We start from the raw sequence: 144179 nt of genomic DNA on the forward strand, positions 1-144179 counted from the left end.
TCCCGTAGCAAGGAATTGATCCAACAGGTGGACTCCTCAAGGATCTTGCCCACATGTAGTCCTCCTGACTACAACTCAATATCACCCCATTTCCCTCTTGAAGATGTGTGGGCACTCATAGAAAACTCATCTTGGTCAATATTTGCTAAAGCAGCCTTAGGATAATGCTTCTCATCCTTGTCTTTTTTCTTCAAAGGGCACTGGGATGCATAGTGGCCCATCTTGCCACAACTGAAACATTTCATCTTCAAAATGTCCTTCTTTCGTTTCTTCTTCCATTGTCCCTTCGATGCTAAAGTTGTGTTCTCCTCCTCCTCCTTCATCTTCATGCCACTCCCACTGCTTCCTTTAAGGTTGACCTTAACTAGGTCCCTCCTTAACTCCTCCCGTTGAAGAGCCACCCACATCTCCTCCCATGAAGGTAGTTTTTCACTGCCAAATATGATTTGGATGAAAACTTGTCATTCATCTTAGACTCCATTCAGGGCTATCCTCACCATCGCGGTTGGCTAAGGAGTGGACCCCACTGCAACAAGCTAGTCTCTAGTGTTCTAAAGGCGCTGAAGATAGAGGTTCACCCCTTCTCCTTTCTGCATCAAAGTCCGCTGCAAGTTTTGCTCCAAATGCGGGGCATACACCTGAAGATTCAGAGTTGGTTAGACTGGCCCTCAATTTTGTCTCAGATGAGGGGCAAGTATTTGTCTAGAGTATCTTGGGCAGAGCAACCTTGCTGGATTGGGATGAGATGTGGATAACTCTAAAATGGGGAGACATAGTAAAGGTTAAACTTAACGGAAGAAATAACAGCGGGTCAAAGCCCAAGGAGGATAAGGATAATATTACCCTTGCATCAAAGGGACAACAGGAGCAAGGAAGACGTAAGAAGGATGTCTTGAAGATCAAGTGTTTCAGGTATGGGGGATGGGTCACTACACTATAGCGACCACTCAAGAAGAAGGACAAGGATGAGAAGCACGATCTGAAGGTTGCGCCTACGAAGATCGAAGAGGAGGTGTTCAACAAAACAACAGAGATAACTCCAGGAGGGAGGTGGGATGATTTGGAGTTATAGTTTGAAAGAGATATAGATGGGAAAGATGCTTGAGGAGTCCACCTCTAGAATCATTTCCTTGTTTGGGGAGCCCAGATCAGAAGTAGTAGGATAGACTAGTGTCAGATGGCGTCGAGGAGTGTCAAGGAGACAGTTACAGTGGCTAGGAGGGCCAGAGACTAAACAACACAGAGCAAAGTTTGCAGCAGGGAAGATGGCACAGAGCACAGGTCAGCAGCAGCGCATCGGATTCAGAGGGTCAATGCAGAGACTAGCAACAGTCAGGCTCTAGCATTCATGTGGTATCATACTAAACACAATTAGTTCAATAATTTTGGATGTTTTTGTTGCTGATAAAGTAGTAGCAATAATTTGCAGTGCAGGGGAATTTGGTAGTGGTAGTGCTAGCAACAACACAAATGCATTAGTTAAGAGGGAGTTGTAGTACATATGCAATGTTGAAAGTGGCAGTGTCAGTAGCAGTACAGTTGCAACAATAACACATATGAAACACTTAAGACTGAGTTGTAGTACAAATGCAGTGTTGACAGTGGCAGTGTCAGTAGTAGTACAGTTGCAGCAGGAACACAGTAGTTGGTGGACAACATGTTAGACATTAGCAACAAAGAGAATGATGCTTCAGAGTCAGAGTAGTATGCAGTAACATATATTGTTAGAGCACATTCCTCGCTAAGAGGGAGTGGTAATTTGGAGTACCATAGGATGTGCTATTGGCCTCAAATTGTGAAGGGAGGCTTGCGAACATGTATTCCAAAGAACCGAGAAAGCGTTTTGGGTAATTCCACCCATAAACAATTTTATTAAAAATAATTAATATTTTTTAATGGGCCCATAAGTCTAAACTTAGGAAATTAAAAATATTAATGGGTATTAATCTAATTGTGGGTGTAGCTTCTAGAATAAGACAAGGATAAGGCTAAAATGATCTTAGCCATTGATTAGACTTTAATCTGGGCCGATGAATGTGAACGAGAAGATTATTTAAGGAAGCTTGAGGGTCATTTGGAACACACACCGAGAGATCAAGAGATTGAATTTCTAAAGTGAGAAGTTATCAGGAGGAAATTTTGATCGAGTAGATTTCTTGTAGTTGAGGGGAAAAGATAGCATCTAGAGAGAGAGAGACTTTCTCAACCTGAGAATCATCAACAGAGAGAGTAGAGAGTGATCCAACAACTCTCTGTTGGGTGTGGAGCCTGATTATCTTCTGTATTCAAAGGTTTCAGCCGGATGTATACCCCAGGAAGATTGTACACCCCTCCACGCGGGGGGGTGCAAGGGGGGCTTGTCCCACCCATGGGGGTCCGGGGGCCAATGGTCCCCTGGCAGGGGTTCGGGGGTAGCGCCCGTGAAGCTAAAAATAGATGTAAAATTGCCTTGTAAAAGTATAGTAATTTCTAGTCAATCTGGGCCGTTCATTAGGCAAATGATCTGACGGTAGAAGTTATGTTTAATTTAGGGTTTTTTGCCCTAGAAGGCAACCCCTCACTATATATGAGGGAATTGTATTGCATCTATGTAGATCTGTATTTTGAGTGAGGAAGAGGGAGGAGATTGGGAGCGAGGAGGGAGTTACAGCGGATCTATTGTAGGTTGTATCTCTTCAGTTTGCTGGATAATATAAAAAGAAGGACTGACTGTTTCTTCGTGGACGTAGCCCAAATTGGGTGAACCACGTATATCTGTGTCTCACTTGTTTTATGCGTTTCTGTGTTTATATTTCTGCAATATTTTATGTGTTCCATTGCTCTGTAATATATAATTTTCTAACACTCTCACATAGAGGCTGACACAGGGCCACGCAGAGGCAGTGCAGAGGGTGAGAGAAAGTATGAAATTTTGCAGCAGAGTCAGTTTCAGAAGCCGGAAGTCGGGGTGTGAGACCGGGAGGCTGAGAGAAATGACTTTGGGAAGAAATTTGAATAGCCCGTTAAGTTATGTAGTGCCTAGAGGGGTTGATGCAGGGACTATGTGAGGACTACACAGAGACAACGCAGGGCCTGTGAGAGGCAACTCATCTAGTGTCCCAATCAGTCGAGATTTTTCTCGATGATTGTGCGAGGTAATCTCACAAATATTTCTACCAGTATTTCTCTCTCTGTAACTGAATAACCCATGAGGTATTCAGAGATGTATTCATAATTTTCTACTGCTTAATAATAATAAACCCTAAGAACTATTGCACCGATTTTCCCGCACAGGGTTTTTACGGGGACATTTGTCCAAAAATAACGGTGTCATTTGTGTTATATTTTCTTTCTTTCTCAGTCTCTAGTTTCCACATATAAATTAATTAAGTGAAGGCTACAGTGTATGTATTTCGATATTTTTCGTAGGAAACTATAAGTAATTTTTTTGAAGGAATTTAACAAATAGGAGAAATATCATCAGTTGGTGTAGTAGGAATTTTGGTTTATTAATTTTCACATGGTATCATAGCTGCAGGTGAAACAAGAAGAGTAGTGCTAGAGAACACAACACTGAGCAGAAGAGGGAGATTGAAATGCTACAGGAGGCATCAGATCAAAACCCTAGAGGGTTTGCGCAATTCTTAGTTGGAGGGTTGAAATTTTGAGGTGGTCCCTCTCCGAGTGAGTCGACGGAGAGAAGGACTCCTACTTTGATTTTTTTCTGGGCAGAGGGAGCAATGCTGAAGCCTCAGTGTGAGGAGAAGCTGGTGGTATGGAAATTTTTCTGTAGGTAGTTTGCTCGGCAGCAAATTGCTAGACCAAAGAGGAGAAGCACGACTAAGGGAATTTCTTCCTCAAAGAGTTCCTATCCAAGGAATTCGAATTCTCTAGAGCTGACGAGCAGCAAGGGGCAACAATTTTACTAGCTCTAACAGGGAGTGCATAGGCTAGCCCAACAATATCACATAAGAGAGACGAGGCCATTTGACTTTCTGGCAGAAATTGAAACCAGTGGCTTAAGGGATCGGGACAGGTTGGACAGAGCATCCAAATATGTCATTTGGAAGGTTAGAATGTCATTCCTTCTAGATGAGGATTACCTCAAGACATATGTCGACAGCGTGGTGGTTGTTCCTGCAGATGCAGATCAGTTGAAGATGTACCGAGCTGAAATGGAAAAGGTAAAAATAATAATCCTCAACGGAGTGAAGGATCATGTGGTCTATCACATTGCTAGCAAAGGGATAGTTAAGGAGATGCGGGACACATTGTTTACATTATATAAGGGATCTTCCAAACAACAGAAGATGTACTCGGAGTAGAAGCTGAGATCTGCTCAGATGCAGAAGGTGGAGCATGTGGATCCATTCCTCATGAAGCTTAAGGAGACCCATGATGAATTGCTTGTTGTGGGACATACACCAAAAGATTTAGAGTTGGTTAGACTAGCCCTCAATTCTATCTCAGATGAGTGTCAAGGGCTTGTCTAGAGTATCCTGGGTAAAGTAGCCTTGCCGAATTGGGATGAGATGTGGGCAGCTCTAAAACAAGAGGGGTTGAGGAGAGACTTAGTCAAGGTTAAACTTTTCAGAAGCAACAGCAGTGGGTCGAAGCCCAAGGAGGAGGAAGATAATGATTCCCTTGCATCGATGAGACAAGAAGAGAAGTGGAGATGTAAGAAGGGCGTCTTGAAGATAAAGTGTTTCAGGTGTGGTGAGATGGGTCACTGTTATAGACATTTTTAGGCACTGCAACCCCAATCAAACATGTCCATAAACCAAGGGCTCCTAAGTCCCTAAAAGTGTTGTTCCATCCCCTAAAAGAACAAGGTCAGCTGATTACATCATCTCCCAGAAGTTCTCCATGAAAAACTACTCAGAACTGGTCAAAACTGGACCATCTCACCTGCTCCATGGTCAAAGTGCACTGCATCCCACCTAAATGCACACGGGAGGTGCGATGCATACTGAAAAGCCCTTCTATGGGGTGCGATGGGAGAGAGTGGACAAATGGTAGAGTCAATTTATGAGGTGGATGATCATGAAATCTTCCAGAAACTTCTCCTGTGACACTTGCCTCTCTGCATTCGCCCAGGGATGAGTAAGAGATCATCAATCTCCAAGTGGAATCAAGAACTATCAGAGAGAGGACACTAATCAAATCTCAGAAGCTGACTCACCCCCCTTGCAAACATCTATATATGGATCCCTCATCCCAGAGGTCTAGAGGCTAGAATTTTGTATCTTGTAAGGAAGTGCTGCCGGTTTCTTGGTGTAACATCATAGTGTTGGGTGATCTAAGCTTTTCATGAGGTGAAGAAGGGCTTTCTTGCTGAGAGGATGACGCTGGGTCAGAACAATTGGTTGTAATCCTCTTTGCTATTCTTGATATTAATAAAGCTATTCAAGTTTTCCTCCACATTCTTGTATGATTGATGATATATGCATTTGTGTGGTCAATATATATCTGGTCCTATATTGTTTATGATAGTAGATCTCTGTTCTTGGATAGTGTTATGCTGCTTTGATTCCACAGGTGCTCTTTGAAGCTGGGTAGACGAGGAAGCGAGTGGCGAAGATCTATCGGAAGGGAGAGGAATCAAGCAAGGAACCAAACGCAAGACAGAGGTTGGTCTCCTTTTTTCCCCTCTTATCTACTTCTCATAAAGGAAAACGAAAGTAGTTTTAGTTTGTTTGTTTCTAAGATAGCTACCAGTCTTAGTGGGACTAGCAGCTCTGCATAGACACTAGATTTCCCGATAACAAAATGGCGACTCCACTGGGGAGCGAATAGATTGTTTGTTTGTCTATATTTTTTTGCTTTATAAACTTACAGACGGAGCCTGAAGTCAAGCCAGCTAGCCTTCGAACTGCATTTTCTATGCAAGTGCAAAGTAGATCAATGTTGCTTCAGTCTATCTCCGGGTTTTGTTTATGAACTGAACAATCGATTTACAAACTCTCTAATTGCCCTTGTGGTGGCTCTAGTAACCTCCTTAGATCTACCCCTGTGATTTATTTACTGATTATCACTTGCTTGGCCTAAATCCCTGAACTGTGCTGCAAACTGTGATCAAGAACTGGATCAAAAGTCTCGCACTGTACCATCGCACACTCTCTTCAAGGATATCAGTATGCATCGCACTTCCCGTGTGCTGTAGGTGGGATGCATATTGGAATCCCTGTGTAACAGGTGCGCTGATCAGAGAAGGCTAATTTTGCCTCCAAACTTTGGTTTTTCTTCACTCTTTTTAGCTCTATTCAGGAGTTTTGTTGTCTGTAGTCAGTATACCTCTGTTGGAAACCCCCTTCCTTGCCATTATTCCGCCTCCATTGTGCGAAGAACTGTAAATGTTTTTTTATGTATTGTGAGCCATTTTCAGTTCTCTTTTACAAAGAAGTAGCGTAATTGAACTGTTGTTTCTTGATTTGGAAGTTTAGCAAGTGTCGTTTTCAATCATAAAAGAGAATCTGATTGTTCTTGATAGTCGATTACACTGCTACTCTTGTATTTGATTTGAATTATTAGTTTTTCAAGTGTCGAAAGCAAGTTTTCCATTCCAAATCGCAAAGTGTCGTCATTGTCTTCATTTTGTCTTGAAAAGAAGCTTGTTAGTAATGTCGCTTTGAAAAATAATTCAGATTTGCGCTTAGCTTTCTTTTTATCATTCACACATTAAGAAGGCTGAAAACAAATACATGCATGTGCATTTCAATTTAGACTGTTTGTTGGTTTGATTTAGGACAGTGCATATAGTGTGTGCTCTCTGCTCTATGAAAGAATATCATCTCTCTTTCTTTAGTAGCTAGGATTTTCATTGCAAAAAGAAGATTAAACGATTGCTTATCATCTTAGATTGCATTTTAGGAATTGTATATCTACATCACGTGGTGAACCTGAAAGGAAAATTTCTTAAGCAAGATCAACTGTAAAATAAATTTTTGAATCTAAAAACGCTTTGGATCCTAACGCACAACATTTATAAGTCTAGGCTAGAGACGTATTCTAGCATCATAAAGCCTGGTAACTGTTGTTTTCATTGTTGGTTGGGTGATTTCTCCACTTTGAGACGACAGGTGCCAGTACGAACTTGTGCTCCCACGTACCGTCGAGTATATATTGGGAGACCACAATAGGCTATATCCTTTATCCATAGGAAGCTATTTCTGCCGCCCTATCGATCGCAATGCACTGAACACAACATTCAGGAAGATTGACTGTCGTACCGTAAAAAGTATTCTGTAGTTTTGCGATTGGTTTGGTAATCCCTCTGTCTAGATTTCCAGAGTAGTCTCTTTCGTTCCTTTTCAGACTCCTTAAAGGAAAAGGTCCATCTGAGCACTTGTCACTTCAAGCTCATTAAAAATCAAAGGCGACTAGAGTCATCTTTTGTTTTTTCTCGACTCTTAAAAATTGAAAAAACAAGTTGTGTCAAAGCGTCTAAAATTCATTTAATTCGGAAACATATTTCCCCTTGATTTTTAGTTGATCGAGTAATCCGCAATCGTGGAAGAAAGTCAATTGAAACCCCATCGTTCGCGGAGGCTTACGAGTCAACCGTCTTTGTCTCCAGAATCAAAACTGTTACGGACGAAGCGAACTTGTTTAACCGGTTCGAAATCCCCTGGTAAAGTTAGAACAAGTGTTCCAACACCATCGGAGACTCCGGTTACTCCAAACATTTCTGGTATCCCTACCTTTATAGAAGAAGTTCCGCAGCCACCAAAGGACAGTAGAGCTGATCCTTGTATTACTGAACCAGCTCCATCTACAACTGATTCGGAAGGTGTTATTCCCCAAACATCTGTCGCTGCAGAATCTATACCTTCTTCGACACCGGAAATATTTTACGGACCTGACGGTCTACCTCTTCCACCTGGTCTGATTGCTATAGAAGAGATTGTGGAGGATCCTCCATCTATTACTCCATCGCAATTTGGAGTCGGGATCACCCTATATCCTTCTTCATCAGAAATTAGTCTACCGTTATCGAAAGCTCCTGTAGAATCGCTAGGAAATCTTTTGGATAGACTAGAAATGTCTGAACAACCGTCAACATCTAGGACTGTGTCATCTGACACAGCGACGACAGAACTTCCTGCTGTCACTCCAACAATGTTCGCCGGCGTACCATCTGTCCCAACTAGCTCTCAATCGCTAGATGGGGCCCACTCAGGGGCTATTTCGACAGTATGGTTCGTTCCCGTTTGTTCATCCGGAATAATATCCGGGAACTCTTATGTTGAGTCTCAGCAAATTGATCCTTCATGGTGTCAATTTGGGCAGTCCGGTCCTCAAGGGCAAACCATTCCTTTAAGTACCGGATTACCGCCGTATGGGGGGCAATATACCCTTTCATTGTCTCCTCCGGGAGGACAACCATACGAGAGTTCACAAAAAAATTTAGGTTATGCTGGAATTACGTCTAGTGGTTGGGTGCCAATACTGCCTCAACAACCAAGAGTTGTATACTCGATGCAACAATGTTTAGGTATGTCAAATATACCAACTACGCCGGCTATTGTGACGGTGTCGCAAGTACAAGCGTTGCTTGTTGTATGCTAACCTCAGGTTTCTCAGGTTGTAATGCAACAACCTCTTATCCCTACGGCTCAACCACAATCGCCAACTAGTGGAATGACACAGGCCCAAACGGGTACAATTACCCCTCATCTTGGTCAAATAGCCAGTATTGGACAACAGCACATGGCTTCACAACCATGGCTGGTGCAATATCAACAACCGCAATTCCAACAAGTTTACCAAGGATCTGAGCAACAAATCTTTGCAAATAATGGGCAGCTGTATATTCAAAACGGTCAAAATCAACCATTCTACAATGGTTATGCCCATCAACCTTACCAAAGTTACCAGCATCAAATGCATTATGATGGTATGCAAAGACCAACTGCCTAGGCGATTCCATCTTATCTTGGGTATGCTTCGCCAAACCTGAATCAACAGTTACCCTTTGTGGCGACTTTAGAGTTACCGGATCTAAATCGGTTAACGAACGATCCAATTACTTACGCCCCTTCGTGGCCAGCGATTCCGCATAAAATTCCGTCAGATATTCCTAAAATTAATGGAAATCCGGGTGAAGACCCGTCGAATCATGCGATGACCTTTCATCTGTGGTGTTCATCAAACACCCTAAACTATGATTCGATTAGGCTTCGCCTTTTTCAGAGAACGTTAACTGGTCCGGCAGCAAAATGGTATATCGAATTACCTAGAGCTTCGTCTGATAACTTCAGTACCCTAGCCACAACCTTTTTAACCCGTTTTCAGTTACCCATAAGGTACGAAACGGGAACAGAACTTCTTACCAATTTCAAGCAAACGACGGCCACTCACATATTCGATTATATTCATGAGTGGTGACGTCGTCGTAGAATGGTAAAAACGTATGTTCCTGATCAACTTTTAGCTGAATGGTTTATTAAGTCATTATTACCTTCCATTACAGAAGATGTGGCAAAGGGAGGAGTCGTCACTGAAGAGCAAGTTATGCTCATGCGCAATATTTAGACTTGATTTATACTCAGTCTGACACGCTCTATGATAAAATCCTAGACTGGAATTTTCCGTTCCTCCTCCTCCTAAATCGAACAATGACTCTCATGCCAGCGATGGCGTGATTGGTACGACAGACATGAAATAAACAAAGGCTACATCTAAAAAGACCTGTAAGATTTCTAGTCAAAATGAAAAAGAAGAACTTCTCGCCTCGGAAGTAAATGCCGTCTCAACAGACAAAGGCAAAGAAACCAAGCAACCAGGAGGCAAGAAGAAAAACAAAGGGAAGAAGAAGAAAAACGAGGAATCATCACCTGAAAAATCTTCTACAAACCCTTTTGGAGATAAGAAACCAAGTCATCCATGTCTTATATGTGATGAGGATCATTGGGTAAAAGATTGTCCATATAAAGCTGAGCTTAAAAAATTCTTCAAGAATTCAAAAACCTCGGCGGTATTAACTGATCCGTTTCCAAATCCAGGAACAAATCTGGTTGCCAGTGACAATGCTTCCCCATCCCAAGTGCTGATGTTGTCGGTTTCGAAGCAACAAAATGATGCTTTGATAACGACAAGAAATAAAGATTACGGGAATCCACAACTGTCGAACAACAAGGATAAAGATCAACCTAGTAGTTCGACAACAACTTCGACAGAAGTTGCACTGCCCATCATTCCAGAGCTAACAATAAAACCGCCAAAGGGAGTAGTACACAAGTCGACATTTAATCCTCGTGCCAGAGCAGCACAAAATTATAATATAGTGGAAGATCTGGCCCAATTTCCATCCGCTATGTCGACACTCGAGGTACTCCAAAATTGCCCCTCCCAAAAGCAGGCTTTATTGTCAGCAATAGGTGGGATTGACCCAAAGGATTCTAATCTTGTGTCCTTTAATCACAAAGGATATGATCCTCAGTTACCAGCTCAACTAGCTTTCCTCATTCAAGTGAAATCCCTCAACAAAATTGTTCATCGAACAATTATTGATGAGGGGGCATCTACATGTATTATGTCGATGAGTTGCTGGAAAAATTTAGGATCTCCAACCTTATCACGATCTTCGACGACATTAAAAGCATTTGATGGATGAACATATAACCCATATGGGATTTTAAGTAACTTGCAAGTTGAACTGGGGGGAAAAACAATAGAAATAGATGTTGAAGTAATCGACGGAAACCTCGATTACAACATCCTACTAGGAAGGCCCTGGATATATGCTATGGCTGCCGTTGTGTCGACCTACTTTAGGGAGATTGCATTTCTCTTTCAAGGAGGAATTACAATCGTCGACCAACAAACATTTCTCCCCAATAGTTCCCGAGTTACGGGAAGCATTCCGATGATCCATGGAAGCCCCCATTCGCTTCAAAATATTGGAGTAGGCCTACTAAAAGACCCTATATTAATGGGAACTTTTGCCCTCCCACCTACAATCAATCTGGCAGAAGTGGCAACAGTAGGAACCTGCAATATGATATCTTCTATTCAAAAGATCTCAGAAATCGATATTAGCATGGATCATCTGAAGGTATTGCCTCCAAGCCCAATAGAAATATTGTAGCAATCAATGTTTCTGGCATGGGAGGCAACCCTAATCAACACTCATCAAGCGTTTGGATAGATAGGTCTAAGGAATATGGCACCCCTTCAGATCCTTGGTCGCAAGTGCATTACACCAACGAAGGAATTGTTCAGTCAATGATAATTGATGGGGCGCCATGGGAAGATTACCACCATCGTTCCCATCTTCCGGATTGTCAAGAAGATACTCCTGATGACCTTCATCATCCTTCAGTTTATGATTTCCTATCAAATATTGTAAACACGGTGGATTCCGAGCGAAACTTGTCCAATATCGAAGAGACTATCGCCGTAAATATCTCAACCAAAACAGATGTTGTAGAGAATATTTATGTTGGAAAATGTCGTTCTCCTTCAGAACTGGAAATATACAAAGTTCTTTTTCACGAATTCAAAGATGTCTTTGCTTGGTCATACGATGAAATGCTAGGCATTGACTCGAGTATAGTTGAACACGAAATAAAGATGTATCCAAATGTCAAACCAGTACGACAACGGCTACGGCAGGTGCACCCCAAGAAAGCCGCTGCCATCAAGGCAGAAGTTGAAAAACTTCTCCATGCTGGTTTTATTTACCCGGTTCCTCTAACCGATTGGGTATCGAACATTGTTCCTGTAATGAAAAAACAAGGAACGATTAGAGTGTGCGTCGATTATAGGGATGTAAATCAAGCTTGTCCAAAAGACAACTACCCTACACCCTTTATTGACCAGATAATTGATGAATGCGCCGGATGTGAAATCTTTTCATTTATGGATGGATTCTCCGGGTATAATCAAATAAATATCCACCCACAGGACCAGTCAAAGACTGCATTTATTTGTCCGTGGGGCACATTTGCATATCGCAAGTTACCCTTTGGTTTAAAGAACGCAGGGGAAACATTTCAGAGGGCAATGAATTATGCCTTCCATGACATCAAAAACATCGTTCAACCATATCTCAACGATCTTTCGGCTCATTCGTGAAAGCGGACCGATCATCCGCAGCATTTGAGAGCGATATTTCTATGTCGCCGACACTACAAGATACGACTCAATCCACACAAATGTGTGTTCTGTGTCAGTTCTGGTCGTTTGCTCGGCTTTATGGTCTCAAAGGATGGGATTCGTCTCGACCCATGTAAGGTTCAGGCAATCATAAATTTGCCTCCACCTTCAAATTTGCTTCAGATTCAGAAACTCCAAGGGAAAGCAAACTTTCTGAGGAGGTTCATTCCAAATTACGCCGAACTTGTTAAAGGTTATACACGTCTATTGAAAAAAGAAGTACCCTTCGTCTGGGATCAGGTCGCGCAAGCTTCCTTTGATGCTTCAAAGGAATCCCTAATGAAAGCATCATTAATGTACGCTCCTGATTATCAAAAATACTTTAACCTGTATCTGGCAGCAGCGGATACAACCATCGCAATGGTTTTAGTTCAAGAAGACAATGGAATTGAACATCCCATATATTATTTGAGTAGAAACTTAAATGATACAGAAACCAAGTATTCCTATGTTGAAAAGCTGGCTCTCGTAGATGTTCAAGCGATACAGAGATTTCGACACTATGTCCTCTTTCGAAAAACTACCATTTTGTCAGATTGCAACCCTATGACTTATATATTGTCGTGAAAGTTGCTGGGGGGCAAATATTCAAAATGGATAGCAATTCTTCAAGAGTTTGATCTGGAATTTGTAAAATCCAAATCGAATAAATCCCTGGTTTTCGCGGAATTACTATGTGATCTCCCATTGTCGTCCAACGATGAAACATCCGAAGAAACCATCGTGGATGAATCTTTATTTCTGATATCTTCAAGCAACCCGTGGTATGGAGATATAATCATCTATCTCCAAACCCAAAAATATAGGTCTAATACCTCTCGCTCGGAACAAAAACGTATTCGATACCAATCAAAAGACTACATGATCGTCGGTGATACGCTTTACCGTCGTGGTGTCGATACAATTTTGAGGAGGTGCCTCACCCATGAGGAGGCCGAAAAAGTCCTGAATGATTGCCATTCAGGCGCGTGTGGGGGGCATCAATCTGGTTACGCTACGGCGCAAAATTTTTTACGAGCAGGATACTTCCGGCCAACAATGTTCAAAGATTGCATAACCACAGTCAGAAGTTGGCATGCATGTCAAATTTTCGATAGGAAAACCAGAAGACCACCCGCACCCTTGCAACCAATAGTTGCTGTTGGGCCATTCGCCAAATGGGGCATAGATTTCATGACATGTAATCCCACCTTGACCGGGGGGCATGGGTATATCATAGTCGCGGTAGACTATTTTACAAAATGGGCTGAGGCGATGCCTACATTAAACAACACCGGTGAAACAACTGTCCTTTTCTTTTTCAATCATGTAGTCGCCAGATTCGGCATTCCATAGGCCATAGTCACAGATCATGGATCGCATTTTCGCAATCACATGATGGTTGAATTGGCTGCCAAATTGGGGTTGTCCCACGACAACTCTACTCCATATTACCCGCAGGCCAATGGACAAGTTGAAGCAATCAACAAAGTCCTGAAGCGGATGCTGCAAAGGATGATTGGAGTCCACAAAAGGAGTTGGCACCTGATCCTGTACTCAGCCTTGTGGGCATACCGGACGTCGGTAAGAAATGCAACTGGGTTTACACCCTTTCAACTGGTGTATGGCCTAGAAGCAATCTTACCAGTTCAGTGTGAAATCTCGTTCCTCAAACTCGCAGTCAACCTTCTCCCCGGAACTTCAAAAGAGGATGCTCGTTTCTTGGAACTAATCCAATTGGATGAAAACCGTCATGATTCCGCTTTGGCTAACGAAGCCCATAAGAAACGAGTCAAGGCGCAGTTCGACAAGAATGTCAAACCCCGTGTCTTCTCAGAAGGTGACTTGGTCTTACTTTACGACCAGGAATCCGATAAATTGGGAGAGGGTAAATTCAAGTCTTTGTGGATGGGCCCCTATATTGTTAAACATGTATTAGCAAAAGGGGCCTACGAGTTAGTGGATTATGACGGGATTCAACTGGCGCAACCCCGTAACGGGTTGTACCTTGAGCGTTACTACGCATGATTCAGTGTAGTAACCCCTATGCTTTTGTTATATTTTTGTTTTCGCTAAGGGTAATTGTTTTGGTCAAGTAATCCACTTTTTACATTTGTTGCAGATGTCGAACCTATTGGAATCATTTGTTGGATATGCCGACGAAGCGAGTTGTAGTTCGCGGAACCTATCTTCTGCGGCCTGGGCCATTTTTGATCCAAGCGACGAGTTAGTAAGTTTCAGAGGGGTATGTATTGGTCGGTCAACAAATAACATCGCTGAATATAGCGCGTTGATAGAACTCCTCTCTGATGCCATCACACATGGCATACGCCGACTTGTCGTCAGGCTAGACTCACAACTCGTCATCCTACAACTCACTGGTATCTACTCCGTCCGAAATCCAGCTATATATCGCATGTTCCTAAGGGTCAAGATTTTGGAAAGGCAGTTTGATTCTATTCAATATCAGCATATTTCCAGAAATTTAAACACATTAACAGACTCATTGGCAAATTATGTGTTAGATAGACATTTGCAACATTTATAAAAAGAAGCATTTCATCAATATTTGCATCAGGATCATGTAACTTAACCAAAATAAAACTCCGAAAATCAAAAATATATATATAACTGTTTATGGTTTACACATAATGTTCTGTAACCAAGACAAAATTGGTTAGATGACCCAAAACTCAAAACGCTAGGGGGCACCCTAGTCTAATGATGCTGGTGATAACAAGTCACCGCCTATGCAATCATGCGTAAAAGCCTAGTCCATCGACTCGGCACGCCGGTAGTATGTCGCTACAACCTCAGAGGCAGCTCGTTAGTCCTCACGTCCAGAATACCAAGAGTGAGGCCCTCGACCTGATCCTGCAATGCTAAAAGAGCCTCGACCACATCAAGGTCACGAAGGATAGCCCTTCCCATAGCCTCTCCTGCTAGAGCGGCAGCTGGCACTCTCAGGCGTACTACTGGCCGAACTGGTCCAACATCTGCATGAGCACATGAGTTTTGATTAGTCCTGATAGAAGAAAGCACAAGAACATTATAAAAAGAAACGATAAATAGAGATATGGTCAGAGAATTTACCAATGGCACCCCACTGTTCGCCAGCCGGCAGCACTAAATCCGGGTCACCCCGGAAATCCATACCAGCATATGGATACTCGGAAAAAACCATCTCCTGACGATTGAACCACTCGAAAAAGGTATCAGAAAAGGAAACCTAGGACTGACCAGCATGTCTAGCCATAATATTGACCCATCTCTGCATCCGTGGCTCAGTCGGTGGAGGTAAAACAAGTGAAACATACTGCGGCTGCATCAGCGGGATCTTTTCCAAGGCAAAAGCGGTCAAAATAGAAACATAACCAAAGTTCTTCAATCTTTCGTTTTTTACCTTGGTTAGTTTTTCTTTCATCACAGAGAGTACTGCATCACACCAGTTGAACACCTTTGGTTCAAGGCATTCCAAGGCATACTGCATATAAGACCTGTTGGCCACATGAAGAGCCGCACTACCAGCCAGTCTAGTAAAAGTGAACAGAATGGTCCTCAAAGACCTGTCAGTGACGTCCTGGATATTGATCTTGCCGTCCTTACTTGGCTGAGATCCCTCTCTGCAATACCGACGAATATAATCTCTCACAGATTCACCCCCACGGGCCGAACCTGATAATGAGATAGGGGCACCACGCCTCGATAAGCCGGTCAAAAAATAGATGTCCATGACAGTCAAAGGGATGGATTTGCCCCTAATCTGGAACACTTGGTTGGTAGGATCCCATGCATCGAGAAAATATTGCAACAAGTTGATTTGTTGCCTCATGCTAGAGATGCGGAAAAACTTGAACAGGCCACAGTTCCGCAGTGCATTTACCGTAACCGGATCATGTAAAGAAAGCATGTCCTCTTCTTCATGCTCACGTTCTCGCCATGTAACAAGCATTTTGTTCCAATAAATCTCTGAAAACAAACAAGAGAAGAGTCAGGATCTTGATTTGGCGAAAAACAGGCAAAATTTTCCATGAAAAACTGTGCACAAGTTTCCCTCCTTGCGCCCATCGCACCCCCAGTAGTGTACTGGGTGGGATGCATGCTGACTGGCCAATGGCCAAGGCAGCATGCATCACACCTTTTCGATATAGGAAAGGTGCGATGGAGCCAGGGCGAATTCTTCAAACCCCAAGGGCTAAGAAAAACCAGGAAACATGCTCATAATTCAAAAAGGAAAGAATGAAACTGAAGAGCTCAGGTTTAGCTCTTACCTGGTCCAGACGACGCCAAGAATCATCCACAGAATCTCCCGAAATCAGCTAGTGAAAATCAAGGGGGAAAGCACCTCCAAAGCTCCAACAAACCAAAGTTCAAATGAAATGGTAAAATGAGAGGTAAAAACCACTTTTAAATTACTTTTCACATAATTCAAGTAAAATATTAGTGTTTTGACTCATTTTTCAAGCATATATTATTCGTTTCTAACTAGTTTGATGAAGCAATTAAATAGGCAGTACAACCTTTGAAGGGACAAAGTTGTCAATGGTAAAATCAAGGTAATCAATGACCATTATATCGAGTAGTTTTTATGTGGAGTTCAAGCTCGTTAAAAATTAAACATAAGCAGTGAGCAAATGTTTCCCCAGAGTTTAAGCTCATTCATTAAAAAATGAACCAATTTTCGTTAAATAACCATCGTGAATGCATTATCATCAGCCTTTGAAGCCTTGGTCGTGTTCTCATCATCACCTCCACTCTGTATTGGCCGATCATTCACCTCCATTTGGTTGTTTACCCGTTTTAAGGAATAGCTGCGAAGAGTGATCCTGTTGGCCATCCTTGTGACACTGCTGTGATTGAAAAATTCCAAACCTTACCTGGAATTAGCTGCTACCCGAATTTATCACTTGTTCCTCGAAAAACGAGTCTCCTTTAAGCTCTTTTCATCTGACTCGTAAAATATGAAAAGATTGCCGAGTAATTGGCCTCTCCAGCTCGTTAAAGTGACCGGAAGTGCTATCCCTCCTTTAGATTTTAATCTTTTTGGACCTGAGGGATTATTACACAAAAAGATCGAGTGCTTGTTTGTTCGGCTTGTTAAAATTACCGAAAATTCATCCCTCTTGTATTATTTTATACTTTTTTCGGACTTAAGGGATTATATGACGAAAAAGGATTGTTGGAGTTTTCTTTACGTCCCTTTCAGACTCTCTAAAATTGAAAAGGACTGAGTTATCTTTGTCGTTAAACTCGTTAAAACCGAATAGCGACAAACTTGTCCATACAGACAAGAACGAGTTTCACTATCGCTAGGCTCGTTAAAACATAGCGATGGGTTTGCCCAAAGGGCAAATTATAGAACAAGCATATGTTATCCTCCTCAAGCTTGACAAAAATAAAGAGGTACTGGTCAGCAATGACTGGGGAAAAATTGGGAAGAAAACTTGAAGAAACTTTATTGGTAGCAAGTCGCTCTTGAACATGACACTTTCGCTCCGCATCCGAGTCGGGTTGGGTTGTTCCGTTCACTGGTCATATCACCATTGGTCCATCACACCATCCATATTTTGGGTTAACGCTACCAATCAATCATGTCAGTGTCGCCGGTATGTTCAAGAGAAGTCGCTCAGAGAATTCACCTGTGTCTCATCCAATGCAATACATTCGCGCTCCATTCTTTCGTGATCGCCACCCTGAACATTATATCATCAAATCGTTTTCACCTCCATTAAAATCATTTGCTCCGTTCTGTGTCATAGATGTGGGATTCACTAAGGTGCTCCTATGACGGATCACTTCTTGTCGACATCAGCTCATTATCCAGGAAGTCGATCTAGGGACAACCCTTTCAGTACTTTGAAGCTTGCATGCCTCAATGGCACGTTTCTCACTTCTGGCGACAGGTTTACATCAATGGCCTTTGACAAAAAGATTTTGCGTGGTGTTCGACGCCAAGTCCCTTATTCACACCACGTGAATTGTACTGTAGTACCTTGAGGGTCATCAACATTATCGGTGATTCCTCTCGCGCCTGTTAACAGCTTACATCATTGGTTGGTAATCAGGCGATGTCTTTCCATGTTCGACTCCAGAACATCTCTCACATGGATCGACTTGTACTTTGAGTGAAGATCGAACGAGATTGAAGACCCTGGATCTAGTTTCATCCATCCGGGCTGCGATATATATTCAGGAAAATAAAGACATCAAATGTACATCATTGCTGCACAGATAATCATCCAACCTAAGGGATGATGGCTCTACCAGAATCATCGGTCTGCACACATACGATTATCTGTCTTATGTACATTAAAATGAATTTATAAAGCTGAGCATGGGAATGCCAGCCTCAGCTAGATCATGAAAATATTATGAAGATAATGTATTGTATTGTATCTTATTATAGGTTGCCTTCTAGCTCGAAAAAACTTCGGATCCTCATGATAAAGCATTTCACCCGACATCAAAAGATTAACGACCTCATGCTTTAGGGGGCAACTGTTATAGACATTTTTGGGCACTGCAACCCCAATCAAACATGTCCATAAACCAAGGGCTCCTAAGTCCCTAAAAGTGTTGTTCCATCCCCTAAAAGAACAAGGTCAGCTGATTACATCATCTCCCAGAAGTTCTCCATGAAAAACTACTCAGAACTGGTCAAAACTAGACCATCTCACCTGCTCCATGGTCAAAGTGCGTTGCATCCCACCTAAATGCACACAGGAGGTGTGATGCATACTGAAAAGCCCTTCTATGGGGTGTGATGGGCGAGAGTGGACAAATGGTAGAGTCAATGTGTGAGGTGGATGATCATGGAATCTTCCAGAAACTTCTCCTGTGACACTTGCCTCTCTGCATTCGCCCAGGGATGAGTAAGAGATCATCAATCTCCAAGTGGAATCAAGAACTATCAGAGAGAGGACACTAATCAAATCTCAGAAGTTGACTCACCCCCCTTGCAAATATCTATATATGGATCCCTCATCCCAAAGATCCAGAGGCTGGAATTTTGTATCTTGTAAGGAAGTGCTGCTGGTTTCTTGGTGTAACATCATAGTGTTGGGTGATCTAAGCTTTTCATGAGGTGAATAAGGGCTTTCTTACTGAGAGGATGATGCTAGGTTAGAACAATTGGTTGTAATCCTCTTTGATATTCTTGATATTAATAAAGCTATTCAATTTTTCCTCCACATTCTTGTATGATTGATGATATATGCATTTGTGTGGTCAATATATATCTGGTCCTATATTGTTTATGATAGTAGATCTCTGTTCTTGGATAGTGTTATGCTGCTTTGATTCCACAGGTGCTCTTTGAAGCTGGGTAGACGAGGAAGCGAGTGGCGAAGATCTATCAGAAGGGAGAGGAATCAAGCAAGGAACCAAGCGCAAGACAGAGGTTGGTCTCCTTTGTTCCCCTCTTATCTGCTTCTCATAAAGGAAAATGAAAGTAGTTTTAGTTTGTTTGTTTCTAAGATAGCTACCAGTCTTAGTGGGACTAGCAGCTCTGCATAGACACTAGATTTCCTGATAACAGTCACTATGCTACTCAATGTACTCTCAAGCAGAAGGACAAGGATGGAAACACAAGTTGAAGGCTGCGCCCGTGAATAACGAAGACGAGGAGTTCACCATGGAAGCCGAGATACCTCCAGGAGGGAGGTGGGCTTATTTGGAGCTGTAGTTTGAAAGAGCTACATATGGGCAAGATCATTGAGGATTCCACCTCTAGGATAAATTACTTTCTACGAGAGCCCAAATCAGAAGTAGTGTGATGGAATAATGTCAGATGGTGCCAAGGAGTGTCGGGGAGATAGTTGCAGTGGCTAGGAGTGCTAGAGACCGAACAACGCATAACAGAGTTGGCAACAGTGCAGATGGCACAGAGCATAGTTCAGCAGCAACGCAGTACATTTAGAGCGTCAGTGTAGAAACTAACAGCAGTCAGGATCCAACATTCACATGGTATCATACTGAACACAGTTATTTCAGTAATTTTGGATTATTTTCCGTTGTTGATAGAGTAGCAACAACAATTTGCAGTGGGGGGGCAGTTGGTAGTGGCAGTTCCAACAACAACACAAATGTAGCACTTGAGAGGGAGCTGTAGTGTTGACAGTGGCAGTGTCAGTAGCAGTACAGTTGCAAGAGCACGTAGTAGTTGGTTGACAACATGTCAAACATTAGTAGCGGAGAGGATGATGCTTCAGTGTCAGAGCAATATGTAGCAACGTATATTGCTAGAGCACATTCCTCACAAAGAATGAGTGTTGATTTGGGGTAGCATCATATGTGCTCTAGGCCTCAAATTTTGCAGGGAGGCTTGGGCGCATGTATAACAAAGAGCCCAGAAATTGCTTTTGGAAATTCCACCCAAAAACAATTTTATTAAAAATAATTAATATTTTTTTATGGGCCCCTAAGTCTAAACTTAGGAAATTAAAAATATTAATGGGTATTAATATAATTGTGGGTGTAAATTCTAGAAGAAGACAAGAATCAATCTAAAATGATCTTAGCCATTGATTAGATTTTAATCTGGGCCGTTGAATGTCAATGAGAATATTATTTAAGGAACCTTAAGGGTCATTTAGAAAACACACCGAGAGATCAAGAGATCAAATTTCTGAAGTGAGAAGTTCTCAGGGGGAAATTCTGATCGAGTAGATTTTTTGCAGTTGAGGGGCAGAGATAGAATCTAGAGAGAGAGATATTTTATTAACCAGAGAATCATCACCAGAGAGAGGTAGAGAGTGATCTAGGAGCTCTCATGCAGAGGCTAACATAGGGCCACACAAAGGATGAGAGAGAGTCTAAAATTTTGCAGAAAAGTCAGTTTCAGGAGCGGGAGTTGGGGTGTGAGACTGTGAGACTGAGAGTAGTGACTCCAGGCAGAAAATCGATTAGTCGACTAGGTGACACAGTGCCTAGAGGGGTTGACATAGGGACTATGTGAGGACTATGCAGAGGAAGAGTAAGGCCTGCCAGTGGCACCTCATCCAGTGTCCCGATCAGCTGGGATTTTTCTCAGTGATTGTGTGACGTAATGTCACAAATATTTATGCTAGTATTTCTCTCTCTATAATTGAATAACTTGTGAGGTATTCAGAATTTTCTACTGATTAATAATAATAAACCCTCAGAACTATTGTACCGGTTTTCACGCATTGGGTTTTTCCGGGGACATTTGCCCAAAAATAACGGTGTCATTTGTGTTGTATTTTCTTTCTTTCTTAGTCTCTTATTTCCGCATATAAATTAATTAAGAGAAGCATGTAGTGTATGTATTGCGATATTTTCCATAGGAAACTACAAGTAATTTGTCTGAAGGAATTTAACAAAGAGGAGAAATATCATCAGTTGCTGTAGTAGGAATTCTGGTTTAGGAATTTTCACATGGTATCAGAGATGCAGGTGGAACAAGAAGAGAAGTGCCAGAGAAACCAACGCTTGTTAGGTCCCTATAATACTAGTGATTCCCCCATTACTATTGTCATTGTAGCCCTTATTGTTATTAATGTTCCCCTATTGTCCCCATATTGTTATTAACGTGCCCCATAGAAGCCCACTATTGTTATTGTTGTGCCCTTATATTATTATTGTTATGTCTACTTTGATTATATTGTGACCCCTTGGACTCCTATATATAAAAAGGAGGTTTTATCATTTGTGTCATCGAAGAATTGTTCATATGTGTAATGTAAAGGAGGTTTCCCCCTCGAAGCAGCTGATTTTTAAGTCGTTTATCTATATTTTCTATATTGTTGTGAGCTGGTTTCATAACATTTGGTATCAAAGCTTTGGATTCTAGGGTTTCGCTACTCCAAATAGGTCATCGAGGAATTTTCGCTATAACTTTTTTTCTACGATGTTTCAGAAAATAAAATAAAAAATCCCATTTGAGCCTAAATCTCTATGGTTCTCAGGTCCGATTTTCAGATCTTGTCTCGCTATATTTTCAGGGATATGATATAAGGAAGTTAGGGTTGTTGGAGGCTCTCGAATTACATCCCAAACATGTGACCTTAGGAAACTCTTCATAAATTTCTCTTTGAGTATCATATCAAAATTTAGTAAGAAGTCATAGAAAGAGGACGAGCTGTAGTTTTTGTTGCATCGTTTTCAGGTCTGAAGATTGAAACAATGACACGTGGCACTTCGTACAAGTTCGCTCTACTGAAGAAGTGTATAATCAGATCATCTTGGAATATTGAGCATAACTCTTTCTTGGAGAACCCAATTTTGATCAGACTGGTGGCATTGGAAAGAGGAATCAGAGGACTACCATAGTGCACAATTTCATACCTTGGAGATCCGCAATTTCAGAGATACATCAGATTCAATATCTAGGTCCTAGAAAATGAAAAATGGTGTGTATATTTTTTTTTGTTAATTTTGCATAAATTTGGTTTGAAAAATTAGTTTGAAAGAATTCAAAGGGCATAGTGAAGCATAATTATCATTAATTGATGCCTCGAAGAAATAAATGGAAACACCTAGTAAGAAACCTAAAATCTCTAACATGACTCATGAAGAAGAGGAAGAAATGCAACATGATATATCAAAATTACGAGACCCAGTGCAACAAAATTCACTCTCAGAAAAAGTAACAGAAGCTAAGATGGATTGTTTAAAGAAAGGTGTGGAAGATAAGATGGATGGTTTAAAGAAAGGCATGGAAGCTAAGATGAATGGCGTGGAAGCTAAGATGGATGGTATAAATAAAGGTGTGAAAGCTAAGATGAACGACGTGGAAGCTAAGATGGAAGGCAGAATGGAAGTTTTGAAGACAGATTTGACAAAGTTGCTACAAGAAATGTTTACTAATGGGGAAAGGGTAGTAAAGGAAACTCATGATGAGAAAAAAATAAATGTTAATCATGATTTCATAGGCTCTAACGTTGAATTGAAGACCCACCATGTTCCAAAGATCGATATGAGGAAGTTTGATGGCAAGGATCATGTAACATGGATACTATAGATGGAGCAATATTTTGATCTCCATAATGATCTAGGAGGATATTGGTGGCCACCTGCCAAGTCCACTTGGACCCTCACATTGTCTCTTTCAGCTTTTCAGTTTCCTTAATTGTAGCACAGTTTACTATTTTTAGCAGTTTTTTGGGTCCTATACTTCCGGAGCAGCTTTGAGGCCCTAAACGACGTTTTTTGGGAAAACTTGGAGCAACATGGGTTCATGGACCGATGTTTCTCTTCCCAAAATTGTAGTTCTCGCATGGATATTTCTAACGAGGTATTGTGCATGTCAAATGGAGATTGTATGCCAAAGTTATGACCCCGGGAAGTTGATGTACCAATTTACCCAAACGGGGCCCATAGTTGGCGTTTCATCTTCTAGGGTTAGGTTTTTGGATGCTTAGGGTTTTTCATTGTTTCTTAACAATAAATAGGCCTTCGAGCCTCATTGTAACACAGTTCAGAGGCATGTAGCTGCCACATCTGTTCTCAGAGATAAGCTACCATCGCCCTAGTTGGTTTATTTCCATTATTTTTTGTAAGCATATTTCAGTATTTTACATTAATGAAATGAAGTATTATTTCCACTGCATCTCTGTGTTTATGGTTATCTCTGTAATTTGTTGCGTTCCTGTTTAAATCCGGATCAGTGGTATCAGAGCAGTCTGATTTTTTTCTTTGTTTTTCTTTGCATGTCCCCAATGAGGTCGGGATATAAGGAGTTAGGGCTTGAACTGGATGAACCTTTGCAAAACCAGCCTGACAAATCCCGACGACCTCCCATGGCAGATGAAAAGAAAGACGAGGGGGCAGGAGATCCTATCAAAATCTTGCTCGAAGAAGCCCTCGAGCGACAAGGAACGCGATGATTGATAGCTTTGCCCAGATCCTTCAGCTGCTACTTAGGGGCGACGCATTAGCTTCCAACAACTACTCTGGAAACACCACACTATTTAAGGTACAAGTTAATTTTGAAATCCCCATATTCGAGGGTTAGATAGACGTAGATGCCGTTGATAAATGGTTAAATCTGCTAGAGGGTTATTTTTCTGTTGATGCTTTTTCCAGTCGGGAAAAGATTATTTTTCTCTTCTCAAAGTAGCCCCCCACGTTAAGGACTGGTGGGAAACCTACTGTGAGAAGAAGAATGAAAGTACAGGCTCACTATTTTCAGCTGGACCACGTTGCGGTAGGGAAGGGACCAAGACGTGTTGGAGTTTACCAATATTTTCCATACCCTTCACACAAAGTTGGGTATCAAGGATACAAAGCAGCATTTGGTACTCAAATACCGCGACTGCCTGCACAAGTACATCCAGGAAGAAATAGAATTCCTGAACATCCCCTCGCTTCTGCACGGCATACCGATATGTCATCAAGGTCGAGTAAAAGTTTAAACAAAAGAAGCGAGACTTTGGATCTGCAAATCCGAAGCAAGGGAAAGGTGCCACCAAACCGCAGAATAAAGGAGAAAGCCAAGGTGGGGCAGCCCAAGATAACCTGCCAAAGCTGCAAGCAAAGAATAGCGTCGTGAAGCTAAAAAAAGACACGAGAAATTGGTGTGAGTTCCATAAGAGCTCCACTCACAACACAAGTGAGTGTCGGGCCAAGCAGTCACCAGTGGCCAAGCTAAAGGTTTCAGAATCAAATGCATGTTCCGACTCTGAGTCAGAACCCGACAAGGGGAATGACAAAGGGAAGAAGATTATCGATGCGGAGCCCAACACCACCGTTGCCACCACGAAGGTCCAAAAGGAGGAACCTGAAGATCCAGAGGACGAGAAGCGTCTCTTCCACTCCTAGATGTGGGTAAAGGGCTCACTGCTACAGTTCATTGTCGACAACGGGAGCCAAAAAAACCTCATTTCGGGTAGATGTCGTGAAGTGGCTGGGCTTACTGACCACAGCACATCCATAACCATGCACCATCGGGTGGCTTCACCAAGGATGGGATCTTCGGGTGAGCCAACAATGTCGCCTTCCATACAACATCAAACCCTTCACAGATGAGATATTGTGTGACATTGATCCCCTTGAAGTTTGTGATGTATTTTTAGGACAACCATACTTGTTGAAGCAACATGTTGTGTATGAATCGAGGCCTCGTGTTGTTATTGTTACTTTGGGAAATAAGTTATACAGGATACTAGAGGTAGCACCACCTACCGCCATCTCTTTGGTTACTGCAAAACATTGCAGTAAGCTCATTTCCAAAACCGGGAAATTTGTTTTCTTGATGATATGCCCTCAAGGAAAGAAGAAGACGGTGGCCACGACCTCTAGACCGGGCCCCTCCACACGACAACTACAAGTGGAAAAGGTCGTGGAGGAGTATACGGACATCTTCACCTCCTTGCAAGGGTTCCTCTGCACTGTCAGGTCAAGCACTCCATCGATCTAACCCCAGGTGCGCCGCTGCCCAATGGACCAATCTATCGGTGCTCCGTTCTGGAGAATGATGAAATCAAGAGGCAGATTCAGGAGCTGTTGCAAAAAGGTCACATTCGTCTGAGTTCATCACCCTGTGGGAGCCCGATCGTGTTGGTACAAAAGAAGGATGGGACTTGGAGACTCTGTATTGACTATCGGGCATTGAACAAGATCACTGTCCATAATAGGTACTTGATCCCATGGATTGATGACCTCCTGGACCAACTAAAGGGGGCAAAATATTTCAGCAAGATCAATTTGAAGTTAGGATATCACCAGGTACCAATCAAACCCTCCGATGTGTGGAAGACTGCCTTTAAAGCCAAGGAGGGCCTTTTTGAATGGTTGGCTATGCCTTTCGAATTAATGAATGCTCCTGCAACCTTCATGAGTCTAATGGATGACATCTTGCGTCCATTCACCAACTCATTTGTAGTGGTATACTTGGATGACATCCTGATCTTCATCTAATGTTGGGAAGAGCACCTCTGTTGGCTTATTGGGGCCTGACCCAGGTTCAGAAATGGTTAGCCAAACAAATCTCGACACTACCGGCCCTTTCGGCAATAGTCTGCAGAGCGCAGATTGAAGTCTCACCCGAGGTAGTATGGGAGGGTCTTGGAACCAGGTTTTCGCACCCTAGGGATGTCTTGGTGGGGTTTGGGTTTGCGCAGGGCAATCCTATGCACGGGGCTGCTTCGCGCAGCTATCTTTTCAGAGAAACTACCTTAATTGAGCACGAATGCAATTTAGCCTTTCCTGTGCTTCTTATTATTATTGATCTTTGTTTACTTAAAAAGTTACAACACTTCCAGTTATTATTCAACTTAATCAGAGATGCGCGCAATCATAAATCTTAAAGATACGAATAAAACTATAACATAAGCATAAACATATAGATCTACGATCCGATGCATAAACCAGAATCGAGAATAGATACACAATATTTCAGAACCACTTATCTTTATTAATTCCCTTTATCCTGTTACAACCAACTTCCTGCCCTACGGACACAGAAGCAGGGTTCCACACACATAGCTGCAGACTCTAACTAGGCCTCCGCGCACACAGCTGCGAAGCCTTTATCTCTTATTACAACCCAAACTTACACTTCATAGACTCAGATCTATTATCTCGTTCAGACACCCATATTACTCTTATTACCAAAAAACTACCTTACACTTAGAGCCTTGCTCTTGCAAGCTGACACATTCTAGATTAACTTATAATATTTTAGGGCGGTCTACCCTTGGACTTGACCAATTACAATTTGCGCTCTGTGCACTTCGTGGAGCTTTTACTGTAATATACCCAAAAATGTGGGCTTCAAGCCCCAAAACCGTTACGCGGGGGATCCGCTGCCCAACAGGCCCCTGACACAATCATCGTGACTCGTCCCGAGTCACTCGTCGGTGTGGTGAGACGCGCTACCAAGGCTTCATGGTTCACCATCCCTGCGAGTGACATACTACGCCTCGTTGTTCCAACCTTGCTTCTTGCAACACTTCTTCAAGCTCCTACTCCATTGCCCCTACTAGTTCGCCTAACCAATGATGCTCATTCTGCTCTGCTCAATTAACACAAAGCGGCTCCTCATAGGATTCTAGCTCTAGCTGAGATGCCAGAGCCATGAACTCTTTGTGCACGTACAACAAGTTTGCAATTTCTGGTCCCGTATACTCAATATCTGTTGCAACTTTTGTTGCATTTTCGCAAGAGATGTGTTGCTGTTCGTGAGATCCCAATCTTCAAGGCTCGTCAGAGATGAACTTTTAAGTAGAATTCAGTCGTTCTCAAAATTCACCGTCTTTCCTGTAGCTTTCATAGATCGCTTGCCAGATCGTGGTTTTTGGAGCAGCATCCGAACTGGTCCTGCTACTTGTCTGAGAATTTCCGGTACATTTCTCACCTTCGGCGTTGAGCTCAGCATGGCGCCCCCGACTTTCGACATTGCATTGTCCAGAAGGTCTTGCGTCTCCTTTGAAAACACTCGGCTTACTCCCCCACCATCGAGGTTCAACGGTTCCATATCTAGTGGAGGGCACAATAGCTTCATTCTCCAAATACTACAGTTTGTTTGGTGGATGCCCCATTGTGATTTATAGGCCTGTGGAAATTCAAATTCAGCCATTCCCTCCTTTTTTGGCCCATTAATGCTAGATTGACCATAGATCGTTTCAAATCGAGCTCATACTTCGTTTCTTAATTGCCCACCCCCTGCTCCTTTTCTCTGTAACTCGGACATCTTGTCATGAATAATGACGGCAACGGTCACCTCTGAGCTTGTCCATGGAGCAGTGCAGCCCCTTCTACGCAACTGCGATCCTTGTGACATAACGATTCTACGCGCACCCCTGTTGTCGCGCAACTTCCTCACAGACTACTTTATCGTCCCGCGCTCTCTTTCAACTGTCCGGAGTGGTGAGACTGTACTTTGGTCGGTTAGTCAGGCAGTCGGCCCACCCGTGTAGAGCTTCAGGCGACTGCCATTTACTCTTCTTGGGAAGGGCTCTCCATTAAGCTTGCTGAGCTGGACCGCGCCTCCATCTGTGACTTCTTTGACTACATATGGTCCTAACCAATGCATCTGGAGTTTTCCAGGGAATTTCTCGAACTTGCTATCATACAACAATACTAAATCGTTTTCTTTGAACGTGTGCAACTTGATATGGCGATCATGCCAATCTTTCTTGCGCTGCTTCTGTACTTGTTGATGGAATCCCGCCAGAAACCGTTCCTCCTCTAGTTCTTCCAGTTGCACAAGCCTTTCTTCCAATGCTCCACGGTCTACCATGCCTGTCATTGCTGCTATTCGCAAACTAGGTACAATGTATTCCATTGGCATGATGGCTTCTGTGTCGTAGACTAACCAGAAAGGTGTCTGACCCGTCAATTTCTTGCAAGTGGTTCAGTATGCCCATAGCACAACAGGTATGTGCAAATCCCAATCATTTCGTTGCGCATTACAGATCTTGGTCAACGCAGTCTCTAAAATCTTGTTGAAAGTTTCGACTATCCCATTCGCTTGTGGATGATACAGCGTACTTTGTTGATGATATACCTGGAATTCCTCAGTGAGTGTGCTGATAGTTTCATTTAGGAAGTGTGTTCCACAGTCGCTCATTAGAATTTTTGGGCATCCAAACCGTGTCAACACATTCTCGAACAAAAATTTCGCAGTTGTAGTGGTTGTGCAATCCTTAACTGGTTGTGCTTCCGCCCATCGAGTCAAGTATTCTGTCGCGGTGATGATGTAGCGCACACCCATCTTTCCTTGAGGCGTGATGGGCCCCACAAAGTCGATCGCCCTTTTCTGGAAAATTTGCAGCATCATCTGTGGATTGAGCGGCATTTCATCCCTACGCGATGGTTTCCCACTCCGTTGACATACGTCACAGGCCTAACTATACGCTTTTGAGTCTTGATGTAGAGTTGGCCACCAAAGTCCAGCGCGAAGAATCTTCTATGTTTTCACCCTCCCCGCATAATGTCCTCCTGCAACCCCTCCATGTGCTTCTGCGAGGATCTGTCCTCATTCAAATTCAGGTACATATCTTCATAATATTTCATCATTTCCCATTTTGTAGAGGTGCCCCACGATAACAGTAAAATCTGCCACGCGTACCACCAATTATTTCTTCTGCTGGACTGAATACCCCTGTGGTGCAGTCCCTGTGGTTAAGAAGTGGATTATATCCTCAAAGTGGCCATTCGCGACATGCACTACATAGAGTTGTGCATCAGGTAGTCCTTCCTCCAAATTTGTTGGCTCCTCTCTGTTCTCAATTCGGGACAGGTGATCTGGGCCTACATTTAGAAGTCCTAGCTTTACGATGACCTAAAAATCATATTCTTGAAACAGTAACAACCATCTACAAATGCGCCCCCCCAACACAGGGTTGTTCACTAGGTATTTCAATGCGGAGTGATTGGTATACATTTTAAAGTGCCCACCGAGTAGATAGTGGCAATATTTATGGAGCGCATATACCATCACCAATCCCTCATGCTCAGTAGTGGAGTAGTTCTTTTCTACTTTAGACAATCGTCAACTTGCGAACGCGATCGAGTGATCAATGCCTTCTGCTCCTTCCTGCGTGAGTACAACGCCCAGCGTGATGCACGACGCATCAACGTGTACATGAAATTCAATGTCCCATTTTTGGAAAGCCAGAATGGGGGTGGATGCCATATTTTCTTTTAGAATATCTAGAATCTTCTTACATTCTTCATTCCAACAGTATGTAGCATCCTTTTTCAACAACTATTCCATTGGTGCTGTGATTTGTTCATAGCCCTTAATAAACTTTCGATAGTATTCAGTGTGTCCCAATGTGGTATGGAGTTGTTTGACTACATGGCCGAGCAAGTTTCCAAAAGGGATGAGGAATGTACACTTTTTACTATTTAGTGCAATCTGGTGTCGTCGACACGTATCCAACATCAACCGTAAGCTTGCTACATGTTTCTTGACTAGTCCAAATACAGTCCAATCATCAAAATAAACCTCCAAAAACTTATGAATAAATTCTTTGAACGCAACCACTACTATGCGTGAAAATATCGTTGGCGCATTCTTCAACCCGAAGGGCATAATAGTGTACTAAAAACATCCCCATTCGGTCGCGAAGGTGGTCTTGCTCCTATCTTCTGGCGCAATCTTGATCTGATGGTATCCCGAGAACCCATCCATGAACGAGTATGCTTCCTGTCCACCAACATTCTCCAGGACTTCATCTGTAAACGGGGTCGGGAATGGGTCATGAATGCAGGCATCATTCAGTTTTCGAAGGTCCATGCATATTCGAATTTCTCTTCTGTTTTTTCTCTTGTACTATCATAGGACTCACCTAGTCAGACTCTTCCACAGGTTCAATGATTCCTGCTGTGAGCATTTTTTCCAATTCTTCACAGAATTTTTCCTTATACTTTGGATTCAAATGGTAAGGACGCTACTTTACTGGCTTTGTGTTTGGCTTCAGAGTTATCTTCATCATCCCTAGGTCACCAAGAATCCCCTTTAACTCTGTCATTTTGGTCGGGAATAAGTCTTGATATTCACGCAGTAACTCACCAACTTTATCCACTATGGCATCATCCCAATAGTCCCCCAGGGTCACGTACTTCGGCTCTTCATCCGTACCAATGTTTACCTGTTTCGTTTTTAGTGGCGCTGTGATGTCGAGGTCCTCAATCGATGGTCCTCGAACTTTGCGGCTCCCTTCTGTTTCCGAGATGTTAATGTTTCGGGGGTCATCATCATCATCCTCCGCTTGCACGTTGTAACATTCTAGGGCATGGCTTAACTGATGTGACCATTCTGGTTGAATGATTTCTTCTGGTTCTTATGGTAATTTGAAGATAGTGGCTTTCACAATTTGCAGCGCATCGTCAACAGTATCCATCCATTGGTCTTCAAATAAGAACGTTAATAAAAACCCTTCATGCAAGATATCCCATTCGCCCATACCATGTCGGAGCTCTGTCTCAGTATACCAGTTTCTGGGGATGACATCCAGGGTATGATAGAATAAATGTACCCATTCAGGCTGGGGCTCTTCACCATAGGCTTTGGTCCATTTTACAAGGTGCATGCGCGGGTCATCGCGTCCATCATATTTCTCGGTTATTCGTATTTCTGGCTTCCCAAACCTTAGCTACATCATCCTTCTGCAATCATACCAGCTTTCAAAATTCCCTTCATGTGTTCCCCACCAATGTGCAAGTGTTGCGCGCAACACCCACTTTAATGCATCAAACCTCTGGTGCTCTGGTACTGCACTCTCAAACTTGCTTAAGAATTCGTCCACCGCTGTTAGTCCATCATATGTTGGTAGATCCCGAGCCTGGGCGATTACACAATGTAGTGATTTGGTCATCATATTACAATTTAGCGTCGTTACTTCACTCAACCGGTTGTGCCATCGCTCATCTTCTTTGTTGGACTTCGATAGGCAGGATTCTACATGCTTCCACGGGGTCCTTTCATCTACAGTAGGATGTAGCCAATCCTGGTTCCGTGCGGTTAGTTTGTAGATACAATCTAGCTCTTCGTCGCTTCCATCGTCGCGCACAGGTTCTGTGTAACGTTGTCCTTCGGCGGGATCCAATGGAACTATCACACGTAGGGACTTTGTCTCAAAAATCATTTTCCACTTTTTTAGATTGATGACTCCATTCATATCCATTGCCCAGTCTATTCCGAGCAATGCGAGGTAAGGGTTACTGTCATCCACAATCTCTATTACCTCGAAGTCTGTCTACGTGCTCGCACCATCGATATCCACTGTTACTCCTGTCAATCTTCCCATGGGCAAGATCTTTTGTTGGTTCGCCATCCGTAGTTGAATGGGAGACCACTGTAGTGTGGGCCTACCCATGTGTTCCCAAGTCTGCTTTGGTAATACGTTTGCGTTCGACCCCAGGTCTAAGATTACTTGATCCATCTCATATTTGCCAATTTGCGCTGTCAACCGCATTTCCCATCCGGTGCGTAGGGCATGCTTCCCCATTTTTCGAACTACTTGCAGCTCCCCTGACCCTGCGCACCTAGCGATCAATTCTTGTAGTCCTTTAACTGCCTTATTATCATGCAACAATTTCATACATGTCTCTAAAAAGGTAGTTAGCATCGAGGGATCCAGGTCCATCTCTGGTTGATCCCTACTACCTGAAGTAGAGACCTCCGCGAAGCTCTTCTTAGCTTCCATAAACGTTTCTTTTGCGCGGTCCAAGTCAAATTCAGGTTCCTTTGCAGGAGCCTTACGTACCCAGGTGTCTTCTTCAGGCTTCTTCCCCTTATCCTCCCCCATGGTCGCGCCACTCTTGAGAATCATGTTCACGTTGGGGTCCTCTTCGCGCGGTTCAGACCTCATTATTTGGATGTTTTGCATCGGAGTGGGCTGCAGCACCCCTTTTTCGCGCATTTGTGTAATTAACGTCGGACAATCTATCATTTCATGATCAAACTGTTCATAGTACGGGCAAGATAATCTTGTCGGGTTGGTACAATCACGAGCGTAGTGCCCAAGGCCTCCGCAATTGTAACAAATTAGCTATCCATGGCCTCTCCCGGGCCCCATTCCCCTGCAACCTCGTCCTCGCCCTTGGAAGCCACCCCGCGCTATTGCTGCAGCTGGATCGAGGCCTCGAGTTTCTGTCTGCATTCGATAAGCTGGAGTCCTATCCATCATTAGTTCATAGCTTCGACATGTTCGCTCATCATGACCCACTGATCTATAGAAATTATAGTACAGTTGCTGTAGAGTCTGGATATATTTATGCAATAGGTGACAGTTGTCTATTGCATGCTTTCCTCCCACCTGACAAATCGCACACCAAAGAGCGGCGGACAGACTCGGACCTGCTTGCACCTCTGGTCTCAACGACATTAGTCCCCCTCCTGCCAAATAGTTTGCAAATACAGGACAATGGTCCTTATCATGGCCCTGGCCCTTACATTTTATACACCACACTTCTTCGCGCACCTCTAGCGGGGCGCCGTATCCTACTTCAAACTCTGCATCTCTAAGCATAGGTTTTGTAGTTGTGTGTGAATTTGTTGAACTCCCAACCTAGGATCTTGTATTGGAGTTTCATGCAACCTCATCGCTATCTCTAATGCTTCAGTCTAGGTTGAGATCTTCTGCTGTAACAACGTCGTCCTTAGGTGCAGTGTTAGGGGTGCCACAAATCAGGCGCGGTGCTGCGCATCTGAAAGCATCATATTAGCCTCTCGGATCATACTCTTCAGGTGTTGATCCAGATCCCCTGGAATATCGCCTGGAAGCATTGCAATTTCCTTAAATTCGATGATTGACTGAGTTTCTGATTTTGGTATGCTAAATTCTTTGTTCAATGCATCCTGGATCTCCACTATTCTAGCATTTGGATGATCGCTAGAGTGCTTAATATACGATGTCAACGCGCGATCTTGCAACACGCTCACCAAAATAGCCTTTTTAATGTTATCATCCGTAACGCCTTGGGCTTCCCATACTGCCTTTACCACAAACCAAAACTGGTATGGTTCCTCATTTCCCACGCCTCTAAATATGGGTAGATTGATCGCACTCGCCATTCCAACCCTTGGAGGTGGGGTAGGTGAAGACGTGGCAGATGTAGGTGAAGAGGGTGATGGCATGGATGGAGGTGGTAATAGTGGAATTGGCTGCTTTATCAACCGGACAACACTTCTCGGAGAGAACGTAGCGAACTCCTCCTCGCTTTCCCACGAAAGTGAAATTAGGGGACTGTTCTCTAATCCTTCGATCCCTTGGTAGCCTCTTCCACTCCGCGTTACCCCAAACATCGATGGATTCGCATAACCCGTTTTTCACATAACAATATTTTAATCCAAGTATTCAATGATTTGATGTACATACCCCGTGGTACCTTGAGAAAACGTATTTTCGCTTTTCTGTAGCTAACAATTGTGTCTATCATGAATTCAACGATACATCCTCCTATTATCCGATCCAACCAATGATCTACGACCTGTGCGATCTTATCTTTAGACGCCTCTAGCCTATGCACAAACTCTGGAGTCCACACTATCGACTGATCAAGCTTGCACCTTCCCGTGATGTTTTCTAGCGTCGCGATCCACTCATACAGTTCTAACGAGAAGGACGCGAAGAAGATCTCGTGGATTTCTATGTATATGTAGCGATCCAACCACCTCTTCTTAGATATTTGCGGGGTTTTTTTTTCCTGCACCACGAACTCGTGAAGCTTCTGATCCAACCAATCTTCAATCTCTTTCTTCGTAGGGTTCCAACGTTCCGACATCAGACATCCCTTAGGCAGATCCCGGTCCCGGCAACGGAACCATTTGTTGGCTTATTGGGGCCTGACCCAGGTTCAGAAATGTTTAACCAAACAAATCCTGACACTACCGGCCCTTTCGGCAATAGTCCGCGGAGCGCAGACTGAAGTCTCACCCGAGGTAGTATGGGAGGGTGCTGGAACCAGGTTTCCGTACCCTAGGGATGTCTTGATGGGGTCTGGGTTTGCGCGGGGCAATCCTACGTGCGGGGCTACTTCACGCAGCTATCTTTTCAGAGCAACTACCTTAATCAAGCATGAATGCAATTTACCCTTTCCTATGCTTCTTATTATTATTGATCTTTGTTTACTTACGAAGTTACAACACTTCTAGTTATTATTCAACTTAATCAGAGATGCGCGCAATCATAAATCTTAAGGATACACATAAAACCATAACATAAGAATAAACATATAGATCTGCTATCCGATGCATAAACCAAAATCGAGAATAGATACACAATATTTCAAAACCACTTATGTTTATTAATGCCCTTTATCTGGTTACAACCAACTTCCTGCCCTGCGCACACAGCTGTGGAGCCTCTATCTCCTATTACAACCCAAACTTACACTTCACAGACTCAGATCTAGTATCTCGTTCAGAAACCCATATTACTCTTATTACCAAAAATCTACCGTACACTTAGAGCCTTGCTCTTATTTATACATTCCCATGGTTCGCGTACCATGGGAAAGCCAACACATTCTAGATTAACTTATAATATGTTAGGGCGGATTACCCTTGGACTTGACCCATTACAATTCGCACTCTGCACACTTTGCAGAGCTTTTATAGTAAAATACCCAAAAATGTGGGCTTCAAGTCCCAAAACCGTTACGTGGGGATCTGATGCCCAACATCCTCCACCACATCCGATAGGTTCTCCAAACACTGCGATAACACAAGTTATGTGCCAATTTGGAGAAATGCACTTTTGGCATGACCCAAGTTCAGTATCTGGGATACATTATTGATGAACAGAGGGTGCATGTGGATCCAGCCAAGATCCAAGTCATTCAGGATTGGCCACCTCCAACCACTCTAACAGAGCTCCATAGCTTTCTAGGTATTTCCAACTTCTACGGTAGGTTCGTGTTGGGATTTTCTCATATCACTTGGCCCTTGAGTCAAGTCACCAAGGGAGGAGCGAAAGAAAAATTCTTTTGGTCTGAATCTCAACCGAAGGCATTCACAGAGTTGAAAGATCGCCTCTGCAAGGAACCATTTCTCGCATTACCAGACTTGCAACAACCATTTGAGGTCGAGGTAGATGCCTCTGACTATGCTATTAGGGCAGTCCTTACTCAACATGGGCATCCAGTGGCATATCACAGTGAGACACTTTCAGACACAGTTCGGAAGTATCCCACTTATGACAAAGAGATGTATTCCATTGTGCAGGCCTACCGACAATGAAAGCATTACATTTTGGGGAAGGAAACGATCATCCACACATACCACTAACCCCTGCAGTTCATACAGACCCAAGGGAAATTGCAGAATGATCGCCATCAGAAACGGTCCACATACCTGCAACAATTCCATTTGAATATCAAGTATAAGAAGGGCAGCACCAATAATGTTGCGGATTGCCCCAGTCGACCACCGATCATGGTGTTAAGCACCGTGATCAACTCTTGTGGGCACGAGACTTTTGATTAGCCACTTCTCTACAAATGCGACCCAAAATTCAGCCACACATACCAGACACTCTTGGAGGGTCAGCATATTCCTGATTTTCACCTCCAAGATGCCCTGTTATGCCACCTGGGTTACCTTTTTGTTCCTTTAAGCGAGCGTTCCAAGATGATTTGGGAAGCACACTATAGTCGGGCTGCTGGGCATTTCGGGGTCGAGAAAATGGTGGCAATACTGCAGAAGTATTTTTGTTGGCCAAATCTTCAACATGATATTGGGAAGTACATCAGATCATGCACTACCTGTGCCATTTCCAAACCAACCGTTAAGAAGCAAGGCCTCTATACCCCGTTGCCTGCCCCTAGTCGACCTTGGGAATCCATCTCCATGGCTTACATGTCAGGCCTTCCTTCCACTAAGCAAGGAAATGGCTGTTTTTTTGTGGTCGTCGACAGGTTCTCGAAGATGGCCATTATGGTGGCCTATAAGAAGAATATCACAGCAGAAGCCACTGCTAAACTCTTCTTTGACCAAGTGTGGGTACACTTTGGGATCCCACAGTCTATCATCTCAAATCGTACATCAGGTTCCTTAGTACATTTTGTTCCCGTCTCTGGTCGATGTTGGACACCAAACTCACTAATTCCACAACCTTCCATCCTCAAACTGATGGCCAGACAGAGGTTGTCAATGGGATGATCGTACACATTCTGAACATGTACAACTCAAAGCATCCACGCACATGGGGCCCATAGTTGGCGTTTCATCTTCTAGGGTTAGGTTTTTGGATGTTTAAGGTTTTCCATTATTTCTCAATAATAAATAGGCCTTCGAGCCTCATTGTAACACAGTTCAGAGGCATGTAGCTGCCACATCTCTTCTCAGAGATAAGCTACCATAGCCCTAGATGGTTTATTTCCATTGTTGTTTGTAAGCATATTTTAGTGTTTTACATTAATGAAATGAAGTATTATTTTGGCTAGATCTCTGTGTTTATGGTTATCTCTGTAATTTTTTGCGTTCTTGTTTAAATCTGGATCACATAATGTGCAAAAAACACAAAAGGTACGCATTGAAACTTTACATTTGGAACCAAATCAGTTTGTATGGTATCGATGGCTTTGCTCTTGCAAACAAATTGTCACTTGGGCAATTTTTACAGAAGAAATGATAGCACATTATGAGGATGCAAAAAGCAACACCTTCTTTAGCCAATTGATAAATTTCAAACAAAAGGGTTCAATGATGGAGCACATTGAGGACTTCCAAAAATTGTATATAAGGGTAAAAGATATTCCAGAGGAGAATAGGATTGATGTGTTCATAAGGACTTTAAAGGATAACATCCAACATGAGGTTTGCCTTTGGGAACCCGATTTTGGAGAAGGCATTCAGGTTGGCAAGAAAAATGGAAAGAAAAATTATGGCAACAAGGAAGCCTACCACTCACAACTATAAATATGGAAGTGTTGTTTCCCCTAGCCTTCCACAACCTACAAGGTTGACACCACAAAAATTGGGAAAAAAAAGAGCAAAAGGGCTTTGTTACAGATGTGATAGAAAATACACTAAAGGTCATAAGTGTTACGAGAAGAAATTATTTTACATATATTGTGAAGAAGAGGAAGAAAAGCTGCTTTTACCGCGGAGGAAAGGGATACAATAATCAGAGAGGGGCCTTGGTTCTGGGGGTCCACGGGGTTGTTTATCACCCCATGGTTTGCAGATTTTGACCCCAACACCATGTTAGTCTCCAAACTACCAGTATGGGTGAGGCTTCACAACTTGCCTCTTCATTTTTGGAACGAACAGGTTTTGGAAAGCATTGGAAACAACCTTGGGCGGTATATTAAAACAGACACGGAAAGGCAAGAAAATAGAATCTTCACCTTTGCTTGGATCTGTGTAGAAGTAGATATAAGTAAAGGTTTACCAGAGAATATCATGCTGATCTATAAGCAACAAAACTGGCTGCAATATATTGATTACGAGAATACAGCGTTCAGATGCAGGAATTGCAGGATGACAGGACATCTTCAAAATACTTGCCCAGAGGTTAAGAAAACAAACAACAAAAAGAAACCGATCAAGAAGCAGAGGAAAGGTTGGAAGTTTCCTCCTCCTGAGCCAGAAGAGGATGATTCAGAAGAAGAAGAGGAACCAGTACCATCAGAAAGTAATAAACCTACACAGGAACCTGAGGTGCAAACAGTGGACACGTCTGTTCTCGTGGATCCACACCGTCCATCGTCTGATAGGATTGTTGTGGACCCAGGCAGCGGAGGAATTAAAAGACAACATACTTCAGAAACATCAGATTCGGATAAGGACACAGGAACTCCTCATGCCGAAAGCCAGATTGTCCTTGCCTCTTGTGAGCCATCTCTGGGAGAATGGCGCAAGGTCGAAAAAAAGAAAGGGAGAAAAACGTGATCTTGCAGTTTCCGCTTTTCTCCTCTTTCTCTTCCCCTCTTCTTTTTCTTCTTCTTGCATTCTTTTGAATGCAAGGTTGTCTCGCTTCGCCGCTTTGTGTGCCAATGTACACGAGCTGCTCTGACAGCGAGCCGTTCTGGTAGCTGAGACTCGCCCCGATTGCTGGCGGTTGCAGTCTTGGCGTTACGCTTACATAGTTTATTTAACCCTTTTTATTAATAAAAGGTTGGTCTTTTTATGTGGAAAAAAAAAAGAAGAGGAAGAAAAGGAACAAGAAATGTTAAAATAAGAGGATATACACCAAGAAAAAACCCTAGATAAAGAAGAAATGAATCCAACCATGTCTTGTAATGCATTGGCTAGAATTACCACTCCTCAAACTATCAAGATAGAAGGACATATCAAGAAGAAAAGGGTAATAGTGTTGATTGATTCATGTAGTACCCATAATTTTATTCCTTGTAAGATAGTTAAGGAATTGAATTGCTTCCTATATCCAGCACCAGAGTGTCAAGTGATGGTTGCAAGTGGAGGAACCATAATTGCTTTGGAAAGTGCCATAATATCAATCTATTCACGGGAGAATATGTATTGAATAGTCCAATGCTTTCCATTCCAATGGGTGGTGTTGATGTTGTACTAGGAGTCCAATGGCTACAATCCTTGGGTACAATAGCTTTTAATTTTCAAGAACTTTTCATGAAATTTTGTTCAGAAGGAAAGGAAGTTGAATTAAGGTTCACAGGGAAATCGGGAAAGATAATCAACTCTAACGAAATGGCAAAGCTTCTAAAGAAAGAAAAAGTGGCGTAATTGCACAATTATGTTCGCTAGAGGTTCCCACATCGAAATCATCTATTTCTCCAGATGTCCAAAAAGCCTTGGACACTCATTCCAAGGTATTTGAGACTTCCAAAGGCCTCCCACCTATCCGTGATCATGATCATGCTATTCATTTGATTCCAGGAAGTGTTCCTCCAAACATCAGGCCTTATAGATATCCCTATGCACAAAAGAGTGAAATTGAACGCATGGTTGTAGAAATGCTAGAGGTTGGTATATTTCAACCTAGTCAAATTTCTTTCTCTGCTCCAATAGTATTGGTGCACAAGAAGGATGGATCACGACACATGTGTCTGGATTATGGGAAGCTCAAAAATCTCACTATTAAATATAAATTTCCCATTCCTGTCATTGATGAATTACATGGATCAATTTACTTCACCAAGTTGGATCTTCATTCAGGATATCATCAAATCAGAATTAAGACTGAAGACATTCCAAAAACAACATTTAGAACTCATGAGGGTCGTTATGAATTTTTGGTCATGCCTTTTGGCCTTACCAATGCACCTTTTACATTTCAAGGTTTGATGAATTCCATTATCAAACCCTTTCTTAGAAAATATGTGTTAGTATTTTTTGATGATATACTAGTCTACAACAAGTCTTGGAAGGATCATGTTCAACATGTTGATAGGGTGCTCAAACTATTAGAGGAGAAACAATTATATGCAAAAAGCTCCAAATGCTTCTTTGGAGTACAAGAGGTGGAATATATGGGTCATATTGTATCTCATGAAGGTGTTAAGGTAGACCCTAGCAAAATTAAAGCCATTAAGGAATGGAAAATCCCCACATCCATAAAGCATCCGCGAGGATTTCTTGGGTTGATAGGGTATTATCATAAGTTGTTAAGAATTATGGGAGAATAGCAGCTCCTATAACAACATTATTGAAGAAAGATGCATTTTTATGGACTCCAGAAGCAACGAAGGCCTTTGAACATCTTAAAGAGGAAATGTGCCAAGCACCGGTCTTAGCTATGTTGGACTTCACAAAAACATTTATTATGGAATGTGATGCTTAGGAAATGGAATTAGTGTTGTTTTAATGCAAGAATAAAGACCCATTGCTTTCTAAAGTCATCCAATCAAAAGAAAGTATTTACAAAAAGCTATTTATGAGAAGGAAATGTTGGCAATACTACATGCACTTAAGAAATGGCGACCCTACCTGATGGGAAGACACTTCAAGGTAAAAACGGATCATGATGGTGTTAAATACTTTTTAGAACAAAGATTATCTTCAGAAGAGCAACAAAAATGGGTCACAAAGATGTTGGGTTATGACTTTGAAATCATATACAAAAAAGGGAAGCAAAATGTTGTGGTAGATGCACTCTCAAGAAAGGATGAGGATGTGGAAGCATTACTTTGTGCCATTTCTATTATGCAACGAGATTGGATAAACAAAGCAAGGGATGAATAGAAGAATGACAAAGAAGTGTGGGAACTCATTCAAAAGTTACGACAAGATCCCAATAGATCTGATACATTTAGATGGAAAAATGACTCGTTATGGTACAAAGATCGCTTATGCCTATGTAAGAATTCCCAACTCAAACAAAATATTCTTATGGAATTTCACAGTTATCCCTTATGAGGGCACTCAGGATTTTTAAAAACTTACCACAAGGTTAAGAAAGAAATTTTTTGGGATGGCCTTAAATCAGATATTCAAAAGTTTATGGTGGAATGTTTGGTTTACTAACAAAATAAAGTTGAAACAATTAAGACCCCAGGTATATTACAACCTTTATCCATTCCAAGCCAATGTTGGGAGGAGGTTTCAATGGATTTTATCACAGGTTTACCCAAGTCTGAAGGAAGGAGTGTCATCATGGTGGTAGTTGACAGACTTACCAAGTATGCACACTTTTGTGCATTATCTCATCCATTTAAAGCCCGTACAGTGTCTATTGCGTTTATGGAAACAATTAAAAAGCTACATGGAAACTCAAAGATTATTATAAGCGATAGAGATCCCATTTTCACTGGAAACGTTTGGAAAAATTATTTTCTTGTCTTGGTACTCAGTTAGCTCATAGCTCATCCTATCATCCTCAATTTGATGGGCAAACTGAGATAGTAAAAAAGTGTTTTGAAGGATACCTTCGTTGCTTTGTCTTTGATAAATGGACTCAATGGATCAAACGGTTACCTGTGGCTGAATGGTGGTATAACACTTCCTTCCATACTATAGCAAAAATGACCCCATTTATGGCACTTTATGGATATCATCCACCATCCATCACATCATATTTAAGAGAAAATTCTAAGTTTCAAGCAGTGGAAGCTCACATCGAGCTTCAACAACAAGTTCTCCAACTCTTAAAGGATAATCTCACTTTGGCACAAAATAGAATGAAACAACGGGTAGATGAACATCACAACAAAAGAAGTTTTGATATAGTTGACTGGGTATTCCTATGGCTACAACCAAATAAAAAAATGTCCCTCAAGTAAGCTAAGAAGGATAATAAATTATCACCAAAGTATTATGGTCCATATAAGGTATTGCAAAAGATTAATACTATGACATACAAATTGGAGCTTCCTGCAGCTTCCCAAGTGCACCCAGTTTTCCATGTTTCATGTTTAAAGAAGGTTATAGGTGACAAGCTCCTAGTTCAAACAATATTTCCAGAACTTGACGAGGAAGGAAAAATCATATCAGAACCTGAAGTAGTCACAGAAACAAAAACTCGACAACTACGAAATTGATCAATTTCGGAGTATCTCATCAAGTGGAAGAACTTACCCACTGAAGATTCCACATGGGAGGATGAGAATTTTATACAAAAGCATCCAGAACTACTCAAGAATTAAGGAAAACACTCTTTTGAAGGGGAGGGGCATGTTAGGTCCCTATAATACTAGTGATTCCCCCATTACTATTGTCATTGCAGCCCTTATTGTTATTATTGTGCCCCTATTGTCCCCATATTGTTATTAGTGTACCCCATAGAAGCCCACTATTGTTATTGTTGTGCCCTTCTATTATTATTGTTACGTTGAATTTGATTATATTGTGACCCTTTAGACTCCTTTGTATAGAAAGGAGGTTTAGTCATTTGTATCATCGAAGAATTGTTCATTTGTGTAATATAAAGGAGCTTTCCCCCTCGAAGAGGCTAATTTTTAAGTCGTTGATCTATCTTTTTATGGGTTGGTTTCATAACAACGCTGAGAAAAAGAGGGAGATCGAAACGTTGCAAGAGGAAAGAGTTCAAAACCCTAGAGGGTTTGCGTAGTTCCTAGTCGGAGGGCTAAAATTTCGAGGTAGTCACTCTTTGAGTGAGTCGACGGAGAGGACTCCTAGTTCGAATTTGTTGTCAAGGAAGAGGGAGTAGTGCTAAAGCCTCAACATGAGGAGAAGCTGATGGGATGCAGATTTTTCTGCAGGCAATTTGTTGGACAGAAAATCGTCAGAAGAAAGAGGAGAAGCATAGCTGAGGGAATGTATTCCTCGGAGAGTTCCTAGCCAAAGAATTTGAATTCTCTAGAGTTGAGTAGTAGCAAGGGGCAAATGTTTTACTGGTTCCAGTAGGGAGTGTGTAGGCTAGCCCGATAATAGCACAAGGAGAGAGGAGGTCATTCGACTTTCTATTTGTGGCATAGATGACAACCAACAACTTACGGGATAAGGACAGGTTGGACGGAGCATCCAACTATGTCATTTGGAAGGCTAGAATTTCATTCCTTCTAGATGAGCATGCCCTCAAGACATATGTCGACAACGTGGTGGTTGTGCCTGTAGATGCAGATCCATTGAAGACGTACCGAGATGAAATGGCAGAGGAAAAAAGAATGATCCTCGAAAGGGAGAAGGATCACGTGGTTTGTCACATCATTAGTAGAGGGACTGCTAACGAGATATGGGACACATTGTCTACCTTATATCAGGGACCTTCCGAGCAGTGGAAGATGTACTTGGAGTAGAAGTTGAGATCTGTTGAGATGCAAAAGGTGGAGGGTGTGGATCCATTCCTCATGAAGCTTAAGGAGACCCTTGATGAATTGTCTATTGGAGGCCATACACCTCAAGATTTAGAGTTGGTTAGACTGGCCATCAATTCCGTCTCGCATGAGTGGCAAGTCTTTGTATAGAGTATCCTAGGTAGAGCATCCTTACCGCATTGGGATGAGATGTGGGTGGCTCTAAAACAAGAGGAGCTGAGGAGAGACTTAGTCAAGGTTAAACTTGATGGAAGCATTAGCAGTGGGTCAAAGCCCAAGGAGGAGGAGGATAATGTTTCCCTTGCATTTAAGGGGCAACAGGAGCAGCGGAGATGTAAGAAGGTTGTCTCAAAGATCAAGTCTTTCAGGTGTGGTGAGATGGGTCAATACACTACTTAGTGTCCTCTCAAGAAGAAGGACAAGGATGAGTAGCACGATCCGAAGGTTGCAGCCGCGAAGATCGAAGAGGAGTAGTTCACCATGACAGCCAAGATACCTCTAGGAGGGAGGTGGGATGATTTGGAGTTGTAGTTGGAAAGAGCTATAGATGGGCAGGATCCTTGAGGAGCCCACCTCTAGGACCATTTCCTTGCTACGGGAGCCTAGATAAGAAGTAGCAGGATGTACAAGTGTCGGATGGTGTCGAGGAGTGTCGGGGAGACAATTGTAGTGGCTAGAAGCGCTAGAGAATGAACAACACAGAGCAGAGTTGGCAGTAGTGCAAATGGCACAGAGTAGAGGTCAATAGCAGTGTAGTATATTCAGAGGGACAGTGCAGAGAATAGAAACAATGAATCTCCAAAATTCACATGGTATCATACTGAACACTATTAGTTGAGTAGTTTTTGATGTTTTTCCGTTGCTGATAGTGTAGCGACAACAATTTTCAGTGTAGGGGCAATTGGCAGTGACAATGCTAGCAGTCACACAGATGCAACACTTGAGAGGGAGTTTTAGTATGGATGGAGTGCTGATAGTGGCAGTGTCAGCAACGGTAGTGCAATATTTGGTGGACAACATGTCAGACATGAACAATGTAGAGGATGATGCTTCAGAGGCAGAGCAGTATGCAACAACATATATTGCTAGAGCACATTCCTCACTAAGAGGGAGTGTTGATTTGGCGTAGCATCAAATGTGCTCTAGGCGTCAAATTTTGTAGGGAGGCTTGGGCACATGTATTCCAAAGAACCAAAAAAATGATTTGGGAAATTCCACCTAGAAACAATTTTATTGAAAAAAATATGTTTTAATGGTCCCCTAAGTCTAAACTTAGGAAATTAAAAATATTAATGGGTATTAATCTAATTGTGGGTGTAACTTCTCGAAGAAGAAAAGGATTAAGATAAAATGATCTTAGCCATTGATTAGATTTTAATCTAGGCAATTGAATGTCAATGAGAAGATTATTTAAGGAAGCTTGAGGGTCATTTGGAAAACACACTGAGAGATCAAGAGATCGAATTTATGAAGTGATAGGTTCTTAGGAGAAAACTCTGATTGAGTAGATTTCTTGCAGTTGAGGGGCAGAGATAGCATCCGAAGAGATAGAGATTTTCTCAGCCGGAGAACCATCAGTAGAGAGAGCAATAGAGTGATCCAACAACTCTCATGCAGAGGTTGGCGTAGGGCCACACAGGGCCATTCAGAGGGAACACAGAGGGTGAGAGAGAGTCTGAAATTTTGCAGCAGAGTCAGTTTCAGAAGTCGGGAGCCAGGGTGTGAGACCGGGAGGCTAAGAGAAATGACTCCAGGCAACAAATCGATCAGCCATTTAGGTGATGCAGTGTTTAGAGTGGTTGACGTAGGGACTGCATGAGGACTACGTAGAGGCAACATAGGGCTTGCAAGAGGCACCTCATCCAGTGTCTGAATCAATCAATATTTTTCTCAGTGATTGTGTGAGGTAATATCACAAACCTTTCTGCTAGTATTTCTCTCTCTGTAACTAAATAACCCGTGAGTTATTTAGAGATGTATTCAAAATTTTCTACTACTTAATAATAATAAACCCTCATAACTGCTACATCAGTTTTCCAACATTGAGTGTTTTCAGGGACATTTGTCCAAAAATAACGATGTCATTTGTGTTGTATTTCTTTCTTGCTCAGTCGCTTGTTTTTGCATATAAATTAATTAAGTGAAGGCTGTAGTGTATGTATTTTCATATTTTCCATAGGAAACTACAAGAAATTTGTTTGAAGGAATTTAACAAATAAGAGAAACATCATCAGTTGCTGCAGTATGAATTCGGTTTAGGAATTTTCACACAATGAGCAATTCAATGTTGGAAATAATACTGAGAGGGGGGGTGAATCAATATTTACAAATCAATAATTTTTCATTTCCATAATCATATTTATATACGCTACTTCAGTGAAGGGAACTCGCGTGCGCACGCAACTGTTCTTAAGGTAACCAACATATATCCAGTGAACTTATGATTCAGTTAATTCATCATATGTTGATATTTAATCAGTGCATCAGTACTTTATTAAGCATTAAAAAGTAACAATGTGCAGTAATAACAGAATAAACCATCACACATAAGCAACACACATGAACACCAATATTTAAGGTGGAAACCCAATGTGGGTGAAAACCACCTACTGCTGTCGCCTCTGCCTTCTTTTAATAATAAGAAAATATGTTTACAATCTTGTAATGGTGCAGACTCATACCAGTACGCAGGAACCCACCTGTAGAAGGATACAACCTTCTCTCATTCTCCAACTTCTACTGGAAGGCTACAACCTTCTCTCATTCTCCAACATTTCCTATGCAAGTTGTAAATATAAATATGTTTGAATATCAATGAGAATGGCTTTTCTAATTTTGATTGTATCATTAATAGTAGAGTGTATCGGTGTATTTAGTAACTTTAATACCTTATTAATTCCGGCCATTTTCTCAACAATTCTTTCCCTGAGAATTACAAACAAGCCAAGAATGTTGATTAAATTAGACTTGTCAAAGGCTTATGATAAACTAAGTTTGCACTTCCTCTATTGCATTCTCCAAGATTTTAGGTTTTGAGAGAAATGGATCAAATGAATTTATAACCTTATATTATTTAGCCTCATTTAAAATTTTTGTCAACAGATCACCCTCTTCCGTTTTCTATTCCTCCTAGGCAATTTGACAAGGATATCCTCTGTCCTATTTCCTATTTATTTTGGAAATGAAAGGGTTGGGTGGATCCTTCAAAGCCAAAATAGAAAAAAAAGGATCAAGGTTTTGCAAATATTTGGAGAGAATCTCCATCTTTCCCACCAACAATTTTTTGATGATACAATGGGAATTTCCACTCCAATAACTCAGGAAGATCGAGTGATCAATGGAATTCTGGACTCATTCTCCTTAGCCTTGGGTATGGACATTAATATGAATCAATCACAAGTTTTCTGAAACATTTTGTTGCCTACATTTGGGGATTCCAAGTAGTAGGCTCCCTTCTAAATACCTAGGGACTCCATTGGTGGAAATGTCTCTTAAAGGGATATTATGCGAGGAATTATTTTCTAAATTCCATAACAAATTGGCCAACTAGACATTCAAATCCCTCAACATAGTTGGATGATTAATTCTCTTATAAGTAGACCTAAAAGCTTTACCTATATACCTATGCTCTATAATAATGACACCAACCTCTGTCTTATAGTAACTTCAAATAATCTAGCACCATTTCCTTTAGGGAGGAGCTTGCCTAGAAAAGAAATGGTGACTAGTAGTGTGGGGTGCTTAATGTACACTGAAGCTAAAGGGGGGTGAGACTTCATGATCCAGCCATCTTGTCCTCTATTCTTAGATCAAAGCTTTGGTGTTGTTGGCTCAAAGGATGTGGAGATTTATGGAAAAACATATGGAGACACAAGTATTTGCCTCACACAACCCAAAAAACTTAATTCGTGAAGCAATTTCTACACCATGTTCATCAATCTAGACACTAGAAAAAAATGGATGAATTTTATTCAACAACATTGTTTTTGGGAAGTTAAAATTGGTTCCATGACTATGTTTAGGCGTAATTCCTAGCAATAAATACTGAAATTGGATGGTAGGAATGGAGTGGAATGATTAAGAGACCAGATGATAGGACGAGGAAGAACAAGAGTAGTTGACTACTAGATAGTGGGGGATCAACACCAATAGTGGCACTCATGGTTACACCCTAAAAATTGACTACCTCATCCTGAGGAGGAGATATGGAAATAATTTTGGAGGGAGCTTCAAAATAGATGTATCCTACAGTTAGATTGGGAAGATAAGATTCAATGACACTATCAAGTGAAAGGATTTTTTTCTATAAGGGAATCCTATCACTTGGAGGTTGGTCACTAATATATACAGGTAGAAGATATATATATATATAAATATACAGAGACAATATTTGGCCTAAAATACTCTTGTTTCATAAGAAGCCACTAACTTGGGAAAAATATTCAAAAACGAAATTATCAAGACCCTTCTAGATGTGCTCTTTGTTTCCTTAATTCAAAAAATTTGGAACATTTATTTAACAATTGTACTTTATTTGCAGGTTTATGGTCTCATTTAGAGGAAATTTTCAGGAAATTGGATTGTGGCATGATTGTGATTTGACCAATATTATTAATACGCTATCCAGCTAGAGATCTCAGGCCTTCTCAAATCCTGTGTTGAATTGCTTTTGGACTGTGGCGCTAGGTTTTCTTCTCTGGGGATTATGGAAAGAGTAGAACCAAAGAGTATTCAAATCAACATATATATCTACATATAATATTTGGAATTCTCTCTCCTCATAGATCAAATAATACATCCATTCTCTTCCATGGTCTACCCGAAATTGGAAAGTATTAGGGAGTGAGGTGAGGATCTTATTCTACTTGTTTCCCTACCAACCCTCGTTTTAATCTATGCTCATCCAACCCCTCCCCTATCACCCGCCCCCCAACACCCCCCAACACACCACCCCCCACCACACCCCCCCCCACCCCCCACAAAAAAAAAAACCTTCTCAATCCCTGCGAATTGGTTTCACCCCCTAACTCTTTCCTTAAACTAAAATTTGATGGGGCATCAAAGGGAAACCCAGGTCTATCTAGATTTGGTGGTATTTTTAGGGACTACATAGGTATGTCATTCTACATATATTCAATATTACTGGGGTAAGCACCGATAATGAAGATGAACTAATGGGACTTGGCAAAGGTCTAGAGTGTGCTCGTGCTTAAGTATATACTAAGTTGGTGGTTGAAGGTGACTCATAGGTTATTATCAATATACCGAGGAAGATTCACAATGGTACTCAAATCCATAAGGTCTCTTTAAGCTGACGCTTGTAATCCATTTTAACATAGGCTTCTTCTCATATCTTAGAGATCCCAGCTTTCATCCCCCTTCATGTTCGCAGAATGGGAAACAAAATTGCTAACCTATTTGAAAATCATGGATGCCAAAAGACTCCTTCCTCCATATCAACCACTTGGAGCGAGACGCCTCAATCTCAGTTGAAAGAAGCATATTTTTCATTTGCGGTGAAGGATGATTTTCCATAGATGGGGTGACATTTGAGATAAATGGGGCAGGGGGGGTGGGGACTATCGTTGCCATGCTTGGTTGAAGAGCATGGGGACGTGGTAATTTTTTCCCATGGTTCTTCACATGCAGTGCAACAATGTTAGTAGTTTGATTCAAGTTTGTGAGTAGCCTCAAATTTTATTTTTATGTCGCTAGAGTGAATTTGGCTCTATTAGAAATGGTTAGGGAGGGAATCTATTATGTATGTAGGTTTTAACCTTTTACAAAAATTACCTACAAATGAATTCTTAAAACAAAAAATTATACAATGGTGAGAACATAAAACAAATATACACAGAGATTTTTCCCTCGATCCCAAAACCGGGAATATCATATTGATATTTCATTATATTCCTTTCAATGTTACAATACATATATATACATGTCGAAGCATTCATAAACCCAAATCTACTAACTTTGGATTAGAACATAACCATATTTCCCATGATCAGATCTACAAACAACATGGGAAAAAACCACCATGCCCAAAAACCATGTGAAAAACCATCGGTAGTCCAACACCCATCCTTGGGTCTACCCAACTATTATTGGGTCCACATAAAATGATTTTTTTTCCAGGGCACTACCCTGGACCCCATGATGCATGGAAAAAATATAACACACACCCAAAAATGTATTGGTTAATTCTTAGTACAATCTACCCTTTTAGCCAGTAAGGAAGGCTTATCCACTCCACAGTGAGAAAAGTCATTTACCTTCTTGTAATTATCCTTTGTCCCAGATTTATGTTGGTGATTTATTTTGGTCGAATATTGATAGGCTTGTTAGCGCATCCTCTGTGTGGATAAAATGTATTGGGTTATTGCTTTATCAAGATGTGAAAAGGTCTAGGTATATGGTTTATTTTTTTTATTCTATCACTAAGGTATTTGTATCCTTGCAAGTTTCAATTTTATCTCACATTGTTTTATTCTGATATTGGTGGGAGCTAGAACTAAAGGTATATAATTAACCTCCCTTTACACTAGAGTACTTGGTTTTTAGTTAGAAATTTCCCTTACTTGGAGTGTCTTATCCTTTATATGTTATATTGGTTATCCTCATGACCTGCTTACTAGCATTGTGGGGCACTGTTAGCTCTTAAGATGCTCAATGTTGGAAGGGCATATCTTCAAGATTGTTATTTTGGAAAAGCAAGAAGTTTGAAATCTCATGCACCTCATCCTCAATTATCGAGGCTTGGTTGGAAGTTATTTTGTGCAACATTTTGTTTGGAACACAACACATTTCGAGTACATATGAGGGGTGGTTGCATCACTGGAAGCCTTAGCTATACAATTATCTCTCTACGCGTCTTCATCATTTTTAATACCTTACATCAACCAAAATGATGCATCACTTGGCCAGGGTTCATATGACAATATAATACTATCAGGAGAGGGCCCAAAGGGAGCACTCTTGTAGGCACCAACATTTGAAGGACTTTGCAACGTACTATAAAGAGTTTAATCCTCTCTCTATTTAGGAGGAAATTGATATAGTTAAGAGTGAGGCTCCCTCACATATATCCTCCCTCTATGAAACTAAAGTTATATCTAAATAGGAAAATTGGATCCTTGATACAAGGCACACTAAAGGGATTTTCAACCAGTGTATGGAAACCATAGAACATTTATACTAGTTGATGAAGTTTATTTTGGGGTGCACATTAGTGGACATGCTTAGCATAGAGATGATTTCCTCCATTATCTAGAGCCTCCGAAACCCCCTGAGCACCATGGATCCCAGATTGGATGAGATAAAACAACACCTTGGCTTACCTCCTACGGGAAACATTGCTTAGGAGAAAGAAAAAACATATGTTCAAATTGTTGTTTTTTATTCGTATCCCACAAAATATCTCTCATTTCTTTTATTTGTATGTTCTTTGTTGTAACTCTCTCTAGTTAGTACATCTCTAAGAAAAACTCTAGTTACAATGAGTCTTTTATATCTTCTTTTTCACTTTGGCGTCTTAGTTATCTCCTTGGAGGGTTATCTTTTAGTTATGGTTAGGTCTCATTAGCGAGACACTAAGATGGACAATCTATTTAATGATGTAATATCCAATTTTTTTAGTTAATACAATATTCACTTTACGAAAAAAGAAATCCAAATGTTTATAAATTTTTCAATTACATTTTAAAAATTATTCGAAAAAACCTAAATATATTTTTCACTATAAGTCTTAGTATTTAAATGTACCTTTTAGAAAGAAAAAAGACATTTTAAGATTTTCCAAAAAGAAAAAGTTATATTACACCATTGCATTTTAATAATTAAATTCTTTTTAAATAAATTTCATTATTAAATTTTAATAATTAAACATTTTTAAATAATTTTTTATCATTAAATTTTAGAAATTATTTTTCCGTAAAGATATTTTCCTTCAATATTCAAACTCTTATACAAACATATTTTAAACTTTAAGTATAATGAATGTGCATATTTTTATTAGTTCATTTTTTAATCAATGTATTTTAAAACCATTTCCAAATAAATAACTAAAGGAAAATAATACTAGAAAACACTTATTTGATAGAAAAATGAATTTAAATTAACAAAAGTTAAGATGTTGTCAAAGAAGGGGGAGCATACTATTCAAGATGGTATAATCATGCATAACATTGAGCACAAGTATGAGCTTTCAAGCCCACCTTAAGCTTCTCTACTTCTTGAGCCATGACAAAACATGCCCACTGACGAGGCATGGAGGAGAAAGTTGGAGGGGCTAAGGGAGAAGCATGGGGAGAAAAACACAACAAAGCAAGAGAAACAAATAAAGCCTAAAGTGATAGTGACAAGGGGATGAAAAGAGTGACTGGGTCACAACCAAGATGGAGGGAACACAATACAAGAGTACTAGACTAGATGGGAGGACCAAAAGGCTTCATGACAAGGAAAAGGGTGTATAGGAGAACATGAGAACTAAACACTGTAGTGAGGTTAAGAACACCCTTCGTATAGAAAGAAATATAGATACATTTGGACTGATATTCAAAGAAGGAAATAGGGGAGATAAGCCCCTCTAATAGTGAAATTTTGAGAATAATGAAAATAAAAAGAGTCCCTTGCAATGACAGACTAAGCAATAGAATTGGGGTGTTTGCATTTGACCACCAACACCAACCCAATAACCTACCATCCATTGATAAAGTGAGATACCAAACTATGTAAATCTCAATCATATCTATAGTGGGGGATAGTATGCTAGGAGGGCCTGGTCCTTCTCCCAAAGGAAAGAATACACCGACAGGAAAGGAGAAGGATGCATAGGAGTGAAGAGGCTAGATCAACGTTTGACAAAAATAGGAAAAGAAGAAACACAATGATGTAACTATAACCTGGGTTGATAGATGACCACCAACCCTCATTATTTTCAACTTCAAATTCACTTCGAGAATTATTGAACCAAGCTATTTGACATCATTCAATACCTTTGAATGTGAGTTCATCAAGGAACTAAGTGTGTTAAGCAAACCTACATCGAAAATTATAAGGGAGTGTGCTAGCCATGCATCCCTCATCAATTACATGAAGTGATGGTGGGGTTACCATCTCCCCCCTCCCCTATAACGTGTTTGTCCACCCCATGTGAGAAAAAAGTCTATGAAAAATTAAAATATGCCATTTTAACTAATATTACTAAATACTTAATTTATAAAATTTGGAATTGTAAGAGGATTTTATTCTATGAGGGAGGTGGATCATGTACTTTACTTAATAAAATGGACAAAACAAATTGAAATCAAATGTATATTTTCATTAATCTAAAAGTGACATTTTTTTTTTCTCGCATGGAGTGTTCTTCGACGATGGGGTGGACTCCACTAATTGAAATGAGGGTAGAACAATTAATGAAGGAAAGGGCTTCCACCAAATGGAATCTTGTATGGACAATAATACAACTACAATTAGGAAATTATTTGCTTAAAGCGTGGGAGAGAATGCAGGTGAGGTTTTTGGACATTATGTGAGATTCCATTGAAGGATAGGCCACCTTGTGCACATACTAAAGGTGTTGGCGAATTAAAATAAAATAAAAATTGGGATGGAAAATGGTGTATAATGTTTCCACCTGGGAGAAGGAAAATAAGGAATTGCGACTTGCAACTTATATGTAGAAATTAATGTGTAGATTCAATAATGCTCGTAAAATTTGTTAAATCAAACAAATTAAAGCTACTCTACTAATCCGCGGAAGTTAATTCACCATCTAAAATAAGAATCATAGACATGCAAAAGCAAACATCACACATGTGCAAAGATTTATCTATGAGGAAGCAATTGATCAAAACCCCTTACTATCTATATTGCGTTAATCAGAGAATAGAGAAGAAATACAATGCTTTCTTGACACTTAGCCAATTTCAAGCCTTCCCAAGCTCCTATTTCCTTGCATTGTTCCCTTGGTAAATTTCCCCTATTTTTTAGGAATTTCACACCAAGGAATTGTGCAATAGCCTTAGGTCAATCTCTAACTGCATGCACCACCTGTACACATGGGAATATGCTACAACTGATAATACACTGCCTTGGAATCTCCATCTCAACTGGGTAACTCAAATTATTTGCATGCAACAATTATTTTGGGTTGATTGATCAGTTAATTGGTTGATCACTGAGTGTGGTTGAAGTTACACATCCACAACTTGACCTCCACTAGTTCTTCTGACAGTTAGAACTAGTTAAACTGAAAATAACTCAAATTAACTAAAATAGATTGCTACAAATTAGAAATCAATCATGTAGAACTGAACTCAAGTGTCTCCAACTCAAATTTACTAAGTTAACTGAGTGACAAGAGACATGTCACCAAATTTAACTACCTCCAAGTATTCTGCTGAAATAGAAATTCAAATTTTAATCTAGTTTGACCAAGGCAAAGTTAAAACTAGATTTTCTTGTTGCATTTTAAACACAAGGGATTATTAGATACCCCAATCCTACTTCTATGGAACTTCAATTTTACTCTTAACAAAGGCTTTGTTGAAATATTTTCATCATGTTCCTATGTTGGAATTTACTATAACAACATAATCCACCTCTTCACACAATCTCATAGATGGTGATTGAGGATGTTGATATGCTTGGATCGATCATGAAATACCGAATTATCAAAACGTTTGTGTACCACCCTCCTCTCACATCTACCCAAGTAACCATGCCAATCGGGGTAAACGTGCGACAAGAGGCTACTATGATTGGATTCCACCTTAAGGAAGTGGAATCAATGGAAACATAACACAAAAACATTCAACATTGGCTTCAAGACCCTCAGGAACCAATCCAACACTTCAGACATCTTTCCCTTGGGTCCTACTGAACTTTTGACCAAATTAAGACTTAGTCATTCTAATGCTATAGGCATGACAGTGTCCAAAAACCTAGAGTCACTCTCATAGGCTTGCCTGTCAGCGTCTAGAGACTCATTTTTGCTAGTTCTTTGCAAGCGTCCCCAGCATTTGAACCATTTTTTCAGGCCCAGAGGCCAGGTCACTACCCATAATGGAATGATAACTTAGGAGTAGTAAAAGAACAGGGAAACAATGATGCAAAAGAAATAAGTTAAACAAGACCTTAATCAGACCCCTACTAGCCATGACAGGCATTTCGTCAAACATGTCGCAAGCATGTAATCTACAAGTGTAACAAACATAATTAAACATAGGGATCTTGTACTTATCTGAGAATCGCTAAGAACCATTTTTCCCTCATTTCATTTGCTACATTACCATCTATTAGACCATAGATACATTATCCATTCGTTTGCAAGTAAAAACATGTTGGGAGCCATACATAGATGTTGTCATAAAACAAACATATAACTCGCATAATAAAAAAAAATACTCATGAAAGTACAACCACATAAACCACATATAATCCATCAAAATACTCATAGTAATACAAGGAGAAATAACCTTTCATTAATCATGCAAAAACCAAACCCGGGATGGGACTTCCATGTTCCACCCGACCATAAAATGGCTAAGCCAAATCTCTCTTCAGCTATTAAGCCCTGTGCCATATTCCAAGCATTCATGTGGGAATCAAACCAAAAGAACCAACCAGGGCATACTGAGGCTAAACCACGTCACCCTCATCAATAGAAACCAGGCTTTACCATAATCCATCCCGGATCACTAGGCCAACACAATGAACAGATCATAACATGCTTTACCGTGATCTCCACTTGATCACTATGTCAAACAAGCATGGATGCCACTAGACTTCTCCCCCTAGACCGTGAGGAATTTTCCTGTCTCCTAGTCTCTCAAGATTTACCACAATCCAAACTTGGATCACTAGGCCCTAAACCAAGACCCACTCTCTAGGCTTTACCGCATATCCCAAACTCGAGATTACTAGGACCAGTGGAGAGAAAACCACCTCTTCGCTTTACCATATATCTTTCCATTCACCAACAAGGATTCCTAGGCCCATAAAGGCAACGCAATACTGGATTTATAGCAACCCACATTTTGGGTCAGGGGTCACTAGGCTAGTGGCTTTACTATGATCCACAATCTGATTTAGGGACCACTAGGCCATGTGCTCTATCACTTGTAGATCCACACCACTCAGCTTCAAATCCATCTGAAAATCCAACTCAACCGAAACATGAGAACCCCATCACACCATGGCTATTCAGAAATGACAAGGCTAGGCTGAAAACACTGTTACACCTGGCAAAAACCATGCCACAACAACGAAAGAACCACATGAAATACCATGCATGCCAAATCTACCAAGGAAAATACACATTCAAATCGATATCTGTAATGAATCTTGTTGTAGCTGCTTGATCCTGCCTTTCCCTGCTTGATCTTTGCTTCCTCTTGCTTTATTTTCCTTTCTTGATCCAATGCCAAAATTGCTCCAAGAAAACTCTAAGTGTCTAAGAGTGAGAGAGAGAGAATAATGAGAGATCCAAAAATGAACTAAGAAAAGGTTAACAACTGATCCTCAGAAGCCTTTTTATGAATGAGGCCCCTATTTTCTTCATTTTCCATTATTTTCCTTCAATTTCCTCCTCACATGCAACTTGTGACCTTTAACCTCCTTTTTCTCCTAATTTCCATTATTTTCATAAATAAATGTGCCAAAAATTCCATTTTTCCTTTCCAAAGCCTTAGCCATTGCCTTTGCCATTTTTATTATGCATAATAAACCAAATGAACACCCCCTAGGATGTCTTCCCCAACATTCAACTTGTTATAAGTGTCTCATCAACCGTGGTTATTATTTTTTCCTTTATTTGCTTTTATTACATCGAATTTTCACCAAGGTTGTTAGAGAACCCTCCTTTTGGGGAACACCGTCCTCGGTGTCAAAACACTCCAAGAACTCAACTATACCACTGAAAAGCAAACATACTACCCATGGATATTTATAACATAGCTCGATGCAGTATTTACAATGATCACCCTGCTAAAATCAAACCAACATAACAACATAATAACATGACATGACACCCATATCGCTTATTGGAGCTTTATAACATATCTCATGGTGGTATTTACATCCATATACATATGTACATATACTAAACATCATCAAAACATATACCAGAACATATACAAAACCATATACCAAAATCACACCAAAACACCAAGTCAAAACTACTTTACCTCAACTGGAAAACGAAGAAGGATACATAGCCTGTATTTGATCCGCCATCTCCCATGTAGCTTCATCGGGCCCAAAGTGCTTCCATTGCACTTTAACTTGTTCGATTGCTTGGTTCTAAAGCACGAGAAACTTTTTTTTGCAATATACACTGAGTATCTGGCTAGAATTCTCCATCTGGTTCCACCTGTAATACAGACTAGTCAATCACATGATCATCATATTTAACATACTTCTTAAGCAATGATACTTGAAAAGCATCATGGAATTTCACTGTCAGAGGTAGTGTAAGTCGATAGGATACTGGCCCAATCCTCTCAATGATACTGAAGGGTCCACAAAACCACAGTGCCAACTTGGCACAAGATCCAATCTATAAGGATCTCTTCTTCGGTTTGATGCACAAGTAAACCTATTCCCCAACCTGGATCTCTTTTAACAACATGTTCCTATTTTCATAGATTTTCTGCCTATCCCGTGCTGCCTTTAGATTCTTCTTTATAACCTACATTTCTTGTTCCATGTCTGCCAACATGTCTAGTCCAGTCAACACCCTGTTAACCAGATCACTCCAACTCATGGGAGTGTTCCAACTCTGCCCATACAATGCCTCAAAAGGGCTCATCCTCAAATATTCCTGATACCTGTTGTTGTATGCAAACTCTACCAATGGAAGGTACTCTTCCTGCTTTCATTGTTGATGCATCACATACATCCTCAACATGTCATCCAATACGCTGTTGACCCTTTCTGTTTCTCCATCTGTCTGTGAATGATAAGTTGTGTTGAAGGCCAACTCTGTGCCCAAACTTGCAAATAACTCCTTCCAAAACCTAGAATTGAACTTCACATCTCTATCCGACACAATCTCCTCTGGGACACCATGCAACCTAACCACAACTCTAATGAATACTTGTCCTACATCATTAGCTTATGATGTATACTTCAATGGAATTAAATGTGAAACCTTTGTCAATCTGTCCACAATAACCATGATGGAACGATGTTGTCTCACTGTCTTAGGAAACTCTGTGATGAAGTCCATGGAAATGACCTCCCATTTCCACTCTGGAATTGCGATCAGTTGTAGCATTCCACTTGGATGTTTACACTTTGCTTTCACTTGCTGATAATCAAAACATCTAGCCACAAACCTTGCTATATCGCTCTTCAAAGTCAGCCAATAATAAAATTTCTTCATTGCAGTCAATGTCTTCTGATAACTCGGGTGAGATGAATAAGGTTTCACATGAAACTCTGTGAGGATCACCTTCTTGCACTCACTACTATCTGACACATATATCTTGTCTCTAAATTTGACCAATCCATTGTTGTAAGACAATAATCCATACACTTGCACCTGTACTTTTACTTGCACCTGCATGTACCTATACTTCCACTTGTACCTATACCACTACATCTACCTGTACCTGCATCTGTACCTGTACCTGCATCTGTACCTGTACCTGTACCTATACCTGTACCTACACCTTGTTGCAACCTGTGCACAATTTCCATACACTTGACATCATACTGACCTGCTTGCAAGATCCTATCTTGTAAGTCTATCCCATAGGAGCTCATAACTGCCAAGTGATTTACCTATACCCACCTACTGAGAGAATCTGCCACCATGTTCTCTTTACCTTTAATGTACCTGATCTTGAAATCAAACTCATTGATCATGGCCAACCATCCACCCTGCCTAGCATTCATATTTGGCTGGTCAAATAAATACCTCAACCTAATATGATCACTCATCAATACAAACCTCCTGCCAAGAAGATAGTACCTCCACATCTTCAATGCATGTATGATAACTGCTAACCCCAAATTATGTGTCGGGTAGTTCTACTTGTGCTCATTTAGTTTCCACAACTCATAGCATACCACCTGTCCATCTTGCATAAGGACTCCATGAAGTCCTTTCTTGTAAGCATCTATGAATACTAAAAACTCTTTGTCTAGATCTGTAATCTGTAGCACTAGTGCATGTGTCAACAACTACTTAAGCTACTCAAAACTCAGCTCACACTCCTCTATCCATTCAGATTACTTATCTTTCCTCTACAATGATGTCATAGGATAAGCAATCTATGAGAAGTTCATGATGAACCTCCTATAATAGTCTGCCAAATCCATGAAATATCTCACCTCATCCACATTCTTAGGAGCTACCCATTCCATGATGGCTCTTATCTTTTCATGATCTACTGCAATGCCCTCCTTGGAGACAACATGCCCCAAGTAGTGCACTCAATCTGAAAGAAACTACACTTGCTAACCTTAGCATACAATTGTTGCTCTCTCAAAAACCTAAACACTTCTGCTAAATGCTCGGCATGATCTTCCTCATTTTTAGAATATACCAATATATCATTAATGAACACAATAGAAAACCTATACAAATACAGACGCAGAAAAATGTTCATCAAGCAGATAATCATAATTGCAGCATTATTTAAGCCAAATGGAACTACAACAAACTCATAATACCCATACCTAGTCCAAAAAGTTGTCTTGTAAATGTCCTCCTCTTTGATGTGTACTTGATGGTATCTAGATCTCAGATCAATCTTCGAGAATAGTGTTGCTCCTTTAGTTGAATGAACAAGTCATCAATCTTGAGTAAAGGGTACATTTTTTGATGGTCACTTTGTTCAACTTCATGTAGTCAATGCATAATCTGAGAGTTCCATCTTTTTTCTTCACAAACAATATCGGTGTACCCCAAAGTGATACACTTGGCCTAATTCATCCCTTGTCCAATATTTCCTTCAACTGTAGCTTTAACTCAACCAACTTAGGTGTGCTCATCTTGTAAAGTGCTTTTGATGCTGGAGCTGACCTTGGAACTAACTCAATAGAAAATTCTACCTCCCTTTGAGGTGAAAATCTATAATGTCCTCAGGAAATACATCCTAAAACTGCTGCAAAACTGGGTACCTGCTCAACACATCGGCATCCTCAACCTCCTTACCTCTATCACAAGAAATGTGCATTGAAAATAACATACACCCTTTCCTACGACTGCGCTTTGCTTGCATAGATGTCACCATCCTAACTGATGTGGATTTCTTCTTTCCCTCTAAGACTCTTAGTTCTCCATTGTCATCAACACACTTAATGGATTTTTCATAGCAATCTACCTTGGTTCTATGAAGATACAACCAATCCATGCCCAACAAAATATTGTATGATCCCAACGATAATACATTAAAATGTGTTGTTGTAGGCATACCATTCAAATCAAATGCACAAGCTCTTACCCAATGATGAAATCCCTTCTTCGTACCTATAACCAACTACACTAATAAATAATCTACATGAAATTCCTTACTCAAACCACACTTATCCACCAGGTCAAGACTAACATAACTATAATTAGATCCAGGGTCAATCAAAATAGAAATAACTTGACCACAAAGCTTATCGTCCATCTCAATGATAGATGTCTGATGCTCTACCTGCCTTTTGTCCACTCCTGCATAGATACGAGGAATTCTCTGGCCTACATCCCCAACAGTCTGTGCCTCTTGTGCACTATATATTTGAGGCCTACCACCCTGATTTTGTGGACAATCTCTCTTAATATGCTCCTTATTGCATGTCCAACACTCCAACCGACCAGTACCATCACCTCTATGTTGCTGTTGTGACCTATGTCCCTGTCTTGCATCATTGGACCTCTTTTGTGGTGCCAAAATTTCTTTCTCATTTGCATTCTGAGGCCTTGTTATTTTTGGCTACCATTTAGCTTTACCTTTGTCTTTTCCCTTCCATCCTTGCTGAGATTCATTCTTACACTTTGACTGTTCATAGAAATGTTGGGTTGCGTTATATTCTTTCCACGACTAGCCCACGTAGTTAACCGGGGGGTTTGAAGGGGGGTGGAGCCTTGTTACAGGTCAATTTGGGCACATCAGCCCCGACTTCCAGATCAGTACTATTAGGGTCCATCAATTCCTAATTCAATTATTTCCATTCCCTAATGAGGTCAACCTACGTCATGCTTGCCTCCTAAGAGTTTCCATGACACCATTCATCCAAAAAGTGTCCCTAAGGAGATCAACGCAAGTAGCCTTCTATCAGGCTGCATTGCAATGCAGGAATTGCACTGATTGGGTGCGCTGCAACGCACTTAGCCTTTGTTTCACCTGCGCTGAGCGAGTTTCAATTAATGAATCCATTGGTTTCCTCATCCAATGGATACTTCTGGAAGTTTCCAAGTTGGTTGAGCTCGCATTTGGATGAGGAATAGGATGAATGAACCTCAATCCATTATCCCTTCCTCCATGGAACCACTTCCCAAATTTGGCAGAGCATTCATGAAGGCCATTAATGGCTTAACCTCCTCCATTCAGCTATAAATTGACCAAGCATTCAAAGGCTGGTCTAGGTTGGAATTTCTTGAGCTAAGGAGATGCTATTTGAATGAGATTAGTAAGAGTATTGTAATGATGTCGAATTGTTGCTTCATGAGGAGAGAAGGGATCGAAACTGGAAGGAAGACACTGAATCAAGCATGAACATTCATGGGTTGTAATCTTTCCTTTTATCAATAAATAATTCAAAGCTTTTTCCATTCATGTTCTTATATGATGTATATCGTATTCTGGATTCTATGATATGTTTAATTAACAGATCTTTATTGTATGCTTTGATGGGTTTCTATCTCGGCTTGTGTGCAGGTACTTTCCAAGCGAGTTAAGTACGAAAAGGAGTGGCAGAATCAGTCAAGGGAGAGAGGGAGCAAGCGAAAGCTATAGGTTGGTTTCCCTTCTTACCTCTCTTATCTGTTGATTAAAGAAAAGGTAGAGAATTACTTTGAATTTTGTTTCTAGACTAACTACTAATTCTAGAGGGTTAGGCGTTTGGTAAAACACTAAATTTTCCCAAAAGAAATTGGCGAATCCACTTGGGAAGATCCTATTTACCCTTTTAGTAGCTTATCCACCTCCTTAGACACCTTGACATTCTTTACTGGTTGTAATTCAACGTTTTGCATTGAATTTTGGTCAAAATTTGAGGTTAGATGACTCTTGAGTGGCCTCATAGGAATCAACGCAGGCTAGCCTTAGAGACAGTGCTATGCAGCGCAGTTGGGCCTCCTTTGACCTAAGCTGATTGAGATTGGAATATTTTAATCAGAGCAGTTTGGCCCTCTTTGACCTGCACTGATCAGTGCAGATAGGCCCTCTGGCCCGCGCTGATCAATCTTGAAATCATTGAAATCAATGTAGTCTTTAGTGAGAGACAGTGCTTTGCAGCGCAGTTAGCCCCTCTTTGACTTGTGCTGATCAACCTTAGGTTAAATTCCCACCTTTGTATTGAGTTTTTGCTAAAATTCTTCTGATTGCTTGCTTGTTGAATATCAATGATGTCTTATTTCTAAAAACAGTCTTTTGATCTCCTTAGCCAACCAACCCTACTTTGATTGGATTGATTAATGTTTCTTTAATGTTTTCTTTGTCATTATTAGTCTATAGTCAAAGTTAGAATATAGTTGATCGATTGTTTTGTTGATAGAAAAGTGTCGTAAAATCGTCATTTTCTTCGAAAAAATGAAGTGTCGTAAAGTCTTCCTTCATAAATAATTGATTGATTTATTTGTGCATTTGATTTGTATTTTCATTTAAAGTGTCGAAAATCTTCATTTCTTTAAAATCAAAAGTGTCGTACAGTCTTCCTTTCCATTTAAAAGAAATTTTCACAAATCGTCATTTTTTATGAAAAGAGTTTTGAATCGTTTGTGCATTAGTTTTTCTTATTGCATCATTCACATTAAGAGAAACTGAAAAGAAAAACATGCATTGTGCATATTAAAGTTTGTGAATGCTTGAAAGGAATGGTTTAGGGAATTGCATCCAGTTTGTGCTCTTTGTTGCTTGTTCAAAAAGTACTTGTATGCTCTATCCCTCATAGCTAGGATTTTCATTGTTGAAATTAAATGGAAAGAGTGCTTCTCATTCTAGTTGCATTCTTAGGAATTTCAGAATACATCACATGGTGAACCTTCAAAGGCAAATTTTAAGCAAGATCAACCTAAAAAATTTACATCAATTAATCTAATAACGCATTGGAACTTAACGACAAACATCTAGAGTCTAGGCTAGAGACGTGTTCCGGCGTCTTTAAACCTAGTGGCTGTCGTTTTCACTGAGGTTGGGTGATTCCTCCTCTCTGATTTGATAAGTGCTAGTACAGACTTGTGCTCCATGTACCGTCGAGTATATGGTGGGAGACCCTAATAGGTTGAAATCCTTTATCCCTAGGAAGCCGAGTCTGCGCCTTACCGATCACAACGCACCGAACACAACATTCGGGAAGATTGACTGCCATACATAAAGTCCTTGGTCATTTCTCTTTCATTTATCACCAAGGTGTATGTTGCAGTTTTGCGATTTGTCTGGTAAACCTATTTTCTAGAATCTCCAGAGCAGTCACTTTCGTTCCTTTTCGACTCTTTAAAAGTAAAAGGATCATCTGAGCACTTGTCCTTTCAGGCTCATTAAACATCGAAAGCGACTAGAGTCATCTTTTGTTTTTTCTCGACTCTTTAAAAATGAAAAAGCAAAGTTGTGTTCCAGTGTCGTAAAAATTAATTGACCGCGGATAACATCCTCCACACTCGCTCCTTAGTTGATCTTAGGTTGAAACATATGGCGACAAATCCGGAGTCCACCAATCAAGGAATTCCTTTTGATGGGAATCCTAGTCCTTTTCCTCCTTTCAGAAATATTGGTGCTCCTTACATGGCTACATTATCCCTATCGGGATTTACCATTGGCTTGCTAGTATGGTTGTTTTCAACCTCCTTGGTTCAAAATGTCGTGATTTCTCCGTAATCGAGTACACCTCCAACTGGACAAAATCAACCTCCAGTTGATCCTAAAGTTGACCCTTTGCCTTCTTCCTCGGTTGTTTCTTCCTCCCCTTCTTCCTCTTCGCCTGGTGAAAGTATTGGTACTAGTAACCAGGTGGTTAAGAAGAAGAAGAAACTAAAGAAGAAGAAGAAGAAGCAAATTCAACGGAGGGGCAACCAAGCAACCATTGTTTTGAATGCAACATATAATGAGAAACCGCCTGTCAAGCCACACAAAGTTCGATATCCATGCAAACTTTGTGCAGGAGACCATCTTTTTTGAAATTTTCCAGATATTCCTCAGATCTTAGAAGAATGGTCTTCTCGTTCACACCATCCTGTGTCATCAACTTTTGGAGATCATGTTGGTGACACACCATCAACTAGTGGTAGTAAAGATCATGGAAAGAAGGGCAAAGTTAAATTTCCCTATAGGTTATGTGAAGGGAATCACCCTGTTATCACAAAATCAGTACTAAGGGCTGCAACCAAGTAAGATTTTATGTAACTCTTTCAACCAGACTTTAGACTAGGAATTAGCCTTCCTAGTCAGAGAGGGCTCTCTCACATACTTTTGATAGAAATCAATTACAACAACAGATGGCTAACTCTTCACACATTCATGAAAACAAAGCTGGTTGAACACATATCAAATTGGTCTTCATTGGGCTATGGAGTCTTACACATTTAATAAACAAAAGCACAATCATTTCATGGAAGTCAAGGCTCTTTGCATTAGATGTTCAAACATATCTCACACAAACCACAGCTTGCCAAACATACAGGAAGTCAGAGCATTAGAAATGAATTCTGAGTGATTATGTTATAACAAGGCTGTAAAAGAACATATAAGAGAAAACACCACCATCATATTTGAACAAAATAATCCATTGAGAATCTTGAGAAGAAACAACCACTGTTTTACGATTACTGTAACAAGTCTTTACATTGGCCCAAATAACTCTGTTTTTGTATAAAATGTCCAACCTTTTTTACATCAGAGTCATTTCTATATATAGGAAAACCAAAATACAACTACTTGAGACTCCTCAACAAGCATGAAGGGAGCTCGAAATCCTATCATTAATTGCCTTATCCATATCTAAACAAACTAATTAATTACAAAGGTATTGCGCTGTGAAAACATAGAGTCCCATTCCCATTGAAACTCTAAGCCTATCTCCTCATGTGCATTGATACTTTCTTGAAATTTGACACCTGTATCACTTTAGTAATAGCCAAGACATGCTGGAGGAACATTCACTGAATGAGCAGCTTCGGATACTTGATATGTGGATGACTCATCAACTGATGAGGATCTGTGTCCTATGTTCACGGTCTCTGCCTCCCATTAGTCTTCATGCATTAAAAGACTATGCTCCAAGCCATTTACTTCTTCTAATAACCACGCATAATTCAATATGCCTTATGATCTGGACACTTTGTGAACTAAACAGGTGTACCACTCAAAATTTCGGTAACCCTACCAGAACCCTAATATTTCGGCTATAAAGTAACTTTAGGAAGACTTTAACCAAAGACAAAAATTTCACCTTTTCCTTACATACTCACACCTGTCACCTTTTGAATGCTTAGATAGCCTTGTATAATCTCCATGCTGGCCTCGAGTCATCCCTTTTAAGATTTGCTGACCTCAGCATCAATTTCATTTTTTTCACATAAACAGTCATCTACAGCAATTTCGTAGAGCGCTACGAAACTACTGTAGGTAATCAAAACAAAGCATATGACCTTTAAAGCACTGATGACTTAACTCCGTGATTTCTTCAGCTATTTTGTACAGGTGTAAGGGCTCCAAAAAGTATCGAAATGATGACAGCCAAAATTTATCAAAACTTGAAAAGCAAATTTCCCCTTGGATTAATCAGCTAGTTTACCTAGCTTCTTCTTCAAAATGCTAATTTCTTCCTTAAAAACCTTGTTTTCTGCTCTTAAGCTTGTATTCATCTGTTTCATGATTTTTGCCTGCTTCAGAGCTGGCACCGTCCACACATATGCATCAGACACTGAGTCAGTTTGGCTCATTAAACTTGTTCTGCCTTTTATCACAGCCCTTTTATAATTTGCATATCTGACTGCCCTTTCCTTAGAAACATTTTTAATCTGAGGCACTTCTTCTTGTGTTGTTCCTGCTTGTTGCTTGATAGCAATGACATTTCCACCTTGGCTGATGATGACCCTACTAGCCTTATTTTTAATTTTGGCTGCTTGAACTGTTCTGGTCAAAACCTCAAGTACATCTGTACTAGGCACTTTTAAAGGTGCCTTCTCTTTCTGCGCTTTCTCCACTTCTTTCATTTGTCTTCTTGTGACTGGTCTACGTGGCTTGAAAGCATATTCTTTACTAGGCTCTTCAAATTTCAATCTTTTTGAAGCTCTTGGTTTTTTAGAACTTTCGGGTGAAGATTGAGTGAGGTCAATATGCATTGGCTGTACTGGGTGATCTTGCTCAAACTCTATTGGTTCAATCTGTATTGGCTGATCTTGCTCAAGTTCAATAGCTTCAAGTAAGTCATTTAAACTGCCTTTTGAAATAGGGCTTTCTTCCACAGTAATTGACTTACCTTTCTCTTTGTTTAGTTGACCTCTGGTTTTCACCCTTGAAATCTTTTCAACTTCACTTGATTTAGCTTCATCCTTCTTTTTCTGGATCTTCTGCTTTGATGACTGAGGTGTCTCCTTAGATGATGACTTAGGAGTTTCCTTTGCTGATGATTTAGGTGTCTCTTTAGATGATGGCTTAGGAGTTTCCTGCGCTGATGATTTAGGTGTCTCTTTTGCTGCCACAGACTTCTCTGATTTCCTTAACTTGGTTTTAGGCTTCTTTTGGTCAGTCACCTCTTTCCTAAGCTTAGCCAGAGTGGGTTCTTCACTCCTTTCTTCCCTTTCCCTCACAGGCAATGGAGTGAGGCCTGTTTTGCTTGGGAAGCCGGCCATAAACACAAATGAATCCCAATCTCTGCCAATCTTTTGTAAAGCATCCAACACCAAAAACTTTACTAAACCATGATGAAACAGGGATGTTTCACAACCATCTTTCTTTAACTGGATTTTATCACACATTTTACTAATGCTTCTGAACAAATAGAAAGGTATGTCTATTGAAACCTTACCTGTGAAATGCAACAAGAGTTTGAAGTGGTAGGAGTAAACTTTATTGTACCTTCCCTCGCATGTCAGGTATTTCTGGATGCATGTGAGGAGCATAGCATAATGTTCTTTTATGTAACTCCTTGGCACCGCTTTGGTGAGGTCCTCATTTACATAAGGTTCCTTCAAAAACTCTTTACAGGGACTCATGTCGAACTTAAAGTTTTTGAACCATTCATGACCACCCCTCGGAATTTCAGTGACAGTGGAAATAGCTTCAGGAGACACAGGAAACTCTAACATTGACACCTTTGAATTCAGTCCAGTAAAATTCAATGCGAAAGCCTTCGTTACCTCTGCATGTCCTCCCTTCAATTTCTCGCAGAACCTCCAGCAACCAGCATTTCGAAAGGCTCTTCCTACACCTTCATCCCCGAGAGTAACATCTAACCCCTCCGGCTCTGTCCTCAAACACTTACCGGATCGATGTTCCCTCTTTTCCATCTTGCTTCGGATATTTTCGCACAGGAAACTAATGGCAGCTATAGCGCGAAAACAATCTCGACTTTGGAGTGCAGGCTCGCTTGCAATGATCCCTTTAAATGAGAACTTGGGCTTCTCATACAGCAAACATGTTTACACATTATGAAAACACATTATGACATAACCATACCTCATAAAATCCCTTAAGCTGACATTCATATGCATGACTCTGGACCTTATGGCGGAATGATGATTTATCATGACCGGGAGATGACATCAACTGACAAACATGAACGGACCTATGACTCACCCCTCCCGGATTTGACATTCCAAGAACAAGCGCTACAAAAACCTTGAAACCCCGATTTCGTAGCGCGGACAGTTCAAATTTAACAAAACGCGCTACGAAATGGCTGATAAACAGTACGCTGCGAAAAGACGGAATCATCATTGCGCAGCTAAATGGACCAAACAAACATGCGCTGCGAAACTGCGCAAAGTACTAATGACATGACATGTCTTAACTGACAATGATGGAGGGTATCTAACGATTTTTTCTTACACGAACTTACATCAATACCTTTTGAAATTCACATTTCAAAGTGACACACACATATAAACCTATTCACAAAACTGAAAACCTTTATATGAACCTTGTGGACAACATTACATACATGAACTATGGTTCTAAGTGATAACAGTGGCTCCACTTGGGATAGTGTGCTCCTGTAGTACACTAAGAACGCGTAGTACCAGTGCCTTTATCCATTTTATTTCACTCACATATGGCTGACAAGCATCCCTTTCAAACCTTGTGGGGCTTCTCCTCGGGCTAAAGTCTTCCTGTTCAGCTTGTCATTTATTTCTAACATGAAACATTCAGAAAACGATTATTTACAATGATCATGGACTACTTGGCAGATTTTCACTGATAATAATGCTTTAAGAACCTGCCATTAACAGGTCCTCCAGCATACGGTGATCCATCAATTTCTTGCAGAATATAAGTGTTGTTTCCATGGAAAGCAGAAATCAAATATGGCCCCTTCCATAAATTCTCAAATTTGCCATGTTTACCTTTTTCTTCAATCCTAGCTTCCCACTTCAAAACCTTGTCATCAATCTGAAATGTAACATCTTTAATCTTCTTGTCAAAAGCCCTCTTGACCCTGTTCTGATTTTGTTGATGATCTTCAACCACTTCATTCCTTTTCTCTTGTAATGCTATCAATTGATTAATCCTCCGCTGTATGGCATTAGGTTCCTACTCTAGTCCTTGAATTAACTTCATAACTGGTACCCCAAGAGATGTTGGAAAAATAGCCTCTGCTCCATACACAAGCTCATAAGGTGAGGTCCCAATAGACCTTTTAGTGCAGATGCGATCAGCCCACAAGGCATACTTCAGCTTCAAGTGCCAAGTCTTTTTGTTCTCTTGCAGCAATTTTTTGATAATCCTCACAAGACTTTTGTTTGAGCTTTCAGATAGACCATTACCCTGTGGATAATAAGCTGTGGAGTGACCAAGGGAAATATGGTATTGATGGCAAAAATTTATCATTCTCTTAGACTTAAAAGCCTGAGCATTGTCTGTGATAAGCTTGAGTGGACATCCAAACCTTGATAAGATGTTGTTCTCTAAAAAGGAAATAATGACTGCATCATTAGCTTGCCTAGTTGGTACCGCCTCTATCCACTTTGTAAAATAATCAGTGGTTGTGAGTATCCACCGATGTTGTCCTGATGAAGAAGGATGTATCTCACCTATAAAATCTAGCCCCCACTGTTGAAAGGGTGCTTCTACATAAATAGGAACTAATGGCATAGGCATAAGCTTCCTTTTACCTTCAAACATCTGACATTCATGGCAGGCTGCTATTTTTTTGTAAATGTCCTTGAACATAGTGGGCCAAAAATACCCAGCTCTCAATATTTTATTTGCAGTAGCCTTCCAATAATGGTGGCCTCCACAATCTCCCTTATGAAATTCATCAATCACCCTATCAGCCTCTTCTTCAATCAGACAACTCAATAGAATTCCTCCAGCATCCTTCCAAAATAAATTCTGCTCATAAACAAAATATCTAAGGGATTTCAGCTTGGTGAACCGAGCTTTAGACTTGGAAAGGTTATCAGGAGCTCTGTTGTGTTGTAAAACAAGTGACACATCCTTATACCATTCAGATGTCAGAAATTTTTCATTGATCTGAACCAGCTCTTCCTCTTCTTCAAAAATTTCTGATATTTCTGCATTGAAGTTGATGTCACTGCTGTCTAGATTTGAGTGAGTTAACAACTCTGCCAACCCTTGACCCTTCACCAATTTAGTTGGCCTAATTTCAATATCATATTCTAACAATTTGGCTATCCACTTTCCTCTTTTACCATCCGGGTCTGCTTGTGTAAGAATGTCTTTAATAACAGCACTTGGCACATATGCAACAATATGAGAATGTAACACATAGATTCTAAAATCCTTGATTGCCTTTACCAATGCATATGCCTGCTTCTCTAAAATGTTATACTTTAATTCAGCATTAGCCAATGTCTTACTAAAGAATGAAATAGGCTGTTCAGTACCTTGATTTCCTTTTTGCAGTAGAACTCCAGCAATTGTATCCTCAGAAGCATATGTGAATATTAGAAATTCCTTGGTGAAATCAGGGCTGATAAGGACTGGTGCTTGAGTGAGTGCTTTCTTAATTTCTTCAAATGACTTCCTTGCCTCAGCTGTCCACTTGAAGTCTGCTCCTTTCTTTAGCATTTTTGTGATGTGTTTAACCACTTCAGCAAAGTTGGGGATGAACCTTCTAACAAAATTAACTTTACCAAGAAAAGATTGAACCTCTTTCTTGCTCCTTGGCAAATCCAACTTTGAGATAGCACTGACTCTATTAGGATCAATCCTAATTCCTTCTTCAGAAATGATATGCCCAAGCAATTTACCAGAAGTCAAAGCAAAGATACTTTTGGTTGGGTTTAAAGAAATACCAAACCTCCTACACTTCAATAGTATCTTTTCAAGATGCTTTAAATGATCTTCCTCTCTCTTTGAAAAGACTGTGATATCATCAAGATATACCACCACTGATTTATCTTTTTCCTCTGCAAAAGCAATGTCCATAGCCCTTTGGAAAGTCGCCCCTGCATTCATGAGGCCAAAAGGCATCTTTGCATACATAAATGTGCCCCATGGTGTGGTAAAGGCTGTCTTCTCCTGATCCTCTGGATGAACAAGGATCTGATTGTATCCTGAGAAACCATCTAACATTGACATTCTTTGAGAGCCAACAATATTCTGTAAAATAAGATCCATTTTAGGAAGAGGATAATTGTCTTTTAGTGAGGCCTTGTTCAAATTCCTGAAGTCTATGCAAATCCTTATCTCTCCATTCTTTTTCCTAACTGGTACCAAGTTAGCAAGCCAATTTGAAAATCTGATAGGAACAATAATCTTTGCATCAAAAAGCTTCTTCACTTCTTTTTCAATCAATGGCATTAGCAGAGGATTAATTCTTCTTAATTTTTGCTTAAAAGGTTTCTCATTTGGCTTGATTGGGATTGTATGCTGTATAATTGAGGAATCATATTGCTTCAGATCAGCATAGTTCCATGCAAAAACATCAATGAACTTTTTCATTAACTCAACATATTTAACTTTTAGATCAGCTGATAAAAATTTTGAAATTTTGACCAATTTAGGCGCTACTGAATCACCTAAATTACAGCTCTCTACTTCCTCTTCATCTGCTTGCAACCTTGGTGCTTTAAACACATCATTCTGATCAAAAAGTTTCTCAAGTGGAATCAGACCTTTAGGAATCAGATTATTTTGCAGCTGTAACACTTCAGACTTTTCTTTTGTTTCCACTAACATGTTTTGCTGATCAATTTGACTATGTTCAAATTCTCCTTTCAATTCTAGGAAACTTTTCACCTGCTGGTCATCTTCAAAGACTTGCCAATTTAGGATATTATCCGGGATAACTGGCCTATGGCAGACTTTCACTTCATAGCTATCAGAAGCATGTTTGGGGATGACAAAAAGACTAGCTGCTACAACAAGAGAATCTGCCATAGAATTCTGATCTCTGGTTTTGATATTGAAAGTATATGACTGAAATTTCTCCAACAATTCCAATACCAAGTTTCTATAAGCTCTCATCCTTGCATCTTTTGTTTGATAAGCACCTTGAACTTGCTTTATGACTAGCTCAGAATCTCCATAAACAGCAATGTTCTTTGCCTTAAACTCAATCAAATTTTCTAAGCCTAAAACCAGGGACTCATATTCCGCCATGTTATTTGTGCAATCAAAATTAAGTTTATATGACAAAAACTTACTTTCCTCAGCTGGACTCATGATCCAAATTCCAGCTCCTGCACCATCTTTCCCTGCTGCTCCATCAAAGTACAAAGACCAGCAACCATAAGCATCTTCTTCATCACTTTGCTGCAACTCTTCACACTGATTTTCTGCCTTTTCTTCCTGTGATTCTTTTCCCACTGATTCATTAAATAGAATAGCTGATCCAAGGCCTGTATCACAAGAATAAATGGGAAAATTCTGTGGTTTGTCCTTGCTGCTCACCATATATGCCATCCTTGTCTCACGGTATAACCTTCTTTACTCCCCAAATACTGGAATAGTAGCATAAGTCAAATCCATCTGCATGGTACCTTTAATTTTAGCTGCCCATGACCTTGAGAGTAATATTCCAAATTTAGGTGGAACATCTGCCACAACAATATCCATGACAGTGGTTTTAGCTGGGATTTGTGTGAGTGCCACAACCACATCCTTTATCAACCCAATACAATGAACCCTCTTTGAATCAAAAGAAAATAAGTCTTTATAAGGCCTGGTCACTTCTAATCCTAACCTTTCCATAATGACTTTAGGCATAAGGTTATGAGATGCCCCTGAATCCAACATGGCATTATGAAGAGTCATCTCATGTATATTGATGCTTATATAAAAAGGAGGAAACTCATCATTTTGCTCATCTTCAAGTCTTGGACCTAAACAAATGATAGGATTGTCCTCTTGCAAATTTAAAATATCAGCCCCTCCTGGTGGAGAATTAAGCATTTCCACAATCTTACTTCTATACTTGTTCACTTTCAAGATTTCATTAAATGGGACTGATATTTTAATTTTAGCAATCTCATTTTCTATATTGAACACAGGAGTAGACCTTTCAATTTCCTTAGGAAAAGCAGGGGTTTGATTATCCTTTTTCTCAAGAGGAGAATCACTTTTTTCATCAGCTTGTTTTGGCTTTTCTTTTTTGTCTTCCACTGCTTTAGAAACATTCTTCTTGGGCTGAGCCTTATTTGCTGTAATAGGGACATCTCTGTTTCTGAGGTTGTATTGCTTTTGGATTTCAAATATGGCATGCTGATAACCCTTTAAGAAATCTGAGGGTTCTTCCTCGGCTTTTAGTTGGCTGGACTCATCATGTTCCTCCTTTGTTAGAAAGATCTCCGAATCATCTTCACCAAGACAATGAATAGATTCCTCAGGTTCTTCAGGTTCTTCTTCTTCATCCACCATATTTTGCTGAAAAGGAGGTCTTACAGGAGGATCAGCTTGCTGATTTCTATTTTCCCTTGGCCTTTGCTGATTTTGAGGCCTTCTAAACTGAGGGTTTCTGAACCGAGGTTCTTGTTGTGCTTGGGGAGCAGCAGTATTCCCAAGTGCTAATTGGTCCATCAATTTCTCCATAGTCTTCATCATGGTTTCAAATTTATCTTCTTGAGCAGAGGTAGAAGGCCTCTCCTCTTCCTTTATCTTAGTCTTAGCCATCTTGGATTTTTTAGCAGCAAGTATATTCACCTCCACTTTGATAGCATCATTTTGCATGTCAGCCAGTGTAGCAGAATCTCTTTCTCTGAGTAAGAGAGAGAAATCAGAATCAAAGGACTCAGCATATCTTAACTGTGCCAAAGCTCCAGGAGGTTTCAAGTGAGTTGGAATGGAATTATAAATTTTATTAAACCTCTTAGAAAAATTTTGAATAGTCTCATCTGGAGCTCTTCTTAAATTATTGTATTCAGTGAGGGCCTAAACAGGATTAGTTCTATTTCCCCATTTCCTCAGAAAACTATCTTCAAACTCAGCCCAACTGTGAATGCTACCAGCTCCCAAGGCTTTAAACCATTTCCTGACCTCCCCAATGAAAGACTGAGCAAACAATCTCAGTTTGACATCTTCATCATCCACTTCATACCTATCAATAAAATCATTGAATCTATCCACATGCTCTTCAGCTGTAATGTCTTCATCTCCTCCCCATGTTGGAATCCTAGCAGCATATTTATTAGGTAGATCATGCAGAACAGCAGGGAGAGCTAGAGGAGCATACCTAGCAGGTACAGCCATAATGAAAGGAGGAACAGTGACAATAGGTATTGTATGACCAGAAGGACCAGAACTAATATGAGATGTTGTCTGAGGGCTATTTGGACTAGCAGAGGCAGAAGACAAAGTATGAGTACGAAAAGGGCTATTGGGGCTTTGTAAACCACTAACAAAAGAACTCCAATTTGGGAGAGGTAAACCAATCTTTGAGTTAAGCAAAATTTCAAAAGGGTCAAGCTCCTTGAGCTGTTTCAAATCTTCTTTTTCTAATAATAGCTCAGAAGAAACAATTTCCCAAAACTCCTCTTTATCTTTTTGTGATACTAAAGAAGAAGTATCAATGCCTCTCTTTTGTAGATCCAAAATAATACCAATTAATTCTTCTTCATTTTCAGACCTTAATATAACCTCTTGAACTTTATCATCAACAAGTTTATTCTCAGGACTTCTAGAAAACTCAGGAAATAATGACTTTGAAATACTTGAAGTACCTGGTATATCAGAGAATCTTTGTTTACCCCTTGAGATGATATTAGGATTCTCCATAGGACTAGGTGGGTTTGGGTCAGGATTACTCCTTGTGTATCTTCCTCTCGAAGCCACCTTTAAACTTTAAAAAACAATGGAGTCACCAAGGTAGAATGCAGCCTCGAAAATCATTTGAACTCCTGCTACCTTCAGAAATTCAATCTTCAAATTTCGGGAATAAGTAATCATCAGGCTCCCGGCAGACGCACCAAAATGTTATCACAAAATCAGTACTAAGGGCTGCAACCAAGTAAGATTTTATGTAACTCTTTCAACCAGACTTTAGACTAGGAATTAGCCTTCCTAGTCAGAGAGGGCTCTCTCACAGACTTTTGATAGAAATCAATTACAACAACAGATGGCTAACTCTTCACACATTCATGAAAACAAAGCTGGTTGAACACATATCAAATTGGTCTTCATTGGGCTATGGAGTCTTACACATTTAATAAACAAAAGCACAGTCATTTCATGGAAGTCAAGGCTCTTTGCATTAGATGTTCAAACATATCTCACACAAACCACAGCTTGCCAAACATACAGGAAGTCAGAGCATTAGAAATGAATTCTGAGTGATTATGTTATAACAAGGCTGTAAAAGAACATATAAGAGAAAACACCACCATCATATTTGAACAAAATAATCCATTGAGAATCTTGAGAAGAAACAACCACTGTTTTACTATTACTGTAACAAGTCTTTACATTGGCCCAAATAACTCTGTTTTTGTATAAAATGTCCAACCTTTTTTACATCAGAGTCATTTAAAAGTGTCCCTAAGGAGATCATCGCAGGTAGCCTTCTATCAGGCTGCATTGCAATGCAAGAACTGCACTGATTGGGTGAGCCTTTGTTTCACCTGTGCTGAACGAGTTTCAACTAATGAATCCATTGGATTCCTGATCTAATGGATACTTCTGGGAGTTTCCAAGTTGGTTGAGCTCGCATTTGGATGAGGAAGAGGATGAATGAACCTCAATCCATTATCCCTTCCTCCATGGAACCACTTCCCAAATTTGGTAGAGCATTCGTGAAGGCCATTAATGGCTTAACCTCCTCCATTCAGTTATAAATTGACCAAGCATTCAAAGGCTGGTCTAGGTTGGAATTTATTGAGCTAAGAAGATGTTGTTTTGAATGAGATTAGTAAGAGTATTGTAATGATGTCGAATTGTTGCTTCATGAAGAGAGAAGGGATCAAAACTGGAAGGAAGAAACTGAATCAAGCATGAACATTGATGGGTTGTAATATTTTCTTTTATCAATAAAGAATTCAAAGATTTTTCCATTCATGTTCTTATATGATGTATATCGTATTTTGGATTCTATGATATGTTTAATTAACAAATCTTTATTATATGCTTTGATGGGTTTCTGTCTCGACTTGTGTGCAGGTACTTTCCAAGCGAGTTAAGTACAGAAAGGAGCAGTGGAATTGGTCAAGGGAGAGAGGGAGCAAGCAAAAGCTATAGGTTGGTTTCCCTTCTTACCTCTCTTATCTGTTGATTAAAGAAAAGGTAGCGAATTACTTTGACTGTTGTTTCTAGAGTAGCTACTAAGTCTAGAGGGTTAGGCGTTTGATAAAACACTAAATTTGCCCAAGACAAGCCCCCCCTTCGTTGCATCCATTGTGTTGCAGGGGGATTCACAAGGGGTTTGAGGGGTTGGGCGGACCTACCTATTGTTTTGTGCATGATTTTCACACATGGTTTTTGGTCCATGGTTTTGGACGCGATGGTTTTCGGTCCATGGTATTGGATGCTTCAACATGTATAAATATGTATTGTAACATTGAAAGGAAAATAATGAAAAATCACGTTGGTAGTCCCGGTTTTGGGATCCATGGGAAAATCTCTATGTATATGTGTTTTATGTGTTATTCTCTCACATTGTTTATTTTCTGTGTTTTATAATTTGTATGCAGGTAATTTATGTATGGGGTCAAAACCTACATTTGGTATCAGAGTTGTTTTGGCTTCAAGGGGATGCCTTTGTTGCTGAGGGGTTTCGCTCGGGCCTGTGGTAGACCCCGTTCAGTGGGAGATCTGTGGGGTCGATTCTGGTGGTGAAAGAAGATGGCAAGCAGTGGAAAGATAGAGATCGAGAAATTTAATGGTCAGAGTTTTGAGTTGTGGAAACTCAAGATGGAGGATTTGTTGTAGTGGATCGCGGTATATCCGGGTACTAAATCAACGGGAGTGTCTGATGAAGAATGGAAGAAGTTGGATTGGAAGGCAAAGAGCACAATACGATTGTGTGTCTCAGATTCAGTATTACCGAATGTATCAGGGGAAGCTACGACAAAGGCTTTGTGGGACAAGTTAGGGACTTTGTACCAATCTAAGTCTCTGGTGAATAAATTGTTCCTACGAAAAATGCTATATAACCTGAGGATGAAAGATGGAGACTCAATGACAGAGCATCTGAATGCATTTAATACTGTGTTAAGTCAGTTATCGTTTGTTGATATCAAAATTTTAGATGAAGATAAGTGCATTAGTTTGTTGTGTTCTCTATCAGATTCGTGGGATAGTCTGGTTATTGCAATAGGTAGCAATGCAACTACCTTGCAGTTTGATGAAATAGTCTCATATTTGCTGACGGAGGAGATGAGATGGAAAAATATGGAGAGCCAGAATGGTGATGCCTTGTTTGTACGAGGACGGTCCCAGAACAGAAACAAAAATAAGTCATCGAGTGGGAGATCTAAATCTAGAGGGAGATCTAAATCTCCAGGAAAACCTGTAAAGGTGGTGTGTTGGAAATGCAGAAAGGAAGGGCACTACAAAAGGGACTGTAAATATAAAGCTCCTGACAAAGGAAAGGGTTCTGATGATGCTCCTTCTATAGAGGAAAAAACCAGCTTAGATGAAGGTGGGGATGTGTACTTGGCTTCTTCAAGTACACATGTAGATCATGAGGCATGGTTGATTGACTTGAATGCATCCTTTCACTTCACTCCCCATAAAGAGTGGTTCTGTGAGTATGAGAAATATGATGGTCGTGATGTCTTCTTAAGGGATGATAGGAAGGCTAGAATCGTTGGTCGCGAAAAAGTAAAGTTGAAGTTGCAAGGTGGAAGGGTTATAACACTTCCGGGTGTTCTACATATTCTTGCATTGGCCAGATATCTAATTTTTGTAAGCAAGTTGGATGATGTAGGTGTAAAAACAATGTTTGAGAAGGATACCTGCAAGTTTGTTTGGGGAGCACTGATATTGATGCGTGGAGTTTGGATTGGAACTCTATACAAGCTGCAAGGTAGCACTATTGTTGATGGGTGCAACAGTTCTGTGGTTCCTGAAAGCGGAGTAGAAAATCTAGTGGTCTCTGGAGAGAAGACCATGCTGTGGCATCAAAGGCTTGGACATATTGGAGAGAAGGGCCTTCGAATACTTCATGGTAAAGGTATGGTAGAAGGTATGAGTAATAGCTCTCTGGATTTTGATTTCTGTGAAAATTGTGTATATGGGAAGCAAAATCGGGTGAGTTTCCCCTCTGGTGGTAAGAGGGCGAAACATATATTAGAGCTTATGCACAATGATGTGTTTGGACCTGTGAAGGTTCCATCACTGCGTAAGTCTGTGTACTATGTATCCTTTATAGATGACTTCTCAAGGAATACGTGGATATATTTCCTTAAGAAGAAATCTGAAGTCTTTGCCAGGTTTAAATAATTTAAGGCTCTGGTAGAAAACCATACAGAGAAGAAGATAAAGGTGCTGAGGACAAATAACAGTGGAGAGTTTTACAGTAACGAATTTGAAGAATTATGTAAGAAGTGTGGTATAGCACGACGAAAGACTACTCCATATACACCTTAGAAAAATGGAGTTTCAGAAAGAATGAACAAGACATTGATGGAAAGGGAAAGAAGCATGGTCGGTGGTGCCAAGTTAGGACAAGAATTCTGGGCTGAGGTGGTGGAGACAGCATGTTACTTGGTCAACAAATCACCTTCATCAGTGTTGGAGGATAAGACTCCACAAGAGGTATGGACTGGTAAGAAACCCTCTCTTTCACATTTGAGGGTATTTGGATGTGATGCATATGTACATGTTCCAAAGGAGAACCAAGTTAGATAGTAAATCTGAAAAGTGCATCTTTATTGGGTATAAGGATGGTTTAAAGGGTTATAAGCTTTGGAACCTAGTAACAAGGAAGGTTGTGTACAACTGAGATGTGGTGTTCAGAGAGGTAACAGATGTTATTAAACATGAAGTCCAACCAAAAGAACCTGAGAAGATAGAGTTTGAGCTAAAGGAGGAAGAATAAGACTCTACAGCAGAGGACGAATCAGAAGATGAAGAGCCACAAACTCCGGGTGTGAGAAGATCAGTTCAAGAAAGAAGGCAGCCAGAAAGGTATAGTCCATTTGCTTTTTGTTCAAATTTTGCTTTATCTATTACTGGTGATGATCCCAGAACTGTGAAGGAAGCAGTAGATTCAGAGGATGGAAAACTATGGAAAGAAGCCATGGTTGATGAAATGGCATCTTTGCACAAAAATGAGGTTTGGGATCTGGTGGAGTTGCCGGCTGGAAGGAAACCCATTGGTAGCAAATGGGTGTTCAAGAAGAAGATAAATGCAAAAGGAGAGGTGGAGAAATACAAAGCTCGGTTGGTAGCAAAAGGTTATTCCCAGGTGCTGGGAATTGATTTTGGTGATATTTTTTCTCCTGTTGCCAAGGTAGCTTCTATTAGATTACTTTTATCTGTTGCTGCTGCTTTTGATTTTGAGGTAGAACAGATAGATGTGAAGACAACATTTCTTCACGGGGATCTAGGAGAGGAGATCTAAATGAAGCAACCTAAAGGATTAGCGATGAAGGGTAAGAAAGCACTGCTATGCAAGTTAAAGAAGTCTCTGTATGGGTTAAAACAATCACTGAGGATGTGGTATCAGAAATTTGATACATTTATACGGGGACTTGGTTTCACCAGAGGAAAATCAGATCATTGTCTGTATTTTAACTTAATTGGTGATCGTGTTATTATCTGGTCTTGTTGTGGATGACATGTTGCTAGTTGTAAAAGAAAAAGAAATTATTCAGGATTTGAAGACCCAATTGTCCTCCAAATTCGACATGAAAGATCTTGGTGCTGCAAACTATATTTTGGGCATGGAAATTAAAAGAGATCAGGCAAATAGGAAGCTCTAGTTAAACTAGAGGAAGTATGTCGAGAAAATATTGCAGAGGTTTAATATGCAGGATAGTAAACCGGTGAAGGTTCCTATTCTTGTATGTGTAAAGTTATCTACTGAGCAGTGTCCCAAGACACAAGAAGAGGAAGAGGATATGTCCCGTGTTCCATATGCAAGTGCAGTCGGTAGCCCGATGTATGCGATGGTCTGTACTAGACCAGACATTGCACATGCAGTGGGAGTATTGATCAGGTTTATGTCAAAACCAGGGAAGGAGCATTGGACAACAGTGAAGCAGGTTTTCAGGTATTTGCATGGCACTAGTGATTATGGTTTGTGCTACCAAGGAAGACCAGGATTGGATAGAGTTTTGGATATTCGTGGCTTGGTTGATGTGGACTGGGTTGGAGATTTGGATCAGAGAAGATCTATAAGTGGGTATGTGCTTAACCTATTTGGAGGTCCAGTTAGTTGGATGAGTAAGAAACAATCTGTAGTGGAAATATCAACTACAGAGGCAGAATACATGGCAGCCACTCATGCAAGCAAGGAAGCAGTTTGGTTGCAGAGATTGTGTTCAATTATGGGGTTAATACAGGGAGCTATAAGGATAGACTGTGACAGACAAAGTGCAATTTTCTTGGCAAAGAACCCTGCTTACCATTCAAAGACAAAGCACGATATTCAGTATCACTTTGTGAGGGATATGATAGAAGACAAAAAGGTGTTGCTGGTAAAGGTGGACACTTTGAAGAATACTGCAGATGCATTGAAAAAATATGTGAGCTCTGAGAAGTTCTCTTGGTGTAGAGAAACAATGGGCATTGCAGGGCTGGATAAATGACTAAGCTCTCTTGTGGCCCCCTGTGGAAATAAAACAACAAGTGGGAGAATGTTGGGTTGTGTTATATTCTTTCCACAACTAGCCCACGTAGTTAACCGGGGGGTTAAAAGAGGGGCGGAGCCCACCCTTCAATGTGCCGATTGTGCAGCAGGGGGAGTCATAGGGGGTTTGACGGGTGCAGGTAACCCCACTTTATGGGGTTCGAGGCAGCGCCCTGGGAAATTTTTTTTTGGACCCTATATTAGGTTGGGCGGACCTACCTATGGTTTTGTGCATGATTTTCACACATGGTTTTCGGTCCATGGTATTCGATTCTTTGGCATGTATAAATATGTATTGTAACATTGAAAGGAACATAAAGAAAAATCAAGCTGGTAGTCCCAGTTTTGGGATCCAGGGGAAATCTCTATGTATATGTGTTTTATGTGTTATGCTCTCCCATTGTTCATTTTCTGTGTTTTAGAATTCGTATGCAGATAATTTCTGTACGGGGTTTAAACCTACAGTATGATTCCAACGGTAATACATTAAATTATGTTCTTGTAGGCATACCATTCAAATCAAATGCACAAGCTCTTACCCAATGATGAAATCACTTCTTCGTACCTATAACCAACTACACTAACTAATAATCTGCCTGAAATTCATTACTCATACCACACTTATCCACGAGGTCAAGACTAACATAACTATAATTAGATCCAGGGTCAATCAAAATAGAAATAACTTGACCACAAATCTTATCGTCCATCTTAATGATAAATGTCTGATGCTCAGCCTGCCTTTTGTCCACTGCTGCATAGATACGAGGAATTCTCTGGCCTACATCCCCAATAGTCTGTGCCTTTTGTGCACTATATATTTGAGGCCCACCACCCTGATTTTGTGGAAAATCTCTCTTAAGATGCTCCTTAATGCATGTCCAACACTCCAACCAACCAGTACCATCACCTCTATGTTGTTGTTGTGACCTATGTCCTTGTCTAGCACATTGGACCTCTTTTGTGGTGCCAAAATTTCTTTCTCATCTGCATTTTGAGGCCTTGTTATTTTTGGCTGCCATTTAGCTTTACCTTTGTCTTTTCCCTTCCATCCTTGCTGAGATTCATTCTTACACTTTGACTGTTCATAGCAATGTTTCAATTTTCCAACGACTTCCTCAAGTGACCGAGGCTCATCATACTCAATGTAATATCTAAATTATAATTGAAAACCACTAACAAATAGTTTAACTTTAACCTTCTCATCTGTAAGATATGGTACATACCTCAATAACTCCAAAAGCTTGGTCGTGTACTCTTCATCTGTCATTGATCCCATCTTTAGCTCATAGAATTCTTTGGCCTTACTATCATAGTACTTTTCTGACAAGTATTTCTTTTAGAAAAACCTCATGGACTCATGCCAACTCAAATCATATGTCCCAATGTCTCTAACCAACTTAACATCTTCAAACCAAATGTCTGCATTACCTTTCAATCTGAAGATAACGATTTTGGCCTTCATGTTATCTATGTACTCGTGCAACTCAAAGCATTTCTTCATCCCAAGTATCCAAGCCTTTTCATCTTCTGGCTTCTTCATATATCCATCAAAAGTAGGTGGCTTCTCTTTCTTAAATTCATCTGGAAAGTATACCATATCATTCCTCCTATAAGGATGATAGTGATGACGATCATGATGTTTGTCAGAACTAGAACTAGAATAATACTTGTACTCATCGTCCCTCCTATCTGGAGTGTCCAAAAACCTGCCATTCTCACCGTATCATATCTATCTAACCTGTGTCTACCATGAGACCTACTACCATATGCTCCATTAGTTTTTTCCTCCTTTCCATGGCTTATCCGAAGTGGCCCTTGTTGCTGCAATTTTGACAAACTCTGAACAATTATATCACTAACCTCGACTTGTTTTTCTTATTCTTGTATGATCCTTTCATTGTCAGCCTTACAACACCTTATTTATTCCTTCAGGCTTCTCAATGTGTCTTCCAAATCAGAAGAGTGCCCCACATCACGTTGCCCAACTAATTCATAGGGATACGTTATGTAGTCTTCCATCTTTCTAGCCATTTGGTATTTATTTCCTGCAATGCATAATATGTCAGATAAACCAAATCACAATAAATCAATGTACCTTAGTATAATTTGGGGAGGATACCTCGTCTGCAAGATCAAAAAATCAACGTGATACATGTATAACATAAACATAATAGCATATAGACATATAGCAAGTGAGTGCATCAACACATAAACATCATTATAGCTAGGGTCCAATAATCAATGCAAGGCCATATCAACAATGCATGCTATGACCTCATGCATGACAACAATCATTACTCCATTGTACACATTGCCACATGCAACCATCAACATGCATAAGCAATGCCTAATCAACTACACATACACATATACACATGCAGTCGAGCATAAGAGATCAATTCTTGTAACCAACTTACAAGATTGATACATGTAATCAAACATACAAGATTGAAACCTAACATATAGGGATGTACTCAAGTGACATATAATCAACATGTAAGTGACATTCAATAATATGTAACGAGTCATATACTCATAATGACACATTCCACAAAATCAATAATCAAGTTCCTCATGAAAACCTTACTACCATCATGATCAACATCAATCAAAATAAACAAGCACATGGAATGTAAGTGTAAGAGACACACATGCAACTAACATGCATGCATGGCCAACACACAACACCCATCTAGTCTGGGGGTTGAACCATGCTCTGATACCACTCTGCATCCTCCCACATCTACCCAAGTAACCATGCCAGCTGGGGTAAACATCCGATGAGAGGCTACTATGATTGGATTAGATCTCTTATGTGACCTCAAGGAAGTGGAATCGACAGAAACATAACACACAGACATTCAACATCAGCTTCTGGACCCTCAGGAACCAATCCAACACTTCAGACAACTTTCCCTTGGGTCCTACTGTAGTTTTGACCAACTTAAGACTTAGTCAATCTCATGTTATAGGCATGGAAACGTCCAAAAACCCATAGTCTCTCTCACATGATTTCTGCCAACGTATAGAGACTCATTTTTCTAGTTCTATGCTAGCATCCCTAGGATTTGAGCCACTTTTTCAGGCCTAGAGCCCAGGTCACTACCCAAAATGGAATGATAAATTAGGAGTAGTAAAAGAACGAGGAAACAATGATGCAAAATAAATAAGTTAAACAAGACCTTAATCAGACCCCTACTAGCCATGACAAACATTTCGTCAAACATGTTGCAAGCATGTAATCTACAGGTGTAACCAACAAAATTAAACATAGGGATCTTGTACTTATCTGAGAATTGCTAAGAACCATTGTTCCCTCATATCATTTGCTGCATTATCATCTATTAGACCATAGATACATTATCCATTCATTTACAAGTAAAAACATGTTGGGAGACATACATAGCTACTGTCATAAAACACACATATAACCAACATAATAACAACAAAAATACTCATGAAAGTACAACCATATAAACCACATATAATGTATCAAAATACTCATAGAAATATAAGGAAAAAAAACTCTTTCATTAATCATGCAAAAACCAAACCCGAGATGGGACTTCCATGTTCCACTCGACCATAGAAAGGCTGACCCAAATCTCTCTTTATCCATTCACCCCCATGCCATATTCCAAGCATGAATGTGGGACTCAAACCAAAAGAAGCAACTAGGGCATACCGAGGCTAAACCACCTCACCCTCATCAATAGAAATGAGGCTTTACTGTAATCCATCCCAAATCACTAGTCCAACACAAAGAACACATCATAACAGGCTTTACCGTGATCTCCACCGGATCACTAGGCCAGACAAGCATAAATGCCACCAGATTTCTCCATCTACGCCTAAGGAATTTTCCTGTCTCCTAGTCTCTCAGGCTTTATGCAATCCAAACCCGGATCACTAGGCCCTAAAACGATACCCACTCTCCAGGCTTTACCGCATATCCCAAACTTGAGATTACTAGGCCCAACAGAGAGAAAACCACCTCTTGGATTTACCGTATATCTTGCCATTCACCAGTAAGGATTCCTAGGCCCACCAAGGAAACACAATCCTGGCTTTACCGCAACCCACAGTGTGGCTCATGGGTCACTAGGCCAGTGGATTTATCGTGATCCACATTCTGGTTCAGGGACCACTAGGCCATGTACTCTATCATTTGGAGATTCGCCCCACTCAACTTTGAATCCATCTCAAGAAAAACATGAGAACCCCATCACACCATGGCTATCCAAAAATGGCGAGGCTAGGCTGAAAACACTGTTACACCTGGAAAAACCCATGCCACAATAGCAAAATAACCAAATGCAATACCATGAATGCCAAATCTATAAAGGAAAATACACATGCAAATCATTACCTACAATGAATCTCGTTGTAGCTACTTGATCTTGCCTTTCCCTGCTTGATCTTTGCTTCCTCTTTCCTTCTTTTCCTTTCTTGATCCAATGCCAAAATTGCTCCAAGAAAAATCCAAGTGTCCAAGGGTGAGAGAGAGAGAATAATGAGAGAGCTCCAAAACTAAACTGACAAAGATTACCAACTGATCCTTAGAAGCCTTTTTATGAATGAGGCTTCTCTTTTCTTCATTTTCCATTATTTTCCTTCAATTTCCTCCTCACATGCAACCAATGACCTTTCACCTCCTTTTTCTCCTATTTTCCATTATTTTCATAAATAAATGTGTCAAAAATTCCATTTTTCCTTTCCAAAGCCTTATCCATTGCCTTTGCCAATTTCCTTAGCCATAATAAACCAAATGAACACCCCCTAGGATGTCTCGCCCAACATTCAACTTGGAATAACTGTCCCATCAACCAGGGTTATTATTTTTTCATTTATTTACTTTCATTACATGGAATTTTCACGAGGGATGTTACAGTTTGATACAACTCTTATTGTCACCATAAATCACGGTAGGATGCATATTTTGACCAAATAAACCAACAAGAATCTTTCTCATCCATATAGCCTCACATGTTGCTTGATTTGTAGCCATGTACTATGCTTCTACTGAGCTAAGTGCCATAGATCTCTACTTCCTGCTATACCAAGAAACTGTTGCTAACCCAACACTAGAAATTCCTACCGATGTGCTCTTCTATTGGAATTTCTAAGTCTAACCCGTTAGAAACCCTTCATGTACTTTTCTGATTTATTTCTGCCTACTTGTTCTGTAAAATTAACAGGTTATTTACCATGTAAATATTGAAAATAAATACAAATACATGCTCAACACATTACAGATCATCAACTGAAGGAAACAAAACAAGCACACAAGTGACACCATTGTTTTTGGACCAATGTCCTCGGAAAAACCCAATGCAGGAAAACTGGTGTAGCTATCTGAGGGTTTTATTATTATGTAGTTTCTAAATACAATTTGGTGCCAAAACCGGCTCACCCAATAGAGAAGAATAATCTCGGCAGTAGTACCTCTACTTGGAAGCAGATATTCCGGTTGAAACCTCGGATAAACACTATGGCAGATTCACAGCTCCAATCTGCCCCACGAAACCCCAACGTCAGCCTCTAGTGACATCGTCAACCATTTCTAGCCCAGTGTTTTCCCAGCGTCACTTTGGCTTGGCCTGTGTTAGTCCTCTGGTCCTCAATGTCACCCATGTTGGCCCTCTGAGGCACTGCACAGCTCCTGGTAGCCTCTGCGTGAGCCCTGGTGATCCAAGTGGCTCCATATACACGCAAAAGTCTGAGAGGATTCAGAAAGGGGAAAACTTCAAAGTGGTCATATTGCTCCCAAACTAGCACCAGATCAAAGTGCTTGTCGTCCTGATTCCAACGTTGCGAACGACACTCAAATCCGAGCTCATATCAGGGAGAAAGATCCAGTTAAAGTTTTGGTTAAAGTTGGGTTGTGGACCAGGTTTAAGTGTCCTACAATTTGACCGACCCTGAGGCATGGAACCTAGTTCCTGAAAGCGGGCGAATTTGTTGGATACTTAATTTGTCTAATATCCCTTATATTAGACAAAATAAAAAATGGCCTATATTAATTATAAATAAAAATAAAAATAAAATATTAAATTAGGTGGAGAGCCATGACCTCCACCACCCCCATCGGACCCAAACCAACATTAAAACAATTTTTTAATTAAAAAAGGGTCAACAAGCCGTGACACCTATCAACCCACTTCCACCATACCCACATATTACATTAATATAATATATATATATATATATATATATATATATATATATATATATATATATATATGGGTTGTGGGCGGGCCACCTCTGGCGGACCCTGCCCACGCCCCCACCAACGTTGTCATGTATAACAATACATGTGCCGAAATAGTTATGGGCTGGCGGGAATTGAACCCGCTTGGCCACATGGCCAGCCCGCTCCACTGACAGCCCAACTAAACATTACAACAACACAAACTCCGCTCCTCATTTAAATTAAACCATAACAGTTTCAACCAAAAAACTTAAATGCACCTATTTTCACACAACAGTTGAGTATTAATAACTGCCGCCCAAAAATAAAATGTGGGCTGTAACCATTTCAATGAAATAGTGCCAAGTGTGGGGGTCGGTGGGGTTGGAACCCCCGACCTCCCGCCTAGTCACCTCCACCTTCTAGCTTTCTTCGCTACCAAAGAGCCACGGGCTCAGTTGTTGTTTTATGTGCCCACAAAATTTTATATAAACCCATTTCTTCAATGTGCGGAGGCCAAGGAGAGCACAGAAATTGAGACAATAATTTTTTTTATTGATTTTCAGGTGGAATCATGATTGAGCCCAAATTTTCAGGAGGGCGAAATTTTGCCAGTGTCCAAATTGGACAAACTTTATGTCGATCCTACACTTCTCAACGACACGAACCTAATGGCATAGATGGAATTTTGATCTGAGCAATAGTTCTTCAGATGACCCAAAGGAGGGAATCTTTAAGGAATCTAAAAGATTCCTGTAGCCCAAGATTTTCACTTTGTTAGAATTCAGAAATTTGACAGTGGATTTTACACTATTTGACGCCACGAATTTGATGGTATAATCAGATTTTCCATTTGATCATTCCATTTTTCGGCCACTTTTCAAAGTGGAGTGCGGTGTCAACATTCAAAGTGCGAGCAATCATTTCCATGAGATTCGATGCCACGACATTGATGGTATAGCCAGATCCAACAATTTATCAGCTTATTCTTCAGATAACTCCTTGATGTGAGGTATATGCAGTGTGATCATGTACTTGTTTATCTCTTTGCTTGAGATGCATTGTGTTGTATAGATCCCTGATTGATGTTTGATGTGGGATCTTATTTTGTTCTTGATATGAGATGTACTTATTGTCATGTTTTGATGGATATCCCTTTGTCGTCATGTTGATGGGATACACATGTGTCACCATGTATGTTTAAATTGAGATCCTTTTGATGCCATGTTGGCGGGATGCTCATTATTAACATATGTGAAATTATGTCATGTTGATAAGAGTCCTTTTTTGAATGAGAGTTCCAACAGTGGAACATATCTTGGAGCCACTCCTGCGTAGGGGCATATTCCTTGCATGATAAAGAAAACACATGCATGTACATCATCACTCTTTCTAGCACTTGATGCAGCGGCCTACACCATCTTGACACCTAGGCTCGAAGACGTAGTCCCTCTTGGACGATCTCCGTTATCAATGTCTTGTGTTTTATGTTGTTGATTCTTGTCATGTTCCTTCTTATTTACAACATGCATATATGTTCCTTTATGCTCTTTTAAATGCAATTCTAATCACATCACGGAAGTATAAGATCTTGGTTAAATCCGGGAGTTGAGTCAACTTAGATCAAGTTTGGTATTGGAGCGGTCTTTGCATGGATGTGAATTGTGAGCATGAAAAATGGAACGTGCAATGATGGAGGATGACAAAGCAATGTATGAGACCATGCTAAGAGTGTCCCAAAAGGTGGAAATAATGTATGAAGCTCTACAAAAATAGATAGAAGAAAAGCAGCGAGTGGAGCTTCAGTTTCGAGCCAGGAAGAGGCCTGGGAAGAACTGAAGCACAACAACCAGAGTCTGTAATAGCCCAAAATAAACATTTAATGAATTAGATCAATCAAGTAATTTATAATCAACATGAAATTATCCACTAATTAATTTCAAAGTTCAAAACTATGAGTAGAGACACTTACTTGTGATTTCAGTTGAAGTCTGCTAATTGCAACAAGGTTTTGGGGACGACTCTCCACCCAACCGTAGGATCAATTGCACAAAATCTTTCTACAGCTGGCCACCCCTGAGCCCTCAATCAACGTACTACTGCCAGGGAATCCTCTGTCTTAAAACACTATTCTCCCAAGAGAATGAATGATAGGATCTTGGAATGATGGAATGCCTCCCATCTGCCTCACCATCTAATAAATAGAGCAAACATTGGAAGGGGAATCACATGCACACCTCCATGTGTCTACATGCAACTTTATTGCTTTCTTGTTTTATTTCTTTTTGATAGCTTTATTGATTTTTTTACTGTTTTCTTGTTTTATTTCTATTTATATTTATTTAGAGCTTTAGTATGGTTATTTATTATTTATTACTATTTTTATTTTTATTATTTTTTTATTCATTGTTTATTACTATTTTCTTGTATTTTTTAATATTATTTATTATTTTTATTATTTATTATTAAGGGACATTACAGAGTCTTCAAGTAGATAACTTTGAATTGAAGATGCTTCTACAGGGTGAGAAAGAGGAGAAACATAGTTTGCTACAACACTGCAAGCTAAGGACAAGGCCTTGGAAAATCTGCAACGTGACCCATGTGAGGTAAAAGGTAATTCTTTGTCTTCATGTATGTTTCCTGATGATGATTTCACTGTTTTTGAAAATCATACCACAGGACTTGGCTCCAAACTGTTGAGGAAAATGGGATATGAAGGAAAAGGCTTGGGCATTAATGGCCAAGGCATTGTCAACCCCATAAAAGTAGAGGAATTACCCCATCAGGTAGGACTTGGATATTTTGGGAAGGAAGTTGCTGAATGCATTGAGACAGCCAAAAAATCACCAACAATAGATGATGAGAATCCCTCGTCAGTTATTTCCAACTCGACAGTGGAAGTAAAAGATGTTGATTTCCCTTCAGTTTCATCTTTACATAGTATGATTTCTGTTGGAAATGTGGAGATACCAATTATAGGGACAAACATGAGGCTCCTTACCAGCATGAGGTACAAGGAGGAAGAAGAACTTGGTGTTAATAACCATATCATAACTCGACCATTGGAGGTTGTGCAGAGACCTTGATTTGTAGGCTTGGGATACATCGAAGGAGAATGCTTGAAGGTGTCAAATTCTTCCGAGACATCGTCGAAATCGTCAAGGAAAGAGAATGACGGGAACACATCACCATCATCCCATGAGAGTGCCCATTGCAGGGAACGATCTGAGGCAAGCTCTCCTCGCCATAATTACACTAGAGGCAACAAGGAAAGGTATAAATAGTCCCGATATTTGAATGTTCATTTCAATTATAATCATGTTGTTAATGATGGACATGAATCAAGGCATCGCAACACATGTACTTTTTATGGATTACATAACCATAATTTTGTTGAGTGCTGGAAAAGAATAGCAGCACACAAAATGATGAGGTGTGAAAGACCCTCTCAACAATAGGAAAAGAAACAGGTTAAGAAAATCGAGAGGAAGAAGACCTATTGCAGTCATTGCGACATAGGTGGCCATCAAAGAGCCATTTGTTGGAGGCTCCATCCAGAGAAATGCCTTAAAGACAAAGTGTCGGTGCATGAACCAGATGAAGCAGTTGTTCGACCAACGAATGCACCACAAGGAAACGACCCATTCACATTGATAAGTGAAAAATGGTTTCTAGATATATTAGCTTGTCATGGTCGTGCTTTTGTAATTCATTTGTTGCATTTTAAGATGTAAAAGTGATAATGTATTTTCCATCACTTGTTAAGCAACAATGATGTTTGGTCTTATTTTGGGGATGCATTTTTTTCAAATCACTTTTCAAAGCAAAAATAGTGTTTGGCCTTATTTTTGTAAATCATGTGTTGCAGTGATGATGTGTTTTCTATCACTTGTTAATCAACAATGATATTTTGGCCTTGTTTTCATAGCTGGGGTATTGTTTCCATTTTGATGTAAACTTCACCACCGAGTACGTGTTATAAACTCATGGAAAGTATGGAATGCTTGGGTCGTTAGTTGGTCTTGTAAGTCAAGCATGTAATTTGCATAATTGTACTACAAATTTGCAGAGGTTGCAGGTGTCGTCTCATTGCTTATGGCTCCGAAGGACAAAGGTGAAGGAGAGGGAAGGGTGACATATCAGATACTTGTAAGTGTAGACAGGTTACAAAGAAGTCGCAGATTATTTTTCATGCTTATGGAGGACCAAAAGCTCCCTAGTGGAGAGGATTGATCCAGGTGGCTCCAGACACAGGAAAAAGTCCCAGAGGACTCATAAAGGGGCAAAATTAAAATGGTTAGATTTCTCCCAAACCAACACCAGATTGAAGTTCTCGTCGTCTTGATTCCAACAGTGTGAACGGCACTCAATTCAGAGCTCGTATGAGGGAGAAAGGTCCAGTCAAAGTTTTGGTCAAATTTGGGTTGTGGGCCAGGTTTAAGTGTCCTACAATTTGATCGACCACGGGGCATGGAACATAGCTCCCGAAAGTGGGCGAATTTGTTGGATACTTAATTTTTCTAATATCCCTTATATTAGACAAAATAAAAAAATGGCCTATTATTAATTATAAATTAAAAAATAAATATTAAATTAGGTGGTAGGCCATGACCCCCGCCACCCCCATTGGACCCAAACCAACATTAATTTTTTTTTTAATTAAGAAAAGGGCCGACGGGCCGTGAGCCCCGCCGGCCCACTTCCACCATACCCGCATATTACATTAATATAAAACATATATATATGGGGTGTGGGTGGGCCATCTCCGGTGGACCCGGCCCACACCCCCACCCACGTTGTTATGTGCAACAATACATGTGCCGAAAAAGTTATGGGTCCGCGGGAATCGAACCTGCCCGGCCTGCTCCACGAGCAGCCCAACCAAACATTGCAACAACACAAACTCCGCTCCTCATTTAAATCAAACCATAACAGTTTCAACCAAAAAACTTAAATGCGCCTATTTTCACACAACGGTTCAGTATTAATAACTGCCACCCAAAATTAAATCGTGGACCGTAACCATTTCAACGAAATAGTGTCAAGTGTGGGGGTCAGTGGCATTGGAACCCTGACCTCCCTCCTAGTCACCTTCGCCTTCTAGCTTTCTCCGCTGCCAATGACCCACGGGCTCAGTTGTTGTTTTATCCGCCCACAAAATTTTATATAAAACCATTTCTTCAGTGCGCGGAGGCAAAGTAGAGCATGGAAATTGAGACAGTAATTTTTTTATTCATTTGCAGGTGGAACCATGAGTGAGGAAAAGACGTAGGAGGAACCATGGTTGAGCCCAAATACTCAGGAGGGCGACATTTTGTAAGTGTCCAAATTGGACAAAATTTATGTCGATCCTACACCTCTTAGTGACACGAACATGATGGCACATACAAAATTTTGATCTGAGAAGTAGATATTTAGATGACCCGGAGAAGGGAATATTTGAGGAATCTAAGGGGAATCTAAAAGATTCCTATAGCCCTAGATTTTCACTTTGTCAGAATTCAGAAATTTGATAGTCAATTTTACACTATTCGACGCCATGAATATGATGTTGTAATCAAATTTTCCATTTGATCATTCCATTTTTCGGCCACTTTTGAAAGTGGAGTGTAGGTGTGAGCATTCGATGTGCGAGCAGTCATTTCCATGAGATTCGACGCCATGATATTGATGGTATAGCCAGATCCATCAGTTTGTCAGCCTCTTCTTCAGATAACTCCTTGATGTGAGGTATATGTAGTGTGATCATGGACTTCTTTATCTCTTTGCTTGAGATGCATTGTGTTGTATAGATCCTTGATTGATGTTTGATGTGGGATCTTGTTTTGTTCTTGATGTGAGATGTACTTATTGTCATGTTTTTATGGTGATCCCTTTGTCGTCATGTTGATGGGATACTCATGTGTCACCATGTATGTTTAAATTGAGATCCCTTTGATGCCATGTTGGCGGGATGCTCATTATTAACATACGCGAAATTATATCATGCTGATAGGAGTCCTTTTTTGAATGAGAGTTCCTGCAGCAGAACATATCTTGGAGCCACTCCTGCATGAGGGCATATTCCTTACATGATAGAGAAAACACATGCATGTACATCATCACTCTTCCAGCACTTAATGCAGTGACCTAAACCATCTTGACACCGGGGCTTGGAGACGTAGTCCCTCTTGGACGAACTCCATTATCAACGTCTTGTGTTTTATGTTGTTGATTCTTGTCATGTTCCTTCTTCTTTACAACATGCATTTATGTTCCTTTATGCTCTTTTAAAGGAAATTCTAATCACATCACGAAAGTAAAAGATCTTGGTTAAATCCGGGAGTTGAGTCAACTCGGATCACATGGATGGCTCTGCGTGAACCCCTGGCTGGTTCTGTGTCCCTCACTCTCGGCTACTATGATGATCCTCCTGGTGCTATTTCTGCCTCTCTGCTTCTGTATTCAGTGCCCCTCAGCTACAAATCTGATCACTCTCTCGACTTTCTTAGCAAACCCAACCCTAGAAATTCGAAATCTTGATCAACTCGGTGTGTTCTCCAAGTGACCCTCAAGCCTCCTCTTATACTTTTCTCGTTGACAAATCAACAGTCAAGATTAAGTCCATAATCAATGGCTAAGATTATATCTGTATTGATCCATGACTTTTGGACCATTCTAACACAGTTTTATATTAATTCACATTAATATTTTTTTTCCCTAAGTTAGACTTAGGGACTCCATTAAAAATATTAATTATTTTAATATCTCCCAAACTGTTTAGGATATGCCCGAACCCTTTCTGGGTATTCGAGATCTCATGTGCCTTAGCCTCTCCACCAATGTTCGTGGCTAGAGCACATCTAATGCTACCCAAAATCAACACTCCCTCTTCGCGAGGACTATTCTCTAGCAATACTCCTCACTGAGTATCACCCTGGTCATCTGGCATCGGTCCCTGTGCTGATGCTAGGTCTGCTGCCCATCATCTGCACTTCTACATCCTGTACTATTACCCATGGCCTTGCCACTACCACTACTACATCCGTACTGCAACTCCCTCTCATCTTGTTGCATCATGCTTCCCATAGCACTATCATTGCTAACTGCTGCACTACAACCTAGTTATTGAGAAGCAAGTAACTGATCTCCCAACTTTGACATCTATGTCAGGCTAGAGACACCCATGATACTGAAGCTCCCTCTATTGCTGACAAGTGCTCCCTCTCTCACCTCTACGCTGCTACAACTATTCCATGCATCTCGCACCATTGCACACCTCTCTCTACCATCTTGCACTGGTGCAACACTCCTGTGCTTCTCGCACTGCTGCCTCACGTTGTCCTAGGAATCCTACACTGTAGCTCCCTCCGTTGCTCCATTCGCATCCGTCTCTACTGACATCCACCAATACTTCTACTCTTCTTCGGGGATCCCATAGCAATGTCTAATCCGAGAGGCTGGGTACCTCGAGGATCCTACCCCTCATCGCCTGTAGTCCATCTGACTACAACTCAATGTCTCCCCACTTTCGCTCAAGTGGTGTGTGTGCACTCATGGCATAGTCATCGTCTGTCTCCACTTCCTTCTCTGCCCTTGTTGGTACAACCTGGGTCTTGGAGGCCTCTCCCTTTCTCTTCTTCCTTGGACACTAGGTCACATAATGACCCAACTCCCCACAGTGGAAGCATTTGACCTTGGAGAGGTCCTTCTTCTTCCGTTTTTCCTGCTTTCCCTCAGATGATAGGGCACCATCCACCACCTCCTCCTTCTTGATTTAGATCACCTTGTCACTGCTTCCCACCTTGCTTAACCTTCTGATCTCTTCTTAGCGAAGAGCTGCCCAAATTTCCTCCCAATCTAGAAGGGTTTCCCTGTCCAGTATGCTCTAGAAAAACACCTCCTAGTCTTCTGAGACTATGTTTAGGGATGTTCTCACCATCAGTTCTTGATCTGGTGTGGCTCCTATGGAAGTCAGCTCATCTTAGATCTCCTTCAATCAATCGAGGAAGGGGTTGATCTATTCTCCCGTCTGCATCTGGTATGACTGTAGCTGATTTTCTAGTAACATCCTTCTATACACGAAAGTATGCTGGTACAATTTCTTTAGGGCCTCCCACATCTCATTTGTCGTGTCCTTTTCGACAATATGTGGTACTACATGGTCCTTGACCTCGTTAAGAATGATGCTCTTGGACCTCGCCATTGCCTCCTCGTACTTGTTGTTATCAGCTAGGTCAACTGGGATTGCTATCATCCTCAAGCTGAAGTGCTTGACACGATTCCTATCTAGAACAGATAAGATTATGGCCTTCCAGACTACGAAGTTTGAGGCTCCGTCCAATCTAGCCTGGTCTCTTACCCCGCTCACTGCCATCTCGCTGCTCCTCTACTTCCCTCCTGGAATTTCTTGGTGTGACTCCCTCTGAGCCTCGATTTTCCTCCTAGAAACCCTTCTGCCAATGTCGATATGACCCCACTCGGATCGTTAGTGCAGTTGCACCACTGATTTGGATTTCTTAGCTAGAAATCCTCGGTAGCAACTCCCTCCACCTTGTATTGCCCTGTTAGGTACTATTATGGCAACAATACCCCACCAGCTTCACTTTGTAGCTTACTCACAACCTCGTAAGCTCCAGCAAACTGAAGGTTAGAGCTTTTAGGCTCTGCACAATCCTGACACTAGCAAAATCCAGATCTCCTGGCCACCGGTGTCAATCCTTCCTGACTGAGAAAGATGACTGGGCACTGCGAAGGTCGAGTCTGCTCCACTTTTCCATTGCGCTGATCCTCTTCCCGGCTAAAACTTGATGACACAGGCACTGCATCACCCCTTCCTTGCTGCTTCTCTGCAAGGAACATTTTCTGTCACTCGGGACAACTGTTTTCTGCTGATGCTGCTCTGCTCAACTGATGTCCTCAGTTCTCCTGTGATCTGAAACCACACTTTGATACCATATTGGCATTTCTAAGTCTAACCCATTAGAAACCCTTCATGTACTTTCCTGATTTATTTTTGCCTACTTGTTTTGTTAAATTAATAAGTTATTTACCATGTAAACACTGAAAATAAATACAAGTACATGCTCAAAACATTACAGATCATCAACCGAAGGAAACAAAACAAGCACACAAGTGACACTGTTATTTTTGGACCAATGTCCTCGAAAAAACCCAATGCAGGAAAATCAATGCAACTATCCGAGGGTTTTATTATTATGCAGTTTCTGAATACAATCTGAGTGCCAAAACTGGCTCACCCAATTGAGAATAATCTCAGTAGTAGTACCTCTCTACTCGGAAGCAGATATTCCGGCTAAAACCCAGGATAAACACTCTGGTAGCTTCACAGCTCCAATTTGCCCCACGAAACCCCAACGTCAGCCTTTAGGGATAGCGTCAGCCCTTTCTGGCCCAGTGTTTTCCCAGTGTCACTCTGGCTTGGCCTGCGTGAGCCTCTGGAGGCACTGTGTTAGCCCTCTGGCCCTCAGCATCACCCACGCTGGCCCTCTGAGGCACTGCGCAACTCTTGGCTGCCTCTGCATGAGCCCTGGTTGGCTCTGCGTGAACCCCTGGCTGGTTTTGCGTCCCTCACTCTCAGCTACTGCGCTAATCCTCCTGGTGCTATCTCTGCCTCTCTGCTTCTGTATTCACTGCCCCTCAGCTGCAACTCTGATCACTCTCTCGACTTTCTCAGCAAACCCAGCCCTAGAAAGTCGAAATCTTGATCAACTCGGTGTGTTCTCCAAGTGACCCTCAAGCCTCCTCTTATACTTTTCTCGTTGACAAATCAATGGTCGAGATTAAGTCCCTAATCAACATCTAAGATCAGATTTGGCTTGATCCATGACTTTTTGACCATTTTAACACAGTTTTACATTAATTCACATTAATATTTTATTTCCCCTAAGTTAGACTTAAGGACTCCATTAAAAATATTAATTATTTTAATATATCCCAAACTATTTAGAATCTGCCTAAACCCTTTCTAGGTATTGGAGATCTCATGTTCATTAGCCTCTCCACCAATTTTCGTGGCTAGAGCACATCCGATGTTACCCCAAATCAACGTCTTCCTGTTTGATGGACTGCTTGCCCGATCTAAATCTGTGGTGCCTCGCAACTTCACTTCCTATGTCTGTTTGTACCAAAAACCAAACTGAGTAGTGCCTCTGAGGTATCTGAACACATTCTTTGCTGCCTTCCAATACAGTTTGGTTGGCTTAACAATTTCTTGACTAAGCTGGTTAACTGCATAACACATGTTTGGTCGTGTGTTCACCAAATACATAAGTGAGCCCATAAGTTTCCTATAAATGGGAGCCTCCACTACTTCCCCTGAAGTAACATCTTGTTTCCTCCAGTTTCTCGCAAGAGGAGTCTCCATTGGTTTTCACCTATCCATGTCGAACCTCTGAAGTATCTCGTAGGCAAACTTTCCCTAAGAGACAAACAATTCCCTGTCTCCTTGCCGTACTTCCAAACCAAGGAATTAGTGCATGAGGCCCATGTCCTTCATCTCGAACTCTCCTGCAAGGTCCTCCTTGCAAGATCTGATTAGTTGCTCATCACCCATAAGGATCAATTGATCGACATATAAAATAATAATCAATAATTTACCTTCTACCACAATGTTATAAGGGTTTTCATCTGCTTCAATTTTCGTGAAGCTCAAACTGGTGAGATAGCTATCGATCTTGGTATACCAAGCACGAGGTGCTTGCTTAAGTCCATAAAATGCTTACTTAATTCTGCACACATGATACTCTATGTCAAAGGTCTCAAACCCCTTTGGATACTCAATAGACACCTCCTCCTCAAAAAATCTGGTGTGGAACGTTGTCTTCACATCCATTCGGGGGATCTTCAACCCCATCTATGCCAACAGTGCTAGAATTGACCTGATGGATGAGTACCTTGCTACTGGAGCAAAGGTCTCCTAATAACTGATTCCCTCAACCTGAGAGAACCCCTTGGCCACAAATATGGTCTTGTGTTTCTTTGTGCTACCATCTGCTACATGCTTTACCTTGTAAATCCATCTCGGACCAACCATTGATTTGTTTTCATGTCTTGGGACCACTTCCCAAACACTGTTTCTGACAATGGAATCATATTCCTCTACATAGCATCAACCCATATTGGTTTCTCTACAACTTCCTCGAATGAGGATGGCTCAGTCTCTACAAGTTCACTCTTTAGATCCATGTAGTCAATGTACCGATCCCATGACCTCCTCTGCCTACATTGTGATGTGGGTGCTCCAACATTCCCTCTAGCATCTTACAATAATTTGTCATCTTTCTTGGTTCGCTTCCTTCCTTATCTTGATGTCTCTGCTTGATTGGACGTCTCCAGTCTCTCCTCCTTTACTTATGACTACTCTACAACCTCATAAGGTTCTTCCTTTGGAGCCAAAAGCTCTTGATCAGGCTACAACTAAAACTCCCTCTCAAGGGAACACCTCATTTCCTTCTCCTCATCAAATTTCACATTCCTTATGACCACTGTCATCCTGAGAGATGGAAGGTACCACTAGCACAAAATGGCTAATTAGTTACTAAAATAACGACTAAAAATTGCACATAAATGACCATTTTTCAATCGGTGACCAGTAGTAGCTAATTTATAATATCTTATAATACGACCAACTTTTAGTCATTTTTAGCTTAAGCATTAATTTATTGTCTCAATTTTTATCGTCTAGTAGTATATTTAGTCATACATTTGATCATTAATTTCCACAATTAATGACCAAATATACAACAAAATATATTACTATATAATCATCAGAGAAAATCGATTAATGACCAAATAAATATGACAAAAATGTTGGTTGTGTTATAAGATATTGTAAATTAGCTATTAATAATCATATATATGCAAATTTTAGTCGTCTTTTGAATCCAATTAATGACCAAATAAATATGACTAAATTTTTGTCATGTTATAAGATATTGTAAATTAGCTACTAATAGTCGTATATATATATGAAAAATTAAGTTGTCATTGGTAATCACAAATTAATCATTTGCGGTAGTCATTTATATTTTTTTGGTAGTTTCATATTCATTATATAAACGACTAATTTAGTAGTTTATATTCATTTCATTTATTTTCATTAAAAATCATTATAAATGACTAATTTAGTCGTATATTCATTCTATTTGTGTTCATCATTAACCAATATAAATTACTAATTTAGTAGTTTTAGACTGATTTTATGTGTTCATTATTAATCAACAAAAATTAATTAGTATGATTTTGTGCCTAAATTAAAAAAAATTCATACGATGTGCACTGGTTCATCTAATATGAAAATGCAAAGTTACATATGTTAATTAAAATACTAAACGATATCAAGTGCAACTATAAATAATTTCAACCACATAAATTATATTATATGAAATGTCAAGTATTACAATACGAGTTTCCAACTTAACATTGACTGGGCTACAATTTACACATGAAATGTTGTTTCATCACTACAAAACATTATCATTGTGTTTCCAAGCCATTGCAGGTGAATTCACCAACTCTGAAGACTTGGACATCAGTCTCTATGTGTGTGTCTTATGCGGGATATTGGCTTTAAGGGTATCACTAGACCAATTCTCTTCTCTCTCTTTTTGAATTTGTCGCTCCAGTGTTAGTGTTCTCCTCTTTCTTCAAATCTTGTTGCTTACCATCAATACTGAGTTCCTTTTCTTAAAACAAAAGAAGATACTGTGCAAATTGTAAGACATGAAATATGATGAACACTAGTATATAAATTAAAGAAGACTATAAAGGATTTATTTGACATATACCTCAACATCAACAATGTTAAAGCCATTCTTCCCCATAAAATCAAGAAACTCGAAATTTTTTTCTTCAGTTGAGTGATAGTGGCCACTATGTGACGAGATGACATGTATAAACAAATAAACGTCACCATAGAAAAGAACACCTTAGTAACTTAGTATTCAACCTTCAGGGAAAGCTTAGGCACAATCATGCCAACTAAGTTACATGCTAAAAATCTCAAGTTGTAAGTAACTTGTCAAAACAAATAATCTGAGGTGTGATGTCTAATCGTTGTCATTGTATTCGTAATAACATTTTGTTCTCTAACGCATGAACTTGGTCAACTATATAAACAACATGTGCTCAAATAAAACATGAAAGTAAACTTTTCTAATAGTCATGAAAATATTTCAACACAAAATAGTTAAAAGGATTTCAAGTCAATATTGTGTAATACTAATTTCATCTTCAAGCATTGGTTGTTGTTTAAAGGGACATTATACCAAGTATTTTCAAATTTCATAGTTAAAATACAAAGAAAAATCGAAATAAACATTCAAAATACAATTAAACAATAAAGAGAGGATATCATGGAATGGACATTGCAATTATAAAAAATTGTTTCAAACGGTTTCAAGATCCATCGCATAATTTTAGTTAGATCATCGACGTTTCCAACCCCCAACTATGGTTCATCTTTAGGATAATATGAAACGTCGATGATATAACTAAAATTATGGGATGGATCCAGAAAACCATTTGAAACAATATTACAATAGTAGAAATATGAAATCTAAAATTATAAAAGAATTGTTTACTTGACATTTCATATTATCCTGAAGATGAACCATAGTTGGGGGTTCGAAACGTCGATGATCTAACTAAAATTATGTGATGGATCCAGAAAACCATTTGAAACAATATTACAATAACAGAAATATGAAATCTAAAATTATAAAAAAAAATGTTTACCTGTCCATCGATGTCTTACCAGGCATTCCTAAAACATTTGCTTGCCCAAAAAAACCATGAGGCGAAAGAATAAAAACATTAAAAACCATAGGAATACCAACTAGAAACATTTCCAAAGTTGATGGCTCAAGTGCCTCAAGGATCTCCAACAACAACTGAATCATATCCAAAACGTGATCTACATTGTCTCCCCATCCTTTTTCCAATCGTATTTCATGTAACCTACCCACACCAGAATCAAGTAACAATCAAATGAAGGCATTGACCTTTGTTTTTATCTTTTATATCTTTAAAATTTGAGTCTAATTTGTTTCGGGAACGTATTAATTCGTATTTAAACCCTTCCTGTCATGAGAAGGTATCAATCAAGTGGGACATCATAAAAATCGACCTCAATGAGGTCCTCTAACAATTTCTACAATATCGATATTTTTTGTTGTTGTGATATATTGGATAGAAAAAAGAACATATCTACAAAAGAAAAAACCATATAGTACTTATGTTCAAACTCCATATATGGTGTATTCTTAGGTAGCTTTTAAGATGTCCCTCTTCCTTTATCAAAGCAGATTGTAGCTTGGTTAAACTTTATATCCTTTCATTTAACATCGATTTCTGTAAGATAAATGTCACACATTATTGTTTCCCATTTCTCAACATGCTACATATGATAAATTGAAAATCACATAAAAGCAAGAGAAAACCCTTGTCTAACCAAAACAAACAAACAAACAATGCCTCTAGTAAAACTTCACACCTCAAAAATTACTCTACCACGTGCTTAGACTAAATGTAATATTTTTTGAATCATCTTTAGGTCATATTTAACGAGATATTTGTATATTTACCATGATGTCAATTTGGTGTTAAAAGCAATATATATCCAGGTTATTATCAGTGAAATTCAAGTATAATTCAGAAAAATAATGTCATTGCAAGGTATGGAGAGAGAAACATCTTCATAATTAGAATTCTCTCTTTTAGTTTGATTTGAGTTGAGTTTGTATTTGAATATATAGTTTTCTCTAAAGAAGTGAAATAGAAAGATGAGAATTGAAATAGCCATGTGAATTTTTAATCAATTCATATTATATATCTCTAAAACAACCAGGTCATCCTTCTCTGCTATTTGATAGAGATTTATTGTGCATAAAATAATAATGAATTAACTATCAAACACAATGATGCAATATATTAACCAAGGAAAGAAAAATGATATGGTTGTGGTATTTGTGTGCTCGAAGGAAATCCAACAATGGTTATTGTGCTTTCTTTATCATGAAATAGTATTGAAGACAAATGTAGGTTCAAAAATTGAACTCCATTACCAATAGGAGATGGTTGTGTTGGGTAAGGAAAGGATGAATCGAAGGGCTCAAGGTATAGCTCCAATACATAGTTATCCTTGTCACTACAAAATACAAAGCTGTCATTATTTTCTTATCGAGGAAAAAGGAATAGTGAGTTTGTATTTTTGCACTTGTGATAGTATATGAAAAAGAGAGCACTAGTGGAAATCAAAGTGTGTCATCCATCATCCAACCTACACAAAAAACATATATATTTAGTTGTTGACAATAGTGGAAATCAAATGTAAAATCCACTCAACTCGATCTTTACATGACATAGGCGTAATGAACTAGTACAATAGAATCATGCAAACTCAAAAACAAGAGATGATAAAAAACAATAATGGAACATTGTTTCATGCCACATAATTGACATGTGTAAAATTTCCGCAGAATCCATCCAAAAAATGAGAAGAACTTATGGTAAAAGAATATATTATTAGTGTTTTGTACCCTCTTTAACACATATAGCCTAGGGAAGTAGAGGAGGACAAATGCAGTAGGATTCCAATTGTGTGGGATATAAAAACAAAAATGTGGGAAAACATGCCTGCTAATTCATGAAATATCACTCTAAATAATAGAACATGTTGAGGATAATAATGATGAAAATAAAGCATGTATGAAGGTCAAGCGCCTTTAACTTTCACTGAGATTCAGATTCTCCACATTTTCTAATTTTATGAAAGCAATCAAGAATATATTGGGTCTATAACTAAAAGAATATGGTTTGTCCTTTCCACAAATTACTTGAAAACTTATATAGTCGAAAGGCTTTTCAAATCCAAATCTCAATAGTGTACCTATATCTTTGATTGCTCCAGTTTGGCTCCATACAATCAATATTTAGGTGCTTTATGATTCCATAGGAACTGACCCATCCTAAAGGTAGGCTAAAACTTGAATTTTTAAAGCAATCCCTCCCTCGAATCTTTGTAACATGATTTGTTTCACGCTTGTGAAAAAAATATGCAGCTTTAATTGCAAGCAATAGCTCTTATAGACATATTTCCACAACAATCTTGTTTATCAATTCAGAATATGTCTAAGTTCCTATACTCATGTGATTAAATCTGAACATGTGCATGAGCATGAGAAAGCCTTAACTACAACTTATGTTGCTAGAAGGACCAAGAGAGTGGATTAGGGAAGTGCCTTAACAAAGGTCCAGAAAGATGAATTTGAGGGCATGCTTTGTGCTTTAACCTTGGAGAGAAATTAGATAAAAGAAGCAATGGGGTTTTCTCTAGACAATGCCGACGCAACTGGTGAGGTAGTTGAGGTACTTACAAAGTCTTTGACTCTAAAGGAGATGCCTATTCCAACTAAAGTTGCAAGGCTCATGTTAGTTTTTGATATTCTTCACAATAGTAGTGCTCCTATGAAAAATGCTTCTGCATATAGGACAAAGTTTGAAGCAACATTGTCTGATATTATGGAAATATTTAATGACTTATATCGAAACATCACTGGTCGAATTACTACAGAAGCTTTGAGGGAGAGAGTGATGAAATCTCTCCAGGTTTGGTCAAACTAGTTTCTCTTTTCAGATGCTTATGTGAATGGACTGAGAGCTACCTTTCTTCGATATTGAAATTCAAGTGTCCCTCCTTTTCATTCAATATGTGGAGATGCCCCACCATTGAAGGACCTTGATAGTTCTGAAGCCAACCTTATAGACATAACAGGCGGATCTGGTCCAAATCAAGATGCTTCTCTGGCGATTGGAGAGGGAGCAACAACTCGAGAATTGTTTAGTATTCCTCTTGTGGAGCTTGAAAGATGGTGTAGGAAAAATGGTTTATCTATTCATGGTGGTAGGGAGGTAATGGTTTCCCAATTGCTTAGCTTATAAGAAGAAGAGAAGCATAAGAACCAAGATCAAGACAAGGATGTCAAGTATAGGTATAACTTTGCAATAAGAGGGAAGCATGCAAGAGAAACTAATGCTTATTTAAAACTGGGAGGGGGAAGGTGTAGCATAGGTGAAGAAATAAAATCCATACTTGATAATGATAAGGACTATATGTCTAGATCTAGGAAAAATGTTAAGGAACAATAATATTTATGGTCATGAGCTGAGGAACGTGAATAAATGGATGCCTCTTGCAGTGGAACTTTACCAAAAAATGTTGGTGTGATGGGGACCTCAAAGTCATCGATCCCACATCGAGATATAAAACCTTTAACATGCAATTATATGAAAACACATCCTATATTATAGGCTTCAAAGTGGACTCGTGAGGATGGTGGAACTGATATAGAGGACAAGGCATATCTTAAGGGGCTTGGCTTGAATTACTCTTCTTTTGGTAGTGATGACATATTTGAGGGTTCTGTGAAAGAACACAAACAAGAAGTCACAATGGACAAAATTTCTTCTACTCTTAATGATAGTGGAATGGATGAAGGTCGCAGGTGATTCTCCTTTCCTCTAGGATGCTAATTTATTTTATTCCTTTATACATATACCGTCTATTTTGATACTGTAAATGTGTAATATCAAGCAAAATCTACATCAATTGGAGGTAACACTCATGGAGTATCCTGAGTCTCTTGATGACTGTGGCACTAAGAATGCTGAAGAAATTGAAAGAAAAGTCTCTTCCCACATAAAGAGATTAGAAGCTGAATATGGGTTAATAGATCCTGTGACTAGTAAAGACACTAGATCAAATTCTGGATAACACAACCTTTCCTCTCCCCTTTTTACTACAGTTTTTATTGACGTTGTGACATGGGTGTACCTGTGACATGTGAGTGCTCTATGTTTACTGCTAGTGACATGAGCATTTCCAGGGTTGTGGTGCGATATCATCCTGTGACGAGAGGTTCAAGGAAGGGAATAATACGTGGTCCTTTACAAAAATTAGGTTTTGAGATTCTCATTTTTGAGAAGTACCATGTTAGAACTTTTAAGTTTTTATATTTTGATCATTTATAGTGGCCTTGGTACCACCATAGTGTGTGCAATTCCTAGACATTTCTAAGCTACTTGAGAGTTTTTATAGACAACTTAATGCTAGTTTATATTATATTTATCATTTATTTGACAATTTTAGATTTGATTTATCCTGTCAGTGGGAAAAGTGTATGAAATATTACATTATTGGTCATCAATTAGTAAGGCGACTAGTAATTTTTACTCATAAAAAAAATAAATATCACAATAAATGTAATGACTATGTGGATCACTCTGTGAAATTTTTCACATTTATATTATGGCGTTCTTGCAGGAGAGAGTGATCTCCATGTTTGGTCATACTGGTTTCTCTTTTCAGATGCTTATGTGAATGGACTGAGAGCTACCTTTCTTCGGTATAGAAATTCAGGTGTCCCTCCTTTTCATTCAATATGTGGAGATTCCCCACCATTGAAGGACCTTGATAGTTTTGAAGCCAATCTTATGGACATAACAGATGGATCTGGTCCAAATCAAGATTTTTCTCTGGCGATTGGAGAGGGAGTAGTAGCTCGAGAATTGTTTAGTATTCCTCTTGTGGATCTTGAAAGACAATGTAGGAAAAATGGTTTATCTATTCGTGGTGGTAGGGAGGTAATGGTTTCCTGATTTCTTATCTTAGAAGAAGCAGAGAAGCATAAGAACCAAGATCAAGATGAGGATGTCAGGTATGGGTATAAATTTTCAATCGGAGGGAAGCATGCAAGAGAAATTGATGCTTATTTGAAATTGGAAGGGGGAAGGTGGAGCATAGGTGAAGAAAGAAAATACATACTTGATGATGATAAGGACTATATGTCCAGATCTAGGAAAAATGTTCAGGAAGAATCATCTTTATGGTCGGGATAAGGAACGTGAATTAGTGGATGCCTCTTGCAGTGGAACTTTACTAAAAAATGCTGGTGTGGTGATGGTAGTGTCACGTAAGGTTCCCCCAATAGTTCAAAATATTCTAGGCAATGTCAAGGAAAATTACTTTCTCTATTCCTTAACTCACATTTCGCCCGATCAATGTTTTGATAAACCAATTATCAGGATCATAGAATGATATTATCTTTAATGAGGGAGTCCAAGGGCTAACAATTTAAGGAGATGATCTTTTTTTTTAATCAGACAGTCTTGTCTGACTTGCAAGAATTGGGTGTCAAATGCGCTGCCGAGAAAATCGTATTCACATTTCAAAATTTCAAGTATGACTTGGGGTTGATTTTGACTGAGAATAGTTCGCTTAATACCGTTTAGTCAAGGAAAAGAATCAAATTTAGAGTCCATTTGAATTATGATTCATGACACGTAGTAATAAAGTTGGTGAGATTAATAGGGTTCATCCTTGCCGTGATATGTTACACTCAAATAGCATGAATTTCAAAAGGGTGAGATAGGATATAAATATTGGGAAATTTTGACCAAATAAATAACTCAAACCTTACACCTAAGATATGATATAAATCTTGGGAAATTTTAACCAAATAAATAACCCAAACTTTAAACATGCTAGTGTGAAATCAATTGTTTGAAGTGTGGCTAATGAAGACAAATTTCTTAAATACTTTTAAAATTTAACATACAAATAATTTATAAAATTAGGGCATTTCGTTGTCAATCAAATGTCAAACCGGATAGCAATTCATGCATTAACCCGCAATGACAATCCCAAATCGACAAGGCATACTGGACAAATGTTCAAAACTCATTGGGAATATCCTAATCCTACAGAATGCTCGTCTAAAGCAACGGAAAATGTTACCTAGCTTGGGACATATGGAATGTTAATTATATAAAGTGACCAAAAGATAAATAATTGACACTGGCTATCGGAACCAACACAAAAAATGAATGATAAACAAAATGAAAATGGGGAAAAATGTCGCATACCCACTGCATGAGGCTGTCATCCGCTTCCATACTCAAAGCTTCCCAAGACTAAGCAGGTCATTCAACAAGTGTCCACATCCTCGTATCCATAGTAGAATTCATCAGATTTTATGAAAAAATAAAACACCAAAATAAGACAATGAAATCCTTGAAAATAGAAATGAACTAAGATTAGTTGTCCATCTTTGCAGCTGCTAATGCAACTTGCCCACGCAGACGACCAATCCTTCTTGATGCAATAAGCCCAGCTTTTTGCCCCAGTGGTGCATCACGACATACAATACTAGCATGAATAATATGTTGATGCTTACCACCACCATGAGGATGCTCAACTGGATTCATAGCCACAACGCGAACCTTGGGCCAACAATTTCTTTTGACCCTATATATGTGGTATGCATTGCCAGTCTTGAGCGTTGTTTTTTCTCTTCTTCCACCTCTAGCAACTTGACCAATCATAGCTCTACAACCACTTGGGAAAATCTTCTTAGCTCCAAAGGGAAGATTCACCCTGGAAAATGAGACAATTAGAGTTAGCCCTCCTGTCATATAACAAAATTGAAATTCAACATAGAACCGAGATTCAACATACAATCTGAAAATAAGGCCCCAAGTAACCTGTAAAGTGTGATTAACATGTTTCCTATAAATTTTAAGAAGCATTAAAATAATTATTTTTTCTTTCTAATATTCCCATTCAGACAACATAGATCTATGGAACCATGATAAAAGTTAAGCAGTCCCACTCTTCATTCTCATGTTTCCACTACCAAATATTCTAGCTTAAAGTCATTTAAATAAATTTGTTGATGTTGACTATGTTGTTTTTCTATGCGTGGTGTTATAATCTAGACAAAGCACCACATGAGATCATGTTCTCTTATTTTGAACTCCATTTTTCTTACATGCCATCTTGCATATATGTTATCCATCAAGATTATGGGCGTGGCACTTCCAATAAGGTTATGTAAGCTGATTCGTCTGTTACTCATGTAAATCTTCTTCTAAATGGTTAAATGTATATGTGTAAAGCTAAGATAGGGCTTTATTTGACCTTTTCCTATTGCTCATTTTTTCCTGCAATGTTTACTCCACGATCTATTGGAAAAACTAGTATCTACCAACATATTTGTGGAGTCAATTCTTGGCTATGTGGCTGACTAGTCAGAATCTAATCCATCAAAGTCACCCAAGGATTGTTCTTGGCCCCATCCACATGAAATGGCTCCTTGCAGAGTCAAATAGCCCACAAGGAGCACATGTCAAAAGTAGGATTCGAATCTAGGTGGAGAGGATAACTTCTCCTAAACATCCAAGCTAAAACCTGTTAACTTGTTTGAAGCTTGTGATTATGCTTTCACATTGAAAAAATAAAAAATGTTTTCACACACAGAAAACAAGGTTACATTATCCATCAAAAAGCAACAAACCAAAGACAAACAGATACATAATGTAAAACTTAACTCTAAAACATAACTGAAAGTTTCTTTTAAGACCTGACATGTCGCATGTAAACTTGGTAAAATAAAATAAAAAATCTGTTCAATATTAACATCATGCTATAACCGACCCGGATGCGGGTGATTAAGACAAGCAAGAGTGGCACGGGCCATCACGTGGCCGGGTGTCAAGACCTCAAGGTGGGACGGTACCACGTTGCAAGAAATTCAAGGGGAGTAAATAAGGCGGAGGCTGGCAAGGGGATGGCATTAATGCCAGTCCTCTCGGCTCGAGGGAAGCAGGTAAGCATGCGAGGGAGGAAGGAGGTTAAGTGGAAGAGTATGGCGGGTTTGCAGGTTACAAGCGCGTCTGGTTCTGTGACCCTCCTCTGTGCTCGCCGCAAGGTGAAAGCAGAGCCGAGGTGGGAACCTGGCAAAGGTGAGACGGCGGAGAGCACAGGGAAAACGACGGTGAGTTCTCTGTTGAACGTTTGGTTGACATTCCTTGCTGTTAGCGAGGTGAATTTGCAGGGTCATTGGGTACGCCAGATGCATTTGCTTTGTCACTGGGTTGGTAAGGTCTGTGAGGAAGATTTAGGAATTAGGAGTGCGTTCTGGCAAGGGGCACTGGTCGCCCGCTCGTGGAACGAGCCCTCAGGACTGGTTCTGGTTCCTGAGCGAGATTGGAGGCCGCATTCGGACCTGCCACTGGGAGCAGCGTTGATTTGGGCGACTATCCAGAGCATTGACGGTGACAGCATGCCGCGAGACAGGCTGCGAATGGGTAGCAGGAGAGGAGGAATTCAGGGACGCGCTCCGCCGAGAGATGACCATCACTCCCCCTCTTCCTCAATTGAGGTCACCTCCCATCCTCGTTGGTTTCAGGACAGCAACGACGAAGTGGGAGGGCAGAGGGAGAGTAGCCCAGCTGAGGGAGACAGTCGCAGGGAGCTTCCAATTCTCAGGTATCGCCTCCCCTGTCCGCATGTTAATTCCTCTCTGATTGTGACAATTGAAGTTGAACATGATTTGGAGCCTCAGCAACAAAAGCAGCACAACAGCAGGGATGAATCCCCTATTGCCTGCCTGCCCATGGGTGGAGAGAGCGGAGGAGTTCAGCCTGTGCTTGTACCGGGGATGGGATGGTCTGTTCCGTATACTGCAAGAGAGAGGAAACTGGAAAGACCAGGCCTCCATATGAATCCAGACGCAGGCCCCTCGGTTCCCGTAAACCTTCATCCGCCGGATTTGAGCAAAGGAAAACAGAAAATGGAGGACTTAGATTTCAATTGGGATTATGTTGCTGATTCCCTGGTGCATGCGGCTCCCTGGCCAGGTCCAAGGGAACTTGCCAGAAATGACAGTCCTCACAAAATCATCCAGCTCTCGGATTCTGAGAACACGCTTCACTTCGGATGCCGAATTAAAGAGCAGCTCCAGTCTACGAATGAAGAATGATGTTGCTATGGTATTTTTGGATTTTTGTCTCAATTTCCATATGTCGGCCTTCCTGTCCAAGTGTCCAATGTATGTGTTCAGTGTTATATGTCTGTGTCCAAGTGTCAATATGTTTATGTGTTTCTTCTGTTCAGTCCAGCCATGGACAGTTTATCAGTGTCATGTAATAGAGCTCGCGGGTGCTGCAATGTGGGCAAGGCCAAAGAGACTGAGAAATCTTAAACCTTGCCCTATGTAATCTTTTTGTATATATGTTTTACACAGTTAATAGAAGTAGTCATATTCAGCAAAAAAAAAAAACATCATGCTATAACCCCCCCAAAAAATATTAGTAGTATATGTGTTTGTATTGTGGAACTCCATATAATGTATATCTATTATCTATTTTATATTGCTTTTTCACTGTAACTCATGTCAAACACAACTCTGTGCTTATTGGGCTTCAAACATCTCACATTGTCTTTGTAGGCCTACACCATCCACTTATGGATATTCAATCATCACAATCTCTCTCCTTATGGTTTCACACTCAGTGGTAGTGATAACCCAAGACCTGCTCCAAATGTCCCTCTCTATATATGATAAAGGAAAAGGGCATATAGGCATTCATATTTGCAATAAAAAATGGCTTGGCTCCTCGAAAAGCTCCACGTGACAAAGAAAAAATCTCTTTTGCTTTGATGGATCCACCTAACAAAGGGCATGACCCTGAATGTTTTCTTTTTAAAGGTTTGACTTTTAACTCAAATAATCCCTCTTGTTCATTCTTCTACACCTACAAGCCAACCTTCGTAATGGTTCTGATTCTCTATGCCTCCTAGGCTAAGGTGGAGGAGTCTTACTACCATGCCCATAGGTTGATTCGAGATTAAATAGTGTATGTTTGATGCTGAAAGACATCAATGTGTATCCAAGTCCTGAGGCTTTTTCTTGAAAACTATTATGGTGATACACGTGGGCAAGAGTTTTTCATCATTGCATTTATCTTTGTGCTTGACAAAGAAAATGTTATGTACAATATGTCCTGGTTTATGGAGGGTTGGCCTTTTTTTTTTCGAGGCCTTGGCAGACATGTTTTAATATATTCACTAAATTCTTATCCTTAGGCATTATTTGGGTGCAAATTTCTAGCCTGCCTCTTGGATGTCAGAATGCCAACTCCCTCAAGGAAATTATAAATGTTTTTGTAGATTTGTTTCCATGGCCACAGGGATAGTTGATCTGTCAAATTAAACCTCTACCCAAATACTTTAGCTTTATTTGAGAAAGGGTCTTGCAGAAAAATTCATGATATATTATAATCGCTACAGTTGGACATAAATGTTGGATTATGAACACATTTCTTTCTGAGCATAACCTCGTCTAAAGGCTAAATCTAAAACTGTTTCTCAAGCAAGTATGCACAGAAATAGAGGACAACTTGATGAGAGGACAATGTGGTCAATCACCACTGGGTAGAAAAAAGCTCAGATAAATCTAATCTCAGGCCCTCCTGACTATGAATTTCTCACCTTCCTTTGGTACTAGCACTGGTCCTGCCAATGTTAGGGGAACTGTAGAAAATAATATTGCGGATAATATGTCGTCTTAGCTTGGGGAGATGATGCAGCTCAAAGAAAAGAAAACCAGATCTTTATGATAAGATTAAGGGTGAATGTCAATCTTACATCCTCCTAGGGCCAGCTCTGGTCCTGAGATGTTGGGTGAAATTGTATCAAATATTGTGGCTAATGTGTGTTCTGAGCTGGGGAAGATTTTGGAAATTAATCCTTCGGATAAGAGGATGGGTGAAAGGAAATCGGGATTGCTAAGGAACCTGTGAACTTCAGAGAAGCCTTTTTTGAAATATGATGACAAGGGTTGAATTGAATTTAAGTTAAATAAGAAATAAAAGGGGAAATCTTTCCGATTATATGACCCTTCAATCAAGAAGAGGATGGATAAATTGGTTCTTTTTGGTCAACTTTTTGTTAGGGTTTTCAATTATCTAGTATAATATGTAATGTTGTCAATCTCGAAGTATAATGTGTTTATCGATCATTTACTAAGAGACCAAACAATGTATCACATAAGCTAAATAATTGACATAGCGATCTTGTACATTAATTTCTCTCTAATAAACTTATATTTACTTGCAGCAAAAATGAAATTGAAGGAAAACACAAATTAAAACAATGGCATTCACTAAAGATTCACTAGTTTTCAAGTGGGGGTGGTGATACCGTCCACTAGAGTTCTTCTTAGCTCCAATATTCTTAGCTCCGGAGGGAAGCTTCACTCTGGTGGTGCCATTATCGATATTGTGGCTGACGGCAATGGCATAATCTCCAAAAGCCCTAGCAAATGAAGCCCGATCATCGACATTCTGTTCTACGATGTAGACAATGCCTCTCTCCGGAATAGATCTCAAGGGAAACATGTTACCCACAGCCAAATTGGCCTTCTTTCCGCACTAAAAAAAATTGTCCCGTGTACATACTTTCGGCTGATATGAAGAGATATTTCTGATGCTTGTAACATAATGGGTGTCTGAGGCCACCTTTCAGAGGGGAGGGCCGCGACCAGGGTCATGCATTACGTCCTTGACAATTCCCCTGATGTAGCCATTGCGCTCGCCATATTCGAGGCTTCTAAAACATGCACATCCCTTCCTATGATGGGTGTGGGATATGAACATAGAGCCTGCTCCTGTTCTCTTTGCACGAATAATGCGACCCATGTATGCAAACCAGAGCATATCACTACACCAGGGAAAATTTTAAGAACCCCCCTAAATTTACATGTATAATAAATGGGTGAATCTCCATGGTATATAGGAAAAATGGAAGGCGATTTTATCAATAATATGATATGTATATATAATTTTTTGGCGAATCTCTCACCAGGCATGACGAATATTTTACTCAATTATAAAATCTTGTGTTTATTGAATACACAATGAAATCATTGCATTTCTTTAAAATATCTTTTGAAATCAAAATTACCGAAATTACATATCGATAACCTAGTGGGTGTAGGATAAAATTCACCCATGCCATTCATAGAAAGCATGAGAAAAAACCTAATACTATATATAAAACCAAGAAAAATTCAAATTCATCACTTCTAGGGACCTCGTAACTACCCTGCGAATACACAAGTATGTTCCTGTTTGCAATTAGAAAATTACCCAAATTACAATCTGTTTACTCCACTTCTAGGAATCTATTTACTCCACTTCTAGGGACCTCGTAACCACCCTGCCAATACACAAGTATGTTCCCGTTTGCAATTAGAAAAATTACCCAAATTACAACCTGTTTACTCCAGCATATGTTGGAAAGTTATAGAAGGATGACTAGTGCAATCAATCCATTCCTTTTAGCCCTGGATTTGTTTCATTTTAAAACAGAAGTATACAAATATACTTGTCAAATGTCTATGCTTTAACCATTCACATTAAGATGTTTTTACAATATAATTTCCTAAGTCTATTTAATATCTTCATTATCATAAAAACCAACCTATATCCATCTTAACTCCACATCTACCACTCTTAGGGGGATGAAATCTATTTATCCCTCTGAGCATTTGGTAGACCCAGAATTAAGATGGATCTAAGATAGAATTTTCCCTTTAAATAGTCTATGCTCACATGAATACCATGGGTCAATACCATGGGTTATCATAAACCTAGAACTTAAAAATTACTATTAGTAATTTATAAAAATTAATAAAATTAATAGTTGATTTTTATTTTATTTTTATTTTAACCAACCTAAAATGTTTAACATACATTAAATTACAACATCCATTTTTACTCTTGATCGGATCAAATATTTTTTCACTCTATGCTAGTTTGCATATCACAATATTTGATACCTCTCGGGGGTTAGTAGATCCAGAGTAAAATGGATCTATGCTGGTTTAATTCCCCCATTTAAATAGGCTACATTCCAAGTGAATACCATGGGTCAATACCATGTGCCATTTTGGTGAATACCATGGGTCAATACCATGTGCTATTTTTACTTTTATTAATACAGGGTTAATAATGTTTTTTTGCATGGTATTAATAACAATCTAGTCCATGGTATTTGTCCCATAGTATAAATATAAGGTGACTTATGGAGTAAATATAAAAAAATGTTTTATTTGTTTACCATACCTCTTGTTTATTTATATTTTTATTAATTTACCATACCATTCATAAATACAAGGTGACTTATGGAGTAAATATAAAAAAATGTTTTATTTGTTTACCATACCTCTCGCTTATTTATATTTTTATTAATTTACCATACCTCTTTTACAAATATGGTATTTGGCCCATAGGATTCACTTAAATAAAACCTTTTTCTTGAGCCTTCATAAATAGAACGAGGGTTATGGACTAAATATAAAAAGAGGTTTTATTTATTTACCATGCGTCTAGTTTATTTATATTTTTATTTATTTACCATACCTTTTGAGTAAGTATAAAAAGACGTTTTATTTATTTACCATACCTCCACTTTACTTATATTTTTATTTGTTTACACCCTTGCATGTATATAAGGTGACTTATGGAGTAAATATAAAAAATGTTTTATTTATTTACCATACCTCTCATTTATTTATATTTTTATTAATTTACCATACCTCTTTTATAAATATGGTATTTGGGCCTTTGGCCCATACGATTCACTTAAATAAAACCTATTCTTGAAAATGGGCGAATGGATTCACTTAAATAAAACCTATTCTTGAAAATGGGCGAATGGAAGGTTGTAACTCCTAATTTCAAGGGCTAAATTTACCTTTTTTACCCTCTCCCTTAGAATAAGGTGGGCCATTTGGGGTGATTTGTAAAAATGTACTATGATACAAAATATTCGCCCACTAAAAATTTAAAACCCCTTAATTTCGCCAAAGGGCGAACATTCGCCCCTAAAATCACCCCTACACTACACAGAGAGTTTGGATTTGTTGTGCCTCTGAAATTGGAAGTAACATATATGGCTATACATATAACCGACATTTATACTAGTTTCACTGTAAAGCTTTGAAAGTAATAGTAAAATCCAGACTTACATGCTCGTAGTTTGAAGCAATGCGATTGAAGAGGTTTTTTCTGTATCTAGTGGCTGTTTGATGCAAATTCTGTGATTCCTCTACTCAGGACCCCAAATGCAGGGATTGCACAGAAGATGAAGTATTACATGATTTAATAGTATGGACTATGGATTTTTTAAGGGTGGAAGAATCAATCATGCCATGGAAAATACAATGTGAATTCAAAATGTGCAAACGATCCATCGGCAAAGGCTGGCTACACTAGTACAATGGTGAAATTCCACAATATAATGGATATGGAAGATATGGAATTAGTAGTCCCCAACTAGGTGTCCCTAGTTAATTTTCCATTATAAGCATCGATAAAATTTGAAATCAATTGGGTGTTTGAGATGTCGAGCTTTGGGGGTAACCAAACACGCAAATCTATTGAAAATATAGCCCCACCATAGAGATTTGGATCGGCCAAGTGCTATGATCGCAAAAACAGTGCCAAGTTTTAAAACAATTCCAATTATCAAGGAAGGATCTACGATCTATAACCCCTATGGTTTACCACCAAAGCACCCAAAACCCCAAATTTATGGCCTCTATAGTTTAATCATTTTTTCCCTCGTGATCAATCCAATTCTAGTCCACATAGTTATACCATGACGACAAAACCTTCTCAATGAGAGCTGAAATTTCAATGAGAAAATAAAAGTAGAGGAAGAACTCAAAAAATAAAGCAAGAAAACTGAATTGTGAAAAAGAGAAAAACAAGGAGAGTGAAAAACACCTTAGAATCCCAACAATTTGAAGTGCAGAAACAGAGGATTTGGGCAGGCGTGGGAAGATGGCCGAAAGATGGCTAGAAAAATTATGTAAATGGGAGAGGCTTATTGATCTCACATGCATGTGTTGCAATCAAGCCAACCTGAAGCCTTCGTTTGTTTCATATGAGCCCCCTGTTCATTGCTTTCGAAATGTCGATTTTTACCCATAACATCCAACCTGAAAATTTAGTGAAATATTTTTTTATACTCCTCTCACTTGCAAAAGAGTTTTATTTGAGCTCACTTCGATACATTCGGAGCCTAAATGGTTTACCATTACTTTCAAAATTCCGATTTTTACCCATAGCATCCAACTTGACAATTTAGTGAAATATTTATTTATACTCCTCTCACTTGCAAAAGAGTTTTATTTGAGCCGACTTTGGCACATCCAGAGCCTAAATAGTTTACCATTGTTAGGCCTGGTGGATTATAATAAATGATTTTCATAACATTTCACACACTAAACTTTATTTTGCTTAACATTTTCACATTAAAATTTATTTTACCGAGTTTCCTCAAATTAGATATTAAAATTGATTTTCAAATAAAATAAAATGGCTATATTTTTTAATATTAAAAGTTAGTTTTAATTTGCCCCATGGTGTAGATCATGATAGAATGGGTTGTTAAGGCATTTCTTATGATGTTGTTGGTTTAAACATCGATTAGCTTAGTGTGCCACATGTGAGGCAATGTGGGTACACTTGGAGGTGATTGTGGTAGTGGATAGAATAGATCCCCTGTCATGTAAGTACAAGCTCGCTATAGTTGTAGATTATGCCATATACAAAAAATAACAATAATAATATTAATAATTTTTTTTTTTTTTTTATTAAAATAATTATTTATCAAAATTAGATGTTATTGAAAGCACATTATTTTGTTGGAAGTAGTTTAGGTGATTGCAACAAGGGAACTAATTTTCTTGTAAGCATTTTCTAAATTGTGTCTCCACTCAAACACTCTCTTAGAAAAAAAAGTCTTGACCCCACCCAGAATGCCTAAAAGGTAACTCTCAAGCAAGCCACCCAATGTCACGTTGGTGACCTTCTCTCACTCTTTAGACTACAAGAAGGATGTCCTTTTCAAGGGGGGAATCCTTACAGATTGAGCTAAGCTGGGTCATTGAGTAATGAAGGGAAGTTCCTTAACGAAGACTAGTGATTTGAGACTACTCACTCTCAAAGTAAAATGCGAGGGATAAGTGTGTGTTATGAAACCAGCTCACAAAAAGATAGAAAATATAGATCAACGCCTTAGAATTCAGCCTCTTCGAGGGGGCAACCTCCTTTACATTACATAAATGAACAATTGTTGGATGATACAAATGAAAAGACCTCCTTTCTATATATAGGAGTCTAAGGAGTCATAATATAATCAGAGTCGACATAACAATGATAATGTAAGGGCACAATAATAACAATAGTGGCTTCTATGGGGCACAATAGTAACAATATGGGCACTACATGGGTACATCAATATAATAAGGGGGTTGTACTAATAACAATAAGGGGTTACACTAGTAGTATAGGGGCCTAACATGCCCCTCTCCTTCAAAAAGTGTTGTCCTCAACGCTTGAGTAGTTCTTGATGCTTCTGTATAAAATTATTGTCCTCCCATGTGGAATCTTTAGTGGGTAAGTTCTTCCACTTGATGAGATACTCTGAAATTGATCGATTTCGTAGCTGTCGGGTTCCTGTTTCTGTGATTGCTCCAGGTTCCAATATGATTTTTCCTTCCTCTTCAATTTCTGGTAATATTGTTTGAATTGGGATCTTTGCAACTTTTGAATAAGTGGCCATACTTCTTCGTCCTTATACCATTCATCCCTTGCTTTGTTTATCCAATTTGGTTGGATAATAGAAATAGCACAAAACAATGCTTCCACATCCTCATCCTTTCTTGAGAGTGCATCTGCAACAAAATTTTGCTTCCATTTTCTATAGATGATGTCAAAGTCATAACCCAACATATTTGTGACACATTTTTTCTGTTCTTCTAAAGATAATAGTTGTTCTAAAAAGTATTTAAGACTATCATGATCCATTTTTACCTTGAAGTGTCTTCCCATTCGGTAAGGTTGCCATTTTTTAAGTGCATGTAGTATTGCCAACATTTCCTTCTCATAAATAGCTTGCTTGAGATGTAGCAGTAAAAATACCCAATCACCTACATCAAAAAAAATTTCACTACGATGTTGATCTACTTGTTGTTTCATTCGATTTTGCACCAAAGTGGCGTTATCCTTTAAAAGTTGGAGAACTTGTTGTTGATGCTCGATGTGATCTTTCACTACTTGAACCTTTTTCTTCTTGATATGTCCTTCTATCTTTAGAGTTTGAGGAGTGGTAATTTCTTCCAATCCTTTACAAGATATGGTCGGATTCATTTCTTGATGCTCGATGTGATTTTTCACTTCTTGAACATTTTTCTTCTTGATATGTCCTTCTATCTTGATAGTTTGAGGAGTGGTAATTCCGACCAATGAATTACAAGATATGGTTGGATTCATTTCTTCTTTCTCGATGTGATCTTTCACTTCTTGCACCTTTTTCTTCTTTATAAGTCCTTCTATCTTGAGAGTTTGAGGAGTGGTAATTCTTGCCAATGCTTTACAAGATATGGTCTGATTCATTTCTTCTTTCTCTGGGGTTGGGTCCTGGCGTATATTCTCTTCTTTTGATGTTTCTTGATCCTTTTATTCCTCCTCTTCATGCTCTATCTAAAATAATTTCTTCTCAGCACACTTATGACCTTTAGTGCATTTGCTATCACAATTGTAACAAAGCCCTTTTTCTCCTTTTTCTTCCAATCGTTGTGGTGTAACCCTTGTAGGTTGGGGAAGGCTAGGAGAAACAACAATTCCATCTTTATAGTTGTGAGGGGTAGACTTCCTTGTTGCCATAATTTTACTTTCCACTATGTCACAAAGCCCTTTTACTCTTTCCAGTTGTTCTGGTGTTGCTCTTTGTATCCTCATAATGTGCTATCATTTCCTCCGTGAGAATTGACCACGTAACAAGTTGTTTGCGAGAACAAAGTCCTTTATACCATAAAAATTGATCCGGTTCTAAATATGAAGATGCAATACATACCTTTTGTAATAGTGGTACACCATGTAAAGCAAAATATTGCTCCATTTGAAGTATCCAGTTTACCGGATCCTTGCCATCAAACTTCCTCATATCGCCTTTTCTTGATTTTAGGAGCTCGATCTTGAAATGACTATAACTCTGTAATTGTGGTTCTTCTAGTTCTGAAATTGTGACCTACAGTAGCCCTCTGTGTCCTCTTTCCAATGCCACCAGTCTGATCAAATTTAGATTCTCCAAGAAAGAGTTATGCACAATCTCCCAAGATAACCTGATTATATACCTTTTCAGAAGAGCGAACTTGTATGAAGTGCCACGTGTCACTGTTTTGACCTTTGGCTCTGAAAAATATATACAAGAAACTACAGTCTGTCCTCTTTCTGTACCTTCTTACAAAATTTCAATCTGATGCTTAGAGAGAAAGTTATGACAATTTTCCCCAGGTCACCTGTTTGGAATGTAATTCAGGAGTTTGCAAAAAGACCAACTTCCTCAGATCATATCTCCGCAAATATAGCGCGAAAAGCTCTGAAATTCGGACTCGAGGTTCAGTGCGATTTCGTCTCAAATGGGTTTTTTTTCGCTTCTGAAACGTTGCAGAAAAAAAGTTATAGTGAAAATGCCACGATGACCTATTTGGAGCAGCAAAACCCTAGAATCCAAAGCTCTGATACCAAATGTTATGAAACCAGCTCACAAAAAGATAGAAAAGATAGATCAACGCCTTAGAATTCAACCTCTTCGAGGGGGCAACCTCCTTTACATTACATAAATGAACAATTCTTGGATGATACAAATGAAAAGGCCTCGTTTCTATATATAGGAGTCTAAGGAGTCATAATATAATCAGAGCCGACATAACAATAATAATGTAAGGGCACAATAATAACAATAGTGGGCTTCTATGGGGCACAATAGTAACAATATGGGCACTACATGGGTACATCAATATAATAAGGGGGTTGTACTAATAACAATAAGGGGTTACACTAGTAGTATAGGGGCCTAACAGTGTGTGAATAGTCAAACAAACCATGAATTATTAACAAATTTTGAATGATTTTAATTAGACAACTATGCTTATTCATGAAACGAAATTATACTTGAAAAATGAAAGATAAAACTTGCTCAATTAACCATATAACATGAGATGCTAGTGAAGCATATATACAATGGCACAATAAAAATAGAAAATGAATCATAAATTGTGTCCATACAAGTAAGGCATTAGATCATTCATTCATCATATTCATGAGCATTGGAGATTGAGAGTTCATTATCATCATCAAGAGACCATTCCACAATTAAGAGATCATACACCAATAGTATTAACTATGTTTGGGACGAAAAAGAGTTATGTGTTTGCGATGATAAATAAAGGAAATATTCAAACTTGTCATTGTTACTAAGGACAATGAAGACAACAAAGTTGAATGTGGACTACTTACAGATTTGTAACATTCAAATGTCATCCATTTATCATCAATTTATCACTATTTATAGTTGGGTAGTTTGTAACCATAGAATTATGAGCCAAACATTCCAAACCTTGTAATTACAATTAATGAACCATGATAAATACCATTAGCATGTGAGCACAATAACCACTAAGTATTTAGAACAAATTTCCATTATGACTAGAGATCAATGTAAGTTTTAAAGCACCCGTAAACAATAAGAAATTCCATATGTCAACATCAAATATTTAAGAATTGGTGCATTGTCTAATTGTGTGGAATTTGCACCGATAGTGGCACTATTGAGCTTCTATCACTATCCCATTATATGTGTTAGGATGTGGCATTTCAAATTATAAAGTGATCATACATCTATAAAAAGGCAGGCAAGTAAACCATCAAGGCAATGCTAAAAATATGAATTGATAGCCTTATGAACCAAGTCATTTCACGTTCCCATGCATTGATTTGCATAAGGGTGTGGTTAAAATGTCAAATGTGTTAAAAAATGTAAGAAATAAATGTATCAAGAACAAAATTTGACCATGATGAAAATTTGTAAACCCTTTTTCACAATTATTAAATAACTTAAATATCAAGGTGTTTCATGCATTCTTGTACTCATGTGAAGCTTAAGAGTGTTTATTGTGCCATAGATATGTTACCTAGATACGTCAAATCCAACCTGAACAAGTAAAAATATGATATTGTGTCTTTACAAGTAAAGTGCTAATCATTTTTAATTTACGTTAATCATTTTTAATTTTGTCACTTGTTATTTAATAATATATTTTAGTCCTAGACTAAATTAGTCATTTACGTTAGTCGCTTTTAGTTGAGTCACTTAATATCTAATCATATATTTTATCCCTAGACTAAACTAGTCATTTTTAGTTCCGTCACTTAAAATTGCTCAAATTTAGTAGTAATTCACTTGAAATAATTGTGGTGAGTAACATTTTTAGTCGCATAGTCACTAATATCTCATTTTGTACTAGTGTACACATGATAGTTGTGAGGTCTATCTGTTACCCCACAAATATTCCCAACTCTGTTTTCAGCTCTAGCTCTTTCCTTTCTTCCTTGGAAACACAACATTAAATGATGATCCAAAGATCCTGAAGTGTGACACATCTGTATTCCTCCCTTAAATATCTTCCTCTTGTGTACTCATGCCAAGAATCCTGTGAGGACTCCTATTTTGCAAATAGATCGTTGTGTTGCATGCTTTAGCCCACAAGTGCATAGGTAGTCTTTGGTCATGCAACATCTCCCTTGCTGCTCCCACCAGTCTTTTTCTCTTTGTCTCATCCACCCCATTCTCTTGTGGGTTATGAGGTGTTGTTAACTCCCATTGAATGCCTTCCTTTGCAAAGAAATTTTTAAACTCATTCGACACATACTCACCTCCGTTATCACTCATGAGAGACTTCCCTTTCTTGCCAATTTCTTTCTCAACAAGTGCTTTGAATTCGAAAATTTTTTGGAGAATTTCTGGTCTTTCTTCTACATGAAGTAGATCCAACACTTTTGTGAGAAATGATCTATAAATATGACATAATACATGTGCTTGGCAGTGGAGGTTGTCGAGAAACGTCTATAGACATCAAAGTGGATCCTTTCAAGGACTGCATGCGCCCTACACTCCTGATCATTGAAGGTGTATTTTGTGTACTTCCCCAACATACACCCTTTGCATGTATCCTGCTGATATAGTGCTCCTTTGGGAGCCCTATATAAATCTACTGCATGATCTTCAAAACACCATGATGTAAATGGCCAAGTCTTCTATGTCATAATTCACTGACATTTTAGCTCTACACCTTCTCTTCTTTTGTGCTCAATGTTGCACAATATTCCACATCTAATTTGTAGAGGTTCTTCACTCAAACCTCAATCTACTTCACATGTCACATGGCAATGTGCCTCGAGAAAGCCTTGCCTTTTATAAATATCACATTGTAGCCATGGTCTTCCAACACAACTACGAAGACTAGATTCTTCTTTAGACCCGTGCAAAAATCACATCCTTGATCTTGAGAGGGGAGACAAACTCCCTCTAGAAATTAACTATACCAATATTGGTCGCGTTATACCTTCCATCATCTCCCATCTCAATGCGCATATGGAGATCCTTCTCCTCCAAGTCACTGAAAAATTTCTTTTTTCCACGTCATATGGAATGAGGCACCACTATCCATATACACTACCCATAATTGTGCTTTCCATGCATGCAATGAGGGTAAAATCAATTTCGAACTATGAAGCCAAGGCTTCACCCGCTGCTCCTCTTGTAGTCTTCTTGTTTTCCTTCTTGTGTGGACACTTCATTTCATAGCGTCGTAATTCATGACAGTGTAATCACTTGATTCTGGATAAGTATTTCTTCTTGCCCCCTTGACTCGAATATTATTTGGATTGGTATTTATTCCCCTTTCCTTTCTTTTCCTTTCCATCAAAGGCACAATTCTTGTCATCGTCACCCTTGGATGAGGTCTCGTCTCTGGTGTTTCACCTTGTTTCTTCCTGCGCTAGATCAAACCATAATATTACCCAACTCGATAGTTTATCTATACCATTTGTTGAATCTTGATAGCTATGCCAGATCTTGGGAAGGACCAAAAGGGCTATAGCTACCAATTCTTCTTCAAGGACATTAACACTGACCCCTCCAAGTTCATCATGACAATGTGTAAACTTGCTCAGGTATTGTGGAATTGTGTCGTTATTTTGCAACTTGATACTTCGAAGCTTGTCCTTGAGTGTTAACTTCCTATGGTCACTATTTTTATCGAACAATTTTGTTAGTGCTTTCCACATCATGAACGAAGTCTCTTTTTCGTGGAGATTCAAGACAATGTGATCCTAAACTACCTCCAATATGATTCTCCTCATTTTGGCCACATCCTTCTCCCATTGAGCAAGATTATGGGAATCATATGCTTAGGGTTTTTCTATATATCCTTATTGATTTATTTTCTCATAATAGCTAAATGATCTTTATTACCAGTTGTTATTTGAAATCTTTTTAGATCGCATAATAGAAGAATTACATCCTGGGTTAGTATAGACTTAGATGTTGTTGCTTATTAGATTACAATAGCATAGCATTAGATTAAATTTGGAATTATAATATCTTAATTAGGAACTGTTAGATCAGGAACATCAAATTCTACACACACACTCATAGATTGGGAAACTAGTCCCATATCCCCAGTCGGACCCGCTATACCAAACGGATAAGGAGCTGCCAACCAAGGTCCGGACCGAGCGGGTATCCCCCTTGTTGTAGACCCGATTTCCGGGGCTTCAACATATTTGGCACTAGAAGGAGGGCCTGAACTATGAATGGCAAGTAAATCTAAATCTGAATACCATTCTGAGAGTAAATCGCCCTCACCATCTCCCCCGACTTCTCCATTACACTTAAATCCAGAGTTAGAAGTCACTCGAGTATCAACCGCTGCTACAAACCCTGACATTTCAGAGCAATATACTATTGAACATCCTGAAGTCAAATCTCTGATTCACAAACTTCAACGATTTTCTATTTCTCCTCAAAGGTCTGATAAATCTCAAGGCAGCGTGACTTCGCAATATAACCCTGCTCATCCCCTGACCAGGCTAAAGAGTGAAAAGTTTGGCGTTCAACCAACCGAATTACCTCTTCCCACTAGGAAAAGAGCAAGGAAATCACCTAAAGAGTCCGATAGCGAGAATCTTTCGTCAGCATCATCCATCTCAACTTCTTCACCGCGAAGTCAACCATCCACTCTGCCACTTCAGATCATCGTCCATCCATCCACTGGAACCCCCACAACTCTTCCTCAATCATCTACAATCTTTGTATCCTCATCTTCCCAACCACAGGGATCATCTTCTGCACTTTCCTCTATTAGTAGTACAACAATGGCCCAGTCTCCATGGAATAACCCTGGGGCAGTCTTAATGCCTGCACCCTTGAGTCAAATACCGGCCCATCTTGAGAAATGGCTGCCTAAATTTAATCCCGAGGCAAGCATGCTAGCAGAAGAGCACATAAACAACTTTATGCTATCCATTAATCTCAATGGGGTTACTAATGAAGATGTCGTTTTTCGACTCTTTCCTTATACTCTGCAAGGAACAGCCGGATCATGGTATTTTTCATTACCCTCCGGATCTATCACTAGTTGGGATATCTTCCAGGAGCAATTCCTGACCAAGTTTGGTGATGACAGGTCTACGGCAACGTTAATCAACGACCTATTCAACCTTAGGGCCGAATCTAGAGAACCTATCAAAGATTTCAATTTACGTTTCAATAAAATCCTAAACAAAATTCCTACTGCTTCCCAGCCCAGCGAAGAAGTACGAAGTGAATGGTATATCACTGCTTTACCATCAAACATAGCAATCTGCGTGGATAGGGATAATAAAACAACCTTAGCCGAAAACATGAAAGAAGCAATAGCAGTAGAGAAACATATAATAGCCCTGGAAAAGAAATCTGCAATAGAGGAACGTAAATCCAAGAAAGTCACCTTCAAGGAAGACTCCAAGAAGAAACAAGCAAAAGATCCATTTGATTTGGAAGGATTGCAGAAAGTTCTAAAGACCATGTCCAATGAAATGGTCGACATCAAAAAGCAAGTAGCAGAAACTTCTTCAAAAAAGCCCTACAGAGCTTTTAAAATAGGCCCTTCAACGGATTCAAAGCCACCCAATGCTATTTCAAATGCTGAATCCGAAGAAGAGGAAGAGGAAATTGCCACTGAAGGGCAAACTGATGAAGAAGAAGTTGTGGAATTACAAGGAATGTGGGATTTCATCCTCCCACAAGAAGAAGATCAAGAAGTATTCCCAGTTAGCACACGAAGTAAAAATCAGCTTGATCCTCTCCAAACTATCCCTAAGCCAAAGAGCGCAAGCTCTGCAATAAAGGATAAAGTCGCAACAAAAAAAACGACATCTAAAGCGACTCAAACCAGCCCAGTCCAAACAGATGAATCAACTCCATGTAAAACACTGATCGTGTCGGATGAAATGGAGTACAATATTATAGAAGATATGAAAAAGACTAGGGCCAACATCACCCTTTACAAACTGAGCAAGTTAAAGCATCAACAGAAGATAATGATGAAAGAATTACATGTTGTGCCAGTTGCACCTTTGCCTGCCGTTGTACTCTCTCAAGCTTCTCATAACATGGGAAGACCTCCAACTAATGCGATCAATAAGATTGATCCAAATGACATCACTCTAATTGGAGGAAGATCGAGATCTCATACTCCCCCGTTTCTCCTTACTTATGAAATTTTCAATAAAAATGTGCACAATTGTTTGGTAGATTCTGGTGCTTCATCTAATATTTTACCAAAGTCCATATGTGCCAAGTTAAATGTTCAACCACAGAAATCCGCTGTGCGCATAGTTCAGCTAGATCGATCTCAAGTCGAAGTGATTAGCGAACTAAATCAAGTAACCATAAGGCTGTCATCCAACCCAAAGGTATGTCAAGATATTGACATTTTAGTTGCTGATATTCCAGAATTTTATGGCTTAATTCTTAGCAAGGATTGGTCAGAAAAACTTCATGGATACTTCGCAACCGACTGGTCGCACATGTGGCTGCCCTACAATGGTAAACCAAATCAAATAAAAGTTGAACGAGAGCTACATCAGAAATACATAGTAACGGAACTAGAGGGGGAAAATGAACCAATAGCATATAACAGTAGCATTATTGGCAATTACTCGGTAGATTCTTTCCTTGGCAATTTCAATGCTCATGCATCACCCTATTTAGAACACTCTGTTTTGTCCCAAGTCAAAAAAAATTCTCGAACTGATAGTTCGAAATGTATCAATTTTTTAGATAGTCCTGTAAATAATTCTTTGTTTTGGAAATTATTTTTTGATGGTTCTAAATCTAATGAAGGAGCACGAGCAGGATGCATTCTAATTAGTCCAGAAGGAGATAAAATCATGCTAACATGCAGACTCGAATTTGATTGCACCAACAATACAGCAGAATATAAGGCTTTGGTCCAAGGGTTGTACAAAGCAATCGGGTTAGACGTCAAGTACCTTCAAGTTTTCGGAGACTCTGAGATTGTGGTTAGACAGGTACGTAACACTATACATTGCTTATCAGGTCATTTAAAACATTATCAATCCTTAGTTCAAGATCTGACTGAGCATTTTATAGCATTTAATATCTCTTCAGTTCCCAGACTCCAAAATGCAAGTGCAGACCTTTTGGCTAACGTAGCTTCTAAGCTTATTCCTTCAGAATATTTTAGTCCAGATAGATTCTCAATAGAATTAATCTTTAGACCATCCATTCCTGATAACATCACAAATTGGAGAGTATTCAATGACGATCCTGATATCGTAAATTTTTTCACATCTGACTCCAATCAAATAATTGACGAAGACCAACATGATAAAAAATTGCAACAAGATAGCACTAACAATGCTATACCTAAGTCGGTAGTCAAGTTAGAAGACTTGTACGATTTGAAGGATCGGTTTAAAAGGTCTACCAATTCAAAACTCCAAAGTTCAACCTTGAACTACGAATTAGTAAACCTAGGAACCGATGCCAAACCACAAAACATTAATCTAGGTCTCGGCCTAGCCCCTGAAGAAAAATTAGCGTATATTCGTCTTTTGAGACAATATAAAAATGTTTTTGCCTGGAATTATGATGAGCTCAAAACATACGACACTTCCATCATCCAACATACTATTCCCATGATTGATAATGAAAAACCTGTCCAACAAAAGATGAGAAAGATCCATCCCAATTTAGAAAATCAGATAAAAACTGAGCTCAATAAGTTATTGAAAGCCAGAATAATCTTTCCTGTCAGACATTCTAAATGGCTCTCCAATATGGTATCTGTTAGAAAGAAAAACGGAGATATTAGGATTTTCATTGACTTTCGAAACCTTCACAAAGCCTGTCAAAAAGATAATTTTCCTTTACCACCTATGGAACAGATATTGCAGGTAGTGGCGGGCTCAGAATTAATGTCTTTCTTGGATGGATTTTCAGGATACAATCAAGTGTTGGTACATCCTGATGATCAATTGAAAACCACATTCAGAACTAAATGGGGCACATACGCATATCGAAAGATGCCATTTGGTTTGATTAATGCTGGTGCCACATTTCAGAGATCCATGGACATCGCATTCAAAGGTTTAGTCAATAAATCTGTAGTAATTTATTTGGATGATATAACAGTGTATTCCAAGAAACGAAGCGACCATCTTAGAGACTTGAAACAAATCTTCCAACGGTGTTTAAGGTATGGAATTTCACTTAACCCAAAGAAATATTTTTTTGCATTAAGTGAAGGGAAACTTCTAGGATTCATATTGTCAAAATTCAGTATTCACATCGATTCCGACAGAATCAAAGAGATTTCTGAAATATCCTTACCTCACAACAAAAAAGCCATGCAATCTTTCCTTGGTCAAATCAACTTTGTAAAGAGATTCGTTCCAGATTTTTCACGAATCGTGTCTCCTTTGCAAGCCATGATTAAAAAGAACTCAAATTTTAAATGGGGCCAAGATGAACACGAAGCATTCAACCTGATCAAACAAGCTATTATTAATGTTCCATCGTTAGCAACTCCGAATTTTTCAGAGCCTTTTATTTTATATACATTTGCCTCAGATAGGTCATATGCTGCGATACTCACTCAAGCAAATCAAGAAAAAGCGGAAGCCCTAATTGCATTTTTCAGTTCAAATTTACAGGGCGCTGAATTAAATTATTCAGACGTGGAGAAACAGGATTATGCTGTTTTCAAAGTGGTCAAATACTTCAGACCTTTCTTACTCAAAACCCATACTAAAATTATAGTACCGTTTCCAGCGGTAAGGAATCTTCTAGTATAGAAGGATGTGGGTGAGAAAAGGGCCAATTGGGTTACTGCCTTACAGGAATATGACATTGAGATTAAACCAGCAAACATTGTAAGAGGCCAAGGCTTTTGCAAAATGCTGGCTGGAGCATCGCAAATTTCTGAAATTCCATCTGCAGAGGTACAAATGTGTGAGGTAAGCCTAAACGATGCAGAGTCATTATACGCTGATATCATTTATTATCTTAAGAACGGGTATGCTCCTTCACACCTTGATCATACTAAGAAAATAGTTCTAAGGTTGAAAGCCAAACAATATCAGCTCATAAATGATATTCTTTTTAGAATAAATTATGATTTTGTTCTTCTTAGGTGTCTTGAGAACTCTGAAGCTGAAAAAGTTTTGCAGGAACTCCACGATGGGCCAGCAGGCAGACACTATGCTGGAGATGCTACTGCACATAAAATCTTGCGCGCAGGATATTACTGGCCCACGTTATTTAAAGACTCGCACAGTTACTTGAGGAAATGTCAAGTCTGCCAAACTACTGCTGGAAGACAAAAGAAGCCATCCTTTCCACTACAGCCGGTTAACATTGAGCAACCTTTCAGTCAGTGAGGATTGGACATAATAGGTGAGATTGTTCCTCACTCTTCTAAGCAACATAGATACATCCTTACAGCAACAGATTATTTTACTAAGTGGGTAGAAGCAGTGCCACTCAAGACGGCTAATGCTGAAAATATCATTGAGTTCATAGATCAATTTATAATCACCAGGTTTGGATTGCCTTCCGCTTTAATGTTTGATAATGCATCATACTTTTCTGGAAATGCAATGACTGAATTTGCACTTAAAAGAGGACTCAAACTTAAATATTCGGCCAATTATTACCCACAAGGCAATGGGTTAACTGAGTCCACAAATAAAAACCTAATTAGGATTATCAAAAGAACAATTGACCAAAATCATAAAAATTGGCATAAGGCTTTGATATATGCTTTATGGGCAGACCGAATAACGCAAAAAGCTTTTATTGGCACTTCTCCCTTTAATTTAGTTTATGGAAAAGAAGTGGTTCTTCCGACTCATTTGGCAATTCCCTCTTTGTCTCTAGTTCAATACATTGATGAAGTACCCACTTCCTCCTTACAGCTAAGACAAATGGAAATAATCAAATTAGAAGAACAACGAGAACAGGCTAAGAAAACGCATGCTCATCATCAAGCACTAGTAAAATCCTCTTTTGATTCAAACATAATGACCAGAAAAGATTTTTAGATGGGAGACTTAGTTTTAAAATGGGACAAGGCTCATGAAGAGAAAGGCAAACATACAAAATTTCAAAGAATGTGGCTTGGTCCTTTTCAAATTGTAGAAGTCATAGGTCCATCAACGTTTATGTTACAGGATTTAGCAGGTAAGAGAGATCCTTTGCCTGTTAATGGACAAATTCTCAAGAAATATTTTCCATAGAATATTATTCTTCTATTTTTGTAGAGTAGTTGTTCTTTTTCATAATAAAACCAGTTGTGAGTAGTTACGTTAGGCATTTACGAAAAAGACACCAATTCTCTTTCAGATTTTGAACTTTTCGCTTGTATAAATAGCAAATCTTTTGGAAAATTGATCTTTATTATTGATAGATACAGTTAAAGACTCTAGCCCAGATATGATACTAGTTTCAACTTCAAAAAGTTTGATGAAGACAACCTTTAGTGAAGAAATTGTTTTATCTCAGTACAATGAAAGTATCAATAATAAAATAAAGATTCTCTGTAGAACAACTGTTTCCAAAAACTCTATTATTGTCGTCCAGAGCTATCTTAAGGAAACAATGACTTCCTCCCTGCTAAGGAAATCACAACTTTCAGAGGAACAACCCAAGGATACACTTTATCTTGAAGAATAAGAGGTCCCATCACGAGCCGGCTTATCATAATCACAGATATTATAACTTGTTGACTTTGCCAATACTGTACACCACAACAGGGCAATGACTCAAGATTGTTGCAATCAAAAGACAAGGGGTCTCATCACGAGCCAGCTTGTTCAGCAAAGTTATAAATCAAGTGAATGACTGTGTCATAATTTGGCTACCAAACCAAGACATTGTTCTTTAAGAGTAAAAAGAAAATCAAAGCAATAAGTGTGGATATGGATTTTTCTTTGAAAGTTGTAGGCTGCCTTAAGTAGGATACAGGATCATTGCTAGGTAACAGGTAACCCTGTCGAGGCTATAAACGCCTGCTGGCAGCAGAGGCTCTACCTACGACAAATGAGCATATTTAAAACTGGTTTACATAGAAGACCTTGTTTTATCTTTACAAGACCAAGTAATGATTGATGTAAATACAAGGACTAGCCTAAGGAAGAAAATAATCAAAGTTGAAAATAGTTGAAAATATCATTGACAAGTTAGAGCATAATGTACTTTATCTTTCCATAATAAAGTTTAATTTTCTTAAAAATTTTCTGTTTTGGAAGTTTAGAAAATTTAATAGAAAAACAGAGATAACTGGTTCTTCCAAGTGAATCACCAATTATTGTGGCCACCAACAAACCCCCTCCTTATTTAGTATTAGCAATACCACTATGTAAGTGGGGACCCTTAGTCAAAAAATTCAAAAAATCAATTAGTGCTCATATATGTCACTCCTTAAGAAATATCGCATCGCGCAAAGAATGATAGGGCATTTTCTTATGAGTCAAAATGATAAAATGCGAGATTGCGACGCGAACTCCATCGCATCGCATGCATTAATAAACACTCACGTTGGAAAACCTTAAAAATCACCGATATGCGATATCGCATATCGCATCTCGCAAAATTGCATGGAAGACACATAACGATTAAACGATTAAGTGATCCGCGATCTTGCGATACTGCGATCTGCGATCCTTGCGATAGCGCGATCAACGATCCTTGCGATAGCGCGATCAACGATCCTTGCAATAGCACAGCACGAAAAAATTGCAGTAATGCGATACAGTGAAATGTGATACTGCGATGCAGATCGCAAAAACATTCCATCGCAGATTTTCCTGGTTCAATATTCAAGAAAAAGTTTTTCCATGAACCAAGAACTGGTTACGCGCTTTAATGATAATTAATGAGTTATATGCCAGTTGTTAATAAAATATGGTTTTGTGTTGTTCGAAGAGCCAGTTCACATAAGGTGGCGTGTTTTTGCATATCCGTAGCATTTAAAGCTTTCCTGTCGTTATTTATTACCATTACTCTCTCCTCACTTGTGAACTGCAGGAACGAAAAACAAAAGTTACACAAAGAAATGTGCAGGAAGCTATGAGGAAAAAGGGTAGAGCTCCAATGTTCAAAGACAGAGAAAATACGCCCTCATAAACAGGTACCGCATGCAACAGAGCCACAGATTCACAAAATGCTCCTGAGACATCCATTACAGGTCTTTCATATACAGCCATGGTTAAATGAGTACTGAACAATGTTGATATCAACAGGCAGTTTAATGCTTAGGGTCAAGAGCTCACGAGGTCATTATTTTTACAAATTTTGAAGCTTTATACCCAATAAATATGAAGAGGCACAAAAGGCAAAAAACGCATCAGAGAAGCCCGGATCAAAGAACAGAGGTAGTTTTCGATGCGCGATTAGCGCCTAGCGCTAATCGCGCATCGCTGAGAAAATTGCTCGAGAAGGAAAGCCTCTAATTTCTCAGTCACCTGTAAGCCCGAAAAATGCAAGAAAGCAATGGTAAAAAACAAACTGGAAACAGAAAGCTAAAGAAAAGGTAGAAGCAATCCAAAGGGTTAACCAAGTTGAACTGAGATTATTACTGGGCATACGCGGTAAAGCCACATAGTCAGAGGATGACTCTCGAGTATATCGTCGATTTTGCTGAGAAGATGGTACCAGCTCTTACCAATTCTGTTTGCTTAGCTCAACCAAAAGCGGAAGACAGTCAGCCGACTCTACTCAGGCAAATACTGAATGCTTGCAATGTTAAGGAGCAAATGCAGAAATAGTTAGATATTAGATTTAATTTTTAGAAATAGTTTTGTTTTATTTTTGCTTAGAAAAAGGGCGGTCATTTAAACCGTATCTTGAATCTGTGTAATTAAGTGATTTAGTTAGTAATATTTAAACCCTTCTCATGCATTTAGAGAAGGGTCCAGAAATTTATCAAAAACTTGTCCTCAGAACATGCACTTTTGCACCCTCAGAGGAGGTTTTGGTGAATGAATGGAATAGGATTTGTTGATGTTTGCATTTGATATCTGCTACTGATGTTGCACTTCTGTACTCTTAGTGGATGTTAGAGCAAAGAGAGATAAATAATTGTCACTTGAAGCTCATGAGTAGGACTAGTCATAAATGGTACTTTTATCTCTTGACCATTTCTGCTTATGTGTTAAAGTGATATACAGTTTTTAGTTGTTTATGTATTATTGCATGAATGCCTGAGTTATCATTTGGCACTTTTGTACGGTGATAACTATTTATTTATGCTTAATGTATGAATAGCTCATTATGCGATATGCTTTTCACAACTGTTTCGTCTAACTCTTTATGCAAAGTGGTTCATCCTTATTGATTTCTTTTCTCATAAAAGCTTAATGATATTTATTACCAGTTGTTATTTGAAATCTTTCTAGATCGCATAATAGAAGAATTACATCCCGGGTTAGTATAGACTTAGATGTTGCTGCTTATTGGATTGCAATAGCATAGCATTAGATTAAATTTGGAATTAGAATATCTTAATTAGGAACTGTTAGATCAGGAACATCAAATTCTACACACACACACTCATAGATTGGGAAACTGGTCCCATATCCCCAGTCGAACCCGCTATACCAAACGGATAAGGAGCTGCTAACTAAGGTCCGGACCGGGCGGGTATCCCCCTTGTTGTAGACCCGATTTCTGGGGCTTCGACATATACCAGCTGAGGGACCTCCCTTTATGTGAACCTTATGGGAAGTTACTATCATATATGGACTTACTATTGCTAAGAAAGAGATAAGAAAAAATGTGATCCAATGTTTGTTAAAGGATGGAGATAACATTACATGTAGGGTTGGTGTTGGTAAAACACGAAGATGGTCAACTTGGAATACACAACATCTGATGCACTACAATCATAAAGAAGGTGTTAAGGTTTTATTTTTTTCTTGTTACTACCTTTAATTTATACAATTTTAAGTGTGATGATATCAATGTTAAATGGGAATTTTGGTTTTATGTTCCCACTCTAGGATTGTTAATTTTGGTGGGGTTTCATTATATGAAGTTCAAAGTTGGTCTTCAAGTTTAGGTGTTGGTTCCATCTCTTCCTCGCCTCCATTCTTAGATCCATGTCCTTCTATTTTTATTGTGGTCTCACTCTAGTAATTTTCATTTCCCTTTGGGGGTTCCTCCTCTTGGTCTCCCTTCACACTCAATTTCATTCCCACCATATTTAGTGTTTCTCCTTCCCTCTTTGTGTCACCCTCTATCCTTCAGTCCACTCTAGTGTTTCCTCTCTTGGGGTGGTGTTTAGTTTTGGGTCTAAAAATATGGATATGTGTCACTTTTCAAGCCCCCATTATGGAGGGAGAAGAGGTTTCCTGGGTCTCTCCCCTGCATCCAACTCCCCTCCTATTGCAGGTCAACCCTATGCACAGACAGTTTCCAATGCCATGGGGAGAGATATAGAAGTATTATCTTAGAAGTAGTATAAAGAGACATTTCTAAAGTGGAAGACTAGGTGAAATAGAGTAGAAAATTTATTCCTAATAGGCATGTGCAAAGAGAAACCAAAACTTGGATACTTGACGTGGGTATATCTACTAGGGCTCCTTCCTCATCCTATATAAAGACGATCAACTTATACTATCACATGGAGGAATTGATGGGAAGAGTTCACACTGACATAGATGACACACAACATGAGATGATAATTTGTATGGATGAAATATTGGAGAAGGTAAGAAAGATAGACAAGAAAATCACAAGCCTTGTAAAGGCATTGGGGAATTATGCCAATTCGTCCTATGATAATGAAAGTGAACAACAACCACCTTTCTAGGTGGATCCTCCACCTAAAATATGATCAAGTGAGCCTATCATATGAAAAAAATCATAGCTCATGAGATTCTATGTTTATGTATATTATGATCCACGTGGATATTGGTGGCCACCCGCCTATTCCACTTAGACCACCAAAACTATCTCCTATTAGTTTCCTATTTTTTAGCATAGTTTCCTATTTTGGTAATTTTCTAGTCCTGAACTTCCAGATCATGTTGTCCTCGGATAGACCTTTATAATGGGCTATCATGCGTGACAAACAAAGATCATATGCTAAGGTTATGACCTCGAGAAGTTGACGTTCCACCTAACCGCATCAGGGCTGATAAGATTTTAGCGCTTCATCCCCTATGGTTAGATTTATGGATGTTTAGGGTTTCTCATTGTTTATTCATAATAAAAATTCCCTGGAGCCTCATTGTAACAATTTTAGAAGGCATGTAGCCATCACATCTCTTCTTAGAGATAAGCTATACTACTATCCAAGCTAGTTTGCTTTCATTTTGCATGTAAACAATTTTCAACATTTTCTATTTATTAATCGAAATTTAGTTTCACTACATACTTTTTGTTTTTTAAATCTATTTTCTATTTTGTTCCCTCATAAATTTGAATCAATGGTATCAAAGTGGTCTTCTCTTTCTCTATTATTCTATGCAGGTCTACAACAAGGTTAGGGTATGAGGAGTTAATACTCGAACTGCTTAAACCCTTGCAAGATCGTCCTCGCAAACAACGACAACCTCCCATGGAAAAAAGAAAGAAAGAGGGAGCAAGATATCCTATCAAATTGTTTCTCGAAGAAGCCCTTGAGCAACAAAGGAACAAAATGATGGAGAACTTTTCCTATATCCTTTGGCTGTTACAAATAGACAATGCATCTTCATCCAATAGTTACTTCAGAGGACCTGCCCCCTTTAAGGTGCAAGTTAAATTTGATATTCCTATATTCAAAGGCGAGATAGATGAAGATGCTCTAGATAAATAGCTCAATATGCTAGAAGGATATTTTTTGCTCCATGATTTTTCCAATAGAGAAAATATTACTTTTACATTGCTTAAAGTCACTAGCTACGTCAAGGATTGGTGGGACACTTACTATGAGAAAAGGGCCACAAAGGATTTGGAACTTTTTTTAGGAACATCGTCTTGGAACTCTTTTAGGGATGTTATTAAGGAACAATATTACCCTGTTGGACGCTACAAAGAAAATATATAAAATAGACCATGCTACAATAGGAAAGGGACCAAGATGTGCCAGAGTTCATGAATATCTTTCATAAATTACACACAAAAGTTAGGTATCAAGGATGTTGAGTGATAACTAGTGCTCAAGTATCGTGGATGTCTGTATAAATAATTCTATACATAGATGGAATTCCATGACATATCCTCACTTGGTGCAACATACCGATATGTTACTTGAATCAAGCAAAAATTTAAATAGAAGAAGCAATATTTTGGTTTTGCAAATCCAAAGTAGGGCAAGGGAAACACTAAATTGTAAAACAAAGGAAAAATCTAAGGTGGAACAACCCAGGATAACTCATAAAAGCTACAAGCACAAAACAATAATGGAAGAAAAATAAGGACACAAGAAAGTGGTGTGAGTTCCACAAGAGCCCCACTAATAACACAAATGAGTGTCGTGTAAAACCATCACTAGTGGCCAAGATGAAAGCTTCAGAATCAAATGCAGGTTCCGACTATGAACCAAATCCTGACAAGGGGAAACAAATCATTGATGCAAAGCCCGGTTCCTTCGTTGCTAGCACCAAGGTATGGCACAAGGAGCCCAAAGCTCCAGAGGAAGGTGAACGTCTCTTCTACTCACAAATGTGGGTAAAGGAGGCTCTGCTATGGTTCGTTGTCAATAACGGGAGTCAAAAGAATCTCATCTTACCAAACATCATTCAACATTTGGGCCTACAAAAAATGCCACACTCGCATCCATACACCACTAGGTGGCTCCACGAAGGTCAAGATCTTTGTGTCAACCAATAGTGCTACATGACCTACATCATAAATCCTTTCATGGACGAGGTATTGTGTGATATTTCTCCCCTTGAAGTTTTTGATGTTTTGTTGGGCTAATCGTACTTGTGGAATGGTCATGTTGTGTATGAGTCCAAAAATCATACTATTACTATTACTTCGGGAAAAAATCTATATAGGATACCATAGGTAGCCCCATCTACTATTATTTCTCTGTTTTTGGCTAAGTAATGCAATAACATCATCTCCTAGACTAGGAAATTTGTCTTCCTCCTAACTTGCTCTCAAAATAATGGAAATATCACGCCCACATCCATGGCCTCCACAGATAGCTCCTTTGCATGGAAAAGGAAAATGGATAAGGTCATGGAAGGGTATAAAGACATCTTCTCCTAACCCACAGGTGTACCTTTGCACTATCAGGTCAAGCATTCCATCGATCAGACCCCTGGCACACCTCTACCCAATGGGACAATATACCATTGTTCTCTTCTAGAAAATGAGGAAATCAAGTGGCATATCCAAGAACAACTATAGAAAGGGCACATCCGACCAAGTTCCTCACCCTGCAACAAACCAATTATACTCATGTAGAAGAAGGATGGGATCTGGAGCCTCTGCATTGATTATCAAGCCCTAAACAAAATCACAGTGAAAAATAGGTACCCAAATCCATAAATTGACGACCTTGTTAATCGGCTCAAGGGGGTAAAAATTAGCAAGATTGATTTGAATTCTAATTACCACCAAGTTCCAATAGAACCCACAGATGTGTGGGATACTACTGTCAAATCCAAGCATGGTCTTTACGAGTGGTTGGTCATGCCCTTTAGTTTGACCAATTCCCCTACAACTTTCATGAGGTCGATAGATGACATCTTGCAGCCTTTCAAAAAATCATTCGTGGTTGTATATCTCGATGATATCCTCATCTTCAATAAGAGTTGGGAAGATCACTTGCAACATATTCAACAGGTCCTGGATACTCTACGACAACAAAAGCTATGTGCGAACTTGGAAAAATTATACTTTGGCATGGACAAGGTCAAATATCTGGGTTACATTATTGATGAGCAATATGTGCATGTAGATATAGCTACGATCTAAGTTATTTGGGATTGATCGGCCCCGATGAGTCTCACAGAGCTTCGTAGCTTCTTCGACCTTGCTAATTTCTACTACAAATTCATGTTAGTATTCTATCATATTACTTGGCCCTTAAGTCAAGTTATCAAGAGTGGATTGAAAGTAAAGTTTTTTGGTCCGATTCATAACAGAAGGCATCTGTTAAGCTGAAATACGACCTTTTTCCTACACTAGTCCTCACATTTCCATACCTGCAACATGGGGTCTTCACTCAATAAACCTATGACATATCACGTGTGTTCATGGAATATTTAACAATACCCTTAATTTGACTACATATTGGAAAATAACTCTACAAATCACATTATTTAACCCCCTACCAATACGAACCCAATACACCTTCACAATTTAAAAATCAGGTACTTTCACCAGGTATTGTAGGTATCCATTTTTTCATTAACATTTTATACCCCTTTATATTTTTTTTCATTAACTTTAGGCTCCATTTTTTATACCTGCCAATATAAAAACCCTCTACCCCCTATTTATCCCCCAATATATTATGTCATTTTTTCCTCAATAAATATCCCCAAATATGAACCCACGTGGTATGGTATTTCTACTCGAGTGAAGCCCTCGTGACCTGCAACAACCATTTGAGATTGATACAAATGCCTTGAACTATGATATTGTGCAATCATCACTCATCAAGGGCATCTAATGGCCTATCACAATGATACACTCTCTAATACTATTAATAGATACCCACATATGATAAGGAGATGTATTCCATCGTGTAAGTCTACTGGTAGTGGAAGCATTACATTTTGTGGGAGGAGATGATCATCCACAAAAATCACTGACCTCTTCAGTTTATGTAGACACAGGGAAAGTTATAGAACAATCACCATAAAAAATGGTCCACATATCAGTAAAAATTCTGTTTGAACATTAGATACAATAATGGTAGCACCAATCACATTGCATATTGCCTCAGTCGACCCCTAGTTGTGGCACTGACCATTATTCTCAAATCTTGTGGGCATGACACTTTTGGATGGTTGTAAATATACAAAAATGATCTAGAATTCACCACCACATACTAGATGACGGACACGAAGCAAGTTCTATATTTTCACCTCCAAGATGCGATGTTTGTGCTAATTGGGACACTGTTTGTGTTCCTTCAAGCGAGTGTGCCAAGATAATTTAGGAGGCACATTATAGTTAGGTAGCACGGCACTTTGGCATGGAGAATAAAATGGTGGTACTACACAATTATTTTTATTGGTTGAAACATTGATAGGATATTTGCAAATATATCAGATCCCGCACTGTCAGTGCAATTGCTAAGCCAACTATTAAGAAACAAGTCTTGTACACCCCTCTGCTTATTCCTAGCGAACCTTGGGAATCCGTATCCATGGACTATATGGTTGGCCATCCTTCTACCAAGCATGGTAATGACTATGTGTTTGTGGTCAATGATAGATTTTCTAAGATGGCCATATTGGTTGACTACAAGAAGAGTATCACAAAAAAATCCACTGCTAAGCTCTTCTTCGAATGGACGTGGGCACATTTTGGGATCCCATATACCAACATATCATATCAATATAGTAGGTTCCTAAGCACATTCTAGTCAAGCCTATAAACATTGTTTGAAACCAAGCTCACCAAATCAATTCCTTTCCACTCCCAGATTGATGTCCAAACAAAGGTCATCAACAAGATGATAGTGAACATACTATGCATGTAAACCCCTAAGCACCCAAAAACATGGGATGAGAGTCTCCCCTATATTCAATAAAACTATAATAAATCTCTCCATAACTCAAATGGCCACAAACCCTTTAAGGTGGGCCTGAGATTTTAACCATTTTGTCCCATTAGTGTTTTAATTCCTCTTACAAATACATAGGTAGACTCTGCACATGTTCAATTCGAAGCTGATAAATCCATCAATTTTAGTAAACATATTTAGCACATTTGCTAGCATGGTCATGATATCTTGGATAGATCCAATTCTAAGTACAAACAATGACATGATCAACATCAGGTGCCACATAAGTTTCAAGTGGGCAACAAGGTTTGGTTGCATTTGTAGAAGAAACGCCTTGTAGGAGCCCATAATAACCTTTGATCACTCCGATATGGGGCTTATACAATCACCAAGGTTATGGGTGACAATGCTTGTGAGCTAACTATCCCCCCATTCCTTGGTCTACACCCAGTATTCAATGTCGACTTCCTTCAGCCATACTTTCCACCATTGTTGGACACATCAGGCATTGTAGAACATTTGAAACCAATAGAGATTAACCCAAATTGCATTGAACCGTCCACAATTGATCATGTCATGGACACATATTAAGAACACTTTCCAATAAAGGTTTAGTTGTATCGGGTTGTCAAAGACATCCAACTCCTACACCAAGTCAAGTGGCTCACCAGGGACCAAGTTCAGCAGATGTTTCCCCATCTCATGGAGGCACTCAATGCAATGGGGACCATTGCTTCATAAGGGCGTAGGACTGATCTAGGTGGATATAAATGGCCACCCACCTGTTCTTCTTAGACCTCGAGCACTATTTCTTATCAATTTCCTATTTTAGAAGTTTTTCGGGTCTTGAACTTTCAGAGCTTTTGGGTCCTCAAATAAAATTTTCTAATGGGATATTGGGCATGCCAAACAAATATCATATGCCAAAGTTATGATGCTAGGAGTTTGATGTTCCAACTAGCCCCATCAGGACTCATAAGTTTTTGTGCTTCATCTCCTAGAGTTAGCTTTTTGGATGTTTATGGTCTCTCATTGTTTCTTCATGATAAAAATGTCTCGCAGACTTATTGTAACAGAGTTCAGAAGGCATGTATCCATCACATATCTTCTCAAATATAAGATACCACTACCTAAGCTATTCTTCTTTCATCCTGCATGTAAACAATTTTCAACATTCGCTATTTATTAACTGAAATTCAGTTTCATTGTATCTTTGTGTTTTTTTTTTTTAATTTATATTTCAATTCATTTCTTCATAAATCCTAATCGTATTAATTTATATTTCATGTTATTTTATATTTTGAAACACAATATGAATATCAAAACACTTTTAAAATGAAAATTTTGAGCTTATGCTAGTTGTCTGGTTTCCCTAATGCTAGGCTAGTAGCCATTTTTTTTTTGTTATGTATATTTCTTAAGTAGTAATATTAAATGCCTTACCTTAAAAAACAAGTCATAAATTTTGTTATATTTAATAATCCACTTCAGGGAAGATAATTCTTATTAATTTTTATTTGAGAATAAGCATTGATTCATGATTTCCCATGAGATGTAGCCCAAATGGAGATTTCCATGTTATGAAGTATTGAGTAAACTATGAGAATCAAGGTTCAAATCTTGATGGGTCAAATAACAAAAAAGGAACTAACAGAGATGGAAAATCATATGGACAGTGATCTTAGGGGGTGGTTTGGCACCACCACCCCGCATCCACCATGCCCAAGTTCTAGTCCAAAAAATCCCATGCCGATAACTTTTTCTAATCCTTGATGACTAGAGGTTGTGTGTATATCTTGTTATTTTTCTGGTTTTTGGGTTCTCTTTTGTTTTGGCTCTATTAGCCTTTTTTGTTCACTATAAAGATCTTAGTGAATCAACTATCGACCAATATATTTAGTAGAGTGAGGTTGGCAGAATTTCGAAAAGGTGTAGTGAGTTACGTAACTTTTTTACCTAATAAAATTTTCCTTGAAGTGCAAAAAAATTATTGGTTCATCGTTGTTAATCTATTATAAGAACTATTCATTAAAAACTCAATATGTTAAACTTGGGTGGGAAAAATAACAACATTTCTCTGAACGATTTATGTTAAATGCGGTTGTAAATAATATAAAAATAATAAGATAAACTTATATAAATTCAAATGCTTATAATTTTTTTTAACTACATTTTAAAAATTATTTGAAAAAGCTAAATATAATTTACACTAGCAAGTCTTAACATTTAAATTTATCTTTTACAAAGAACCATAATCCTTTAAATATTTTCCAAAAACCAAAATTTATTTTCTATTGTTAAATTTTAATAATTAATTATTTTTAAATAATTTTCATGATTAAATTTTAATAAATTTTATCATTAAATTTTTAAAAGTTATTTTTTTTCCTAATAAATATATTTTCCATTTAAAGTCTTATACAACATAGTTTAAACTTTAAGTATAACAAACATGCATATTTTTACTCACAACATTTTTATTTTTTATTTATTTATTTTTTTCTTTCTGAAGTTACACACTTCCTATTACATCAAATGAGGATTATATAGACCAATTTTGTTTTTTCCACTGGTCTACCCCAAGGGAAATTAGACTAGTAATAAAACATATTGTAAATTAAAGCTAATAAAATTAGGTTGGTTATGCCAGACCTTGACATACATCGACATGAGAAGACAAAAATATACATATATTGTTGTTTCGATCTTTAAGGATAGAAATGATCATTGAGTTTTTTTTTTTTTTTTTTTTTTGCCTCTCCTGAGAAAATATCTAGGAATATCCACTCGAAGGGATCACATCCCATCAACTTATTAGTAAGGCCTAACCTTGAGGGAATGGAGGAGAATTGACCCCGTGATCTCACATTAGCGAGGTGCTTTAGTGATGCGAACTTGATCAATTAAGTTATCCCTCATGGCTAATAATCATTGATTTTTTTGAATGTATTTTCTTCATTTTTTTCTTGCGGACTTCAATCCATCCTAAGAAGTTGTCGGGAGAAAATGACATGGAGACAATGACTGCATTTCCTTGAGGCATTTCCTTTTTCCAAGGATCTGTGGTACTGGTTGATTCCTTATCACTGTCCGAGTGATCTAATTCATGAAGATGTTTATGCCTCTTGGTGAATGAAGATAGGATCATGGTTTTATATCTCTCTTCTCCATTCGAGGGATCCAAATGAAAATGTTGATATGGAGGAGGAGGAGGAGGAGGAGGGATCCTAGAGCTTGTGGGATGAAATGGAACTGCATATGGTTGAGTTGAGACAAAAGGACTAGATTTGGTTTCAAATGTTTTTTTGTTGCTGCATGTTTTCTTACTTGCGAGCTAATGAATTCTTAAATTATTTTCGGTCTTTCCATCCTCGATCCTTTTTCTTGGTATCAAGAGGATGAGAATGCCCTTGAGAAGAAAGGAAAGAATTCTACAGATAACCTAATTGTTGACAGGATATACAGTGGAAGGCTATGTTTTCTAATCTATCAACTACAAAAAGGTTATACCATTTCAATTTATTGAGACCCTTTGTTGATATCTACTACAAAGGTTAAAATACTCCTCCCAACCTTATTTATATATATCTTAGTAAAATGACCTAGAGAGTTTCCTGCAGAAGCTAAGATAAATAAGAAGTCTTACCTAATTTGGAGTGGCTAGAGATGTTAGGGATAAAGGGTCAAATTTAGGAAACCATGGCTAACAGGGGAGCCCAAAATGGCCCCAAAACTAGGGTCCTTGACAAAAATATCTTTGATGATCCTCTCAATTTTCTAAATAAACCGCAATGTGGGAGATTCAGAAAAGGGGGTGAATCCTAAAACTAAAAAATCCCCCAAAGATAGGGTAACGACTAAAAGAATTGGGGTTTCCATCATTCCACAACTTCGAGTTTTAATCAATGTATAATAAAACCATTTTCAAATGGATAACCAAAGGAAAATACTACTAGAAAACACTTATTTGATAAAATATTAGAACTTCAATATTAATTTATAATCTAGAAAAAGCTATGCTGTTATCAAAGAAAGGGAAACTACTCTTCAAACCTTATTACAAGGTTTCAAGCATATATTTTGCAAGAATGGAAACCAAGTGGAGGGGAGAAAAAACTATGCTCCCAACCATCCAAGACAACTTTAAACTTTAATTGTCTCTTTAGAACAATTCAATCTTCTATTAAGCTTACTCTTTAGTGATCATTCTATTTGTTAGTTCCTAAAGATGTTGCTTTAGTCATCATTATATTTGGTGGCCATGATGATTGCTTTAGTGATCATTATATTTGGTGGAATATAGATGAATTCATGTGATTTACAAGTGTGATTGTGCAATGGCACAAGTGAGTAAAATTATAGTGATAACACAAGGCGCTTAAGGACAGGCATATATTTTTACCATATTATTTTCCTATATATGCTGAAATCTTTCTATATTCTTATTTCCTTTTCTTTTTTAATATGTGATAATTTTTATGTCTAATAATTTTTGGATTTTTATTTTTAATTTTTATAGAAGTTACTTAATAGAAGTTCAATAAACAACTTATCTTAGCAAGTACGATAACACCATTAATACTAATACTAGTAATTGCTCCTAAAAATACAAAAATACACCAAAACAATAGAAATTTGGAAAGTCCATCTTGAAAAACAAAATCACTAAGTGTAAAAACTCTTATCACCATCTTAAACAATAAAATCACCAAAATTAAAAACTTTTCAACTAAAACAACATTCTTAACACATATTTTTCTTAGAAAAAAATTGAATTATGATTAACAACAAAATGTTGTTTAGATAATCTTCGGCAAAATCACATAACCAATCTTTTGTCGACGCGTTTCGAATCAACACATTCAACTTTTCAACAAAAAAAAAGCATTCTTAACCCATAATTTTAAATAAAAAAAATGATAATTCCTTTATATAATCATAATAGTTGAAATTGAATTTATATTCATTCCAAAGACAACATCTACACCACAACATTTGAAATTGAATTTATATTCATTCCAAAGACAACATCTACACTACAACATGATATGAACGTAGGTATTAAAGACTATTTAGGTGTTTAATTTCATTACTCCCAATGCTACCAATATTAAAATGAATATAGAACCAGGGTAATTCAATTTTCTTATTCTATTAGGTTACCTCAACAAAATTTAAGATATTAATTTATTTCAAATATCTAGTTTAAATGAAATTCTAAATAATAAAATATAATTTAATTGTTTAAAGAAATCTAATTTAAATTTGAAAAAGTTTATATATATATCTATATATATATATATATTGAATTGTTTATGGGATATAGAATAAATAGTGGTAGGATGTATTGTTAAGTCACTTGATGATATGAAGATCAATGGTTTGAAATTTTGTTGGCAAAAATCCATCCATGTTAAGGGCTGGTGTGGCCCAGATTGGGTGCAATCCCCGAGTGATTTTGGCGACTTAGATTCTCATGAGTCATAGTTTCTCAAACCAAAATTTAAGCCTGCGGACTCAAACAATTTGACAAACAAAAAAAATGATATCGCTCCTATTAATTATTACTAACTTTACAACCATTTAATAAAATCATATAAAAGATAAATATATTTATAAATTCTTCCTTTATAATATGACACAAGATATTCTGCTTTTAATAAGATATATACTATCATATTCCTTTCTCAAACACACAATGGAATGGATTCACATTAAAAATATTAATGGTATTTTCTACTTCATCAAATGTAGTCCTCGATAATAAGTTGTCCAATTTGTTTATGTCTTGCATGCCTAATACTAAGGTAGAACACAACTTATGATTTACCATTAAAAGCCAATTCTTCGACACTTTTGATTCTTCGAACTTTAAAATTTGGAGGAAAATTTGCCTTTTAGACCATGGTGTATAACTCTCAACCCTAGAAAGGTGTGTGTAAAAAGTGGAAGTGGAATTTTGAAAACTAATTACTTCATTTTATTTTTTATGGTTTGTACCGCACTTGTGTCCTACCACACACCCAACACGCTTGATAAGAACAGATGTGAGCAAACATTTAATTGCGCTATTAAATTTTGTATTAAACGAGAACAATTCAGGGCAGTCGTGGTAGGATCTTAATTATCACACGACATGGTCGTTAATAAGAACCTTCAAAATTTCAGTGTGATCAAATTTCATA

At 39.1% G+C, this 144179-nt stretch overlaps 2 pseudogenes; one reads left to right on the forward strand and one right to left on the reverse strand.

The window, feature by feature from the left end:
- Positions 1-37936: 37936 nt before the first annotated feature.
- On the forward strand, positions 37937-103501 carry LOC149188455 (uncharacterized; annotated as a pseudogene).
- A 2580-nt stretch (positions 103502-106081) lies between these two features.
- Positions 106082-111532, reverse strand: LOC149188456 (large ribosomal subunit protein uL2-like; annotated as a pseudogene).
- Positions 111533-144179: the final 32647 nt, after the last annotated feature.

This window comes from Pinus tabuliformis, chromosome 3_1, assembly GCF_031772625.1.
Source record: "Pinus tabuliformis cultivar Carrire ecotype Pingquan chromosome 3_1, CPIR1, whole genome shotgun sequence".
Lineage (NCBI taxonomy): Eukaryota > Viridiplantae > Streptophyta > Pinopsida > Pinales > Pinaceae > Pinus > Pinus tabuliformis.